A 130,338-nucleotide genomic window follows, 5' to 3' on the forward strand; every position below is an offset into this window, starting at 1 on the left:
TTTACATAGAAATTCATTTTATAGCTTTACATTAGGTGAAATATGACCCTCCAGATGTGGATTTGGTGACAGACAAAAGTGATAGTGAGTGCACTATAAAAACTGTGCATTTATCGACCACTGGGGGCAGCAAACGTTGCGTTAGCTGCTTTTTTTTTCCAGATATGTAACAGATATTTTTTTTCTTTTATTCCATCCAATTTTGTGTGCCAAGAAAGTTGCGTTTATCTCTATTTATGAGATAATAACTGAACCGAACCATTGTCTTCTGAGACTACACGGGTATGCATCAGCTTTTCACTCGCACACACAAGTTTGCTGAATGCTTCATTTCCTGTGCGTCCCTTGAGAGTACGTGCAAAGCTTGAATCCAACACTGGAAAGGAGGGACTCAGAATGAGTACTGCTGAAAAGAATGGGACTGACATGGGAAAAGTAAAACAAAGTTAAAACAGGGGTCTTCAATGTTTTTCAGGCTATTATATGTGCCTGTTGTACGTGTTCTATATTAATCTCGGCCTAGTGCTATTTATAAAAATACATTATTATCATCATTTTACATTCAATATTAAGCTATTAGAATAATACACAGGTTCAAATATTCATTTGTTTATTTCAAACGTGCAACAGTAGCGTGGCTACACTGTTAGCTTCTCGCTTGCTAATATGGCAGCGTGATTGGCTCAGCAGTGATAGGGGCGGGGCCTACTGTGCACAGGAGGTTTAAATTGACCCCCTGTTGACGACCTGTGCATTAAAAAGAAGCAAAAAGCCGACAGGTAAGACATGAAGTGGCTACCTGGGCTTCTTCGACAAGGCCCTTTATTTGTGTTTCTCTGGTGTGGCACAAACCAAAGACGCTTGCGCAGACGCTGCGAGGCTGGTAGAGGAGCAGGGGGGTACAACACAGGAAGGAAACACCACAATCCTGTGACAACTGTGGCCTGTACTGCATAATAAGTGGTGCTGCTGCTCTTGTTGAGCCACACATATTTTTATGTTTGTCACTTTTTTTTAAAGAGTTAATTTAGTTTGTGTTTAACAGGAACTAGAGTTTTTTTTTTTTTTTTTTTACTGCCAGTCAGCACATCTTAAACATCAACGTGTAACAAGATGATTAAAAATACAAGAACGCAGGACCTTCTAAACATCTACACGGTGGCATTTGCTTAAAATTAAGGATCCGCACGTTCCCTTCATCTCCGATGTTTGCCTTTCGCGAACACGGCCAAAAATCGCCCAAGGATTAGGCAAAGCGCCGTTTCCTCCGCGCCGCTCCGGAGCTCTCGCTGAGAAACGCGGGCTTTTAGGTGAAACCGCATTTTAACTGTGGAATTTGGACTCTCCAGAGAAGTCATCCGTCAAAACGGAGGACAGGACTGAGTTGTAGTTCCCTTAAGCTCGAGAGACAGCGCCAACAGTCGCACGTTTTAACTGTAGATAGAGATACTCCCAGATGAGGTTTAGACAGGCCTAACCCCAGATGATGAATTGGGCCATTCACCTCTCTCGAATCCACACAGACCCCTGTGTGTTTTGTCACATGAAAACACAAGGTTGCCTCTTGTACCCCAGGCCCAAGTATGTAAAAACAGAGGAACGAGCTGAAAGAAAAGGTGTCATTTTTCTTCATCTCAGAGAGTTTTTTTTTTTTTTTTGTGTGTGTGTGTATGTGTGAAGAGAAAAAGTGAGAGCGCCTGCATGCGTGAGAAGCACATGGAGGGAAAGTGAGAGTGCAAAGGGAGAAAGAGAAACCTGGCCTCTAATTCGCTGATCTCAGCTGATTACATTTTCCCGTCCAGACGGTAGACATTCCTTCAACCTGTGGCCGCAGCCGTTGGGCCCCTCGGTTTTTTAACTCTGCAGCGGCGTGAGCACCATTAGAGGTAAACAAGCCTGGGACTCTGCAGGCCGCAGGAGCAGGTGGGTGTGAGGGGTGTGGGACTGGTCACTGGGACGCGCTTAAAGAGGCACGGAGAAACTTCAACAACAACAACAATGACGACAAGAAGAAGAAAAATTTTAAAAAAAATGCCGTAGGTTCTCACAAACATCAAAAACCGGTTCAAAAAAATCCCTTGCGGTTTCTGCTTGTTTAGACGGCTGCGAAGAGCACAACATTCGCGCCTCAAAGAGTTAAACATCAGATCTGTTTGCCGTCGTAATTACAGCCCCGGAATGCAATCTGACTCAGTCGATCTGAGCGCGGCGTGGCACCGCGGCAAGAGCCGCGGCAAGAGCCTACACGACGCCCTGGCGTGGCACCGGCACCGAGAGACGGCGGCCGGGCCCGGTCTTCTCACGTCTCCCTGGTGACACCAGGAAGACGTGACAAGGCAGAAATGAGTCACATTCGCAGCACATCCATGTCGCATATGTGTGTGTGCTCAGGCAGCACTCTCTCGCCAGGCCTGTGTGTGTGTGTGTGTGTGTGTGTGTGTGTGTGTGTGTGTGTGTGTGTCACCAATAGTGATAAAAATACAGCTTCTCTAAAAGTACTTCTCCCTCTTCTTGCTCAAGAAAAGGTAATCGTAGTATGAGTATTATTAGCAAAATGTACCAAAGTACATGTGCTTGTTTTGTCGAAAAATAGCTCCTGGGAATGAATTATTTTTGCGTATAGGGTCAGTGTGTAAGTAGCAGGGAGCTTGTTTAGTTTTTTGTTTTTTTTTATTATTAATAGTGCAATGTATCCAAACCTATTTTGGGCGGAGAAAGAGTTTCTTTTTTTTATATAAAATCCTATTCTGAAAAGTTGTGCTCTGATAGACAGACAGATAAAGAACAACTTCGAGATTACACCCCAGTAAAAGTACCACTACTGTACTCTCGCGGATGCACACAGTCAAAACACACACCTCGGCCCAACAACAGCATCAGTTTTTCCGCAGCGAAGGGCCACAAAAGGTCAGGGAAACACTGGCAGCGTTTCAACCCCCCACCCCCTCCCTCCCCTTCTCTGCTCCTCGGCAGGCCATACATTTACTATCAACAGGAAACATCTTTCACGGTAAAGGAAGTGTTACTCTCTAATTGGCCTGATGTGATTCAGTGTCCTGACTGCTCTCAGCCAATGGGAGGGGGGTTATTTTAAGAGGACCTATATAAGAGAACTGAAGGCCTTCCAGAAAGCTTAGACGGCACAAAGTTTTCACACTGACTGCGTGGTGTGAGCGCGGCTCAACTTCTGCAAAGTTATTAAGACGGCACATAGTCGCATTACTAAGCACATCTGGTTTCATTGTTGTTTCATGGATCCCATAACACATCACGAAACCACAGTCTAAGCAAAAGAAGATGGGGGGAAACCCAGAGTGCACAAAAAAAAAAAAAAAAAAAACCTGACTTCATTCTGATTCCCCAGTCTTGGCATGTGCGCTTTCTCACATTTTAAGAACACGAATTTATCTTCCAGTAGCCTGTAACATATCATATTATGAATCATAAATCACACGGGAGGCACATGGAGGTGAGAGGAAATACCCATTGAGAAGGATTTACTGTTACTTTTTTCTCTTTTTACAGTAATTCACACTTGGATCTGAGCCTCGTGACGGAGTAGTTGCCCCTTTAGCTGCCACTTGTGCCACAATGCCTCTTTTTTTTCTTCTTTTTCATTTTTTTCCCTCCTGCCCTAGCACATTCCAAAAGGTGATTGTTCTTTCCTGACTTTTCTCCGTTTCTTTTTGATTCAATGGGCTGCGAGAGGCATGAGAGCAGAGCCAAAAATATCATTACACAGAGGGTGACATTAGGGGAGCGCGGCCCTAGCGACGGGGAGCTATGACGGAGTTCCCTGATTAGTGAGTTACCACGCAGAGACAAAGGGCCTCTGAAATCACAGGAAACAGAACAATCAAAGAGCCGGCGCACATTCCAAGAAAAGCAGCGAGGCACAGAAACACAACATGATCCAGGACATCGCTGCGTCTGAGCGTCTGATGAAAGGTCCGGCCCGAGTCCAGCGCTGTGAATTATTAGTAAAGAGCTACTCAGTAGAGAACGGGGCACATCGCTGTAATCTTCAATTACTTAAACGGCGCTACCTTTGATCTCTGTTCCTCAAATTTTCCTGCTGAGAGATGGAAAATCAAAAGAAGAAATGAATCTGAGGCGTATTTGGATAAGAACTGACCCTAATTATAACTTCCACGATGATTCTGAGTCTTACCATCTCACATGCAGGTATTTTCATACACTCACGGATGCAGAAAAAAAACCCCAAAACCCTCAAAACTGTGGGGTCCCCTTCCCCTTTAGAGAACACCGACAGGCCCACACAGCTTCTCCAGCTTGATCCATCAGATCTCAGCCTGGACTCGGGAAATAACTGACTCTTTCCCTTTCTCCAAAATGGCAGCTCGGCTTCCGCAGCATTGGTTTGCTGGATTAGAACAATTCCCCACCAGCCCGTAATTTGTGGGATTCTCATAACACGACACACCCTGCCATACATTTCCATTATAACCCCATTTTCTCCTGCGATGAGGATATTTCAGGAAGCGAGTGGACGGTTTATTCAGTCTTTTTGGTGAAGGACCCTCTGTTTGTTTGGGGCCCACCCTCCCGACTTTGAATGGAGGGGCTTTCGTGGATGAGCTACCAGCCGCTAAATATCTCAGATTTCTCCTCAGTTGTTAAGCAGCAGGTAACGACAGGGTTGGAGAGAAAACCCTCAGTGTGGTTGCACAAATTCTAGGTCAAGGAGAGATAAAGGGAATCTATTTTCGGCAAAATGCACTGTTTATCTCGGCGTTTAAACCATGTGGAGAACCTCTTCCCCCCCACAAGTCAGGCCCACTTCTCCAGCTTGTGGCGCATGCGGCCACCTGAGTGATGCAGTCGCAAGATTATTTACTCTTTCTTTCCCTTTGCTCCGGTTTCCACAGGTAACAGCAGCAAATTCAGACCTATAGGCGCAAGATTAAGGAACGGGACGTCTTTGAAATCCCTCGCCATTGGTGTATAGAACGAGCTGTGAGGCCTTCACGTGCATTTTAAGGCCGACAGCATATCCACAGGCCTTTTGCGCGTCAATGGGGTACGGGCAAATACTAAAAAACTCACACCGTCTACCTCAACTCTACAAAAACATATTGAGACCGAGCAGTCTTCTTGGCTCCGGCAAGAAACACATTATAGGCACAACTGGTGTACATGTGCTTCGGTTAATCTCTGATTTGAAAGACAACATTTGTCATGGGCCTCAGCACCAGCAAGGATGCGGTATCTCCATTGTGTGTGCGCCTCAGTGTGAGGTCCACACTGCCGCAGACAAAGTAATAAAAAGAGCATCTGAGATCCAGAGACAATGTGACCAGATCTCACACGTGAGCTGAGCCGAGTGGAACGTTTAGAGGCCAGAATGGTTAATGCTGCATTCGTCTCTTTACTATTAATAAACAAACACGCCACTCGCACACAAATGGAAACATTTTTTTAACTCGCACCGCAAACATCGCATTCACACATGAAGCTGTGCACACTTGCATAGCTGCACGCGCGGATATATATATATATATATATATTAAAAAAAAAACTTGTTGGTTCACATTAGCGAAAAGCCCGAACGTGTCAGCTCGGGCTATCTGCTGCTCAGAAAGGTGCACCACATGCAGTAGAGAGGAACTGTGATTGTTCTTTGCAAACATGCAAGCCACCTCAGTTTTGCGTTAACCCACAACACACATATGCTTGCGCTTACACACACGAAACACACACTTCAGGAAATTATGGCCAAACTGTGAGAAGATTCACTGTTTGAAAAACAGGAAGTGGTTACCAGCTGCATTAAACCAGAGCACACCTCTGTAATACTAACTCAAAATACATTGAGAGGCTAAAGCATGTCACTACTTTAAAGGTGTAAAGCAGAACTGAGAAGAATGTTCCGCCACCTCCTCAGAATGAATTTATATTTGATGCATTTGCATAAGAGACAGATGCACGTAAAACAAAAAAGAAAAATGAGCACATCAATCTGGGATTCTTGTCTTACTGGAATACACTGCAGTTCCTCAAAGAAATAGCGTTCGAAAAGCGTGTGTGTATGGAGGCCTTTTGTCTAAGAACGCATCTAGATCTTTAACAAAAGAATGTCTGAATTGCATAATATGCTCCACAGGTAGATTAGCAAATGCTTTAATCCTGCGCTCTGTCTGCCCCGGGTTAAACAGAGCAGCTGCGTTTGAGAATGTCACCCTGGGCTCCGGGGCTCTGCCTCCGTGAGCGCAGATGCATTTATGGATCAAGTGTGTTTATCCCCTGAGCCTGCCACAGGTTGAAGTACATGACCTGTCCCGCTGCGGAGCGGTGCCCGGGCATGCCGTCGGGTGCAAAGGCTTGAATGGGAACAAAAGCAAGACAGGCATTAATCGAGCCAAGAGTCATTATCTGAGCAGTTAGCTGAAGGACAACACTGGCAACAGGTCTCGTGACGAGCTGCTGCGAGAACAGGTTCTGACAGTTGAGCTGAGCTGCAAACACGATGGGCCTGATAAGCGCTCGAGGCAGAGCTCAGGTGAGTTTTAAGCGGTCAGTCAAGGTTGAGAGGGTGGGGACCCCGGAGTTCAGCGGAGGTCACGAGCTCGCGGATGCCTCTGAGCAGCAGCCCCTTTGGCCTTTGATTGTTGGAGGAGCCTCTGCAGAGCGGTGACAGCCTCAGATGTGAAGGAGTGAGAGTTGCACTATGTCGGTTTTCCCTCCTTTATCACAGAACCACGTGCCGTAAGCAGTGGTTATGTGTGTGTGTGCATGCACACCACATCACACTCGTTAGTCAGCGTGACGAGCTTGAGGTGATCGCATACTTTAGGAACATTTAGCTGATGAATAAGGGACTCACGAGGGTCGGCGTGAAATACTTGGAGGGAACAGCCAGTCCTTGTAGTAATTACCGCGGCCGTTCACAACAGACCTGACCCTGCCGTGACATATTAGAAGAAAGAAAAATACTGGCCCCCGAGATGTGCTGGATCTCAACCAGATAATCATCGTCATTCTGTCTTCCACTTAAATTTCACCTTTGATTCTCATTCACCGTCGCTCCTCAGACGTGATAAGAGGCGGCCGCCGTCTCTTTCCCCCCCACGAAAAGCAAATAAATTATAACCTGATCACGGTGGGCCTCATTCAGGAAGTGAGCGAAGAGGCGCAGATGACACAAGAGATACAGGTTTTTAAAGAGCTGCAGGGAGGACGGGGAGTTTGAAGTTAACCAGTCGGGTGAGGCCCCCTGAGCTATTACAGTGGGTTAATTACACCTTAGTTGAAGTGTTAAATACGCCAGTAACCTGCACTTTGGTGCCGTTTATTGAAGCCAGGTGTAGTAAATAAATCAATTAGAGTCGCAGCCTCAGCAGTAATTTGAGTCACTTCAGTCCTTCGGGGAGTTTTCAAAGCCGCCTTTGACTTTTAATGTCGGCAAATGTGTGGGTATTTTCAGTTCTGCTACAGTAGCACAGCACAACCATATTTAAAATAGGTGAAAATCCTCCAACTGTAAATACCTCGTATAGATTTTAAATCAGGCTCCATCAGGGGACTGCGCACCAGCCACAAAAGAAACTGCTGAAAGTTGAGAGGAAACCGACATGTGGCTCAGCAAACCACTCTCTCCGTTGAGGTAGCACACTTCACACATCACAAACTGAATATTTTGCATTGGTGTGGAATCACTCTGTGCACCATGGACCCACCTGGTTAGCTCACAAAACCACACTACAAACACCAATTCCTGTCAGTCGGCTAAGACTGAAAGAAGGACACATCAAAATATGAATTCTGCGCGTGCCAAAATGTCGGTACACACCGGATCTCGTTTGTTTGACAACCACAGGTTGTTATCTCCACTGCCTTTTTGCAACCAAACCCAAAAATCTAAATTACTCAGTTGTTGATCCACCCTCAGCAGCTGAACACTCCCTTTAACTGCTCTAACTGTAACAGAAGAGACGAACCTGATTTAGCACTCGTTGCACACAGAACTCACTCGAACCCGACGCTGCAGCCATCCTCAAATACTTATACAATTCATTTAACACTGTCCAGATTTAATGTTAGTGAGTGGTGCAAAGTGCAGCTCAGCAAATTGCAAGAAAAAGCTGCGACGCCTTTTGTCCCCGGGGCGCAGGTGAGAACAGATTTCACCCGGTGGAGATTTGAGTTTCTGTGATTTTCAAATTCGTTCTCACGCTTGGGAGGTTTCTCATCTCATCTTCTACAACCGCTCAGTCCTCACAAGGGTGGCGGGGGTTGCTGGAGTCTATACCAGCTGTCAACGGGCGAGAGGCGGGGGTACGCCCTGGACAGGTCGCCAGTCTATCGCAGGGCTAACACAGAGACAAATAACCACTCACACTTACACCTAGGATTAATTTAGAGTCACCAGTTAGCCCAACTAGTATGTCTTTGGAGGTGGAGAAAACACACACGGACACAGGGAGAACATGCAAACTCCACCCAGAAACGCCTGAGCTGGACTTAAATAAAAGTCTTGTTTTATTTTTGATCTTTGATGATGGCAGCGTTAAGTTGTGTTAAGTTGTGGTCTGTCACGCGTCTCAGCGCAGGGAGAGTGACTGAAGATGACTAGGTACAGTTCCTCTCTGTTGCCGTTGACCTGATGGGGGTCGACCAGTTTGCACTAGCTGCTGAATCATCTTCCTTACCAGAATCTCCTGGCCGTGCCTCTGAGATCCCGTCATGAGTAATTTGACAACTCGGTTGTGTATTTAGAGAAAATATCTGACGACGATGCCCGAGATTGAGTAACTGTCCCTGTAAACATCCAGTCACGTAGCGCGTGCTGCAGCGGCTGTCACATCCAACCAGATACGCTCAGCGACACCCAGCGTGGCCTCCTGACCTCGTCGGGGGCTGACTCCTCAGCTGTTGACCTGTCACTGCCTCCCACTGGATTTCACACACGATGACGACAGCCCGCAGCATACTTCCAATAATCGCAACGCTGTAACTCTCAGTCATTTCCCGGACAATTCACAGGTCGCGATTACGATTAGCTCCTGAAACATTTCGGCCCCCCTTCCCGGGGCCCCTTCAAGGCCCTGACACAATGTCACCCATTTAGCAAAACACAACGCCATTCACGCGCTCAGGATCAATATCCCCTCTCTGAAAGAGCGCGGTTCTGTGAAAACAGACGAGTGCACTTAAGGAATGGTAACCAGGTGTAGGAGAGGAAATACCTGGAGCATTCCTCGCTCCAGGAATGTTTTTATTAGGCTTTCTACAAATGTCGCCATTTCGAGGTGTGTACACTATAAAGTGCACTGCAGGCTGGATCACTCAATCAAGCGGAGCGTGGCTTCAATGGGGAACCTGTGTCCGGGGCCGGGGTTATGTTATTTGAACAGCTGGCACAGTTTAGTTCGGCATGTTCAAATGCGCGCGGGTCTGAGGCTGTCGCACCGCACAGGAAAAGAACACAGGCCTCCCCCAGTTTTCAGCAGGATAGACTTTACTTTATACAGTGTCATCATACTCAAAGTGTTGACCGAGCGGTTGAGCTGACCCGCTGACACCAGATGGGGCAGGAATCAGGGCAGGCGGAGCGCAACATGTACGGCTCTCCTTCCACCGTCAGAAGTGATTATCAGTGGAACCGTGTTACGTGGAGTCAGGAGATCAGCCTTAAAGTGGGAGGCTGACTTTCTGAACATGGGGCGTAAGATCATTTATTTTCTTGAAGAGGATAAAATCATATTTATGTTCCAAGGATGTAGCCAGAGCCGGCTATCAGTTAGCTTAATGATGACCACCGGGTCCGTCTTGTTTTCTAAAAGAAACTGTCCAGCGCCCGACCTCTGCTGAAACCCAGGGTTTGTTTTTGTTAAGCTGAGTAATGAAATGTTAATCAGGGACTTTCTGGAGAGCTGGTTAGCATCTTTTAGAGAGATCGGCCTCAGTTATCTCGTCTAACTCTCAACAACAAAGCGTGTAAAAGCGGTGAGGTTTTTGTGAGGCATTAAGAAAATACTTCCAATACTTGCGTTTCATAATGTGCGTCGAGGCCAGGCCAGCGCTTTGGATCTGTCACACGTCCAAAGGGCGGTCTGAAAATGTTCCAGTGAGTTCAGAGTGGCCCACTTCAGGCCCCTGAGAGCTTGCCTATTCTCATTTATCAAATAAAAACCACCTTTCTTTGCACTTTGGAGAGAAAAAAACAACATTTTCACAGTCGGTGAAGCCATGCGTGTGTGTGTGTGCGTGTGTGTGGTGGTGTGACGAGTGGGACTGGTATGATTCCTGGTGTTAACAGCTAATAAATTGGGGGCCCATCCCCTCGGTGCTCTACTGGCTCAATTATATCCACATGTAGCCATTATTCCTGCCATGTTAGCCGGAGTGAGCTGCATATTTTTAAAAGGTGGGTTTCCATAACACTTGCTGAAAGCTACGCCGGTCGTCTGGACACATGTTCGCTGGCTCTGTGGAAGCCAGACTCTGGCTGTTTTAATGCGGGGTCGGTGTGGAACGGAGCGGGTGGGGGGGTTTCAAAAGTCTCACCTCCGTGCTGCGTGTGGGGACGATAAACAGGTTCAAGCTCGAGTCCCAAACAAAATTCTAGGAGAGTATTTCGCTGCCTGCAGGTTTTCAACAACAATATGTTTAGTAAATGCGCCAAAATCGACATCACACTTTAAGTTTCAATGTTCACCTTTTTGTGTTTTACTTTGTCCTTTGTGGTGCTAATGAATTGCGCTGGATTACACTGAGACGTACAAATAAAGTAAAGTCTCTGTGTTTGATTCAGCTGTGTCCACCCAAGGACGCGAATACATGATGTAAGTGAATTTCTTTCGGTTTAACAACAGCAATTTTGGATCACGTTTTTTCTATTCGAGTCAATGGGGGGGACGGAAAGTGTAACAGACAGGTTATATTTGGCGGGTCTTGGCTCAGGCCGGTCTCTCTGTGATCTCCGGTATCAGCTACTTTACTTAACAATGTCAACAAGCCGCCTGTGCCATGCATCACATTATTCAAATGACTTCAATGCAATTAAGTGGCAGGTTACTAACAGCTCTGTTTGGTGACAGTTTTCTTCTGCTGTTATGTTAATTCACTGAAGAGGCCTTGGTGAATGTGGTCCCAGCAGGTACAGCTGTTTGTGCAGGTCTGTCCCTGTGCTGTGTTTTTTTTTTTTTTTTTTTAACAAACGTTTAGAGGGTTTCTGAAATTCGAGCAGGACCAGAGGCAGCTTTGCGAATGTCATGCCGCTGGCGCGTGCCAACCTTTTGCTGCTACAGCCCCCCACTCCCAACCCCCAACACACACACACACACACACACCTCCCCCCTTTCTTTTTCCAACAGGGGGGGATGGAGAGCCTCAATGCTATCATTCTTTGATTCTGTTTGAATCTGGCCGCATGTGAGCAGGAAAAGGAGCCAAACGTGCTTCCTGAGTTTTCTAGGGGGGGGAAACGCTGTAATAAGCAAGGGGCGGGTGGTTAAAAATAACTGGGCTATATAAGCCCGGAGCAGGAGCCCACTCACTCTCAAACTCTCGCTGACTCTCGCTCAGGCAGGACGTTCCGTTCGCGAGGCCCTGTCCGCCGCCTCTCGCACTCAGGCACTGTTTTTCCATGGAGGCCATGTGGCGTGTGCCCCACGAGGCAGAGGCTGATGCATCCTTGCCGCAGTGATGAAGCTCTTGACACAGACATGATGTACTTACAAGTCAAAACACAAGCTTACATCATGGAGAACATGATGAGACACACACTGCATCAGTAATACAGACAAACACGGGAGTGAAGCGGCGGGGTGAGAGTGCTTTCTGTCACTTCTAAGAAATCCCCTTCCCGGTTTGTTTGACCCATCCACTTTCTTTTTTGGGTGCAGGGGGGCAGGAAGCGTCTTTTTTAGACGCGGCTCCTTTCCTGGCTTGCAGAAATTAAGTTGTGTCCAACGTTAAAAAAAAAAAAAAAAAAACTCAAAACGGTCTTGGGAAAAACTAAAGGGGGGCAGCTAAAATTGCTTTCAAGAATTCTATTTTCAAGAATTAATCTCATTGTCGCCCCGAGACCACGTCAGCGTCTTCATGACTCGTTAACAGCTTGACAGCTGGCTGAAAGCGGCGGCGATAAGGCAGAAGCACCAATAGCACAAACCTGACAATTGTGAAATGAGCTCGTTGCCCAATACGCAGAAGTGTTGAGTAAAATTCAGGGAAAGAGATTTTCAGAAGCTTCTGTGGAAATGTTGCTCCTCTGCGTTCTGCACTTGTTTCATACGACGGCCCCGGTGGTTCCTCTTCTGCAAGAAAGGAACCACCGGGGCAGGCCGCCGCGTAGGGAAGGGCAGGGGTACGTTGGAAGATGCGCGGGCGGCGTGCTGACACAAAAAAAAAAGGAGACAGACCCCGAAGATGTTTTTCCTATTTTTGACCTCTGACCTGCAAAAGAAGAATTTCCCCGCAGGGATCAGTTGAGCGCCACTTCTTCATTAACTTCTCACAAGCCTCTCTAGCTGCATTTGAAAATATTTTTATGTGGTGGTGGTGCTGCTGTTGCAGCCAGATGTGCGTCCCGCCTATCGTGTGCGTGTGTGTGTGTGTGAAGCCCGAAACTTTTGCCCTAATGAAATTCTCTCATCGGGTATGTACACTTCTCCACAGGAAGTGACAGATCAGAATGAAATACAAACCTGTCTCTTAAACGTCATACGAATTACAGAGCGCTCCCACCAGACCTGCCAACAACTTTCCTCTTTCTTTTCTTTTTTTTTTCCTGCCTTTCTTATCCCTTCGGTGCACTCTACGGAGCAGGGCTCGGAGCTGTGCGCCTTGTGATTTCAGGTCGTCCCGAGTGAAAATGTCACAGTCCTGTCTGGCTGACATCTGAATCCACCAGGTGCGGCGTTCGTCTGCTAAAGTCTTTGTACAGTTCAGAGTAAAGTTTCCTGTTAACCAGGCCTGGCTGAATTGTTGGATGAAGGTAAGCCAGGCTGTAAATATGACACGTTTCCATATGTGTTATAAGTCTGTATGTGAAGGCGGGCGGATAAAAAGAGCTGATGTCTAACATTTTTGAGAACATTAAGCTGTGACTAAGTTGGTCACATCACCCAGACTCCCTCCTGTCCTTATGTCAGGGGAATAGGTCAACATATATGATAAATGCTGCTTGAAATACCCTCCATATATAACCACAAAACGTCACCGTTACGCATTGTGAAGTTGAATTCCTGGTTTTCCTATGAGGCTGAGAGAATGTACAGTGAGCCGCCACGGACAAAAGTTCAAATCGGTGAACCTGCAGAGCTGATATTCTCTTCACATATCCTGGTTCAAAACCCTGACATTGCTCAGCAGGTGAAAGCATTCAGCACGTCCTCCAGTGTTCCTCGTAATAAACAATGTTTTGCAAGTAAATTATGAGAGGTGACTGTATCTACCAAGAGTTCAGCTGAAGATCAAGTTCCCTAATTTTTAAACTTCGGGGGCATTACAACGCATTAAAGCGTAGCTGAGAAACAGGGGAAGTGAGACTACTCTCACTCTCACTGGCACCAAAGCCAGGCAGAGGTGACAACCAGGGGTCAGGGGTTCAGGCATCAGGCCGGCCGCTCCGCCGCCACTAAAAACACATTTCCTCTCCGGCCTTACTGCACTCCTTCTGCGTGACGCACTTTCCACCGAACACAGTGTGCAGAGCAGGGATCAGGATGTGGAAACCTCACAGCTGCACTGACAGCTCTTACTGGTGATGTGATGGTGGACGCGGCAGCTTGATGATAGGCGATGTATCTGTCAGGAGGAGCCGAGCTGAGTCAGGTCGTCGTCACATCGAGTACTTTTTACTTGCGGCAGGTGGGTGGGCCCCTCCTCTGGGGCTTCAGATCCAAGTGCGTGTGCGCATTTGGCACAAATCTATAAAGTGCAATATTTAAAAATTATTTAAAATCATCCCCGCAACCACGTAAAAATTAATTGTATTACAAAGGCCTCAGTGCTATTCCGCAAGCAAAATGTGTAGATAATATTTAAAGAGTCCGAATTAAATGCGTCTTGCTTTAATGTGTATTTTATATATTTTTTTAGTAATATAGCGCCCAATTCTTTACACTTGAAATAATAGCATGCAAGTGAGTGCTTTTGACATAATTTTAGTGAATTTTACTGGTTGTCTCGGTGACCTCTGGAGCCGGAGGATACCCGCCGAGGAGACAGTCTTCATGTCAGAAACCAGATCTCTCCGCAGAAACCGCAACAAGCGCGCAGGACGACTTGTGATGTAAATGAGGACCCTAATCGACACCACAGCCCCCCGAGTCTGTCATTTACACCTGAATGGGACGTTACCTCAAATCATGTTTACATCACGACAGGTTAGAGCGCAAAAAAAAGAGAGCCTTGAAGACCGTTTCAGAAGACCCTGGCGCCTGTTTGGACAAGCCTGCTGTGAGAGGACAAAAACCATCTTCCATTAATGATAATGAGCCGAGAGGAGGGAGACGCGCCAAACAGGTGGATGCGGCAGCGCACGAGAGAAAATCTTCATCAGACTGTCTCCAAGAAAACAAAAGAACCTGCGACTTTTTTTTTTTTTTAATACGCAGTTTTTTTTTTTTTTGTGGAAACTGATGCCATTTTTTATAGTCAGAAGCGAGTGCATCATTTCTTGTAAACATAAAAAAAAATTAAGAAAGCATAGGCAGGAATGTATTATGAGGGCATAAAAAATAAATAAAATAAATAAAAAACATGGAGCAGTAAAAAATAAATATTGTGTCATATCTGATATGTAATGTGCTATTTTTGGAAGGTTCTGCGGCAAACCCTCTCAAATATTTGCGACATAGGAAATGTTTTTTTTTTTTTTCTTATTTAACGCACTTCTTGGAATTTAAAGATATTTTTATTACTATCCATCAAAAAACAAACAAAAAAAAATCTGTCTTTTGTATTAAATAGTTGGTGTGGCTTGGCCTCCAGCAGTTTCTGTCATTAAGCTTGTTCTTTTCAGCATATTACGTAAGTATCTATGGTTGCTATACGGCCCGTGTGTTTGTAATTTGCAACACTACTTTCGAGTTTGCGTCAGCACTGTGCGGGGCGGAGATTGTCCCCCACGCTTTATAGGTTGCGCAGCGCTCCCTCGCCCGCTTCAGAGCGCACTGAGCCCGGCAGTCAGCTGGAGCAGCTTTATAAGGGCTAAATTTACCAAATTCTACGTTGTTTCCTGAACTCTCACAATTGGTCGGTCGCACTCGAGTTACAAGTATAAGGTTCGGAGGACCTTGCTACATTTTAAACCTTTCAGTACTTGGACGCAGCTGTGGGAGAGGGAGATGCCAGTTGAAATAGACGTCAACAGACGGGAGTGCCTGATTTACTCTACTTGTGACAAGGTGACGCACCGACTTTTCGACTACACTTAAACTTTTGACAAGAGATAACGTTGTAGTCCTTCACCCGACGATGGCCTTATCCGGGGTGATGCTACCGTCATTTTCGACTTTCTCAAACCAAAGAGAAAAAACCTGGGAAAATGTAAGTAAAAGGAAAAGAAAGAAAAAAAGAAAGAAAAAACATTTTTATGTTAAGTCTGTAGATGTCTGGATTTGTTCTGTGTTGCGCGTATTTTTATCAGGATGAAATTATCAGTTTCTTATAAAACTTTTGAAAATAACTGCTTTTTTGTTCATTTAAAAATAGGAATAAAATAGAAATGACAAAAAATTCGCTTGTAATAAAAACGACGATGTGCAGTTCTTTATACAGAACTTTATATTAATCATGTCTCAATGTCTCTTTATCCTTGCAGAGGTGGAAAGGAGAGATGGACAAACTGGTCTCCAGTAGCTGTTCCATGCTTGAGATGGTTCACTGCCTGGACAATCACAAAAAGGACGACGAGGATCTGAGTAACTATTTGGATCTGGATTTTATTCTCGCCAACACAGCTGGCTCAGACAGCGCCGCGGAGTACGTGGGCACGACAGACCCCGGCATGTACACGACTGGAAACTCCGTGCCATCTTATCCAGCAGACGACCACCGCTCCCCGCCACCCCCGTACGGCGCCAGCCTTATGACAGAGCTGCTCCGCTCAGAAGGAACCGGCAACTATGGCATTACGCGCAACCCCAGCATCCAGGGGAGATTTTATGTCAACAGTGCGCACTTCCCCCGTCCGGAAAACATAAAAGTGGAGCCAGCCATGGACAATTACGGTCCCGTGATGGGCATGGTGCCCCAGAGCTGCAGCAAGATCAAGCAAGAAGGCAACGTTTCGTGCATGATGTCCTTCGAGCAGCCAAGGGTGGCCATCTCTCCCCGTGCAGCCAGCAACATGACCCCGCCTCTTAGTCCCGACGACCAGGGAGTTTCGGACTGCCAGGCACAGCTTTGCCAGCCCATGAACTTCCCTCAGAAATATCACACACCGGCAGCTTTCCAGCACCACCCTCAGGCTCCCCAGATGCAGATGCCCTACCACGCTCCGCACACCGGCTTCGGCATGTACGACGAAGGTCTCAACCTGCAGCCCGGCGCGCAGAGGGTCATGCTCACGCCGCCCTCGTCTCCCCTGGAGCTACTGGAATCCAAACCCAAGAGGGGCAGGCGAACGTGGCCGCGCAAGCGCACCGCGACGCACACCTGCACGTTCGCCGGCTGCGGGAAGACCTACACCAAGAGCTCCCACCTGAAGGCACATCTCAGAACTCACACTGGTAAGTCCGAGCTCATGTCCACCCCATCCCCTCCCCCCAGTGATTACAACTGGAAAAACAAACGCAACTTTCCAAAAAAAAAGGTGTTTTCCCTCTATGCAGCACAAACTAACTGAATTCTATTTTTTTTCTGCCTACGCAGGTGAGAAGCCATACCACTGCAGCTGGGAAGGGTGTGGATGGAAATTCGCCCGGTCCGATGAGCTGACCCGTCATTTCCGTAAACACACCGGGCACAGGCCCTTCCAGTGCCACCTGTGTGAGCGCGCCTTCTCCAGGTCTGACCACCTGGCACTTCACATGAAGAGGCACATGTGAATGAGCCCACAAAACGGACTTGGGGGGGTTCTTGGGGGTGTTATTTTTATTGTGATCCAACTGTATTTTTTATTTAAAACGTTCTCCACCTGACCAACGTCTTTTTATATAATATTGTTTTTTTTTTTTTGTTTTTATTAAAGTTTTAGTGTTATTATTTTCTAATAATGTAGCTGGTACTACTTTGGTTCTTTGAAAGCTTTAGAAAAGCTTTGTTTGCTTTAGAACAGGCAGACCAGGAAGGGGCTGGCCCTGTACATACTACTCTTCTTTGACAGAACTGGAATACTGTGTTTGACACAAAGTGCCTTTCTATGACTGTGCTACTGTAAAACTCTTTCCGACGGAAGGACATGGCCACAAAATAGTACGTGTTCTTGTCGACAGGAGTGAAATGCACATACAGTTGCCTAACATGTGCAAAGACAATGTTTTGTTTAAACTGCCTCAATGTCCGAACGGCCTTTACTGAATTCTTTTTCGATGCTTTTTGTCTTCGCGGTGTGAAACTCTTGGATCCAGCCCCTCTGTACACTATCAGGGCTTGATGTCCTGTGCATTATTTTTTACCTAAATTTATATGAATAAGTACATGGATTTTATACTGTAAAAATGTGTATTTATTGTACATATTAAAAGAGAATGACAATCAAACGTTTGACTGAGAAACTCGTTGTTTTTTTTCCGCCAACGCACAGTCTTTCCACACAGGGTGTACCTTGTTCACACGTTTAGTTTGATTAACCACATCCACCCACTTGATACAGGTTTCACAACCGTGCTTGAGAATAGCTGAAAATAGGTGTGGCGGACCTGCAGACCACCAGATCTGCTATATCATCTGTCACACGGCTCACAATTGTACGCTCGGGTCTCAAGACAGGGGCATTTGATTTCTGCTGTGATGTTTTGCAGCTGCAAGACAGAGAAGGGCAGCCGCTTGTGGGCTCAGCCTATAAATACAAACACTCCATTTCCATAATTACAGAGTGAGCCAGGAGCCGTCTGGACAGAGGGGCACAGCAAACCCTCATCAGGGAGCCCTTAGACTCCCTTTCTGATGGGTAGAAATTATAGTAGGACATCAAAGGGCCTTAATACTACAATTACACAGAGTCACTGTGCACTACACTTTCAAAGTATCCAAGTCTGCGCATATTATGCCCGTATGGTGTCAGTGAGCATTTGTGTGTCGAGGACACGTGTGAAAGACAGACGGTTTCAAACATGTTTCACGACAATTCAAAAAGGAAAAAGAAAAAAAAAACTTGATCACGCTGCAGTTTTAATTAAAAAAACAAACAAATTGTGCCACCGAGCTATTTCAAATGAACCTTCAACTAAAAAAAAATGTAGATGCAGGATTTCTAAAAAGAGGAACTACACACAGTCAAAAATATCTGCCCTGGTAGATGCAAATGTATCACTCTCATTTCACTTTTTTTTGTTCCAATATCAACACAAGGACTCCCAAGAAATGTCAACAAAGCATCTTAAATTAACTTCGGTGTCTTCACAAGTGCTAAAGGCAGAATTATTATAAACCAACATTGATCACGTGGCTGCGCAAAACCGCGTTACTGTGCCTCAACCCCACTGACTTCACTTTCCATTTAAACAAACTGACTTTCGGTATAATAAGACAATGGACTTACCTTGTAACAGGAATGTTAAAAATCACTTTTATTTAATTAAAAGTTGTTACAGTCTTGAGCGATAATAATTACATACGTACTGTGCAATAGTACATGTTACAGTGTTGATATGTTGATAAATAAGGCGCTGTTACTCTTTACATGACATCTGTACATTATGTGCCAAACAAACCTGATTAGTGTTGAATAATTGCAATATTTTTAAGGCACCTGGAGAAACGTCCTCCACCTGGGTCATAAGACAGTAATGAGACAGTAGAAATCCATGGGAAAAAAGAAAAGAAAAACATCCTGATTTGGTTGTTCAGAGAAAAAAAAAAAAAAAAAAAGCAAAATGTTGGAAGCATGCATCACTGTCCATCATGTGGAGACAAAGTTGTAACAGCACCAGTATAAACAATGTAGGTTTACACTTTATTTATTATTTTTTTTCCATCGTATAGAGGCGTTTAGTTGTATGGGAGTGCAGGTCGTTTGGGTGTCACGACAAAGCGACCAATGATGAACTGTCTGACGAACGCTGATATCCTAACAGCGCTCCGGGCGGCAGAGCTTTGTTCATAGGAGAGGAGGACCTCACTGATTATCACTAGCATCTTGATTATATCCCAATATTCATTCAATCCATGCACTTTAAATACCATAAATATTACATAGGGAGGCATAAACACTTTGAAATCTAAATCATGTCGCCGATGATCTGATCGCTAAAGCTCCGGTTCTTCAAGAGAAGGTTTGCGTTTTAAGGACTTTGCCGCTCCAAAAACTGGCATCTAACAATATTTACAAAACAAGGAAAAGAAAAAAAAAGAAAAACACATCGGACAAACTAAATTGCAGGGCTACAGAGTAGTTAGCGTGTATGGTTTGACTTTCAATATGAATTTTTGTCTGTAATAAGAGGTTATATAAAAGATTTTTTTTTTTTGCATTGCCTCAAGGCCCTTTTACTTCATACACCATAGACTTGTTGCTCTTGTATATAATTAAACATATAAAACATTCCTAGGATGGTATCTTCAGCAAACAGGCTTTCGATAAGGTAGGTTGGTTAGCCGTAAGATATGGAGTTAGATACACAGATTGCAGCTGGTTTGCGTTGAGTCGAACCGCTTTGCTCTCGTAGGGTGAAGACAGGCTTAAATCAAGTGGCTCCGAACTGTCCCTGATTATAGTCGCCATGTAGTTTGGGAGCAATGAACCTTAACTGGTGGCTAAATATGGAGTCATTTGACATGCGCCCAGTCATGGCTGGAGAAACACTGGTCTCTTGACACAAATTGGTAACAGGGGCCGTTAGTCAGTGTCTGTTGTCAGGAGCCTGCAGGCGGGTAACTGAAGGGCAGAGGGAAGGGGACGAAGAAGCTGCGGCGGTGGTGGAGCGTACTTGGTCATGCGTTGGGCATGTCGGCCCTGCTGAGAGCGATGGCCAGTTCCAGGTCCTGCTGCTCCTGGAGCCGCAGCCTCCTCAGCCTCTCCTGCTCCTCGCGCTCGCTCTCCCGCTTGGCCCACTCCAGCTGCTGGCTCTCATTTCCAAACTAGAGCGGAGAAACAAACATTATATGAGAGAGAGAGGGGAGGAGAAAAAAAAAAAAAAAAAAGAGCAGGAACGCAGCGTGATACTTAAAAATTTAGACTTAAAATTAAAACAAAAGCAGAATTTGAAAAACTACAAGAAACACACACGGGACGTCCTGACATGTTGCAGCGAACAGACAAAACGAATCAGATTTCACTTGGGCGACACATAAAAAAAAAAAAAAAAAAGCAAAGAAAGCAAGACTACAAGCTTAAAAGCTGAAACGATACGCAGTGCTCTACTACTAGTGCCACAGACGACGGCTCACGTTTCCCCACATACTGTGCACGGATCAGTGTCACTGAGGATATTTATTGGAAATACTTGTGCTCATTAATCACCGGACTCAGATTATGCAGTGCGGACAGGTTTTTTCACATGCAAAGGATTGACCACCACACCCTTGTACAGTCTTACCTTGTCGTGTTCGGATCCTGGCAGAGAGACAAAAATTACAATACAGAGCTCGATATAAGAACCACAAATCCCTTTCACAACAGTCATGCTGGCATGAGAGGGAGAGAATAAATTCAAGTCATGTCAAATAATACAAACCAGACACAAAAAGCTGCCATGCATCTTCTCTCCACTTGAGAGTACACTCAGCCGTTAGGCTTTACACGACGGTAAAGAAGCGGAAGACCAAAGACAAAGAGGCAGATTTACTCTGTTGTGCACTGCTTCGAGGCATATCTTGTTCTGACAGCGAATAAGCCCTTAGCTTGTACTTCCAAGACCTGAAAAATGCTCCCAGAGTTTAACCTGACGGGGCAAGTTCACCGACTTGCAAACTTAAAAGTTTAGAAAACCCCACTTCCTGTCGCAGGCTGAGGGCAGAGATGACACCAAGCGTGCGGATGAAGGCGACATATGAGTAGATAAAGACTGAGAACAGCAACGGTCCAAGTCAGTCATGCAGACATTTAATTTCCTTTTACGTGAAGCCGTTGAAAAGCTCTCAGTTGCTCTGGCAGTTGTTAGTCAACAGCAAGTCGACAAAAACCGTCCTGCGAGTGCTGCGAGCTGACACCTCTGAGCTTTGAGTGAGATCATGAGATCAGCAGCTCATGCAGACAAAGACACTTGACCCGAGAGGAAAAAACTGTAAGTAGACTACACTTACAGAGCCAATATCTGCAAAACCCACAGGACAGTCTTTGGATGCTTTATTTGCGTGAGACGTGACAATAGAGTCTTTACTGTTTGCTGCGGAGCAAACGCTCAGGGGAGGCTGTGGTGGACTCAAACCGAGCAAACCTACTGGAGAAGGAAGACATTAAAAAAAAACAAAAAGAAAAAAAAGAAAAAGCGCAAAAATGCATGAGCATCTTCACTTCAGATTCTCCCAACTGATAAACCTGTGGGAAAATAAGCTCACACTTTAAAAGGCTAATGTGTAATACTAAATATTCACAGGAAACCAACAGCTTTGAGCTCATGGCATGCAGAGTAGTCACCCAGGCTTTAAAAAAAAAGGTGTTAACCACATTTTTCATCACGCTCACTGATGCACTGAAGCTTAAACATGCACAGTGTTGCTTTTTTGGAACACACAGTCGTAAACGATGGACACACCCTTGTATACAGTAAGCTTTGAACACATTTCCTATAACGATTGTATTATTTATCCGTCATGGTTTCTTACACTGCAAACTTGCAGCGGTGCAAACTGGAAGGCTCAATGAGATAAAACACATTTGTGAATTTTTTATATATTTATATATATGTATATATATAATTCTTTTATTTATTTTTTTTCCGCTGGAACAAAGTGGATTATTTGTGCAACGGTCCCCGTGATGCAGATATTCAGAGCCACCCACGGCTTCTGAGAGTGGTCTTCTCACTTCCCCATAACGTGTGAGGCACATCTCCAGAACGAGCTCGCTGGCTAACCGTGGCCACTCATTTCTAACCCATGCTGTGTGGTAAAGCAAAGAGGAACACCAACTTTCTCAGGCTGTGGCTTCTGCTAAAAGAATAACTGCAAGGTCACAGCGGAAGGGCACATGCTGGGCATGGCCCATAGGTAATGTGTGAATTCACACACACAGACGCGCGCGCACACACACACACACACACACACACAGATAAACATAATGCCACGAACACACACAAAAGGAAGAAGAAAGCGGTTATCAGTCATATCATCAGTAAACAGGTTAAACTCAGCCCAGCGACTACAACCGCTGCAGAAAAATCTAAATTAATACCAACGGGGTCACATCAGTCTGTGAACCCATAGAACCGATATCTCTGCCAACAGGCTTCCTGTTTACAACATCAAAACAAGATATTACTTTCTCTGAACCCTCACAGCTTTATGGGGAAGTGTTTTTTTTTTTTGTTTTTTTTTTAAATAGTATTGATGGCATGAAATCATATTTTTGCAGGACAACAGTCAGATCATAATCAGCGCCCAAGAATGTGGCAATGGCATTTTTGCGATGTTAGAAAGCAATAATGAGAAAACAAAACTGGTGTGATAAATGGTGTTGATTTCAACTGCTTTGAACTGATGCTAATTATGAACGTCACTGGGTCACCTTAAAGTAAACACACACACAAATATGCGTATATGTGTTTAAAACGAGGAGTTACCGTAGGGAGGTGCGGGCCGGTTAGGCACGTTTTTCTTCGACGGGAGCGCAGGATTGTCCGGCTTCTGCTCACACACACAAGGGGGAAAAAAAAAAAAAAAGAGAAAAACTCTCAGCTGTCGCGCAAAATGATGACCCCAACAGAAATGTCAGCCAAGATATAAAGCCTTTGGAGTTTTACAAGAGAGACTCTTTCCATAAGTGTGATGAATCGGAAGAAAACTGAGAAATCAGTCACGATCAGAGCGAAATTAACAGCATGGCTTTCTACGGCTTAAGTGGAAAACTGTGCTTTATGGTGCGACTGATTCATAACTTCAAGAGACTCCAGAGCTTACCTTTGACATCTGACTGAAGTCAGCAAATCCACCCCCCTTGCTTCCAAAAGAGTTGCTTCCAAAGGGGTCCGCTTTCCCAAACAAATCTGCGACAAGAGTACATTGAAATGCATCTGGAACACTTGAATACGTTGGCGGAAAGAACCAGAAACTATAATGGAGTTCGAGGCCCAAACCGCACATTCAAAATCATCTCTGCATCTTGCTTATTCTGTACGGGCCCCACGGCCCCCGTGCTATTTTCAGAGGAGGGAATGTGGCATGACCGTTTAATTTTCCATGACATTTCACAAAAAAAAACCTGTAAAGCAGAGGTTTTGTTTGACCTGACGTATGCATCTGATCAGCTAATTAAAGGCGTCAGTTGGCGTACTGTTAACCAGAACTGTGCCTGGGTTGTTTTGAAGCTCGGTGGTGTGCCACTTAATGAAAAAAACAGCAAACTGCAGATGGTTACAGTGAAAAAACAAAACATTGTAAGAGAATATGTTTGTTGTGAGTGTGCAACCACAAAAGAGCCCATTCATGTGCAGTGCGCTGTGTTTTCTTTTTGCGCACAGTAACTCGGCTCAGGTCTACAGTTGCCTCTGTGTCCCTCTTAAGCATGTGTAGCACGGCAGATCATCGGCCAGCGGCAGCCCCTAACTTAAAACAACTTCCGCACCGAATGAGGCACGGCGGCTCAATGGCAGCAGATATAAAGGGAGGACAGAGGCAGAAGTGAACTGGTTAAAGGAGTGGCAGTGTATTCTAGTAGAGCAGGACCAGCAGTCACAGAGTTTCTGTTATGTTTGGCTCCCGCAAGCCTCCTGTTTTTCCAGGGTAGGGGGGAGTATTTTTAGTTGGCCAGTAGTTAAATGCGTAGGTACCCGACTAAAAATAGCCTTAAACCACAGGAAAATTTGAAGGCGCAGTGGGCAAAAATTGTTTTCCCTTAATGCCCCCCCTCCCCAAAATAAAATCTAAATCCAACACGTCACCGAGAACGGTCAAGAATGACTCTTTGAGTTTCGCAACTAGAGCGCTCTCTCGTCCTCTGCAGTCGGTTAATAAAGTCACATTGTGGGAAACCTGCAGTTATTAGTGCAAGGATATGACCGCGCGAATGAGAGACGTTATTTAGCCATGCGACAGTGAAGGCATTGAGGCGGTAAAAATGACTCAAAACGACTAAAAACACCGAATCGATATCAGCTCAGTTTCATTTTGAGTGCCAACTACGATTAGCGCACTGCGATAAAACCTTGTGGTAGCGATTCGGTTAGCAGGTAGTTACGTTTTATCTCAAAATGTCCGGCGATAATGCACAAACCGCGCTGCTACCAGGGAGGCAATCTCCAGATAGGGTGGCAGCGATGACTTCACTCTGTGGAAGTCAAGAAGTGGAAGAACTCAAGGGAGTTGTAACTTTTGCAGCAGCTTGCAAAGCTTCAGCAAGATGCACCCTAAAGGGCCGCGATGGCTAAAAATACCACTGTTGTGCCCGCGTCAAGTGTGACAGCAGAAGGGACCAGATCATAGTTGTCCGGAGGAAGCTCTTCTACCATGACGATGATTTCCATTTGATTTCAGGTCGACAGAAGAGGACTTTGCGAGAAAAAGACACGGAAATGAAATAAAGTGATACCTGACAGTCTATAGCCTACACCGGATACAACGTAGGCCCTTTTTGTTTTTTGTAAATTCAGATTACAGATGATGCAATTTGCCGACAAGGATCTGTCTGAAGCTACTTCAAAAACACTTGACTTATTTATATGAATGAGAGCTAAATTTTGCTGTTCTGCCAAAAAACAGAACAGCAAAATTTATCCATAAATCTCTTTGCTTTATAACTATTTAAAAATAATTGAAAGGCGAGAAGCCCACAAGTCTTCACATTTACATCCAATGACAGGCATGCCATGATGCGTGTGAGCAGCGGTGTACCTGAGTCCTTTGGTTTTGGGCTGTTGGATGCGAAGGGGTCTCCACCACTGCTGAAGGCACTCGGCTGAGAAAATACAGAAGCACCAAGTACAGTGAAATTCAAAAGAAGTTTAGAATACACACACACACAATGACCCCTTCGACATGACAACCAGGAATCCCTCTCTGGTTTGCGTTCCCAGTTATCTTTTAACAGTGAAGACACGCCGGAGCTTGTTTCTGTCAGCGCCACAGTAAAGAAAATTCATTCCGAACGTAAACAGAAGAGCGTTGGTCTACTCGCAATCACGCCGCATATGAAAGCACCCTGATTAGACTTTCAAAGAAGTGTTTCTAGTTTGATGCCGAAAAACAAAAGTCTGATACCTTGACTGGCGGTGTGGGTTTTCTACCAAAGGGCTCTGCAGATCCAAACAAGTCCGACTTGTCACTCTTCTTGAAGAAGTCCTCCTGTGATGTACCTTTGAAGGGATCACTTTCTTTGAAGGGGTCTCCTCCAAATGGATCTAGAAAAGGAACAAGACACTTGTCACCTGTGATATGAAATGCTCATACACAGCAGGGGTGGGTATTGGCAAGAACTTCATGGTACGTAACGAGATACTTGAGCATATTGCAATGTTCTACATAGTTCACTGAGAAATATTAAGTGCAGCTTAACATACAAGTTGTACATCAGATGACTGTGATAATTCATTGGACAAACTGAGTCAAAAAACAATATTAACCCAAATGATGCATTTCCAATTTATGGCACTTGTGTAGAAAAAGTGGTGGTGGCAGAAGTTGTTCAAGATAGACCCAAAACATGACTTTTTCTTTTGAAATCAATATTCAAAGACATTTCAATAGATTGTTTCCCCACCCCTAATACACAGGGACCCAAAATTAGTGGCCTCGATTACCAGGAAGCACAATGAAATAGGTCCTAACTGAGACAAAGGAATAAAATAAAGGACGATACAACAAGGCATTCAGACCTTGGAAGAGGTCAGACTTGAAGGGGTCTTCTGTCTGGAAGGGGTCCGCCGGGGGCTCCTTTGCACCACTACTGTTGTTGAACATGGCTATCCTCGACTTGAAAGAGTCATCCTGATCAACAGATCCAGAAAATAAATCAATACATGCACCTTCTCAGCGACAAACGAACTATTTTAAATCGTTAGAGCAGAAAAACGGTTACAGAAAGAGTCTGAAAAAACAACAAAAAAGTGACAGTTGAACATGGAGATTAGCAGCATTAGTTTGAATCACAGGCTTTAAATAGAGTCTAAACTGTAAAATTAATTTAAAAGTGCAAAGAGCTGTTGTGCAATTGACTGAACCAACAGATTTGAAAAGCAGTCAGAGATATATTCTTACAGATATCTTCAACTGCCGAAGAAAAGAGAAGTAAATGCATCGCTGCATATGAAGAAACACCTGGCACCGCAACACTGGTGCTGTGGTTCACATTTAGTTTCAAGTAATACTAATTTATGGTGTATTTTGTTTGATGAAGTCGTACCTTAAGTTACTTTTTAAGTTACGTTCTGGAGGGATGTCAGATAAGTTTTTCAATATAGGCTGCACGATTCTAGAAAAAATGTGAATCACGATTTTTTCGCTTAGAATTTATTTATTTTTTTATACAAAATGTTTATTATAACTAATGAACTTTAAGAAAACAAAACAAAAAAAAAAAAACATTCAAATGGTCATTCAGGTAGAGTGTGGGTCTGTGGGTGACTCTCATCCACCTGAGGTTTCTTCGCCCTCCATTTGACTCTCTTTACCGCTGACTTCTCTCTGCTTCTCTCCCTCACTGTTTCCACACACTCAACCGCAGAAAGGCTTCATCTACTGACGGAATCACGTGTTGTAAAGAGGCTTTACCATAGGTCGAGGGAGGAGTCACCTGGCAGTGCTGCCTTTAGGGGTGCTTGAAAAAATCGGGGGAAAAAATGGGGGCATTTGTTTGTGATGCGGCTCGTGAAATAAAATGCTTAAGAATCGTTGCGTTTCGAAATGAGATGGCGTTTATGTGTGAATCGAGATTGCAATTTTTTAACGATTTATCGTGCAGCCCTATTTGTCAATGTTGATGTTTTGGCAAAGTTACGGCCGATGGTGACCATTTCAGGTCCAACAATAATTAACAATAAAACAATAAATGGAATATTTGTGATCACTCCTCGTCAACCTTTTAACTACAGTATTGTATGGCTAATGTTACTTCTCCGTAAAGCTCTTAGCGTTAGCATCTTTTATTTAGCTACATTTATCATAACTGAAATGAACTAAACCTAGCTTAAACTAACTGAAACCGAGGCTAATATAACTTTTCCAAATCCATGCTAGTTCGTATGGATCATTGTCGAGTCCAATTGTCCTTAATTTGATCTGATAATCCACATTTTTCCCGGTCTCGCTGTATTTACTGCTACATTTCACCATGTTTTTGCCACTCAGGGGGGCGTGGCCCCAGACGGCAGTGACATAAGTGAATACCCTCTATTACTATAAAGGCTGATATGCTTTCATTATTAACAGGATCAACAGAAAGGAAGATGAACTAAGGGGTTCTGAGTTTCTGTGGCTGCCACAGGATAGATATGTCTTCATGATGTCCTCACCGCACTTCTGAAACCTCCATTCGCCTTCTCAGCAAACCCTTCGCTTAGGTCTGGCAGGTTGCTGAGGTTTCCACCGTTGATGCTGCTCAAAGCGTTGTTGTACTCCTCAATGGTCTTGGTCATTTCCTTCTGGTTGTCCTGGATCAGCGACAGCTTACTGCGAGCCTAGAAGCACATAAGGCCGTTTAATTAAAAAAATATATCCATTATATACATTTGATATCCTTCATTGTGTCTTTTAAAATATGGGTCAAAGTTGTTCAACATTTCACACTTGGCAGAAATTCGAAACCACTGTGACTTCAAGCCACAATAAGAAATAAAAAGCGGCTGAAACCGAAACTTGAATTTGCAGTTTGTCATTTATTTACTAGAATTACAATCTGTCATAGTTTTACTTCAAGTAATAAGACAATGAGACACATAAACAATACATAACATTAAAATAATTGACAAACTTAACCCGAGTTGAGAGCTTAAAGGCTCAAAGCACCACAGTGTCCTCGTGTAACCCGTTGTCTGACTTGTACCCACCTGGTTGAGCTCATCCTGGGTGGTTTTGAGCGACTTAACAATGCTATCCAGCTGAACACGGCCGGAGAGCAGGCTCTGCTCCAGCTGGGCCTCCTCCTCCTGCAGACGACTCAGGTCCGCTTTGGTGCGACTCAGCTCATCTTCTTGGCTGCGGAGGTCCGACTCCTGAGAGTGGATCTGGCTCTGCAGGGACGAAATCTGGAGGGCGAAAGGAAAGAGACGTTTTAGATTTGTAGCATTCAGGAATTATAGCTTTAAATCACATTTACACTTACTTGCCAGTTCATTGGGGACACTAGAGACTATAACCTACAATCCTCTTAGGTTCATGAAGGTTCAGCGTTAGTTTGAAATAACTAGAGCTGTGGTTTGTTGAACTATTGAACCTTTTTGTGTTGAACCGATATGTTGCTGGTATTTTAGCAACCACATTTTAGTCACTCACACATTAATTAGCAACTATTTACAGTAATAAGGTAATGAAGGGGGTTTTTATTTACGACTGCTATATTAAAATGCATAAATTCTCACTAGTGTCCCTAATGATCTGGCAAGTTAATGTATTTTTGACCTACTTGACGAGATATAATCAATGATATTTTAAAGTTAGATCTCAGCAAGACCAGATAACGCTTCCTTTAAGCGTAAATATATGTTTTCCTATTATGCTTCAACTGTATATAGTTTAAGGAAGCACAGTAAGAGAAACACACACAGTTATCTCGACTTTTAAACACAGTCTTAAAGTTGACACTTGATGACTATTTTTAACGTAATAATCTGCAGCACCTTCCCATTAATAAGTCCAGATTTAAAGTCACCACTGCTTGACACTTAACCTGGTACTTGAGATCACAGTCAACAAAAAACATTACACCACAACAAAATGACAAGCGCATTTGCATTTTCATGTCACCAGATTTAAATTTACATATGTCTGGGTCTGGGCAGTAGCTTTCTGAACCAATCAGAGCTCTGTACATGAGTTGTGAGTAAATGCTCCATGCAATGCGTAATTTTCTTCTGATTTCACTGATAAAAGTCATTATGGGATTCAACCAACACATCCGACACAACAACTTCTTATTTTTTTTTAACTGTGCTCCAACTTTGATTACTCAAGAACAATACTACTGTATTGGTGAGTGAGTGTTTCTGACTTTTATGATACAAACTTCAGAGTCTTGGCTTTCAAAAGAGGCCAAGACCATGCAAAAGCTCCAAAATGTTCATTCAATTTACTTTGGCTACGTCTTAAATAGGTGTTTTTCTGCAAAAAAAAAGCTGGAATGATAAAAGGTTAATAAGTCATATCTCTAACCATCTGGGTCTCGTCCTGGCACTTCTGCTTGATGTCGTTGAGCATGCCTTCAAGCTTGGAGCGCTGCTGGTCCATCTCCTCCAGACGTTCCTGTGAATCCTGCTTCTGGGACTCCAGGTCCTGCAGGCTGCTGCTCTCCCTGTCCAAGTCATTCTGCATGTCCTGAGGGTTCATCAAACAAACCAAGAAGAGCACGTATTTACGGATTACAGCTTTATTACGACAGTGACTTGATCACTTCACCTGGGCTGACTGCTGTGAACAGCCTCTTTTTGTGTTACTGAGGTATTAACGTGCAGTTAGAGGTCCTCCCATTACTACAGACAACGTCAATATGATCTGGGCTCAGTCATACCTGAACATCTGTGTTCTGTCGTCTGATCGCTTCCTCTTTTTCTTTAATCTCTTGCTCCAGGATGAATTTCTCTCTACAAGTGGGCGACGTGGGTGAAGAACAAAGACAGAGAGACTATAATTAGGTCTTACTCACCAAGAAAAGCACGATTCTTGGAGACAAAACCGGGTCAAGTGGCATTTGTAGTGTTTTTAATGTGCTTGAAAAAGACGAGTGATGATAAGTGGATGAAGTGGAATGAAAGCAACACGCTAATGATTTGAAGTTTTGACTGACGTTGAATTATTAGGTTTATCAAGACTGGAACCTATTAAGAGTGAGCCACAGAGTGACGGCTGCTAAATAAAAAACGTGTCAAGTAGACAAGTGTCATACATATGTCCGTTGTTTGCTCTCTGCGATTGGTCTGATAGTTTAAACAGCTTTGATCCTCAACATCGCTGTAACACTCCTCCTCTTTTTCTTCTTGCAGAGGAAGAGAAACAAAGCTGTCCTCTTGCTGCTCAGTGTGCAGGGGCTCACCTCTGCAGCTGAGCCACTTCCTGGCTGAGGTCATCCAGCTCTTTGATGCCCGTCAGCTCTACCGACCCCGTGGAGCTGGCGCTGTCCTAAGGCAAGAGACATTGAGACAGACGAGTGAGCAAAAAAGGAGGGAGAAGGAGAGTTTGATAAGAAAGTGTAATGGGTGACTCGCGGGTGCCGGGAGGCGTGTCGATAATATGTAGAAGTGGACATGATAAACATGCAATGTGAACGTGAAGAAGCTGCGAGGACAAAAAAAGGGAGGGACAAAGACGGCACAGGGGGCGTGAGTGGAGCTCCCTGCTGTTGTGTCTAACAAAACAAAAGTCGAAGGAAGGAAATGCGAACACCTTGCACGGCTACGAGGGGAGTGTGAGAGCCAGACAATACATGAATGACAAGAAATGCACACAGTCGAGACAATAGAAAAGAGCACTACAATAAAACGTGACTTATACGTCAGGAATTCGCTCAATAGAAAATCAGGCTGTCCCACAATCCTGTCTGTCTGTGGGGGCTCCAAGAACAGTCACACGGAGGTTACTTTAAAAAATCACTTTCCTCAACACTGTAAATATATGTCTCATGAATATGTATTTATACTGAGTTCTCGTGTCTGGAGCAATCCTTTTATGTGGAAGGCTTAAATCTAGTAACTCATTTGTATTTGAATAACCTTTCACAGCGTCTTTTTTTAGCGTCATGTTTGCTTTGATCCTATCTGCGGTTAACTAAAGCCTTCAGCAATTTGAACGTCTACCTTGACAAACAGCGAACAAAGTGGAACAGCTTGTTCTACAAGAACAACATGCAGGATGAAGTGAGAGTACACTATAGCCGGAGTGTCATTAGTTGATGTGACAGGCCGCTGGTGATGAAAGTGCAGCACATTATGTTCCCGTTCACGGTGTGCACTACAAACGGGTGAGACGGACAAAAAAAAAATATGACGGAACACAGGCGCCACCTTGTGGCACGACGCTCAACTACTCACTCTGCGCATATTAGCTAGTGCTGCGAGTTCTGGTCTCACAGACGACATAAGCCCCGCATAGCTCTGTTAGACAGAATAGGAGACAGCTCAAAAAAAAAAAAACAACAAAACAAAAGCATTTAAAACAGTTTTGCACTGGAAGAGTAGAAAGCAAGAAAGTGGAATCACCATTTAAAAGGCACAAAGTAGCAGGAAAACCCTTGAAACACATAAGCAAGTTTGTAAGGAAAAAGAGAATTTCAATTGAAAGATGGAGGAAAGGTTTAAAGTAAAGACTCACTGTGACAGTAGTTGATGTTCCAGTCCTTTCTGATGGAGGGATCATATCTGGAGTAAGAGCGGAGGGAGGGTCTTTTCCCTTATTGACCTTTTGATCAATCAGATACATGGCCAGAGAGAACTGCTCCCGGGACAGCTTCCCTGTCTGTTTGGTGTCGGCGAGTCCCCTGTGGAGAGGAGACGCTCAAATCACCTGATACTAAAATATTTGCAACAATGTTCACAAATAAATTACAGCTACAGAAAAGTTACTGTGACCCACATGGATATTAAATCCATTTACATCATTTAGAGTTACCATGACCGGCCAAAAGGTGGCGCAACAGCCTTTTTTCCCCCCATTGTCATGATCAAGTGAGATCTCACTCTGACCCGTGACACTAAGTAGAGAGCCCATTAGTGACCGAGCTAACGAACATAACGAACAAGAAAGACGTTGTAGCGGTCAAAAATTCTAATAAGCCTTTCACTTATTAGGAATGAGTCTTGTGTGTTTTTTATTGGATCAAAGAAGCTGCTTCACCGTGTGAAAACTGAAAACTCCGACTGGTTTATTTCCACTCCAGAGAAATAAACACAAAAACACAAGAATCTACCCGGGTAGGAGTCATACAACAGAATATTAAACGCACAACACAGAACTGGACTCTTAACTCCTAATAAAGGAGAAGGGACACTGTTTTTTTGTATTTCTTATTTTCCATATACTGTCAAAAAAACATTTGTGTGAGGCAATAAACTGTCAATGTTCAACTTCATGTTCCTTCAATTCAGAGAATTTTCTATAATCATGTTAGGGTATTCATGCGGTATGATTTCATGTATTTTTTGTTTATTTATTTTAAATTTAATCATTATTATTAGTAGCAGTAGTAGTAGGATTATTACTTTTGTGTGTGTGTGTGTGAAAATGCTGTAATGTTGTTATAATCGGTGCTTGACCTAATGTGGACCCCAGGAAGAGTAGTCTTCATTTCTATGAAGACTAATGGGGCTCCAAAAGACACAATAAACAATAAACAATTGACTCATTCTCCAAACCTAAAGAAATGTAGTGGTTCTTTTGTCAGATTAAGGACGCTACATTTCCATCTCCAAGTGTTGCTTTTATACCAAGTGCAGTGGACTCTCAGCTAATTTCCAAACATTTGTAAACATGTAAACTTATCAGAAGATGGCGCCATTATGTTGCATCTGGTGGAGTGATGTCTACACGCTACTCAAGTACTCGGAAATGTCTCGGAAAAAGATTGACCTAAGAGCAGGAGGTGCTTCACGCTGTCTTTTGTGTCTGTTGATCCATTTATAATCATAAATGCAAGTATGTAAGTGCACACATGCACCTTGGTTACAGTGTATTATTTACAGATATTCTCTAGAAAGTTCTACGGTTTGAGAGAGCACATGGAAATAGTTGAAACACAAGACAATGTGGAAATTAGGAAGCACTCTTGGTTATTTTACTGTATGAATGCCATAAATAAATCTAAATTAACAAACCACTGTTGTATACAACAAACATTTCTGTTTTCCTAAGGCTGTGAAAAATCAGCTCTCAGTTATCTGTTTGCCTAGTTTAGTGGTGTGTCCTGTCACTACTAACTGTTAAAATGGTCCGGGCCACTAGAATGAATTCATAATGAATCAAGATGAAGTGCAGACCATCACATTCAGCATGATTCAGGGGAGACCAGTTCTGTACGGTGGTTTAAAGATCTTCCGTGTCTCAAAACTAATAGTAGTTCTACAGGTTTTCCCTTTCAATTGACACATGTACTGACGAGCACTGCCACCTACTGGCACAAAGAGGTATTTTCATAGTATGTGGCAGCTGGTCATAGGCTGCGGTGTTTGCTGTGTGAAACAAGGGCAACTTTTGAACACACAGGCAACATGAGGGGTTTGTTGTGGGTAATTCTGGCCACTGTGATGTTCTTAATATATCAGAGTTGTTGTGACTGTATCAACCGAGTTGTGGTCTCACCATATCTGTGCCAGCATTGTCTGGGAGAGAGAGGACTGCATAAAGATCTCAATGACCTCGCCGCCTGTGACGAGGCCGTCGTTGTCTTTGTCCGTTGTCTTGAAAATATCATCGTATTTCTCTCTGTCGGCCACTGGCACCACCCAGTTCACCGCTGGCTGGAGGGAACAAAAGACATTTTGTGAGTTCAGATGAGGGGAGACAACAGCAGCTAAAAAGTTGAGTTGGGCCAAATTGTGATGACTAGACTGGGTCAGGGCAATGCAGAGCAGGAGGTCTTGGGGAGTTGACGTTTAATGAGTCAAAGCAAAGATATATAATTTAAATCCCAACAAATCTCATCCAGGAGATTTATGAATCCACCCCTGAACACAAATACAGTAATTTGCTTTTAAGCTGTAACGTAAAACTTGAAAAGGGGAAAAAAGGACAACAAATACAAAAAAACAAATAAAAACTAAATACACCACAATAATTATATAAGGTGATGAAGGTGCACAACAGAAGTACCAGCAGCACTGCTTCTCTTCCTTTTCAAGGAAAACCTGTTCCTCCAAGAGTCACGGATGACGAATTCCTGCAGCTATATCAAGGCAGAGGGAAACAAACTGGCCTTGGCACAACGCTCATAACAATGTGGAAAAACAAGTCCACCCCATTAGCAACAGAAAAGAGTTAATACGTGAAAATGCTATTTTGTGTCAGCCCCTATGATTAGCCTAGGAAAAGTTTCACCATTTTCTTCCCCTCACTTAGTTTCACAATTATTTGTCATTTTACTTATATTTTTAACACTCGGGAAAAGAAAACTATTCACGTTCAGGAAGTGACATCCCAAGATTGTATCGAAGCGCCCGGCAACATATGACTTTGACAAATTCTTATCAGTGAAGCATTTTTGAGATACAACTAAAAAGATACCAGGCATGATACGGTTTGTTCCCTCTCACATTTAAGAAACAAGAATAAAAACAAAAACAAAGCAGGTAGTAAAATTGACTCATTGACTAAATAAGGGACAGTTCACCCCACAATTAAATACACATGAATATCTTCTGGCCTGTCATGCTTTTGCAGACTTTTGAATTCTGTCGTGTACTTTTGAATTCTGTTGTGTACTTTTGATTTCTGTCCATGACATGAGCTCATGACAGCATGTAAAAAGCTGTAACATTAGGCAGTTCCACGAGGTTTGACAACCAGCAGTACCACCAAAACCCCTCGGGGTTGAACTATACAAATGAATGTGATGGAGTTGAGAGAAAGGTGGTGGTTGCTGTAGTTAACCTGGAGCTGCCCATGACAACTGCCTCTCATCGTGACATGGCACATGCTTTCTCCTATGCAGTGATGCAGTTGGCAGGTGTGATTAGGTAGCCATAAAGACTTCCACCATAAAACTGCTCACAACAATCTCACAGCGAGGCCTCAGATTTTCACACCTAGTATTTCCAAATCTTTGCATCTTTCATCACTCTGCATCTAGATCCATAAATAAAACTAAATATCAGAGGGAACATATGTATTTCAGATTTAGCAGTTACAGTTACGCACTATAAATAATGACTATAGCCTATTTAATGCCATAATTATATTAATACTTCAAGAGAAAGGCAGTATAAGGCAACATACCGGTGAACTGGATTTAAAGGAGTGTTTTGGAGAAAGGTTGACCGCACTGGTGGTGTAGGGAGACGTGCTTCGCAGAGTCTCTTTAAGAGGAGCCGGGCCGGACATGAGACCGGACAGAGCAGGCAGCACAGCCACAGCACCTGGAAGCCCGACTGCAGACTTTTTCCTTTTAGAAGGTGGGATGAGGGAAGCGGGTAAGCTTGCTGGGACAGGCTCTTTCTCCATGGCACGGTACACAAGATGCATGACCTACAAAACAGGAAACCAGATTAGTAATCATTTCTAATTTTTGTTGTTATTATTTTCTTCATTTTTAAAATCAAATATTACCTTCACAGAGTTATTCTTGAGTAACCCTTTTAAATACCCTAGTGATGCTTACCACAGTGAATTCCTCTTTGTCCAAGTTTCCATCTTTATCTATGTCACTTAGCTCCCAAATCTGCAGAAACAAACGTAAAGAATGAGATTTAGTTGCTATAAATGGCTAAAATTGCCATAACAGGAAAGAAAACAAAATACCTTTCCTAACACGTCCATAGGTAGCTTGGAGTTTAACAGTACTGGCCTGACTTTATCACCGGAGAGGAGACCATTTACAGGGGCCAGACTCTCAAAAATTCCCTCAAACTTTCCTTTTTCATCGGACTAGAAAAGAAAAAAAATATCAAGTTTAGTAAGGTTTGCTTATATCCTCAAGAACATTCTTAGTATATTATATCGACTCACCCTTATTGCCCACTGTGACTCAGGTGCTGTCGTTGAAATACCTAATAATGGGCTGCTAGTATCTTTCTGTAAAACATAGAGTGCAAATACTGAGAAGCAGGGCAAACATTACAGTGTAACAACAGACCTCAAATGAGGAAAAGACAGTGTGACACGCAATAACGCTGCAGGATTAGTAGCCCTTTCTGAGATACTAAATGTCCATTTAAGTGTCATCATTCAGTCCTTTCCCTACCACTCAACCACAGGAAAAGTCACGTCAACACTTACAAATTTGGGTGCAGCTACATTTTGGTGGAGGTTGCTAAGGCTGATATCATTTCCACCCTGCGCTGAGGCAACCAGCCTCAAAGCGAGGAAGAAACCCTACAAAAGAGGAAGAAAGCAGAAAAAAATCTGGTGTTTTGTGCAAACGTCAGCGTGATCAATAATGGACAGATTTACTATGACGTTCACTGTTACCCGCTTATCCAAATAGCCTCTTCTTTCTGAATCTGCCATATCCCATATCTTAAAAAAGAAAACATAAAGTTAAAAGACCGTTTGGATGCGATTGACCAAACAGATATGCTTATAAAAATTAGATATAGGGGATTTTCTGACCCACCTTCCCAAGTGTACTGTCTGAAAGCCCAGACTTTTTGAGAAACTGAGCAGCATCACCTGCTGATATTTTGCCTGTGTTTCCTGGATCCAGCTGTAAAGAATCAATAACATATTACCAAGTGGATACACCAGACACAGCATTGATTATTAAGTGATTTTACACGTCATATCAAACTGGAAACTGGAAACCATGGGTTACGTCGAACCTACCTGTCTGTAATAGCTTTCAAATGAAGGGTTTCCATTTGATAGCTGAAGGAGAAAACAGAGAAGAAACATAAAACTGAGTCTGAGTAACAAATGAGCTTGTGTCAGCTGGCATACACACCAGAAAAAAAAACTTGTCGAAAAACCTGGAAACATTCAGGTCGTCAACAGAACTTACCTCGAACAAAAAAAAGAGGTAAAAACAGTCTTAATGATTGTTTTTACTCAGTTTTACGCTCTAGTTAGTCATATCTTGTTATCTCAATACACCACCATCCTCTCCGGTAGCGTACCCCCTCCATTAAAACATACAGTAACTTAGCTATCCTCAGTTCAACTAGCTAACCATGTTTACCTAGATGTCACCGAAAACCGGCTAATACGGCCCCACTGGCGAATACTCAGCACAGTTTAGGAAGTCGTAACGTGTTGGGGACACAAAACGACTACCACTGTCACTTGATAATGGCCCCAAGTTGGAATTAGAGACTTATCTGTAGCTGTTCGAAGTTATTACCTGATTGAGTGTCATGAGCGCCGCCATATTTCCTGGTGTCTCGGGAGCGCGCTCACGCCCCTGAAGGGTGCGGGCACGAGCGGCGACAGACCGGAGGAGTGGTTCCGGTGAGTGAGTGTTGCCCCTCCCGGATACCGGCCACACCGGGACGGGGTAGGACGTGGGGACCCATAACTACTGAGTAGCAATGCAGCGATGAATTTGTATTTGAGTAAATGTAGCTCTGGCTGCCTGTCCAACAAACTTTAGAGTATAAATACGTGACCTTTTAAAACATATCCTCCCACCCATTCCAAATAGTTTTCAGCACACTGATGGTTTTTAGAAATCCAACTTAATATTTCTAGTTACTGGGGCGATTCTAGAGCCAGAGTTTAAGGGAGGCATTAATGTCAAACTATTGCGTTATAAAGCTTTCATTTGGTATTTGCATTTGTAATAGGAACAATACGTGCAAAACAAACTTAAGGGGTCAATAAAGATTTTTTTTTTTTTCGTGTCAACTTGTCATAGACAAACAAAAAATGGGCTAGACACGCCTATGTTAAGTGGTATCAGGATAATGCTCTCTAATTGTTCCTTAAGAAACAGGAAACAGCAAGATTTGATCACCAACCGGCAAGACAGGATACTGTTCTGGTCTTTACACCCTCAAGGGGAACCCACAGGTATGTGATAACCTGATGTCATGCTTCTTTCTTAAAATAATAATAATAAAATAAAATCATATATATGGGAGCTCTGGGAAGCTGCCACATGTCCTCTGTACTGTCAGCCTGATGTGTACTTAAAGATGATATGATATTAACACAGTCTAAAACAGACCTCCTCATGGTTTCATCCAGAACAGAGAAACACGATCAAAAATTAGACTTAAGAAAATATAATTCTCAATTTGTCAAGTTTTTTTAGGAACAGAGTTTGAAACCTCTTCATGTGTTGCTGAGTCCTAACTTTGAATCACAATTATATTCATATTTATAGTTACATATTTTCAGTTTATACTGAAACAGCTTATAAGGTGCTGGTGCTGTTAAACTGTGTTGAATTAAACACAGAAATGGTTTTTATTTAGCCAAGCCCACTCACCAAAACTGTCAAAATAATAGAAACATGTGTCAGTACCACACAATATATTTACTAGTACTAGGAACCACGGCTTTCAAGATGAAAACATAGTTGATTTTTTATTTAACAAATGATGAATATAACCTTCATGAACCTTCAAGATTTAATGCAGGGCTGGAAAAAAATATTTTTCACTACATGAACTGGCAAAAAAGTTACATTTTATTTGCACCACCGCACTCTTCTTACAGTTCATTTGTACAACTCTGCTCCTTTAAACTTTGCAAATTCAAAATTATACAATGAGTATGGAGATACATACTTATTTATCCCAATCACAAACCTTTTACACATAAAATTCCTTTCCTCTTCATCTGTGTATATCCCAGTTCTTCATTTCATCTTACTTTTCACACCAAAACCCTATTCACGTACACTGAGAGCACCGTGTTAGTTGACTATTTTTCAAGTGTTTATTATTCACAGTGTAGAGAAGAGCAGCTTCCTTTGTGAACCCGAACCAAACCTTCTGAAAGCTCCTTTGTGAAACTGCCATCTAATTTCCATTTAAGCTACACAAATTCCAAAATGTGAGTGTGTGTAACAGAAAGTATGACCAGATAGTAAGGTTATAATCTTTTAATAAAAACTTTGGTATCAATAACATTCTGTCCAATAAAAATAAGCGTGACCCATCCATGTGTCACACCAGGGGCTCAACATCTGCTTCACCAGACCATCACATTACCAAGAAGACGTGTTGAGTTCTTACCATTTCAACATGTGGGGGGGAACATGAACGAATTAAGATTCATTCATGTCTAAACATTTCATTCATTTATGTCTTAACCTCAAAGAGTATTTGAAAGGAAAATGGAAAGTCAGTGCCACAGATGTATCCAAAATAAGTTACATTAGTTTTGATTTTTGTCTCAGTTCTGAGTGTTTATGATTGACCAGGCTGCACCAAGAAAGTCCAAGAGACGATTAAGTTAAAATGTCGATCTCAATGGTGATCTACATTCTTTCAGCTTGTCAAATTCACCACAGTATTGGCACAGCTTCTGGTCAACCTTCAAAACACTTTTATAGACAAGTAACTGCCCAATGAATCTGCAAGAAACCATAGACGTGTTATTAGAAAAGGAGGAATGAACAGTGGAAAACCTTCAGCAGGTCAGGGGTAACATCATGACCAAAATGAAAAAGACACCAAGTCCAGTAACACCCACTTGTCCCCATTTACTACATTTAACCCCTAAGATGGACTGTGTCCAGATCTCAGGGAAAGGATGCACAGCAGCCACATAACCCCTGGGAAAAAGGACAGAGTTTCTAGAGAAGGCCAAGAAACACCTCCTCAAAGCTCGTCTTTGGGGTTTGCGTCCTCATCCTCCATTTCTGAAAGTGCGTCCTCTAGGTCGTCATTCGAGTCATCATCACCTTCATAGTCTTCATCCTCCTCTGCTTCAGTTTCTTGTTCTTGTTCTTTGTTCTTCTCCTCCTCCTCTTTTCGTTTCAAGTCATCTTGCTCCTGCTTCATTTTCTTCTCTGGTTCCTGTAGGAAAGTTTAGAAAAATTGCAAATAATTTAACTTAATCTCTTCAGGATTTCATTGGGCTTTGTGTCTTAAGAGGACGACCAGCACCAGCATACCTTTGTTACACCCCATGTCTCGTTTCCAACATCTTCTGCTTCCTTCACGTCATCTGTGATCAAGAAGTTGTCGAAGATGGTGCCAGATTTCACCTGAGATAAACCGCAACAGATGTTACATTGAGGTATCACTGTGGTAATAACTGTAGTATTAAATGAAGACATCCTTCTCTCTTACCTGCCAAAGATCAAGACCTAAAACACCAATGTTGTCAAACTTGTAGATGTTTGAATCAGCACTGTATTCAGGGTTGTCAATCTCTGGATGCACCCAGGCTCCTTTGTAGTTGGGATTGTCGATCTGTTTGGGCTTCCATTCTCCCTGTAATACAGAATGTATGTGTTTATTATGCTGCAAGAGGATGGGCAGGGAAAATGTTAAAAACAGAGGAGATTACTTAAATATAGCTTACTTTGTATTCAGGGTTGGGGATCATGGGTGGCTCCCACTCTCCATCCATATCTTCATCCCAATCTTCAGGCTTTTTGGCATCGGGATCTGGAATATTTTCAGGTTTGTCCCAGTCCTAAAGAATAACAAATGATTCAAATGTTTAACTAAGACTCCAGACAGAAGCGGTAGTTGAAATACAGTACTAAGCATATTCACCTCTGGCTTGGTGTCATCTGCATCATCAATCTTAGCACGGTCATCCCAGTCCTCTGGCTTCTTGGCTTCGGGGTCTTTAATTTTCTTAGGAGGCAGGAAGTCCCAGTCTTCCTCCAGACTGCCAGACTCAACCTTCTCATTGTCAATCTTCACCTCATAGGTCTGATCGGGATTCAAGATCAGTGTGTACAGGTGGGTCAGCTCATCATCCTGAAAGGAAAGAAAGTGTTTGGATTCAGCTTCTGATTGCAAAGAAAAGTGAATTTAGAACACAACATGTTAAACACTATAATTACCTTGCACTTAATCTCTTTCTTGATGAGGTGATTCTTGCCTTTGTAATTAAAGATGACATGGACTTTCTTGGTGCTGTAGCCACAGATGTCAGGCCCTAAGTGAAAAATAAACTTTATTACTTGATGTTCTGAATCTTCTCATTGCTCCAATTAAAATTAACCTCTTTTCTTACCAAACATAATGTAGTATGAGGAATCGCCATGCATTTCAGTCTGTTCCAGGTCAGCGGGGAAGACCTTCACGTAGCCACCACCACAGTCGATCTTCTGCTCATGCTTGACCGTAAACTGAATGACCAGAGGCTTCCCCTCGTTGCTGAAGGGCTCAAAGCGGGAGGAGACGGCGTAGAAACGAGCATCTTGGCTTGTCTGCAGACCTGAAGGGGAAGACGTGAAATACGAGTTTGAGACGTTGCCAATCGGTGAAAATGACTTTTGCACTCAGCTCAGTAAACATTCAAGCTGTGGGATCAGGTTGCAATGAGGGAGTTTCTCTTTCATTCTTATGATAGGAAAGGAAAGGATTTATTTTTCCAGTTCCCACAATTAAATAGGAATTTAATACTTGCACCAGAAAGCAATTTTAATGAGTGGCTATAATAAATTAAGCACGAACAACAGTAATTAAATCGAAGCACGTGGGGATAATTCTTGCTTTAAACCCACTGAAATTTTGATTAAGAGAGTCAAAACGTTTACCTTTGTCTTTTTCGGCATCTCCATAAAAGTCTCCAGCCGTCAGTTTCCACTCTCCATAGTCAGACTTGTGCTTGGAGTTCACCCAACGACTTCTCCATGCATCTGAACAGAAAATGGCCATTATATTGACACAGGATTAACACTTTGAAACGCATCAAATTACTTCCCGAAATTCACATAACACTGTCGAGGAATCACCACTAAATGAAACGACTCTATATCGCACTGCAAAACAGTGACATTTGATTTAATTATTTTTAATTTTTAATGGCATTTTACAGCTTGGGTGAGTTATTAACCTCCGTGTTAGACATATTACGTTTGATAGCTTTGGGGCCTTGCTAAAGTTAGCTAGCTCATAAACCCAGTTTAAGTTAATAATACGAAAAAAAGACTGCAGCTTACATTGAATCACCACCACTATCAAATTAATGAAAAGGTCACGGTGACACTTCTGAGTAAATGACAAATGAAAACCAAGACTCCAAGATTAATTAACGTCATGCTATTTACAGACTTCAGTGCCAAACTTACCGCCGTCCAGAAACTCCTCCCGAAAGTGAATATTTGCATTTACGCAGTATACAGCTAATACTACTGCAACTACACCCAACACTTGCATTTTTCCCATTTTTTCCCTTTTTTTTTTGGTCTTCTTTTAGCCGCTCACACACCGCTCGTCGCTGAGCCGAGTAAGTAAGGACTACGATGCAGAGAAGGAAGAGTGGGGGGAATATTTTAGAGTCGCTCCAGCGAACAGATGTCTACCAGCTATTGGACGACAAGATGGCGTCGCTGGACCAATCACAGTAGACCACGAAACACATGTCATCCTCCACAGTCTGGTCCAGGATCAGATCAACTGGCTGCTTAACTTTACTGTCAGCAGTGGCTGGGGTTGTGTGCAAGAAACTCCGGCAGATGGCGACAAATATTGATTTAGATAGACTTTAACCCTGGGGTAGGAGGCTCATACTTATTTGCTCAGTTAAATCCATATGACACTTGTTTTTAGGTGTATTCACTCAGATCTGCATTTCATACGACTTAAACAAAGTCAACAAATCTGAAGCATGGAAAAACGCTTGAAACTAACATAATAATGGATTCAAATGTAGTAGAAAGTCCCTCTACAATGAGCGTTGGCTTTACTGCTAACCTGCCCAACGGCCGAGCTCGTGGCATGTCAACGGTTATCGTTGACCACCAGTAACGGCTACCAACGGCCACACTTGGTCGTAAACGTTGTAAACGGGAAACACCAGCTACTTGACGTGTACCCGATAAAACAGAAAGGGCACAAAAAAGAAAATGTGCCCGGCAGAAAGCTAAACTTTAGTTGACTGACCAAGTTACGGTAAGAGCAAAAAAAACAATGTCTTTAGGATAACCAATAGTTTGCTAACCTAGCTTCACCCGAACAGTTAATGCTAGCATCACTCGACTAACAAAACTAGCCTAGCAACCAGAGCTATGAACCTCTACTACTACTTAACTATTAACTTTCTGAGACCTGTTGTTAACTAACTAGCAAGTACTGTTTTTGGACGTTGGGGTTACACTGTTTGCAATTCTGTTTTTGTACAGCCATGTGAACGAGCCAGAATACTGATAAAATGTTTTCTTGGATTGAGCAACCAAAGTACAACTATCTGACTTAAATGACTTAAATTTATCTTGTATGGAGACTTAGCAGTACTAATCAATAACGTTATATTGTTGTTTTTTTTTTAGGTAATTTAGAGAGAATAGGAAGAAGAACAGAGCTTTTCCCAAATCCAAAGGAGTTGAGTTGATTCCTTCCTCCTTCAGCATGGATGCACCCAATTCGAAGGCAGAAAAGGTAATTTACCTAACACCTTAAATGTACACCTACAGAATTCAAACCACATCATTTGATTTGATCAAATATAGTTACTTCTATTTACAATCCTTGTATTCCTCAGGCCAGGTATAAGCAAGCAAGAGAAGAGCGAAAAAAGCTCCTCACCCCTGCACACAAGTACATGATAGACATCCTGGCTGACAGACTGGCCTTGGAACAAACCACAGTAGAGGAATTTATCTTGGATTCGTCATCTGTGAGTTTTTTTCTCGTAGATACAGTATTAAAAATCTGAGAGAGATAGAACTTAACATTGACGTAAGAGAACCTCTGCATTTGTGACAGTTTCACCTCTCATTTTGCTTTCAAGGTGGAAGCTGAATATCATTAAAAACACATTTCCAACATTCCCAAACAGAATAAAACATTGATGATCTGCTTGATGGTTGCATATTGTCATGTACAGAAAGGCAGTTGAAAAACGCTGCTTAAATATGAATGTGGGGAGTGTTATACTATTAAAACCCCCACTATCTCACTTTTTATTCACATGTACATTCACTTGCTAAAAAAACAGGAAGTGTTTCAAGTGTTGTTGTGGTTAACAGTGCACACTTGATGCACACTACCGCAAGGTTATTCATTCTCACAGAAGTTTTAATCATTTTTTTTTTTTTTTTTTAAGTGATAGGGACATTGTGGTTTTTAGTTGGATTTGTTTTATACCCACAAGTCCTTTGGTGATATAAAAAAGGTTTCTTTCTGTATTTTTCACAGTTGGCTGCTTTTAAAAATTTCTTCGCCACTGGAGGATCTAAAACCATTTCCTTTGTGTATCAAGAGTCTAACATTCCCGGAATAGGTACGAATAAATCTACAGATATTCGCAGTAATACACATTAGCTGTGATTCATTATACCTGTAATAACTACTGGCTAGCACTGAGTTAAAATAGACCAGATTTACAATCCTTAAAAGTTGAAACACCACTTTACCTTTTTACATGGGTCATTTTTGTCATTTTAAGATAAGTCTTTACCAAATCTAAACTTGATTATTATATTTCCATACTGCCAAATATGTGGACTTCAGCACACAGAATCAGTAAAGAATTTCCTTTGTTTTACTTATTCTTATATACCTTTATATCAGGGAATCAGATTTCCATTATAAAAATAACAAAACTGACTTCTTGACCCTCTTAAAATTTGGCCAGTTTAAAATGAATGGATCACAAAATCAGCTAGTTCCATCAGTTAATATCATCTTATTTGGCCAGTGATAGTCAGTGGAGCAAATTCTGTCCAATAAATATGTATGTAATCGTCAAATTGTGATTTTGATTTCTTTTCAGAGTGTGGCCGCGTATATCCTGGGGGTGCCAGTGGAGGAAAAGTGTTGAGGCTATTTTTAGCTGATTTAGCCCAGACATGCCTTACAGGCATTTGCTGCTGCTTCACACGGACCAGAGTGGACAATCCTGTGAATTCAGAAAACATACATCAGGTAAAACAGTTGTAAAAGTTATTTTTGTAATTAATTACTTTATTTTGGTGTAATAAGCACATTTCTTATCGGCTTATTATATTTTTTGTAGTCAGATATAATCACTGCTACATGTGCGTGTCAGAAGTTTATTTATGTTATGAAGGAAGTGGTTTTCCTGAGAAAAATGTGAGACTGTTTTGATGCTTGGCAGGAGATCTATTTTTCAATGGTTGATTCCAGAGACGGTCTTCTGAAAGGAATAAAGAATGTCTACAGCTTTCTGCTCCCAGCTGTAGATGCAACACAAAACTGGGGTGCCTTAGACAAGTCTAGATATGGAGAAAAAATCAAAAAGAACTTCAAATACACCATGAAACACTGTCTTAGCTCCTTGGATGGTAAGTCGTTTTTCCCCTCTGAGTTATTGCCACCATCATTTTTTGTAGATCGGAGGAATGAAAACGTAATGTCCTAACCATTTCTTTGGTGAATCATAACTGCCTTTAAATTGCCAGTTGTTGCATAATGTGTTAACAGTTTCATTATTGTGATGAAATAGTGGTTTTGATTATATATATTGTTTTGTTTGTACACTAGACATCCAGATGAGCAATGAAAGCATTGTTCATATGACTACAGTCTCAGATATTGACTTCTCTAAACTGGTGTCCCTTGAGGATATGAAAGTTGCGGCTGCCAACTTTGACATGGTGCATCGACTTGAAGAAATTCTAACGCAGTGGTGCAAGCAAATCGAGCAGGTTGATATAATTAAGATTTTCTATTTGTTAGTATCACAGTACTTCAGTGTATTGAAGTTGAAAATCAATAATAACCTCATTGATGTTATTCAGATACAATTTGCACAACACGTTTACAATCCAAAATGTAAAATGGATGTTTCTACTTAAATTGATTGAATTGCTGTTACTTTTATTTCTATCTCTAATTCATCAGGTTCTGTTAGAGAGTGATCAGTTGAGGAAAGAGGTTGATTGTGCAGGTCCACTGAGTGAGTTAGAACACTGGAAAAGGATGTCTTTAAGGTTCAACTCCATCATTAATCACATCAAAAGCCCAGAGTGTAAAGCAGTGGTAATGGTACTCCATATCAGCCGTTCCAAAATTATGAAGGTATTCAAACTAGTGTTAAGCTTCAATCAAGTACTACAGAAAGGTGTTTTACAGTGCACTATATGTTTTTACTCTAGTTTTGATATTGCAACAATGTGAAGATTATCTTAAAAGATGGATGAAAAATGGCTTGGTGAAAATATTGTGGATGATTTGATAATGAATAATATGTCATCACCTTGCCTTAAGGTGCTTGTATGTCAATGTCTGATTCTACTGCTGCCTTACTGTTTTCCATCAGCACAAAATTAGTATTTTGCCTATCAACTTGAAGGCCATTTCATGGATCAAAAGATTTAAGGGATAAAACATATGATTAAATTTACAGTTTATGTTTAGAATCAACTGTGTAGAATCATGCAACCACTAACCCATGCAGATGTGGCGGGAGCTGGATGTCAGGATAACAGAACGTGCCAATGAAGCAAAAGACAACGCAAAATTCTTGTACACACTGGAGAAAGTCTTTCATCCTCTGTACAACAGTGACCCGGTATGTAAAGTCAACAGTTTAACCCTCTCGACACATCACTTCTTTATACCATATATTGAGAGAGAACTCCAACTCCATTAAAAAAGCACCGTGAGCCACAGGCACAAAACCTTTTGTACATGTTTGAAAGTATTATTGAACCATTAAGGAACGGCAGGACTGTCTAAACTGGGCATTAAAGTACTATAGATATACTGTATATGTGTGATTTCAGATTACCATGGTGAAAAGCGTGCCAAATGTCATCAATGCTATCCATATGATTTTCCGTGTTTCACTATACTACAATACAAATGAAAGGATATCTGCATTGTTCATTAAAGTAAGTCGGCTCTATTTAGTCTATTTAGATGAAAAGTATTTCAGAAAATAGGATTTTTGCGCGAAGACACAATCTAAGGATCCAGTTCCCATTCATGAAACCTGTTCCAGGTCACAAATCAGATGGTTACAGCTTGCAGATCATATATTACTGCCAATGGCACATGTCTTATATGGGATCAAGATGCGGAACATCTCATCAGCAAAATGCAGGTGATTGTCATGCTATGTTTTCACTACACATTTGTGTTAACATTACTGAGGCTTTGAAGACTCAGAAGACTAAGATTGTTGTCATTTATCTTGGTCAGGACTGTATTCGCTTGTATCAGGAGTATCAGAAATGCTTCCAGAAAACAAAGATCCAAACAGTGGAAGAACCTGGAAAAATGACCTTTGAGGTTTCAGAGATGCAGATCTTTTGCAAGTTTGAGCGCTTCTGCAATCAGCTTGAAAAGGTACAGTGTATTTTTTTTTTTTTTTAAATTGAATCCCACTCTTATCATAAGGCAATGCCAAGTGACAAAAACTTTATTTTTTTGTAGATTACACAAATAATCACAGTGTTCAAGACATTTGCGCCTCTTGAGAAATCAAACATTGAGGGCATCGAGAGTCTAGCCAGACAGTTCTACACTGTGTCCATGAATTTGAAAAGGAAGCAGTATGACATGTTGGCTCCAAGGACAGCCGAATTTTCAGCTGATTTTGTTAAATTTATGGCTCAAATCAGCAACATTGAGGTACGTACATTTTCTTTATAAGCAGTATTATGCGAGGAGGCACAACGAAGGCACGGTGAAGTGCAGATCATTATTTATTCAGGAATTCTCTTTGAGATCTCTTTTGAAAGAGGGATGTGAGAACCTTTTAACTCCTTCTTCACCACCACAGGTTGCAGCAACAGAGTCTCAAAATCAGAAAAAAATGATTTTTATTCTGTCTTTATCTGTAGAACCAGCTGCAGGCTTTTATGAGTTCATGGTTCACAGACATCACATTGTCTGAGCAAGCTCTCGTCCTGCTGCAGCGGTAAGAATACTACATTAAAGTATAATATTATAAAGAGGTTACTGTAATTATTTAAACACATATTAATGAAAAATACTGAGTGTTTTGTTTTGTAGTTTTCAGAGGCTGAATATTCCCTGCCTTGACGCTAAAATTCCTGAAATTTTGTGCCTCATTCTAAAGCATTACACCTCCGAAATAGAGTTTGTCAAACAGGTATCAAATTTACTTGTATAATAGCTGGTGAGAATAGCCAGTAAATGCATTGTCATATTGATATTATTATATTGATATTTGATCAAACTGACCTTTATTAACTTACTTTGTAGCTCTATGACAAAAACAAAGAGGATCCCCCTTTAGCTAGAAACATGACTCCTACAGCCGGAAAGATTGGTTGGGTCAGGCACCTCTACAAAAAAATAGAACAACCCATATCATATATGAAAGTAAGACTACATTTCTGCCATCAAAATAACTAAAAAAAAGTAAGGACTTCATTAATATACTTGAATATTTGCATGTTGACTGAATCTGCCATCCTGAACAGGAAAACTCTGAGATCCTGTGCAGTCCTGAGGGACGAGATGTGGTCACAATGTACAACCAAACTGCAGCTACCTTAGTGGAATTTGAATGTGTCACCCACCAAGCATGGATTGATGAAGTATCAACGCTGAACGGTTGGTTCTCAGTTTGTGACTTAACATGTTAATACCTAGATGGTACATAATTACCCCTGTTAGATTACAAATGAGCATCCTGTTAATTTACTTTCAAATAAGCTTTCCCTGTTCTTTACAGTCTTGAATGTGACACTGCTGATTCGTCACCCTACGACTGGAAAGTTCCTGGTCAACTTTGATCCTAAAGTAACTGAGGTTATCCGGGAGACTAAGTGTCTGCTGAAGATGGGTCTGAAGGTGCCAAAGCAAGCTTTACGTCTTGTTCATATGGAAACAGACATTAAAGCCAATCACCTCAGACTACAGGTAAATTGATATACTGTGCAGTTTTCCTACACTAAGGTTTTGAAGATATATGTAAAAATGACCTCTATACTTTTTTTTTATAGACAATTTTGTCAGATTATGAGTCCGCTTGTATGAGCATACCTGCAGACTTCACCAGTCTAATGGCTGCAAAAATAAAAAATGTGAGTATTTTGTAAATACAGTAGACTGTGTGTTTTGTGAGAAAGGGTCCAAGCCGGTAAATATGAAACTGACTACAGGCAGTGACACAGTTTTCATTTTCATGGCTTTGAAAGAAATTTTTTATTTTTGAGCAGTGCTTTTATGTCTTTTGTAAATCACAAGGTGGAATCTGCACTTCGTCATGGCTCAGTGCTGCTCACCTGGTCATCCTTCCTTCTGGACAAGTTCTTCCAAAATGTTGAGACTTGTTTGTTTGAGCTCAAATATGTCGTAAGCAAGGTATTCTACTGAGAGAAAGGGTGAAGAAAATTGCTTTCTGGTTGTTCATATGCTGGCTCAAGCGTATTTTTCTGCTTTTTCAGGTGAGGGATATTTGTAAGATACGCATTGATGACGTCCTTAAAGACATCTCAAAGACAGTTCTGATTGAGCTTCCTGAAGATCGTGCATCTTCATTGCAGCACCTGATCGACTGTAATAAGGTTGGATCGTCTTGTCTTCATTCTTCAAATTGAAACATGAATACAACAAATCTTACTGTTATTCTTCTGGTAAAATGTTACCATTATCGTTTCCCTCTTGTTGTTATTTTATTTGTCTTTTGAAATAAATTATGAATAGTGTCTGGTTGACTAATCCACTATACTTTATCTCATTTTTAGACTTATTGTAAGGAGTGGGCAAAGAAATTGGATTACAAGTGTAGTCATGTTAAAGCAGCAGTCATGGAGCTGGATAATGTGTTAAGGACCATTTATGAACCAAAAGTCCCCAAGACCATTGAGGAACCTGTTCCAGGTGCTCTTAAGGCCCAGTTTTAATTGTTGTACACAAGGGGAAATGAAAAAGTAAATTTATCTGTTTGTATTTCACCTTTGGATCATTTTAGGAAGGAGGAGTGCGACATTCTCAGGAGGGAGCCAGGGGAAGTTCATTGAGGATGAAGGAGAGACTTTAGAAGGTGCTGTCAAAGATAAAGCTGTTAAATTTGAAAAGGTATGTTTGCTTACTAACGGCAAATCATTTCTGTCATAGAGTAAAACCACAATTGTGCTTATACTGAATGTTAAACACCTTAATTTCAGGAGTTTAAGAAACTTTATGAACACTTCAGTGCAAGGGTATTAGATGCACTCGTCAAAACAACCAAAATGTCTCTGGAAACCCTGAAAAGGAGAATTTGTGGCTCTAAGTAAGTACACCTCTGTTTGTCATTTGGAACAAAGAATGACAGCGCTGTATTATATGTTGCCATTAATAATGATAACAATTTTAGGACATACAAGACGTCTGTGGTGAAGGAGGTCCCTCTAATAAAATCTGAAATTCAGCTGAACACTCCCAACGTGGTGAGTTGCTACTTCTTGAGTGATTCCAAATTCCAAATATGTTGTAGTGGAGAAGATCATCCAAACTTCATTGACAGTTGTGTTAAAGAAAACTAACCTCTGTCTGATGATTTCTTGTTATAAGGTAATGAACCCCACCATAGATGAGATCCAACACGCCGTAAATCAACTAACTGACTTGGTTTTGGAAGTTAGCAGAGATATTACGTGGCAGCTGGAGTACAGTCGCAGCGATGCAATGAGTAAAGGTAACCCATTATCAACATTTGCATGCATGATAAAAACACTTGGGTTACAAGTAAAGGCAGTAAAGAAGAGGTAAGGTTCATTTGAAAATTGAGATCATTTCTGCATGTGAGCTGGAGGTCAAACTACAAATTCCAGGTATTCCATTGTGTAAATCACAGTCAGCTGAGTCTTACCTTAATTCACAATGAAGGGGCAGTTGCATTTATAGCTTTTGGTACATACAACTCATTTCTGTACACGCAGTTTTATTCTAAACATTCACAAATCTCAGTACACAAATGATTAAAGGTTATTGGGTTATTTTACTCATTCAGAAGTCAGGCTGCACATTTATAGATTATTTTAAAAAAAATATGTGCATGCTACATATTAACAATTTCTCAACTGTTACACATACAAAATAATATTGCCACTGTTACTTCCATATTTAAAAAAAACAATAATAATATAGTGAAAATGTGTCTTTTTTTCGTCTGACAGTGATAGATATTAAATTATTTTGTCTTTCACGGACATTGTCGAAATCATTGGTTGACAGTGAGTTTTTTTCTGTTTTTTTTATCTCATGCGCAAAAGACAATTTCTATCACTGTGTTGTTGAACACAAGGACATCAAAAGAGTTATGATCATTCTGAAATCAGCAATCAGCGTAGAGAGGGAACAGGCAGCTGAGATTCTGATGCAGTTCAGTCCTTTCAGATTGCTCTGGGAGGAGGACAGGAACCTCAAAATCAAGGTTTGTTTTCCTACTCAGCCTAATCAGTTCTGTTAAGACAGTGAAGGAATCTGTTCTTCCCACAAAGATAACATAATGCTTGTATCTCTTGTAAAGGAATTTGTGGCCAGTAAACCGTCCTTGATCCAGTTTCAGTCTGAAATCCAGCACTATGACTCAGTTGAAAAAGAAATTGATGATGTCAAGCCCGTCATTGTTTTTAGGTCTATGGAATTGTCAACAGGTAAGTTAGTCACAATGCGTTGTAAACATTGAAATGTATGTTTTTTAAGCTATGATTTGGATTTTAATTACAATATACTATTCAAAAATATTGAACTTTATTATTTAAGCTCAATATTTGCATGTCACTGGTCGAGAGGTGAGGTTCACAATAATAGAATGCACTGGAGACTTATAAATTTGCATTTGTTTATGGTCTTACTTGATGAAACAAATAATAGATAATAAAAGTACAATCAATAGAGAATACCGTGTCATTTTATTGTCCATATCATTACCCATCCAGCCACCAGATGTCCTCGGTCTTCCATTCTGTTCCCAGGCAACTGTGTGTGCCACTCACTGAATTCTCTCAATCTTACCTATTTTCTAAATCTAAAATTAAATCCGCTCCTGTGACAGCTGATTTTGTGGGTTTGCTTTAGCTTTCCAGCTGTATGTTTGTCTGATGTACTTTTTGACAATTCTTATCTGGTTTGGATCATAATCTCCACCTTCTGACCTCTGTTACTTGTTACTCATAAAGCACTGAAAAAAACATATATTATTAGAGCAATCAGTACATTCTAAGCAAATAATACATAGAATCAAATTCTGTAAGACGCACTCTTTCCCTTTCTGTTATGTAGGTTCATTAAAGAAGGCCCTGAAAGTCGAGACCAAAGCCTGGAAGAAACTGTTATGTAAATACCTGAAGGAGGAGTACAAGAAGAAAATGATTGACATCAGCATACATACTAACAAATACTTTGTACAACTATCACACCCTGTGGATAATCTGGAAGACGTGCGCCGCGCCATGGGGGCCCTGTCTACACTTCGAGATGCTGAAATACAGACCGATATGACTCTGATTTCCATTGAGGTATGAATAACACAACCATTTGTTCACATTACTTTACCTGAAGTCTTGTTAATACCAAAATTTTTTTGGCCATGTGCAGAATGTAGCTGCACTCTATTAAAAAAAACACAGAGGTCTGCACTGGTTAGGGATTATTACTAATAATTATTATAAGTATGTAGACAAAATTGGTATAATTATTTAAGCATTATTTAAAGCAGATATAACGTGGTTTTACACATTATTAACTTTAATTCATTACCTTAATTAAACTCTTATTAAAAGCCTGCAAATGCTTAATGTGTGTGTGTATGTGTGTTTCATATTTTCTAATAAAAAAACAAAGAAATGTAAAGGGTTTTGGGTGTGTTGTAACATGTGTTAAATGTGTGTAATTTGTCAGTCACAAACTTGATCCAGAATAGAAATAGTTATCAAAAACCAACCTTCTATGTCTTTTCATGTCAGACACACTGACTGTGAAACAACCATCTGTATTTGTGAGTGTGGATTCCACATTACCATGGCTTAAAAAAAAAAAAAAAAATTTTATTGTGATATTGTATTTCACAGGAAGCCTATGCCATTCTGTCTAAATATGAAGCAGATGTGACCAAAAGAGAAGCAGAGGGAGTTTACAATCTGAGGCATTTCTTCACAAAGCTTCAGTCTAAAGCTGTCAGTATTACCACTATACTGTATTTACTTCACCTCGCTCGGGGATTTTAGAACGTGTTCTTTTGCATCACAGTTGCAATCTTGCTCTTTGATTCTTGAATTTCCCAGAGATCAGTGCAAGATGAGCTTGTCCATATGCAGCCCAAGTTCAAACAAAACCTTTTGGAGGGTGTTGCTGTCTTCCAAAACAAAGTTGGCACATTTATGGAACAGTATGAGTCTGTAAGTAATCTGTGAATGCTTTGAAGTTTTCCATAAGTGAATTACTTTAAATGAAAGCATTTATCTTGTATCTTCTATCTAACTTGGGTTTTAGGAAGGTCCCATGGCTGATGGAATACCACCACAAGAAGCCAGCCGCAGGCTCCGGGTGTCCCAGGTAACACTGTTAATGATCTAAACCTTAAAACAAATAGACTGACATTGTCTGCCATCGCAGTCTGAAGCAAACGTTATCCAGTTTAACAGAAACTTCAGCTTTGTTTTTTTGTAAATTAAATGTCACATTTAACAACGCTTTATTTCACTTAGGCTGCATTTGAAGGACTTTGGAAAAATTTCAACACATACACCTCTGGGGAGCAGCTGCTTGGTTTGCCAGTTACAGAGTATAAATGTCTAGTCACGAAAAAGTGTGTTACCAAAATTCAATAAGTAATGACATTTCTAATAATGTGTAATGTATTCAAATTAATAATTAGTAATGATTTGTTGTGTGTCCCTTAGAAAAGAGCTTGATCTGCTCCAGAAACTCTATGGCCTGTATGATGCAGTGATGAGTAAGATTAGTGGGTACTATGGCATTCTGTGGACAAAAGTGGATATAGAAAAAATCAATTCAGAACTTTTGGAATTTCAGAACAGGTTAAGCATTTCTGTTACTGCCTCTGGCTGTCATAATTTGCAGTGTGTTTTTATTGTTCTGTAGTTTACTCATATTCACGTTTATAGATGCCGAAAGCTACCCAAAGCACTGAAAGACTGGCAGGCGTTCCTAGACCTTAAGAAGACCATTGATGATTTCAATGAATCGTGCCCTCTGCTTGAGCTGATGGCAAACAAATCTATGAAGCTACGACACTGGAAGCGGATAACAGACTTGACTGGACATGAATTTGAAGTGGAGTCTCCTACCTTTACGCTGCAGAACATCATGGAAGCGCCGTTATTGAAGTACAAGGATGACATTGAGGTTGGCTGCTAGTTTAGATACTACAACACCACTTTCTAGCCACAATATTTATCTTGTGTGTATATTTGGATTCATAGTTATAAACTTGGCTTCTAATACTAGCCTTTTATATTTAAAGGATATCTGCATATCAGCCGTAAAGGAGAAGGATATTGAGGCTAAATTATCACAAATAAAAGAGGTGTGGTCAAACCAGACCCTTAGTTTGATGACATTTAAGAACAGAGGAGAACTAATGCTGAAAGGAGCTGAGACAGCTGAGATTCTCACCATTCTGGAGGACAGTCTGATGGTCTTGGGTTCTCTGCTGAGCAACAGGTAGAACAGAGCATTTAAATTTGACGGACTCTGGATGGTGTATTGATTTAATATATGTTCTTGGACATCCACACAGTGTCTATTATATCTCAAGGAAGTTGTGTCCTTGTCTGCTTTGTACAGATACAGCGCCTTCTACAAAGCAGAGATCCAGGATTGGGTCTCCAAGCTGTCAATATCGTCAGATGTAATTGAACAGTGGATTATTGTTCAGAATCTCTGGATCTATTTGGAAGCTGTGTTTGTTGGGGGTGATATTGCCAAAGACCTACCACAGGTGCAGTCCTTGCTTTAAATCCTTATGTTGTAATAAATTACAGTATTGAGTGCTTCTTAAACAAAGATGGTGTAATGTATAATTTTCCCCACTACAGGAAGCAAAGCGATTTCAGAATATTGATAAATGTTGGATTAAGGTCATGCAACGAGCACAAAAGGTCACAAATGTGGTAGAGTGCTGTGTGGGAGATCCAACTCTGGGGGAGAACCTGCCAGATCTTCAGAAACAGCTGGAGTTCTGTCAAAAATCGCTTGCAGGGTATTTTTTCCCCAAAAACTTTGTTTTTATTATTACTTTTTGTTTGAACCATTTATTAATTAATAAATTAATTTTAAAAACAAAAAGAAAATATGGCAGTACAAATGATTCTAATCATGTGGACAATTAGATGATGTGATTTATTTTAACAGGTACCTTGAGAAAAAGAGGCTTTTGTTTCCACGTTTCTTCTTTGTGTCTGATCCGGCCCTTTTGGAAATCCTTGGACAAGCCAGTGATTCTCACACAATTCAGGTTAGAATACTGATTTTCTCTATAGGAAAAGTGTTGGAATTACAGTACCACTGCACAAGTTCTTGGTGATCCCATTTCCATGTCTGTGTGTTATCAGGATATGTAGTCAGCATGTTTCAGTACTGAGATTTGAGATTTGATGTAAAACAAGGCAATAGGCCAAGAAACCTGGGATTATTGTTAAAAGATATGTTTACATAGTATTACAAGATATTTAACTTACTCAAACTGTTAATGAAGCTCAATGTTCCCTTTTAATAGCGAAGAAAAATGTCTGTGATATTCTCCTCAAAATGTTCTGACAAGTATTCACCTGTCGTATTGACATTTTATTATTATTTTTCAGTCACATCTCCTTGGTGTCTTTGACAATGTAAACGAAGCAGAGTTTCATGCAACAGACTATGACAAGATTTTGGCAGTTATTTCACAAGAAGGAGAGAAACTATCGGTATGTTATGCTAATAACCTTTTTTAGATTTTAACTATTATATAATTATGCATTTTCAGATTGTAAACATGTGGGACTACATTTGTTACTTTCAATATAAAGCCGTTTAGCGTCTCCAAATGGAGCTCTCTTTGTGTAAATGCATTCCATCTCTGACCATTAGTATGATATTGTGTAGTAAATGTGTGTTTATGTTTTCAGCTGAACACTGCAGTCATGGCACAGGGACCAGTGGAGCTCTGGCTTGGGAAGCTGTTGATGCAGCAGCAGGCTTCATTACACACTGTTATCAAAGCTTCAGATCTAGAGATAAATGATGAAGACTTTGATCTTCTCTCTTTCCTCAACAAATTTCAAGCCCAGGTCAGACGAGAGTAGTAAAAACATTTTCTTGTTTTTTTTTTTTAATGTCTGGCAGTAATGTTCCTTGATTTATCCTATTCTTGACCCAGTCAAACGTTGAGATAGTGACAACTAGACTTTGTCCAGAATTTTAGGCTCAGGTCTCACAAAATGACTAGTTTATGCCCTGTTTGATTTTTTCAGGTGGGCCTGCTAGGAATCCAGATGCTTTGGACAAGAGATGCAGAAGAGGCCCTTGAAAATGCTGAAGACGACAAGGAAATCATGCCTTTTACCAAAAAGAAATTCCTAAATCTACTCAGCACACTCATTAAACAAACTACCTACGACCTCACTAAATTTGACAGAATCAAATATGAGACACTTGTCACAATCCATGTGCACCAGAGTGATATATTTAATGATTTGGTAGGTTATTTGAAAATTTGTACTACTCCATGTCGACTGTCACTCATTAATATTGCACCACTGTCATTATGTAACATATTCCTATTCATATGCCACTTTGTCCACAGGTGAAAAAGCGTATTAAATCTATCAGTGACTTTGAATGGCTGAAGCAGAGCAGATTTTACTTCAAGGAGGACCTGGATAAGGTCATTGTATCGATTACTAATGTTGACTTCATTTATCAGAATGAGTTCCTGGGCTGCACAGATCGTCTGGTCATCACTCCTCTGACTGACAGGCAAGAAAAGAGGAACTGAGTTTGTTTATTAACAACTTTAAAATTATATTTTAAATCCTTAGTGGAAACAAAAAAAATCTTTTTATGTCTATAGGTGTTACATCACACTGTCCCAGGCTCTAGGTATGAGCATGGGAGGAGCTCCTGCTGGACCAGCCGGCACTGGGAAGACAGAAACTACCAAAGACATGGGTCGCTGCCTTGGCAAGTATGTTGTGGTTTTCAATTGCTCTGACCAGATGGACTTCAGAGGACTTGGCAGGATATACAAAGGTATACCAGGAAGGGCAACAATTATCAAACAGTGTGGTGTACAGTTTTCCTTACGTCATGAGGTGTTCTTTTTTTCCAGGCCTTGCACAGTCTGGGTCATGGGGCTGCTTTGATGAGTTCAACAGAATTGACCTGCCAGTGCTTTCTGTTGCTGCTCAGCAGATCTACATTGTTCTGCAAGCACGCAAGAAACACAAAAGTAAATTTATTTTTACTGATGGAGACTGTGTTGACCTGAATCCTGAGTTTGGTCTGTTCATCACTATGGTAAGCTACCTAAATGCACTACCGAAAGTCTGTCGACAATAAACACCTGAAAGTCGGCGAAAATATTTAAAATGTATAATAAACAAGTTTCCCTGTATGTAGAATCCTGGATATGCAGGTCGTCAGGAACTTCCTGAAAACCTAAAAGTGCAATTCAGAACAGTGTCTATGATGGTGCCAGACCGACAGGTGGGTTACCACTTATTGAGAGGAATGTTACTAAAACTGATGTTTTAGACATAAAAATTAATTTATCACTGTTGTCTTTGGCAGATCATCATGAGAGTCAAACTTGCCAGCTGTGGATTCAATGAAAATGTTATCTTAGCCCAGAAATTCTTTGTTCTTTATAAGCTATGTGAAGAACAACTTACTAAACAGGTGAGAATCTCAGCCAGTTCTTAATTCCTGTATTGAATGATTGTTGACGACTAACACAGTTCTGCTATTTGTAAGGTTCACTATGACTTTGGACTCAGGAACATCCTGTCTGTGTTAAGAACACTTGGGGCCTGTAAAAGAGCACGACCTGATGACACAGAGTCAAGCACTGTCATGAGAGTGCTGCGTGACATGAATTTATCCAAACTGGTACGGCACAAATGCACTGTTTGGCAGGGATCATTAAACTGTACAGGGCACATTAAGTACTGTGTAAATGACTCTTCCCTATGTTTCAGGTGGATGAGGATGAGCCACTCTTCCTTAGTCTGATCAATGACCTGTTTCCTGGTATCCAGTTGGATGGGAGCACATATACTGAACTTCAGGCCGCTGTTTCTAATCAAGTAGAGCTAGCTGGTATTGTCAACCACCCACCATGGAACCTCAAGCTTGTTCAGGTACATCAAACCTGCTTCTTCTGTGTGTGCAGATCCTATTGTAATAAAGTTAGCGTTTGGGAAATCTTCTTACTTTTACGTCATTGTCACTCTGATAATCAGCTTTATGAGTCTTCGCGAGTGCGCCATGGCCTTATGACTTTGGGCCCAAGTGGAGCTGGGAAGACCACGGTCATCAACATTCTCATGAGATCCATGACTGAATGTGGAAGCCCTCACAGAGAGATGCGCATGAACCCGAAAGCAATCACTGCACCACAGATGTTTGGTCGTCTTGATGCCGCTACAAATGATTGGACGGACGGTATCTTTTCCACTTTGTGGAGGAGGACACTGAAAGCTAAGAAAGGTTTGTAACACATTCAGTGAGATGAAGATCTTGGGTCATCCAGGTCAAACCTCATCAAGAAACTTGAGCTCTTGTTGTTGCTTTGTTTTCAAAATTCAAAATAATAAGTTGCACTATACAGAACAGATCTCTGTCCCAAAACACATGTTATGCCACAGTTTAACACAGTACTTGTTTAAATATTGTCTGAACAACATTATGTGATTTGTCGTTGTGGCAGAGATTGTGAGACCTCAAACATTTAACTGCTTTGAATGTGTACACCTCAGGGGAATTCATATGGATTGTGCTGGATGGTCCTGTGGACGCCATATGGATCGAGAACCTCAATTCTGTTCTGGATGATAACAAAACGCTGACCCTAGCTAATGGTGACCGCATCACAATGTCACCATCCTGCAAGTTGGTGTTTGAGGTGCATAACATGGATAATGCCTCCCCTGCTACTGTGTCTCGAGTGGGTATGGTCTTTATGAGCTCATCAGCTCTCAGCTGGAGACCCATACTCCAGGTACAGTTATTTTATGAAGACATCCATAGAGAAAAGATATAATGCTGTTTTTTTTTATTGTTTTTACAGTGGAGTGCTTAAATTAAAATGGCCTTTTTGTTTCAGGGATGGGCACATAGGCACAATGCAAAACACGCTGAAAGCATTATTAGTTTGTATGACAGGGCATTTGAGGATGTCTACTTGTTTATGAGGCAGAACCTTAAACCCAAAATGGAGCTTTTAGAGTGTAACTACATAATGCAGGTACGTGTCCAATAAAATGCCAGAGGAAAAGAAATAATTAGATGATGCCTGTAAATTCCTTCAAAACCGCCTGGTTATGCTCCACTTTTAGTCTGTGAATCTGCTGGAGGGCCTCCTTGCGTCCAAGGAGACAAGTGGCTTTGCTGGTGGCAAACACCTTGAGCGCCTCTTTGTCTTTTGCCTGATGTGGAGCCTGGGAGCCCTTTTGGAGTTAGAGGATAGAGACAAACTAGAAACTTTCATCAGAGGCCATGACAGCTGTATTGATGTGCCTGAAGTAAAGCCAGGAGAAACTATGTTTGAGTACATGGTTAACGCGAATGGTAAAGTAATTTTATTAATGATCAATTTGCTGTCTTTTTGTATTTTTAAAGTGAGTTTGTGAATGACAGTTTGCATGTATACAGTGTGACTATCAGGCTGACTCCTTCTGTTGCAGGTGAATGGTGTCACTGGAACAACCTCGTGGGCGAATATGTTTATCCAACCGACCATGTTCCAGACTACACCTCCATTCTTGTGCCAAACGTGGACAACACAAGAACCTCTTTCTTGCTCGAGACTATTGCCAAACAACGCAAGGTGACATTGTCTTTTATAAAATAATTATATGCCATTAAAAATATAATTGTCTGTAATTGTCTTGGTAGTTATAGCTACAATCGATTAAAATTATGTGTACGTAGGCTGTTCTGCTTATTGGTGAACAAGGGACAGCTAAGACAGTGATGATAAAAGGCTACACAAAAAAATACGATCCTGAGACAGACCTGTTTAAATCCCTGAACTTCTCATCTGCAACAGAACCCATGATGTTTCAGGTAAACTGTGTTCTGTATCTGTGTACAGTTCTGTATCTGTGTACAGTTCTGTATCAGCTTCCATTTGCAAAAGCTTTTTTTCATTTATAGCGAATAGTGGAAAGCTACATTGAGAAAAGAATTGGCAGCACCTATGGACCCCCAGGAGGGCGCAGGATGACAGTCTTTGTCGACGATATAAACATGCCTATTGTCAATGAATGGGGGGATCAGGTATTCATATATATTTATTTGAAAATATATATTTATAATTTAATGTTCAGTCTGTTTAGTACATTCTCTATGTGACTCCCCAAACAGATCACCAATGAGATTGTCCGCCAAATGATGGAAATGAGTGGCATGTACAATCTGGACAAACCAGGAGATTTTACCATTGTTGAGGATGTACAGATACTGGCTGCCATGATTCACCCTGGTGGAGGGAGAAATGATATCCCGCAAAGACTAAAAAGACAGTTTACAGTCTTCAACTGTACTTTGCCATCCAACACTTCCATTGATAAGATATTTGGTAACTGTCCCTGGAATTTTTCAGTTTTATGCATTATGCTATGTTGTAGGCTGTATTAAATTGTTATTATTTTTTTTAAAAATGTCATGCATTTTTTCTACAGGTGTAATAGGGTGTGGATATTTTCACGAGTGCAGAAATTTCAGCCCTGCAATATCAGATATGATTGTGTCCCTTGTGTCTGCTGGGAGGATTTTATGGCAGTGGACAAAGGTTATTATTTGGCAGGTGATGTTAAACTAATTGTAGCAATAGATTTATTCATTAATGTTTAATGTTATTTTATTGTTTCACTCTGAAGGCAAAAATGCTCCCCACACCATCAAAGTTCCACTACATCTTCAATTTGAGAGACTTGTCCAGGATCTGGCAAGGAATGGTGAACGTTAAGGCAGAGGAGTGCAATGATATCCCTACTCTTTTGGCTCTTTTCAAGAGTGAATGTACAAGAGTTATTGCAGACAGGTACAGTATACAGTACCTATTATACAGCTTGCATACAGTAAATTCCCATCTAAGTGTGACAAAAAAGCTGACTTTCACTGTTTTGCTATAGGTTTATTTGCTCTGAGGACAGAGAGTGGTTTGAGAAGACTGTAACCCGTGTGATTGAAGAGCATGTTGACCCTGGCCTGGTCCCAGAACTTCATCCTGAGCCGTACTTTGTGGACTTCCTTCGAGATGCTCCTGAGCCAACTGGGGAAGAAGCAGAAGATGCTTGCTTCGATGCCCCTAAAATTTATGAACTGGTATGATTTAAAAGAAAAAAAAATATTTTTGTACTATAGAAAACATAATCTGAGAAATTGAATGTTCTTCCAGGTACCAAATTTTGAGTTCTTATCAGAAAAGCTGGTGATGTATCAGACTCAGCACAATGAAACTGTAAGAGGCTCCACTCTGGATCTGGTTTTCTTCACAGATGCTATGACCCATCTTATCAAGGTCAGACTAAGCCAGTCCCTCTGCAATATGTATTTTAGATGAGACCGTACTCATGCTTATTTTAAATTTGACCTGCTTTAGGTCTCACGAATCATTCGAACTGACAATGGAAATGCATTACTTGTCGGAGTGGGCGGATCAGGAAAACAGAGCCTGACTCGACTAGCCTCATACATAGCTGGATACAATATCTTCCAGATCACATTAACCAGGTGAGAACAGACAAAACAGAATTAGTGTTTATACTTACTATACCTCTGATGTAATTAAACACTGAAATTGTTAATTTCATAATAAATGATGTTGATTACTCATATTAATGTTAATCTAGAAAGTGGCCAGTTTTTTATAATTAATATTCTTATTATTTTATTTACACTGTTAATCCTAATGTTACCATTTCACCTAATGCTCTGACTGCATTGTATTAATGTAAGTATATTCATGTATTGCAACATGTAAAACCCACACTGGAGCATTACGTTGTCTTTGAAAGTTGGATGACTTCACTCAAATGATTAAGTAATCTTCCATGGATGACTTGGAGTTCCAGGGTTAGTAACGTTTTATCTATCATGAAAACAATGAGTCTTTTACAGTGCAAACATTATTTTCTCATCAGAACATACAACGTGAGTAATTTCATGGATGACCTGAAAGTGTTGTATAAAACAGCGGGCGCTGAAGGCAAAGGCATCACCTTCATCTTTACTGACAATGAAATCAAAGATGAGGCATTCCTTGAGTACCTCAACAATGTTCTCTCTTCTGGAGAGGTGAGGACCTTTAAGGGCACAAAGCAGTAATTCATGGTTTTGCAAATCCACTTCTGTCTGCACTGCTAGTGTACTTAAGACTGTTTTTTTTCTGTTGTTAACATCCTGAACTTGTCTTCATGTCACAGAAATAAAGAAATCAAAGAGAATTTTACATTTGCAAATGAAAACCTGCACTGTTCTTGGTGACTTATTTTTCAATAACCTCTGTGCAGGTCTCCAATCTTTTTGCTAAAGATGAGATTCAAGAGATCACCCAGAATTTGATCTCAGTGATGAAAGCAGAGTTTCCTCGCATTCCACCAACTTTTGACAATCTTTATGACTACTTTATATCTCGGTCTAGAAAGAATCTGCATGTTGTTCTTTGCTTCTCACCGGTAAGTTAAAAATTTGTCAACGAAAAGTAATGATCCATAGGTTGGATCTGCATCGTTATTTATTCAGGTATTCCTTCCTCTTTTATCCCCTATTTGTTGTATACTTATACTAAGCCAACTGTGTATAAATGAATGTTCTCCTTTGAATTACATGTTGTCGGGTCTCTTTAATAGGTCGGACAGAAGTTTCGCTCTAGATCTCTGAAGTTTCCAGGGTTGATTTCTGGTTGCACAATGGACTGGTTCACCCCTTGGCCCAATGAGGCTTTGGTGGCTGTGTCCAACTATTTTTTGTCAGAGTTTCCGATGGTTTGCTCTGATGCTGTGAAAGCTTCTGTCGTGACCACTATGGGAACATACCATGACAAAGTGTCTGAAACATGTGAAAGCTACTTTGAAAGGTATAAGAGACGAGTCAGATTTAGCTCACAGTGTTGCAGTGTAATTATATTTTGTTTTCATATTTTAGATATTCTTGACTTTTTTTAGCTGAGAAACAGGATCTTACATGAACTTCTATATTGGTTTATTTTTCAGATTCCGAAGAAGAACTCACGTCACCCCTAAATCCTACCTTTCTTTTATCAATGGCTACAAAACGCTGTATGCTGAAAAACATAACTATATCAACACACTGGCAGAGCGCATGAATGTTGGTGAGAAAATGCAACAGCAAGGTTAAGACATGGTGTACATGACATTTGAGAGAAAAGGTTTTTTAAAATGTTACTGATTTCCAGGGTTGGAGAAACTGCAAGAGGCGAGTGAATCTGTTGATCAACTATCGAAAGATCTTAAAGTAAAGGAAAAAGAGCTTGCCGTAGCATCTCTCAAAGCTGACAAGGTAAATACAGCACCAGCCTCCAGGGACCATGCAAAAAGGGAGCATCTTCTGATAATGAATGGATAATTAGTTATGTGTTTCTCAAATCAGAGTGTACGCAGTTAAGAAGGAAAAAAAAACATATAATCATAAAATGTTATGGCAAAGAAAGAAAAGCACCATAATAAGTTCATTATTGGTCTGTTATCAAGAATATTTCTGATCATGACGTGAATAGTTTCCCCTTTATCTTGTCAAAAGACTGAAAGCTGAACATCTAATGGAAGTTTTTATTGTACGAGTTTTAACAAGACACATTTGACTTTGCATTTCCATAGGTGGTGGCAGAGGTAACAGTCAGTGCTGAAGCTGCTACCATCGTAAAGAATGAGGTCCAAGTGGTGAAGGATAGAGCCCAGAAAATTGTGGATGGGATTGAGAAAGAAAAAGCTTTCGCAGAAGAAAAACTAGAAGCTGCCAAGCCAGCTTTAGCGGAAGCTGAAGCTGCGCTGAATGTGAGATCTGTGTGACTTCTTTGAACTTTTTTGTATTTACACCATACACTCTGTCTAATACTACATTATACTTACAACTTTTACAGACCATCAAACCAGCTGACATAGCCACTGTAAGAAAATTGGCCAAGCCTCCACATCTCATCATGAGGATTATGGACAGCTGCCTGCTTTTATTTCAAAAGAAGTTAGACTCCATCACTGTTGATCCAGAACGGCCTTGTCTTAAGCCGTCATGGGCAGAAGCACTGAAGGTATCAACACTTTTTTTTTTTTATCAAAACGCAACCACTTTCAATGGTTACAATGGTTCTGGTTACAGTTCAGTACCAATAAGTACCTATGCTTTCTACTCAAATGGAGAGAAACGATGTATGTTATTTATGGCTCCCTTTTGCCTTTTTTTCATCTTCTCTTTAGTTAATGAGTGCTACTGGTTTTATGGCGTCCCTCCAGCAGTTCCAAAAGGACAAAATTAATGCAGAAACAGTAGAACTACTGCAACCCTACTTTGAAATGGAAGACTATACAATGGAAAATGCCAAGAAAGTGTGTGGTAATGTTGCTGGTCTGCTAGCATGGACCGTGGCTATGGCCACTTTCTATGGCATAAACAAAGAAGTGCTGCCACTCAAGGTAAAGTTAATTTGACACTTATATTTTGCTGTATACATAATGTGAATGCACTTAGATACTACAATATTTCAATTGTGTGTGTTCAGCTCATTATACCTCTTTTATATTATCCACCATTAATAAAAGTAGACAAATATACAGATAAAAGAGTGTTTTAATAATTAAGATACTGCTCTAATTTGTTGGCCTCTGTTGTCCCCAATGTGGTTTTATTTGCCTCTGTGTCCTAGGCTAACCTGGTAATTCAAGAAAACAGGCTAAGAGTAGCCAATAATGAGCTAGGCCAGGCAGAGGCTCAGCTGGCCGAGAAACAGGCAGAGTTTGATAAAGTCAAGGCCAAATGTGATGCTGCTATGAAAGAGAAACAGGTGTGGATCACCCAAAACAAAAAGCTGTGAGGTTACCTCTATGTAGAGGTAGGCATTATGGTTCTTTTTAACTGTTTGTCCTGTTTTTCAGGACTTGTTGGATGATGCTGAGATGTGTAGAAATAAAATGCAAGCTGCATCCGCACTTATTGATGGACTTGGTGGAGAGAAGATTCGCTGGATTGAACAAAGCAAAGAGTTTAAATCACAGATAAACAGGCAGGTTACATCTATAATGTATTGATTATGATAATATAACTATAACCATAGGTGACGCCACTTGTTTTTTCTTGGCAGACTCGTGGGTGACGTGCTCCAACTCACTGGTTTCTTGTCCTACTGTGGACCATTCAACCAGAGCTTCCGTGACATGTTGTTGAAGGAAATTTGGGAGGCAGAGCTCAGGAGCCATAAAATCCCTTTTACAGAAAACCTCAACATCATTTCTGCCCTTGTGGATCCTCCCACTGTAAGAACAACACAGACCTACTTTTTGTCATAGCTAGATGCACGTGACTGCATGTTTTTTTTATGTAAACAAACACAATCACTGTGCTGTTTATTTTTAAGATAAGTGAGTGGAACCTTCAGGGACTTCCAGGAGATGACACTTCTGTGCAAAATGGCATCATTGTCACAAAAGCAGCAAGATATCCCCTCCTCATTGATCCCCAGACTCAGGGAAAGGCTTGGATTAAGAAAAAGGAAATGGCCAATTCACTCCAAGTATATTGACAAATGCAATTCCGTTGTGTTATTTTCACCCAAATTGCTGTTTGGTCATGTAAGTAATAAAAGTAATTGATGATCTCTTCTTCAGGCAACATCACTCAACCACAAGTTCTTTCGTACTCATTTGGAGGACTGCCTGTCTTTGGGGCGGCCACTCCTGATTGAAGATATATGTGAGGAACTGGATCCTGCCCTCGATAATGTCCTTGAGAAAAACTTTATTAAATCGGGAACCAGTTTCAAGGTAGTCATACTGACCATAGCTTCAAACTTAACAATACAACTAAAAAATGTGTACTCTTAAATTCTTGGATTTTTCTTGTAGGTTAAAGTGGGAGATAAAGAGGCAAATGTAATGGATGGCTTCCAACTTTACATAACCACCAAACTACCTAACCCAGCATACACCCCAGAAGTCAGCGCCAAGACATCCATCATTGATTTCACCGTAAACATGAAGGGTCTGGAGAACCAGCTGCTGGGTCGTGTCATTCTAAGAGAGAAGCATGTCAGTATTTATTTTTTATACTGCAAATGAGACTGACATTTATTAGTGGTGAAACAGTATATACTTATGGAATCAGCTGTAACAAGTTTAAGACCCATTAACAATGAGTGCTTGTGTGTATTTTTAGCAGAGTGCTTAGTATGTAATACTGATGTTGCCCTATTTCACATTCAACAGGAACTTGAGGCAGAAAGGTTGAAGCTGATTGAGGATGTAACTGCCAATAAGAGAAAGATGCAAGAATTGGAAGACAACTTGCTGTTCAAACTCAGCAGCACAAAAGGTAGTACAGTTACTAGAAGCCAGTTTCTTCTGAGGCATACCTGGAATGTATTTACTGTATATGTGAAAAATGTTTCTGTTTATGTGATTAAAGGTTCCTTAGTTGATGATGACTCGATGATTGGCATTCTCACTACAACAAAACAAACTGCTGCTGAAGTTAGTGCGAAGCTCAGTGTTGCAGCAGAAGCAGAGTTGAAGATCAATGTAGCTCAAGCAGAGTATCGTCCTGTTGCATCTCGAGGCAGCATCCTTTACTTCCTTATCACAGAGATGAGCATGGTCAATGTTATGTACCAGACATCCCTGGGTCAGTTCCTCAAAATCTTTGACCTGTCACTACTAAGGTATGGTTTCACCTAAACCACAATCTTTTTTTTTTTTTTGGCTTACTCTAAGAACTAACAAATTTATCTGGAAAGAACAGAGTGATGTATAAAACATTTCTGTCGTATTTGTTATGATATTATTTTCCTTTATTTTGATCTTTTACTGTATCAGGACAAAATGTACCTCTCTATTTCTCTGTCTTCTCTCTGTTTACCAGCGTTTTCTTGTATATGCTTTTGCAGGTCCGAAAAAGCTGCTAAAACTCAGAAGCGAATCGCAAACATCATTGAATATCTGACATTTGAGGTGTTCAGATACACAGTCCGAGGCCTGTATGAAAACCACAAGTTCATCTTCACTCTCTTGCTCGCCCTCAAAATCGACTTACAGAAGAACAAAATAGAGCACAGCAAGTTTCAGATTCTTATTAAAGGTAAGGTCTTCATCAGTCCCTGGAACAAAATTGATCAGCCTATTTGTTATGAGTACTTCTGATAAGTTCTTTGATCATAAAATAAGGTGGCGCAGCTCTTGACCTGAAGACGTGCCCTACAAAACCATTCAGTTGGATTCTAGATATGGTGTGGCTGAACTTGGTGGAACTCAGCAAGTTGCCGCAATTCAGTGAAATCATAACCCAGGTGAGCTTAAGTTCCATGGGTCCTACATCTGAATTCTCCATCAACATCTCTGTTACAGTGTTGCTGTTGGCATGTTTTGTAGGTGTCTCAAAGTGGGAAACACTGGAAAGCGTGGGTGAATCTTGATGCTCCAGAGGAAGGTGTAATTCCAGATGGATACAACTCTCTTGATGTCTTCCAGAAACTTTTGTTGATAAGGTAGGACCGCGCTACTGGACTGGTTTGTGATTAGTTTCAGAACACAGTATAATGAAATGTTTTTCCCCACAGGTCTTGGTGCCCTGACCGAACACTGTGTCAGGCCGTAAAGTATGTGGGAGACTCGTTGGGCATGAGGTTTGCGGAGCCTGTCCTCTTGAACCTTCACAGCACATGGATGGAAAGTGACCCTCTCACCCCTCTCATTTGCTTCCTTTCTATGGGATCAGATCCAACTGATCAGATCGAAGCACTTGCCAAGAAACTTGAACTTGGTGAGCCCAACTGTAATTTTATACTTTTGATTTGTCTGAACACTGAAGAGGCTATGTCATGGTCCCATTACATTGTGTTGTCTTATAGAATGCAGAGCAATATCCATGGGACAAGGGCAAGAGGTGCATGCAAGGAAGCTTATTCAGACCTCAATGACACAGGTATTTTTACAGTATAAATTCATATCATTTAGATATTACAATGCCTCTCAAAACACCTCTCATGCTCAAATGGCCTTCTCACTTTTCTACTTTTCTTACTACCCAGTAAAGATGGCCTCATATTTTTAAGACACTTTATTTAAGTTCATTCTGTATCTGGAAATGTATAGGGAGGTTGGGTCCTTCTGCAAAACTGTCACCTTGGCTTGGAGTTTATGGATGAGTTGCTAGAAACAATCACAACTGCGGAGACCATGCATGATACTTTCAGAGTTTGGATCACCACAGAACCACATGACCATTTCTCTATCACACTCTTGCAGGTGAGTCTTTACAAAGCTTTTATGTACGATGCATTAGTCCTTATGTTACTTGGTGTCTTGAGCTAGACTGCACAAAACAGTGGTACACTTATTTACAATGCAAGTACGAGTTTCAAGCAAATGTCTCTCACCTCTTTACGTCTAGTCCTCAATCAAGTTTACCAACGATCCACCCCAGGGAATACGTGCTGGCTTGAAACGAACATTCGCAGGAATTTCACAAAACCAGTTAGAAGTCAGCAACCTTCCCATGTGGAAGCCTTTGCTGTACAGTGTGGCCTTTCTCCACACTGCTGTGCAGGTACTGTCCATGGATGTAGAGTAGGAGCTTTACTGACTTAACCCTACTTCATTTGGTAATTTTTAATTTTGTTTTTCATACATCATTTTTTGACATATTATTGTTTAAGGAACGACGCAAATTTGGTCCATTGGGTTGGAACATACCATATGAGTTCAACTCTGCTGATTTCACTGCAAGTGTGGAATTTGTTGAAAGACACTTGGATGATTGTGGGCCCAAAAAGGTGAGGAGCCGGAAAGTGTGGTGTAGGATTGTCTTTTGATCTTCCCTCACTTACCGGATTGTGTTTTGTTTTTTCTTCAGGATGTGTCATGGGTAACTGTGCGATACATGCTGGCTGAGGTGCAATATGGAGGAAGGGTTACAGATGACTATGACAAACGCTTATTGAAGTGTTTTGCTCGCGTAATGATCCCAATTTAGTTTTAATATGTGTTGCATCTGTTGATCAATAATTGGATTTAATCAGTTACATGAGATTTGGTGCTTTTAATTGCAGGTATGGTTCAGTAAAAAGATGTTTGACCCAGCGTTCTTATTTTACACTGGATATAAAATTCCTGTGTGCAAGACAGTAGAGGAATACATGGAATACATACAGAGCCTGCCCACTGTGGATTCCACCGAAGCCTTGGGACTCCATCCTAATGCTGATATCACGTAAGGAGAGAAGCATTAAAAAGTTATTTAAATACTTTGCTCATAATCCCGGTTATTAATCCCAACATAATATTTTCGTGCACATCTCTGTGTTGAATGTTGACTAGATACCAGACAAACACATCTGCTGAAGTGTTGGACACAATCACAAATATTCAGCCCAAGGAAAGCGCAGGTGGATCAGGAGTGACTCGAGAGTCCATTGTTCACAGCATGGCAGAGGACATGTTGGACAAACTTCCCCCTAATTATGTGCCACATGAGGTCAGTTTGTTTTGTCGTTTGACTTTTAGTCATCAAGTTTTGCATCAACTAAAATCTTAACTATCCAATTTTGATTGTTTAAGGTCAGAGCCAGACTCTTGAAGATGGGACCTCTTAACCCAATGAACATCTTCCTACGTCAGGAGGTGGATCGAATGCAAAGGATTATCAGCTTGGTGCGCTCTAGTCTGACTGACCTGAAGCTGGCCATTGATGGCACTATTATAATGAGCGAGGTCAGATGACCGATGCATCGCATTGCACACACCATCATTCACTAGTTTTATTTCATGGTTGTAATTCATTTAGCTTTCATTTATCATTTATTAAGTGTTATTCACAAATTGAAACATCTTCTTGAGCAAAACTCCAAAGGTATTTACATGAGGGTTTAAAGTGTTTTGAAATTATTAATTCATGCTTCACTTTTAGAACCTCCGTGACGCCCTGGACAACATTTTTGATGCCCGTGTGCCAAATCTGTGGAGGAAAATCTCCTGGGAGTCTTCCACTCTGGGCTTTTGGTACACAGAGCTTCTGGAGAGAAACAAACAGTTCCACTCATGGGTCTTTGAAGGACGACCCAAAACTTTTTGGATGACCGGCTTCTTTAACCCTCAGGGTGAGTTACAGGTTTATAGATTTTCCTATTATTTTACAGATACATGTCATACACAAGCAAAATAAAAACACTACACTGTTGGTATTAACTTTTGTAATTCCGACTTTATAAAATAAATCCCAGTAGATTACCAATTGATTGAGATCTTGAGCTTGTTAGGGATAAACTGTGCTAAACGAAGCCCTCCACAAATGTCCCCATCAGTTGAGTGTGGACGGCATCAGACTAAAAACTATTTTTTTCATTGATGTTTACAGGGTTCCTAACAGCTATGAGACAAGAGGTAACTAGGGCAAACAAAGGCTGGGCTCTAGACACAGTTACACTGAACAATAAAGTACTGAAGCAGGCAAAGGAGGAGATCACAGCCTCACCAGCAGTGAGTCAAAACCAGTGTTTGGGAACAAATGTTTATTCTGTAAAGAACAAATATAACATACTTTTCCTTTCCTCTACAGGAGGGAGTATATGTCTATGGTTTGTACCTGGACGGAGCTGCCTGGGACAGGAAGAACACCCATCTCATTGAATCCTCACCCAAAGTGCTGTTTACGCTATTACCTGTCGTCCACATGTTTGCTGTCAACTCCACGGCTCCTTTTGATCCTAAGCTTTATGTCTGTCCCATCTATAAGAAACCAAGGCGCACAGATCTGAATTACATCACAGCAGTGGTGTTGAATACCGTCCAGTCTCCAGACCACTGGATTTTGCGTGGGGTTGCTTTGCTCTGCGACATTAAATAAAATGTAGTAGCAGGCCACTGATATAAGTGTTTAGGTGTGTCTAATTAAATCTAGTTGCACCCTGTTTGCACTAAATAAATAAAATGCTGTTATCTCATCACATCCTGAGTATTCAGTCTATGTTTTGGACTTATACCTAATTATTAGAATATACAATAAACACTAGTCATTATTTAAAAAATAACATTAGTATTAATAAAAATAAAATGTGTAAAATCTTTATTAGTCTCCAAAGATAATAAGGAAAAAAATAACAAAATCTGACTTAAACAAGCCAAACTTTATTGAAGAATTTCAGAAGCATCTTGGACTTGTGAACTATGAACAGCTTAAAGGATAATATGTCAAAGTGCTTTCTTATTTTAACTCACTACTTATTGTAATATGAATGACACTTACCTTCTTTTATGGAACAAGAATAGAGATGAAGGCAGTAATCCACATTGGATATAACGGAATAAGGTAAGAATCTCTCTAGTTGACCTTGCTGATTTTTGTGTTCATCATATGTTGAACTCACCCCCTGTTTCCATACAGAACAAAAGTAGTGATGAAGGCGGAAGGCTTCAACACTTCAGGAGGTGAGACCAACCACCAAACCTCCCGGGCCTCACTCACACGTTGCATTAAAATGCAGGTAACCCTTCTTCTAGAAAGGCCAAGATTTATTAATTTGTTTGTCATTTAAGATCAAGATGAGTTACAGACAATGAATGCTGTTCAATGCAATGCATATAAAATTAAGCCAATAGCAAGGAAGGGAGTGCTGTTTGAGTGACATGTTCTTTTTCACTGGGTAGAAGACAAGCAACTGGCGCCAGCCATCTCGTCCCCCCTCACCCCCACCCTTTGAGTGATTCGCAATCATGTCAATAGGGGAGAATGGTGTCCCTTTGAAAAAGTGTTCTTCATCAAACCCAATTAATTCCGCTTCTTTCACTTATTATTTCCACCGTAGACCACGTCCTGGTAGTCAGCCTGTTAACTAAAGCCTGGGCTCCAATGAAGGTCATGCTTGACCAAGCAAAATAACATAATAATGTGTTTAATTAATTCCTAGCTCTGGAAGGCTCTTGAGCAAATACTGGGTATTGCTACAAGTTTTTTTTACAAAGGTGTAGTTATAATCATTTATGACTGAATATCGCATAGTCAAACACGTCCTTTCTATTAGACTATAAGATGTTAAGGATATGAATATTAGTGATACTGGTGAAGTGATCCCACTGCAAAACTAAAGGAGAAATACGTACGTGACAGAAGAAATAACTTACTTAATTAATACTTAATTAATTTTCTAAACATTTGTCTTTAAATTGTGTTTGATGTGCGCACCACTGTCACTCTACGATATATTAAACCTCAACCACTCCCATAAAAAAAACTGTTTCCTATTTCCTACATCAACCTCCAAATCTGGATTGATGTCAATTTAAAGAAGAAAAAAAAGTAGAGCTACGTCTGTAGCAGCTACTCCAATATTTTAAAGTATTTGGACAGTAGTATTTGGATGTAATATTTCCTCCAAAAATAAATTGGGGCAGTTAAGCCACACAGGCTACTGAAGGGCAATTACAGCTTGAGCCCTTGTGGCCTCGGCAGCCGAACAGGCGGGGGCCCCTGACACCCCTGGTTGGGCCTGATGGAGTGGAGCTTCATCTGCCTAACGGCCTGGCAAAACTCCACAGGCCTGGACGTACACAACAGGCCTCCATCAGGCCAGCGCTCTCTGTCAAAGCTTACATGGCCTATTGTACACCAGGACTCATTAACGGCACAAAGTCATGTTGGTGGCTCACTAATGGACGGTTAGAAATTAGAAGAATGACATAGTCCGCAATGAAAGTGGGGAACTAGTATGCAACAGTATTAAAGACTGAAGATTAAAAAACATCCTCAAACATTTGTAAGCGTGTCTTCCAGTTAAAATAAATGTTACGTGTTACTTCTTTGGCTTTTTGGTCGGTTGTAGTGAAAAGTTTTAATGACAATGAACAGCAAAACATATGAAACTGACAAATTTTGCTTTTGCTTTTTGTTTTGCCAGATAAAATTGCCTCCAAAGCATCACAGAATTAATGACATAATGTTTTAAATAAAGGGAAACATGCTTAGTTTCTCATCCCTTGAGTCTGTGACATAACATGAAATTAGAACCATGGACAAAACAAAGAAATTTAGCTTTGATAGCCCACCACCTTTTTGCATTGATGAAATACACATAAAGTATAGAACAAACATGCGACATCACAGGGACTGTATTCCTGTTAGAAGTGTCAGTGAAATGTCATGTACTTCGTGGTCCAACGTTATATCTGTGCTATTTCAAGGGGGTAAGAGTCACTGCCAGCACCTATGAACTTTCTCACTTTAAATCTACCTGACTTAATTTTGTCAACAATGCACTGAGGACGTTCCTTTCACAATAAAAATGGATATTAAGACATTGCATAGTAAAGAACAAGATTACTATGTAGTGTTATATCTGGGAGTAAAAAATATTGTAAGTAGACTCATTTTAGGGGAGGGGCAAAGTTAATCAGGTCTTGAAGAGGGTGTTCCAGGGGCATCTGAGTCCATTCTGTCTATGGCTGAGAATCCGGGGTTAATCGCTTTAAAAGCAGTAATTAGGTGTTAAGAGGTGTGCTTGTCTGTTTAAATTAGCTTCCAAACCAGATTACGCTCCGTGACTTCCGATAACCACCCCCGTTAGAACTCAGGGCTTTTCTAAGGGCCATTTTTATTATTTAAATATAAACACTTGTGTGCTCTTTAAATCCAAATCAAGCTTAAATTTTAAAAATAGGTTTTAAATGTCTATTTGCTCACTGCAGCTGAACTGAAAAAAAAAAACATGCTATACTCTATTTACATTTCAAAACACTGTAAAATGGACAAATTAAAAAAAAAAAAAAACATCAACAACAAAACAAAAAACCATGCAAGAAAAACAGGTTGAACCAAATTTATACTAATACCAATACTTTCAAATTGTGGTACATTGTCGATGTTAATATCAATTTATTTGTAAAGCACATTTAAAAACAACAAATGTTGACCAAAGTGCTGTACAAATAGAGTCTTGATCAATTCAGGGATCTGGGAATATTTATACCCAGGCACCTGTAGACTTGCCAGTACTGTTGTTTTTTTTTTTTTTTTTTGTTTTTTTTGTTTTTTTTACAAAGCATCTCATCTGCACAATAAAGATCAGAACAAAACTGTGTTAAGACAGCAAATGTGTATAAATCTGAGGAAATTTGTCAGCAAGTAATAACTCAGTTAAGTACAAAAACATTGCTACCTCTGACAACAAGGCTCTATATACTCTCTCTGTACTGTGTTTCAGTTTGTCAGTTCTGTCTGAGATACAAATTCATTAGAGATACAAAATTAATGCTCACAAAAAAAGTGTCTGGTTTGCTAAGTCAGTATTTATGTTGACCAAAAAAGAGCAGGTGCCTAACACTGTGAGCTAAACCAAGATGAACGATCCCCAGAGATTTGATCTACATTTTCATGTGGATTTGAAAAATCTTGTTGTGATAAAATATCTTTCGAACTTCTTTGGTGTCATGTATCCTCTTCTTTGGTACATGAATCAAACAATTTGTAAACATTCACTGGTGCAGCGCAAAAATCCGTCCTCGTAGATCACATGTGCTGCCAGGTTTTATCCATCGACTGAATGTGCTCTTTGGCCTTCATCCTGAGTGCTGCAATGCTGGAACTCCTGTCGTCTTCCATTGGATATTTATCATTGAAGCTGGGTGGGCACTGATACGGGGGTGGGCCCATAGGCTGCATACCTTGGACCATGCCAGGTGGGCTGTTGAGGAAGCTGTGGCTTGGATAGGCGGGCTGCAGGCTCTGTGGTGAACCCATGAACCCTGGAATGGTGTGCATCTGTGTGGCACTGGAAATGGGTGAGGTCAGCCAGGGGTCTAGTGGCATCGGGTTGCCCACGGGCCCCACGTTAGGAGGCATTGGGGGGCGATTGAAGGATAGCATGGGTGAATCGTGGAGCTTCATGGTGCTAGTGTCCATCTTCTCTTGACGTCTCCACTTTGCCCTTCGATTCTGGAACCACACCTGGTTAGAGAAAAAATTGGTTGAGTTGTTGTGAAGCACTGACAAAAGGTAATATGTCAGAAAAAAAGATAATCCTTCAGAGACTGTGATGTCTGTAAGCCTGTTATTAGAATGCCAAGAAGTGGCTGTGTTTGACGTTAAAATGTATGCTCTTAGCGAACACAGTTGTTTTAGCAGCTGTTGCTGAAAATTAAACGCACCATCTCATGCTTTGATGTGGTAATATAATATATCGTCATGTGAGCAATAAATAGGACTTTTTAGTCTGCTAGTCTACTTTGAATTCAAATTGGAATAAATTCTGTGATTCAACAACTACAAATATGATTCACATGTAAAAATAGATATACTTGAACAAATCCACAATATTTGATAGTTTTCAACATTAGATACCAATGTAAAACTTCTTAAAGAAAAGATATATGCAGCCTATGTTTCTTTGTCATTAAAGCACCTGGTGTCATGCTAAGATCTAAATACTTCTCTAAAGGCCTTCAAGAAAAAATGTAATACATGCCAGTGTGTCTCAAAAGTGATTTAAAAGGGTCTCCAAATTATTTGAAATAAATAGATTATAAATGTTTATATTTGCATGTAAACTTGTCTAATAGACAATTCAGTCTCCATGAATCACAAGCATTTATCACAGGATGTTCAAATAACTCTCAGCTGCTGCTGTCAAAGTGAAATCAGAAAGAGACTGCAGCTTGGATGTGTATGTGGGTCTCACTGCTGTCCTCAAAAAAGAGCAGACTAGAGCTACCAGACCTTTTGAAATGATGTGCTCTGGACAGACATCAGTGGCGGAGGTGTTTGGCCACAGTAACAGTAGACATATTCTTTTCATGAGAACAAACTCGCTGGTGGAAATGTTATGGTTTGGGGTAGTGTCACTGCCCAGGACACTGGAAGTGAACCTTTTAACAAGATAATCATTGCTAAGCATCCCACCAATCCACAAGGAATGTCTCAAAAAGTAGAATTGGGGGTTTGGGATCAGTCTTTACCTGAACTCGAACTTCAGGCAAATTAACCTTCATTGCCAGCTCCTCGCGGCTGTAGACATCTGGGTAGTGGGACTTCTCGAAGGCCCTCTCCAGCTCGTGAAGCTGATAGGTGGTGAAAGTGGTGCGATTTCTTCTGTGTTTCTTTTTAGTGTGCTCTTCCTCCTTAACGGTCTCTGGGGAGTCCTCATTATCATCCACTTCCTTCTGCAGGTGGCTCATTTCTCCGTCACACTTGTCACCGGAGAAGAGATCAGATTCTAAAATGACGGACAGGATGCATACAGTGAAATTTAATTTTTGGGGTATCTCTGGGTATTACTGCTGTTTAATTCATGGCCAGCTGTAATATTTGGTGTAGGTATCTTTCTCAAGCCGATTACAAACAAAAATTTCACTGGCAACATCTTCAATCTTTAGAGTTAATTTGTGTTATTTTGTGTTTGGTATTATTCTCAAATATAAATATCTGTCTCACAAATATAAGAAAAATACATAAAGAGGAAACGAAATATATCAGGGTTATATGGGGACGGAATTGTATCCTCTAATCGAATCGACACCTGATCAAATCGTATCAAGTCACTAAGCAGTTCCTTGAGATCGTAAACAGCACCAGCCAAATCTTATTGGCTTTAGATGAACGTGAACCCAGAGCAAGGTGATCTAATGAGCAGCTCAGGGTCTTGGCATGGTAGCACTACTATATATTTAAAGATAGAAAGGCATAATAGGCTAATGGGTTTCAGCCATAAACCCATTGGTTTCAGGATTAAATTTGTTAGCAATATTTCACAACTTTAGCGTAAACGTGGTCCCATTCCACAGCATTTCTGTCAATTTGTTCTTTTTGTTTTCCTCACAGTTACGGAGAGAAAAACCTAGACAATTGTTCCAGCATTATGAATGCTGGTTAAACTTACTTCACAATAATTTCCTTTAGTTCTTTGGTTGCAAATAAGTGATTTATGATCTTATTTAAGACAAAGCAACTAATTTATGATTAAACTGCTTACTGGCTGATGACCTTGTTTTCCTTGTTAAAGGTTTGTCAACCCCTGGGGTTCGACAAGTCTTAATGACATCATGTCTTTCACTGAATTCTTCCCTTGCACTAATCCCAAAGTACCAGATGCTACCTGTTTAACCTGCAAGTCCCTGCCTCCTCTAATCTTACAAGGGACTTCAGGCACTGTCTTCACAAGCCAGGTAAACAGTTGTAGTCCAGATTATGTTTTCCACGAAATGGATTTACAACATGTGAGCCATGTGAGAAATGCACCAAAGCTGAGTAATCATGCCAGATCACAGATCATTGGTGTTAAGTGTTCACCATGAGTAAGGGAATGTTGAGGTGGTGGCTTTTTATACCCATCAGAAAGGTTTTTTTCTACGTTATCATATTAAAGTTGATGTCAAAATATGATTAATAATGAAATGTCAGGATTCATAAGATTCTAAAAATGATGGACTGGATACAAGTGTAGTTCAGTTTTTGGACGTCTCTGGGTATCATCAACCATCTGTTATTCAGGGCAAACAATAATATTTGGTCTGGGTGCTGTTCTCATGCCAATTTCCAACCAAATCGTCATTGACACCTTTTTAAAAGTTAAATGTTTGTGATAAACTCTTGAAAAGTTCATGTCAAAATAAAAATGTCAGGATTCGTAAGGTACCACCGTTGATCTCAAACCTAATGGTATATATATATATATATTTTTTTTTAGCTTTCAGGCATTCAGAACCATCATAGGTTAATGTACTAATTTAAAAATAATAATAATAATAAAACAATTACCACACGTCATGCAGATAGATCTTGTTGAAATTACATCGTTTCCCTCAGTTCTCACTTAAGACTTGCAAAATCATACACTGGTTAATAAAACAATTACATTTGTTGTCATGAAGCATTTAGTGTGGATCTCAAAGGAGAATAGATGCTTTGTTCTGCAGAGATTCTTTAAAATGGATCCCAGTAATAACGCACAGACTAGCATGCAACTGCTATTAAGCGCTAAAAATATTAATGATATATTTACAAAGACACATTTTATGACAAAAATACAGTAGCAACAATTCACAAAAGCCAAAGGGTCGGCTATGTCTGATCAATTCTGACCAACAGCTGTGGAAGGTTTTCACTATATCATACTTTACAAATGACTGTTAGGTGTCATGTTTCTGGTATCTGTGCCGGAGGTCCAAGGTACTCTGCTATGTGTTATAAACCTTTTTCCCAGGTAGTCATTTTGATAAGATGTAAAACCAAATGAAAAACCAGCTTCATCGTATAAATAATTAATTTCACAGAAATCAGCAGTATTGCATCATATAAACTGTGCATACTGCACATGAGAAAATGAGAAAGTTCCAACCATTCGAAGTGTCATGTCAGATCATAACAGTAAAGACAAGCAACAGATTCATTTGGCTGACTTCTTAACCTCTTATTTCCAGACGGAACCGTTAGTGGATTGAAGCCTCCTGTGTGAACAAGCACTGCTCTAATCCTCAGGACACTATAATATAAGAGCGCAGGTATAACTAACCGCATTAATGTTGACTCTCTTCCATACAGGTGAGGTTGCATGAATTATACCGAGACCCTGAAACTAAATCACCTGAATTAGACTGTAATTCATATTCATCAGATAAAGATTAAGTTTGGACTCTCTAGCATGAGATCATTGTCTTTTGGATTTATGTTGGACTGTGAATGTAGGCCACCAAGTACAAAAAAATATTTCTCAGATATAACTACACTATGTTTTGTTCTCACAACTAAAAATACTTTACGGCCACGCTGTGTTTTCCAGTCGTCACTTGCCAGAACTGATTTGGCTGCTCATTTTGCAAATTAGGCACTCAAATACAAGTTATCATCATTTCAAGACAACCACTTAGCTAAATATGACAGCTCCTGCTGAAAGGTAGGGTTAGGGTTAGGGTTTGTACTTATTCATTAAGTGGCACTGATGCAGAACTGTGAGGGGGTAATGTGTGTTTAACCAGAGATATGAGACTCTTACAACCTCTCTTTAATTACACTAGCCGTTCACTTCCAAACAAAACCATCTACAGACAAAAAGACCATCTATCAAAGTGACTCACCATGATATGTAGAATGCTGGGAGTTGTCACCTAGCTCTGGAAGGTGCCCATAGTGGTCCGATGGGACCTGCTTTTCACGGTCCTGTGGGTTTGATCCATTGGTTTTTTGGTTGTCATCACCTCCCACTGAATGAAGTAAGGGATCTTGGTCTTTAGTGAATCCCAGTATGACATCAATACTGTGGACTCTGCCTCCTCCGCTTGACCCAGCACCTTTAGCCATGTCATAGTTGTCCAGGCAACTATCATCCACTATTCCCAGGGTATCCATTGACAAATGCATCCGAGCCTTTGGAGAAACTTTCTCTCTTCCTTTTCAGAAAACGAAAACCGGATGAGATCAGGTGAATCAGTTTTTGTACGGGTCGACGTCACGTCCAGTGGAGATGTTTATGTGAAGTGTGAGGACTCTGTCCTTTCGAGGATACCTTCAGTGAGGTTCTGTGTGTCGCTTAACACAAACAGAGAACAAACTCACATCTTTTTCCCTAAAATATTAAGAGAACAGAAAAAAGAAAGAAAAAAACAATGTAATTACACAATTACATAGCATGGTGATATAGACTGTTAAACATGCAAGGAAAATTAGACGAGTCCGTGCCATAGCATGTATTGGCAAATACGTCCTCATCTTTAGATAATCAAGATACTTTAAAGGAGTGAATGTTGTTACCTTCCATAAATGCAATGTTCATTTCTATCGCTTTATTTCCATTTAAATGAATTAACAGTTATGTTGTTTCTCACTTACTTGTAAATGTGCTTTATCGAATACATGCATCAGTAGATAACGCATTAACAGAATTAAAATCAAATAAACATAAAGTAAACTTACTCTCTTTCAGATTCCCACCACAGGTCTCAGTACGCACATGGTGTCTCCGTAGTCCATGAGCAGACAGATGCCACTAACAATATCTACCGTAGGCATTTGTTACTCCCAGTTAAGTACTTGAAATCCCCTGCAAACAGTCGAGCAGAAGACCTGCTGCTGGAGTCCTGTGCAACAAGCACATGTAACGTCTTCCGATCTCCTGACAAAACTTAACCACACAAGACACCAAAGCTGGTGGGGGAATGGTACTAAAACCAAAGGGTTTAAGAGGTTTATTAATTGGAATCCTCCCCCTTTAAGAATGACTGACAGTTGTTTTCTGGTCAAGTAATTGCTCCAAATGTGTCCTGCATTCAGACCACAGAGGGAGGTCATTGCTAATGAAGCCTCAACAAAACTTTCTTTCAAAAAATCTATTGTCTGAAAGATAATGGCTTGTACTGAGCGTTTTCGCTAATCCCTTCATTTTAGACAATGTAAGGGAGCAAAGACACAGAGATGGACTTCTTACTTGAATGGCTACACACTGTAAAGACTTGTATTCATAAAATAGTTTCATTCAAGTAGGTACTTCATACGTACACAATGGATTTTAATAAAGTAAAACAAGGAGGTGAATTACTTGTGGTTCAATGAAAAGTTGTATTATGTTTCTTGTTGTTATGATATCTTTCTATTTAACTACATGTGTCCAGTCACTGGTGAAAGGTGCTGTTAAAACAATTTTCATGCTTATGCTACAGACAAGAAAATAAGTTAAAATACATATTAAATCAAACATGTGCAATTAGTAAAAAAAAATAAAATAAAATAATAATCAGCACCTAATTCCTACCCCTCACTGAAAATGTTTAGTCGAGACTGTTCACTTCAAATAAATGCATGATGATAACTAACACAGGCAGTTTGACAAATAATCTTTTTGCTCTGTGTTCACAGTGGGGTGTGTCATCCTGCAGCCTGCAAGTTTCTCCTTTGCCAGCTGGCACAACCAAAGCTGTTGCAGCTACAGTAAGTGTTGCAGAGATCAATCCCATCCTTAATGAGCCTAAAGACTTCACTAGAGATTTCCTGTGACCTCACTCCTCCTACCTGAAGATATATTTAGGGGTTCTTTTCACGTCAAAGGCAAAATCCAACATGGAAACAAGGGGGCAGAATGTCTATTGTAATGGGAAATGTTTTAGAAATTATAACTTTTTGCACTGAGCATGTTGATTGTTTTATTGCATTATTTCACCTTAGCCTTAATGTGATGGTCTGCCTGCATTTAAGTAAGTTAAGTGTCTTTGAATGTTTGAACCTTGCAATATTTTTATACTTACATTTTTACATTATACAGTACATTTTTATTATTTATAATTACATTGTCGAACTCCAAGACATCTTGGTAAATATTCTCTCGTAAACTCTTCTTATACTTGAATTACAGAGAAAAAGGGATGTGCTTTCTTCTTGGAATATAGAAAAAGCCTAAGTAGTTGAAGTGCTCGCTAGTTTAAAGCCATCTGGCAAAATGGGAAAACACTGCTATCACTGTATATGTGTAGAGCAGCTGCGGGTTAAGTGCCTTTGGCCAGCCACATTTTCTTGGTTGTCAGGATTCTTTTCTGGAAATGAGAGACGGAAAAGCCCATTACTTTTGCCTGTAAATGATATGAAGAACTTAAAGATGCCTCCCTCCAAACAAGGATTTAACCATGCAGCAAGCTTCTCCCACATGGCGACAACAAGGAAAGTCAGGTGTACGAGGTGTCGCAGTGCCATGAATAAATAAATAAATCTGTAATTAATCAAAAGGCCACTTTTATACTGCTTTTACAAGAGTAGTTTAAGCTTTATGTCTTGTCGAATAAACTTGTACACCACCACTGAAGCATTGAGGTCTTGAGGACTTAGGAAGTTCATAAAATGAAACAGTGAATGTCAGTGTCAATAATTATTCATGTGGTGGAGAAGATTGATTGTGGGTGGTTCAGTTCACATTACACAGGGAAGCCACGATTAATAACATGAATGGTTCAACTCCATCTACATGTTTTAATAAGGTTAATATGTACCAATTATGCTGGGTCCTTAAAGTGACACACACAGGTTTAAGTTGATAATGTCAAGTCAAATAGGTCTGCTCTTACATTAGTATTTGAACACCAGTACTCGGAAATACTAATGTCAGTGTGGGGAGCATTTAACCTATTCCCTTCAAATTAAATGAATATCCCTCCTGTTGTTTACCATTCGGTCCAGTGGCATTGACGGCTAATATTTATATGAGTTACTTGCCACATGCGGTATGCAATATGTGTGATGGCACCCAAGTCATAGACGAGGGAAACTGATAATCATTTTATCACGTTAATATATTAAAGCTGTCCCTCTTGTTTCCCCATTATCCTAATTGAGTACAAATTGGTTAAGAGGGTGCAGCACAGCTATCAAGCGCCTTAGTTTTATCAGATGACAATTTAAGTCCCTGGGATCCGATTAGCAAGAAAGCAGCTAATGTTTTAAAGGCGCTGTGTCAGCTTACAGGGGGAAAGGGGGATGGTGAGCAGCAGGGGGATGACGGGAAGATGATGGAAAGGGAGGGTTGAACACTCGTCACTTGAGCTGAAATGTGAAATGTGTGTGTATATACACACATATGTATGTGTATATATATATTTTTATATATGTACACACCCACTCACTCACTGGCCACTTTATTAGGTACAACTGTTCAATTGCTTGTTAACTCAAATGGTTTTTCAGCCAATCACATGGCTGCAATTCAGTGCATTTAGACATGTAGAGGAGATCAAGACAACTTGCTGAAGTTCACACTGAGCATCAGAACGGGGAAGAAAGGGGATTTAAGTGACTTTGAACGTGGTATGGTTGTTGGTGCCGGACGGGCTGGTCTCAGTGTTTCACAATTCAGGAAACTGGGATTTTCACGCACAACCATCTCTAGGTTTTACAGAGATTGGTCTGAAAAAGAGAAAATATCCAGTGAGCAGCAGTTGTGCGGATGAAAATGCCTTGTTGATGTGAGAGGTGGCGAATTGACAGACTAGTTGGAGATGATAGAAAGGCAACAGTAACTCAAATAAGGACTTGGTACAACCAAGGAATGTAGAATACCATCTCTGAACGTATGTTGAAGAATTTGAAGGTCAAAATGTGGCGTAAACAACATGAAAGCATGGATCCATCCTGCCTCGTATCAACGGTTCAGGCTGGTGGTGGTGGTGGTGGTGGTGTAATGGCGTGGGGGATATTTTCTTGGCTCTACTGTGATTCAGATATTACCCCTCTACGTCTGTGTTTCATGTGGCGCATTCCTACAGGATAAACACTCAAATTTACAATGCATTGTAACTGCTCTGCTACTTTCCATCTCATTCCATTGCATGTCAGAGACAGTTTTAATTACTTTCCAAATTATAATGGATGATAAAAATATATTTTTGATACTATTCCGGAGGACGAAATTACCAACCACCTAGTGGTATTTAGATCAACTCCACCTTTACTGATGAACACATAATGATTGATTTAATGGTTTCATCTATCTAAACTGGTGAATAGTTTAGCAACATCTTGACTTTGCACTCTAACATCTGTCCAAACTTTGAATTATAGTCTTTCTATTGGGGTGAAAGTAGCTCATGACTGGATTACTGATCTGCCCGTTTTTTTAGTTGGTTGACCGTGCACTGTAGTTGGCCATACCCTGTGAACTTCACTTAGATTCTGTGGGAGTGACCTGTGGGATGTATTTTCTTAGGGTCAGATGAGCTACCTTCCTTGGAAAAGACATAGTTTGTGAAACTCACATTTATCCTTATTGATCGTGAAATTGCTGTCATGGAGTTGTTTGAAAAATTATGCATAATTAAGGGCGTTCCCGGTTTGAGTGACAGGTGACGTATGTGCGCTGCCAGAGGCCGCTAGCTGCTAGCCTTGGTCTCTCTGCTAGTTCTCACTTAAGCTAATGACCTTTGGGCTGAGTTTGAGGTTTTGGTCCATTTTGAATCCTGTTAAATAAAAAGTAATAGTTGTGATCCAGATGTTTTACATGAGATGAAGAACTGGACTATCAGGACTTCTCATCTGGGCAGAGAACACTTTGAAAGTCATCACTCTTCACCGATTTTTATTATAGCCCAGATGTGAAATGTGACCCACAATTTGTAACAGAACTTTTTTTAATTAAAGAGATTAATCTCTGAATCTTAAGTGTATTTAATATATTATATTTTAGTCAGGAAAAATGGCATCAAAGTGGGAGCGAGGCCACCGTGTTAGCCAGCTGCTAGTACCTCGGATAGCAATTAGCCTAACTAGGTAGCCTGAGCTAACCCGGTAGCACAGAGTTTTCCAGGCGGGTTTCACGACCTCCATATTTATATTTGGAGAATCCGAGTGTAGGCAGAGTAAAGCTCATCCAACATGGTTACCGCAGACTCCGCCCACTTCGGGCTTCATTTTCAAGATTCAGAATCCAGCGGTTGACGTCACGATGGGTTTGTCCATAGTATATACCAGGGGTATTGTAAATGTCACACACCAACATGATAATGACAGAAATTGACTCCTACAGTACAAAGACCACAGGCCAGTCATTTCCAACAATGAACACTGTGTGCACTGTCTCACACAGACAAACTCAGTTCAACCAACAAAAGTCCACAAACAAAAATATTATGATTTACAATAGCTTTTTTCTTTGACTATGCATGTTACTTACTACTTTCATAGTGAGCTGAAGTGGACCTGAAGATTTGAAGCTTTGAAATGCGCTAATGACGCCTGGCTTGCCATTACGTTCAACAAAAAAATCTAAACTCTCCCACTTTGTTAAAAACGTCCTGTGTTCATCTTCATATTTTCGTTTTGCTGTGCATTTTTTCCCTGCCGTTTTGAGAGGGAACTTGACACGAATTGTTTACTGAAATGATCTTGTTCCTACCTACTTGAGGTATTTTCATCCAACCCAGATGCACGTTGGATGAAAATACCGTATTGAACTGAAGCGAAGCGAAACTTCGATATGAACATAAGAGCCGCATGGAACCGGGCAAAGAGCCACATTGAGGCTCAGGAGCCGCGGGTCAATGTACATTAAGAAAACCTATTAGAAATTACCGTAGGCCCACAGGTAGAATTAATCCCGTGCGAATAGGGCTTATGACTGTCAAGTAACGGATTGGACAGCAAGGTAAAGCGGTAAAAAGTTTAATCCTAGATTAAACTGTGTGTCCTGTAATGTGTTCTATAGATGCAAGCAATTCAGAAATAGGGTTGCCCTAACCCTGTCTAATCATGGTAACACACATTCAGTGAACCACATCCAGGGAGAACAGGCTCCACTGTAGTGCATCCTCCTCCTTCCAAAATGTATTCGCTCATAACGTGCTGCTTTTGTCCCGATACTCTGCTTCAGCAACTTATGCAGTTGAAGTCATGAGGCAAAGGAAAAAAACAAATCTTTGTGGGATTCAGGTGATTTATCTTTTAATCTTTTAATTTGTCAAAACAGTCAGAGTTTACCCTCCCTCTACTCATCCAGATTAGGAACTTCCCATGGAATGCTTTGCTCACTTAAAATCTTAATTAACCTTTTAAACATTCGTACAAACAAACAAACAAACAAGCAAACACACTGCCACAAAAATGAAAATTATTTTTATTACCTCCAAGACCCTTTAATAAGAGTCAGATAAATAAAAGGTCACAAATAATCATGGATAGTAAAGCAAAAAAACATGAGATTGGCTGTGAAGTGAGGAAGACCTCCGTATTAAAAGCAATTTCTTTCTGTAATAAAAGTAACAAAAAAAAGAGGAAGGTGAATCTTCACGTTGAAAATCATTAGTTGTTATATACATGCACCAACTGGAGTTGAATGGCCTAATAGTGCAGTTCATGTGGACTACATTTTGAAGGCTGGACGTTGTGCATGTGATGTATTTTTTTAATGAACGGCGGTCACATGACAGCACACTTCTCCTCTGCAGTCTGCTTCATCTCCGTCACCGTGGCCTGAGCCTTGGTTTTCAGCGCGTCCACGTCCATGTTCTGAAGGTTATGGAGGAATGAGTCATTGGTCTCTTCCTCCTCCGCGTCTTCATCCACCATTTTTGCGAGCTCCTCCGGCACGTCGATGTCATCTCCAGCCATCTCAACGGTCGCCGTGTCTTGAGCGCTCTGATAAGAGAAGTCATAGAGAGTGGTGGTAGTGTTTTATACGCTCATGTTTCCTTGCCAATGCGCAGTGAAGAGTTGAAGTGTGATACTACAAATAAATGAGTCTGGTACTAATAATTACTGATGGCCAACAAATTTAGTAGATGGACAGTGACCGGAGGTGTCCTTACTTCTGGAAGTCGGTATTTGTCCCTCAGTGCCACTCTCAGATTAGCCCGCTCAGCTTTCTTTGTGGCAAAGTCTTGGTCACGTTGAATCCTGCAGAGCAAACGCACTGTACGTAAAACAGTCAGGAAAACACAAGGCCTTCTGTGTAGTGTAGCAGCAGCATTTATTTAAATTAACTGAGAGCTGTTGATTCAGCTGATTCGTTTTGGAAGCTGTGGTTTGTAGTCTGTCTGTTTTAATCAGTGGGCTAGGCTAAATAACAGAAACCCTTTTATGTCTAACTCAATCCACTTTAACTACATCCTCCCATATAATCATACAATTGAATTACCGCCTTTCCTATGCTGTTTCAGCATAAATTGAACATTATAACAGGCACGAAGGGGGATTTATTGCATTGCTGGTATATTAGAATGCATTACTTTCCATTAGTGAACCTAATGAATTGTCAGGTGTATTTTGAGAGTGAAATGTGTCATTTTTATTTGATTTACAAATATACAAATATTGTTTCACATTTGACCCACATTTCAGTGTACTCTCCATCCAGGAGACCAAGCATAAGGGCAGTGCATTAAAAGGTTAAAGGTGAGGCAAAGAAGCAGGTTGCTTGTAGTAAAGCTTTCCTTCGAGATCAGTGTCTTATCAGCAGCAGCATTATCACATTACAATAATGTTGTTAGCAAGCGAAGGCCCCTTGATGAGATCTGTCTATGAAACATTATCTTATTAATCTAATCAAGAACTCTGGCTGTGCTGCTTTTATTCTGCTTCCCTCTGTCGCTTCTGTTTAATGATCCTGACATTAACTACACTTAATCCTTGTTTGATTCACAAAGCTATGAACTAATTATAGTTAATCGTTTGAACTTTGTGTTTTGTCATTTTTGTTAACTAAGTTAACACTGACCTGATGGGGGTGCTATCACTGCACATTATCTCGGCTTTATTAAGGTGTTTTGTTGAAGGGTTTGATTTTTATTGGCATTTGGCATTGGTGATGTGTAACTGTGGAGATGCACAGTGCTGAGCAGCAAGGTTTACATAACCAGAGGAGAGATGAGTTCTCATTCTCCTCTTCAATCTAGATTTATCCCACTAACCCAGGCCGTGACCTGACGTCAATGATGTGATTAGCCCACTTTTGTATGCGCTAACCGCTGACAATTTCAGTATGATTGAAACCTTTTCTTGTTGGTCTTAGTTTTGACCTGTGTCTATTTAAGGGTGGTCCACTCAGAGCCTGACCCTGCTGTAATAAGATTAGCTGCAGCTTGGCACAGATCTGCAGTTCCTTGATGTCTCGGCCATGGCTGCTGCACTCCTTCGCCTTATTCTCCTTCGCCCTATTCCCCCCAGCAACAGCAGAGTGCAAACCTACTGAACTGTGGTTGATCTTGCGTAGTTAAAGCAGTTTTATGACTGCAGACCTGGATGCTATTTTCTAAACTGTGGGCTAAATAAATGATTATCTTACCATGTTGTCTTATCTTACCTGCCTGCTCTATTAGTTGAAAAAATGAAGTATCTGAATTATGAAATATTAAAATTCCAGACGAATATTCTTAGAATTTAGTTTGACGATTAATACTTGATGTTTTTTTTTAATGTTGTTTAATGTAAAAAAAAAAATCCTTGTATCAAGGAAATACACCTTTGTGCTTATTTTAAAAACTTAGTACTTATTTTAAGACGTTTGTGCTTATTTTATGAATTCTTGTCAAGCAAAAAAAAAAAGCTTACCCCATCGAGTTTTTTTTTTTTTCTACTTGATACAAGATAATTGATTGATTGAATACAGTATTTTGCTTCTTTCAGGGCTGTTTTTGCACCGTTCCCACGCTTTCTCACTGACAATAAGACCTTAACTTCATTACAATTTGCCTTTTTACTTAATTGAAGATAATGAACACTCAAGATTGTAAGGTGATTAAATAATTATTGTTTTAAAGCGCACTGGCTAAGAGACGTGTTTAATGGCGACTTCTTGAGGCAGAGTCCCGACAAGTTATTACACACGGAGCCTAATCTGCTTCTCTGGCTAATTTGAGCCTTGAGGAAATAAATCGCTACCTAAAGCTACCTTATAAGCCCGGCCAAGCAAGCGGGTTCAGATTGTGTAACCCTCACACACACACACACACACACACAACATATTTTATATATGGTATGTTTACTACATGGAAACATTAAGCTGTGTCTATATTTAATGACCTGAATGAATCAAAGACTGCGCACAGTCCAGTCCACGTCACAACTAAGTGCGTCTTGAGGCCAAGAGAAACGGTTTTATTTTTCCGTTCAAGAGTTAAGAGGTAAGTAAGAGCTCTGGGGAACTCGGGACAGTCCACGGGAGTGTTCAGGATTAGAAAACTGGAGACCTGGCGCATTTTGTCTTTTGCTGGCAGTGTGTCAGAAAGTTGTTTACTCTGGCTCGGTTAAACTACATGAATAAGCAGCATCTTTACTTAGAAACACAGATGGCAGCTTTTGTGTATTGACCATGACTCCTGTCTTAGAAAAAAAACATCCCATCTGTATAGTTTATGTTTCAACATCTCTTATTGTGCGCTGTACATCAAAACTGTCACATCCCTCCAGTGTTGGCTGAAGTTGGGATGTTTAAGTTTTGTTTCTGTGCCTGCATATAAGTGGAAGTTTGCTTTATGTTTTACTAATCACACCTGCTAATCCCTGCTTAATGGATATGTGTGTTTAGTCGTTTAAAAAATCTAAAATCACTGCTGTGTGTGCATTCTCTGTTTTCCACATTGGTTAGCCATTTTAAATCAGGATCTCCTGATCAGTTTACCTGATGTATTATTTCTAACACTGTTATCCGTCTCGCATTCATGATATAATGTCAGCATCACTGCTTACTTACTTTTCTTCAACCAGCTGCCTCTGGTATTCTTCAAACTCCTCCCTGGACATGCCCTTGGACTCAGGTGTTTCCTTTCCTTCGGCTGCTGCATCACTATTTTCTTGACCGCCTCCTCCGGTAAAACTCTTCAACTTACTGCCCAACATTTGATTCATGAGAAATGCCATAGCTCAGTTGTAATTCTCAGTCCTACTAGGATTTTTAAAAGGGAAGCCTGGGTCTGGCAGACAGGAAAATGTTAAAATGAAGTCTTACTTAAAGCAAGAATTTCTTATAGAAGAGCTGCTCACCATAAACTTCCCAAATTGAAACGGTGCCTGCTGTGTGCCCAGATGATTGGACTGTATCAATAACTTGGCTGGAGTAATACCGCTAAAGAGCTTAGCTCATAATTCACAGCCTACACACAATGGAGACTAGTTGCCTTGTAAACAAGAGGCAGCAGCACAGACCCTCAGGATATAGGTCACTGTCTACCTCCCAAACAGGTGCTAATAACTGTGGTTGACAAACAGGTTTGGATCAGTTTGGACAAACCTCATAAAGTAGTTGTGGCACAACAGATTAAAGCTTTAAAAGATCAGATATTATGGAGGTTGATTGACTGTATTTTTATGGTTCATGCTCCAGCAGCTGAATGCAAACACTCAGTAATTATCAGGGGTCAAATGTGAGGCCTCTAATTTAAAGAATAGAGGGTGAGGGTCTAAGACAGGATTTTGTTTTTCAAAAAGTGTAAATTTCAGAAAAAGAATAATAAATAAGGGCTGGAAATAAATTGCCATTGTACTCATGAACTGAACATGTTCATGTTAAATGTATCCCAGAACAGATGTTTTTAAATATCTGTGTTAGATTTTAAGTAAAAATGTCGGGAATTGTCAGATATATATCTTTGTTAATATAATATATACTTATGTTATGTTATAATAATAAAATAATGATACAGTCACACAAGGAGCCCAGTTCACACTAGTTAAGAGATATTCTGTGGATTCTTACCATGTCCCGACATGACCTGTGCTTCTAATGGATTTGCAACTTAAGGAGACTATAATATACTTAAAATCTTCCTGCTCGGCTCCACTGTCTGTGGCTGCCACGTATTGGCACACATGAGAAAATGTATTAAGAGTATTTTAAGGACGCTGGGGACTTAACACCTCTTTGACTTAAAACCTCTGTACCTAACACAGAACTAATAAGACTCAGGACATTAACCATGTCAGACTTTGGATTACCTAATTACAGAGGATTTGTTTCAGATATTCTCCTGTCCTGTGGACCGAGGCCAAACTGTCAAATCTGATATCCGCAGACTTCATGTGACGCCTAGTGAAATGTAGTTTTTAAACTAGTCAAACAAATGGATATGTTCCCAAAATATATTTAAATAAACTTTATGTGTCACACACTCCCCCCCCCATGAAGCAGCCTTTTTTCATGCATTCACACTGTGCATACTACCATTATGTGGTCATTTTCATTGGTAATTTCCCAAAAACAAAACCTTATTTCACTTGGAATTTACTGGAAATTAGGCTTTTCAAAAAATAAACTGCAGATTATAACTGCTAACTACATTAACAATAAAACTTTAAACAGTTTCCCATCGCTTAAAAGTTTGGTAAACATTTTGTGCTGGCCTAATGTCACACTCTTTCTCTGTGGACATTGGACTCTGTTTGTGTATTTGCAGTGGTTAGAGGTTAACGTGTGTCCGTATTAATCACATAATGTTTTGCGCAGTCAAATCTAGACTTTAGCATTGTAAATGGAGTGAGCTGTGCCTTTTGTGTACCCCACTTCGGGTTTAAAGACCTGAGACGAGAAAATGTGTGGAGTAAGAGGTTTATTTTGGATGACTGACAGCTTATATTAATCTGTGACACTTCTGTGTACTGGCTGCGATTTAGCCAAAGATAAACGGGTCCAGCCCGTGGCCAGACTTCTCCAGCCCACATGAATGTATCTTAAATGTGAACGTGCAAACCGAGACCCTGGTTTAATTTTCGTATGACATCAGTCAAGTTTATCCGCACAAAGGAAGTTTGCATTTTCTTTGTCAGGCTGGAAAAGACAATATTTGCATGAACAACAGAGCTTTAAAGGTGATCCCGTTGCATTGCACTGTTATAATTCCAGGTATTAGACGTTTGTCTGGTTTACCTTGAATTCGGCGTAAACTATTCACACGTCGCTCATGGGAACAGCACAGACACAAAGCTGATGATTAACATCTCCTCGATCAGCTGCCCTGAGGTTACCGCGGTTACTCTTCTTCATGTGTTTAAACTGTTTAGAGAGGGACATTTTAAAAGGGATGTTTCTATCGGTGCCACAGGACGGAGGAGAATGTGAGAATTTTTCTTTATGGTTTTTAATTTAATAGACAAGTTTGTAGCTTGTGATGCTGATTGTGGCGACTGCTGAAGAAAGAGATGGAGCCAAGCTGTGACACTGTGGACAATGTTGCAGAACTTGAAGAAAACCAAACGCACCACAGACGCGTTCAGCCCTCAGGTCATATAGCTTTTAAGATGAAGGGATCTAATATTACTGTTTTTCTGAAGAGAAATGCTTTTGCTCTTCTCACAGTGGCCGCTGTTGTATTAGGTAAGTGTTTTTCTCCAAGAAATGTCTTTAAATCTACTCATATCTGTTTCACCATCGTCAAAACAAATTGTTGCTCGTTTGTTTGATTTGTTGCTTTTTCCAGAGCCTCTCCGTGTATTGGCTTCTCTGTTTGTTTCATACACCTGTGTTTATGTTTCTCCCAGGAACTGGCTTGGGCTTTGCTCTGCGACACATTAGTATGTCAGCCAGGGATATAAAATATTTAACGTTTCCTGGAGAGCTGCTGATGAGAATCCTGCAGATGTTGGTGCTTCCCCTCGTCGTTTCCAGTCTGATCGCAGGTTAGACCCGTGTTACAGCTGAACTGGGTTTTCATTTCTTACCCTTCACATAATACATGCTCATAGCTTTCTGTTGTTTCTAGACTGGCTGATGAAAGTGTTTAGATCTACAATAAGTTTGTAGATAGTGTTATTAACTTCAGCCTATACTAATGACTAAAATACTTTTTACTTTGTTTGCCAGTGCAATTTATTACTTTTCTTTCTTTCTTTCTTTCTTTTTACTTCCAGGTGTGTCATCTGTAGACAGGAAGGCTTATGGTAAAATTGGGCTAAGGGCCTTTAGCTATTACATGATCACCACAGTTATTGCTGCATTCACTGGCATCGCTCTAGCTGTTCTCATCCAGCCAGGGAAATCCTCCAGGGATACTGCAGCGCCCTCTGGTGGTGAAACAGAGCCTGCGCAAAGCGCGGACGCCTTCCTGGATCTCATCAGGTCCGTGTGCATCTGTTTTGTAATTGTCGTGCGATTACTACGACAGGCAATTGAATATTTGTGTTTTGGTTTTTAGAAACATGTTCCCCTCGAATCTGGTGGAAGCCTGTTTCAGAAAGGTAAAATCTGTAATATATAGTGATTTGTTTTTAACTATACCATCGTCAAGCATTAATGTTTTTTTTTTTTTTTAACAGTATAAAACAGTTTATTACCAGAGTAGCTCTACAGAAGACCATCTTGGTATCGTCAGCATGACCGAGATCAGTGAGCGTCCTTTTTTGTTCTTTATAACCAACTGTTTGTCTAACCTGTGATTACTGATATTATTCTTACATTTCAAAACTAATTGTTACCATTATATCTGCTTAGGACCGACGCCGGGCACGTCCGACGGCATCAACATTTTAGGCCTGTTAGTCGTCTCCTTCGCCTTTGGTCTCATCCTGAGCAGCATGGACACTCGGGGACGACCTCTGAGGGATTTCTTTGACTGTCTGAATAAAGCTATTATGCATCTGGTTAACATAGTCATCTGGTAAGAATGAGAAGCTCATTGTCTTGTTAGTATCCAGAAAAGAAACTGATACCATCAAAACAACTTGTTGTGTTTTCTTGAAGATCTTTCAGCCCTTATCCAAGTAGCTTCTTCAGTTCTAAAAGACTGGTGGGTTGTTGGGGTTTTATTAGGAACATCTGTGGGTGATTAGGATCTGAAACAACAAAATACTTACCTGTAATGGATGACAGTTTTTATCTGGTTTTATAACCTACTAGATAAGTGCTGAACCGTCTTCAAGAAACCCTACAGGTCTAGTTGCCTGGACCTGGATCCCTCAGAACCTTCTTGTTGTGTTCCATTTCTCTCATTTGTCTATTGCTGTTCAGTTTTCTGTCTCTTTGTGTCTGCATATAGTTAACAATTTATTGTTGCGTTAGAAGCTCAGCAGGAACAGATAAGAGGTAAGATGAGTAGTAGTCACATCTCCCCTCTGTACATGGCAGGTATTCCCCGGTGGGAGTCCTCTTCTTGATTGCAGGGCAAGTTGTGAAGATGACAGACACGGGAGAGATTGGTCGTGAAGTTGCCATGTACACCCTCACCGTGATCACCGGCCTCGTAATCCACAGCTTCCTCACGCTGCCCGCCATCTATTTCATCGTGACGCGTAAGAATCCGTTTAGATTCATGGCAGGTCTCCTCCAGGCCCTCAGCACCGCCTTTGGGACTTCATCCAGGTGAACTCAACATCAGGCGTCAAGTACCGTGAACACATGAACAATCAGTTTGTAATACCCTGTGGATTTCGTCACAGTTCTGCAACGCTACCCGTGACCTTCCATTGTATGGAGGCGAACCACAACATGGACAAACAAGTCACACGCTTCATGCTCCCTGTGGGCGCCACGATGAACATGGATGGAGCGGCCCTCTATGAAGCGGTAGCTGCTTTATTCATAGCCCAGGTTAATAATATGGAGTTAAATTTTGGACAAATCATTGTCCTCAGGTATGAAACTTCAAAAAAAAAATAAAGTCTTTCTGTGAATGAAATGAATGGCACACATGACTGATCAAACTTAAGAGCGTGGTTAATGTGTTAACCTATAATTACACGACAAAACCATCTCTGTTCAGCTTGATTGTCACAGCTGCGAGCACCGGTGCAGCAGGCATCCCTCAGGCTGGCATGGTGTCCATGTTGATTGTGTTGTCGTCAGCTGGCCTGCCCACTGAAGACATATCGCTGCTGATGATGGTGGATTGGATTCTGTAAGTGCACGTTCAGTTTGTGTAATTATTAAATATATTTCACACATAAAGCATTTAACACTTAGTCTAGAAATGTCCCTGCAGTTTGTGATGTTTTTATCATGTCATGCTCACAAATTTATAACCTCACAGTTCACTGTGTGTGTTGATAGAGATCGTCTGAGGACGGCTACTAATGTCCTGGGTGACTGTATCGGTGTCGGTGTGGTGCAGCATCTGTCTAGACATGAGTTGCAGAGCTCCGGGCCTGCTGAACAAAGCCGGATTTAAGAAAGCTCTCCGATGCATGGAGCATTCATCAAAACATGATGTTTGTGGAAGAAAGGCAAGAGAATGAGCAGGGTTTTTTGTGTTCATTGTCTGAACCTGCTGCAGCATTGTGCCTTGAAAGCTGACGCATAAATAGTTCTTTCTGCATAATATGCTAAATATAAAATGTTAAATTTTGGAATTTGGGGAAAATGAAAACACATCAGTATTCCTGTAATGCTTATATTGATATTGAACTTTGTGTGCCAACAAAATTACAATAAAATTGTTTAGTTTGAAGGGCACCTGCCCAGAGATACTTTGTCACATATGTATGAGATCTTAGGTAATTATAATATGATCTTTTCAGTTAGTTATTATTTGCAAAATATCCTAAACTTTTTTTTGTCAAACTCCTGTTATTACAGAAGTAATTTAATAACAAAATACAACATAAAAGAGCTCAACATGCTCAACTTTTGCACCGTGTTTCTGAGCTCTCTCACGCCATCTGGTGGCAGGAAGGTCAGTATGCAAGAGAAAAGGAAATGAGTGACCCAGATACACACTGATTATGCTGTTTAACAAAGAAGTACTTTCCACATGGTCGTGCTTTATGCAAATAGCAAAAAAAAACACACAGTGTGGATATAGAACTGGAACACAAATTTGTGTTGTGTTTCCTCTGCAAAAGTTTATTTAAGTAGACAGCTAATCAAGTGAAATTAAGAGATTAGATTTGGGGAAAACAAATGTTTCCTGTCACTAGTCAGGTCTATTGCAGCATTTCAGTGCGACTCTATGGAAGCTGTAGACACACCAGAAATACACTTTTCTGCCAAGGAGTCGGCGGAGAAGAACAGCGGCGACTCCCTTGGGGCGTTGAGGGCCAACGTCACTCTGTGTTTACTGACGTCTCCCAGAGCTCAGTGCAGCTGTGACGAGAGAAAGAGAGGCAGGGAGGAAGGAGGAGGTGAGCGCGTCACAGCCAGCTACAGGAGAATAGGAGGGGAATACATGTGGAGGAGGAGTTTCACTGAGGCTGAGGGAGGTTATAAGAGATGGTGAGAAAAATCAAGAGAGAGAGAGAGACTGTGTGTGTGTGTGAGACGGAGGAAGATGCTGTTGCCAGGGAACAACGCTGAAATAGAAACGTCCCTCTTTTCCAGCTCGTGGGAGGTCCAGCGCTCATCTGATGATGGATGCACAGTGGACCGAGCGTGAGGAAAACAGGTGATCCTGACTCCGGGAGAATCAACCAGAAGGTAGGCACTCGAGATTACATAACCATCATAACACTGCTCCCATACGGCTGACATCACCACAGCAGGATTAGAGCCTGGGGTGGGGGCATTAGTGTTGGTGGAGGGCAGAGCAGAGAGAAGCAGGAGTGCATGGGAGGCAGAGGGAAAGAGGGTGATCATCATGAGGCGAGCTAAAAGCACGGGTGGGGATTATCGTCTGTCCAAAAAGCAGCACAGTGTCTGACTGGCAGAGGAAAAGATGAGAGCGGGATGGTGTGTGTGCTGCGCTGTGACTCCTAATCTTTCTCCTCTGTACAGGAGGAAACGATTTCTCCCCCAGCCTCCATTAGCAGCATCAGTAAACATCAAGAGTCGCACAGCAGCCCGGTCCTGAACGGAGGAGCCTCCCACCTGCAGATGTAAACAGTCATGACTCCCTCTCAGCTGCTTTAGGGAGGAAGCTTAAAAGGAGAGCACCTGAAAGCAAAACAGAGAAGCTTTCAGAACGGAGAAGAGGAAGTCTTCCTGATCGCAGCATGTGAGTAGTCCGTGATATCTCCGATAGTCGCCCGATAATTGACTATGTGACATTCAGCGCTTTGTTTCATTCTGCCGCTGTGTGCGATTCAGCTTACTGAGACCGATTTCATTTGTCTGGTAATTAAAGGATGGCACTCGTGACTGAATGGCTTCCGCTGGCCTGAATGTGAAGAGTAATGAAATCACCCGCGGCCTCATCAGTTTCTGCCAGTGTCAGGCAGTTTTTCATATTTGACATTTGATTTTTAGGTATAGCACTTTTTCACTTCTTCTTTCTAAAGTGGAGGCCGCTTCCAAAACAGATTTTTGGATCATAATTTCACAACAGGTGTGGGGCTGTTTAGTCTCTGTCATCTAATCATATCAAGAGCTGCACAGTCCTGATAAAGCAGGTGGACTCAGGTTTCGTTTGGTAAGCTATTCACATGCCTAAAGACGTTTTGATTTTGTTTTTCAACTTAGATTCGCACCTTAAATGTTGTCGAGACTAACAATCACTCTCACGGGCACTCGCGATCATGGTGTCTGTGTCGCCTTTCATCCACACTGGAACATATCGCCCCCTTATCTCCAATCTGCAGACCATGTAAATGATTTCATAACACAGAGGAGGAAAGGTTATGGTGACGCTTATTAAAGTGGAAACTGTCTGGCTTCGGTTGAATTGTACTAACATTTGTTGGAAGAATTATGCGGCGAAGTAAATGCACGTGTGATGTCTTTCTTTTCCAGCTTAGACGCAGTATTTGAGGGTTTAGTTTATTGTATACACGGCACTAGCCAGAGTTTGGGAAATGAAGGCAGGCCTGCCATCTGGACACAAATCCCCACCAAACTCAATCTGTAGTTCACCGTATGAGCAGCTCAGCCTCATCGATCGCAGGAAATTTCAAAGTCAAACCGAAAGAACCTTATTTAACGTGGTCTTAGTAAATATCTCACTTCTACTTTCTCTTGAGTTAACCCAGTGTAAACACTTCCCCTTTCCCATCATTTAGAATCTGATCACAACACAGCAGCTTGTAGCCAGAGGGCCAGCAGCTTTTAGCCCACTTTTTTTTTTTTTTTTTTGTCCCGTATGGCCTGGCTGTAGCACATCAGTGACATCTCAGTGGACAAATGGACCGCTGTAACGTCTGCTATAGCATGAACTCTGTTTGGGACAGTGACGTTGGAGGGACGCTCCTCCTCCCAACGCAGAACACGTGATGTCCGCTCCGTCCACGACTGATCCTTGATTGTCAGACAGCTTTTTAATCATGCACCAAGAAAAGGACATGACGTGTTAAATGGAGACGTGTATGAGCATGTATTGCCTTAAGATACTGTAGTGTATGAGAAACTGGCTGTTTTTTGTTTTTTTCTGTCTCTATCCCTGGGGAGGACTTTGAAAGCCAGTGGGACGTGGTCTTGCCAAATTGTTATTACTCTGAGTTCTCTGTGTATTAGTGACTGATGGCTAAATTGCATTTAGGTAGATTGGGTCAATCTATCAAAACTCCTCCATTTCCCACAATGCAACTATTTTTTTTTCTTCTTTTTTCCCCCCAAAATCTTTCTCCACACATTTCACGTGGTAATGAAGGCTGCTTCAGTTTAAAGTCTTGGGTGGAGCGCCTCCTTTAACACAGCCCCGAGTGTTTTTACAGTGTTTTACCGTCTGCTGATGAACGCTGGCTGAGTGATTTTTTATCTGTCTGATCGACCACAGCGAGCTGAAGCCCGTCCTCCCCCGGCAGAGGATGGGTACGGCGGAGGCCACTCTACGCATGGACAGCATGGAGGTCAAGGACGAGTGGCAGGATGAGGACTTCCCCAGGTATTCGTTTGTTTGACACAGAGAGAGAGAAATGTCCAGTTTGCGTCTGATTCGTGCGCTGGCTTTGGCAAACACACGAGGCTTTGATGGAAAGTCAGTCACACGTGTGCATGCGTGTGGGCGCGCGCGTGTGTGTGTGTGTTGAACGCTGAGAGGAAGCAGGTGTGTGCTTTCCGTGATGTAGTCATGACGAGGTTGTATAATGTCAGAGAATAAAATAGTAACTAGCGGAAAACTAGAGTGTCTCACGGTGTCCAGCAGTGGAAAATCTGCCAGACACCCACTCTTTTTCAGGCTGAAATCATTTCCACAGGAAACAGTAGAAAAGAATGATATTTACATTTAATATATAATATATAATATTTTCCTTGTTTCACCTGTCTTTGCTTCTCTTATGAGCTGGAATAAGGCAAGAGAAGTGGATTCAGCAGAGGAGAAATACCAAATTTAACGTCCTATTTGATTATTTTAATTTATTTTTATTTTTCCTTAATGTATGATACGAGTACAGATCGATAGATGGATAGTTTTTCTCTTTACCTACTGTTTAATTCACTCTACTCGCTTCGTCTTTACCTCTACTAAGTTACTGACAACATAATAACAGCAATTATCCCAGCTGCTCCATCAGCTAGCCCGTACTTGTGGTGTTTTTAGGGAGTGTTTGTCTGTGCATGCGTGTCTGCATTAAAGTCCTTCTCCGTCTGCATATGTGTGTGCTGGCATGAGGGCCGTCTTCCGTAATCAGGCCTCTCGTGCCCAAGCACCGAGCCTCCAGCTGCCTTATTATAATGTCACCGGGGACTTGGTAATTACTGGTGTTGCTTTCTCAAACAACAGAAATTGTTACCAAGGGCACAGTGTAGTTAAAATCACTCTTTGAAAACAACAGACAGTGAGAAAAAAACACAAGGAGTGGCTTTCGTAGTTTATTTTATTTTATTTTTTTGTAATTTTTTTGGTATTAACTGAGCTATCATATTCCTTTTTCTGTTTCTATGTTTCTATGTTTCTATATGTTGTATATTCATATCGTTCTCTGCAGGCCGCTACCAGAGGATGGATATTCATGTGGCCTCACTGACAACAGAACCAGTAAGTGCAGTGAATACAGAGTATTTTCTTATTTCTCTTTACTTTATCTGATCTTTTCATAACCTCGCTGTTATAGATCCTCCCACCACCCTGAACGTCGGGGAGTCCATGACCCAACGCAAGCGTCGCACCCTGGTGGCCCCCGACATGAACCTGTCCCTGGATCAGAGCGAGGGCTCGGTGCTCTCCGACGACCTCCTGGAAACGCCCGACGACCTGGACATCAACGTGGACGACATCGAGACGCCCGATGAGACCGACTCGCTGGAGTTCATCAACAACGGCAACGAGCTGGAGTGGGAAGGTCAGACAGGGTTCAAATGACGTTGAGGGATTTATCTGTAGAAGGAACAATGTCTGTCCTGACTCACATACTCATACTTACTGTTGTTAGAGTGGATGTGAGGAGAAAGGTTATGCGATATTAGCTGCAGCTTTCAGGCGTCTCCTCGTTTTCAGATGACACTCCGGTGGCCACCGCCAAACGTCTTCCAGGGGAAAGCGAAGAGGAGAGAGACTCGTCTGGTCGTCTGTGGCGAACGGTGATCATCGGAGACCAGGAGCAACGCATCGACATGCAGGTCATCAGGCCGTACCTGAGGGTGGTCACACACGGAGGTCAGTTACAGGGAATCTACGTCAGAGTTCATCTCTTGTTTTCATGTGAAATCTTTGAGGACGAAAGAGACGCTTATTGTGATCAACCGAGATCGACCACTGAAAGCTGAGATTTATCTAAATGCAGGCAAAGACCAACACGGAGAGTAGGCGTCTTCAGTTTCTTGCCAAAAATCTCACTCCCACTTATTAAATCTGAGACAAACTGTGCTCGTTCATTCACAAAGAAATTATGTTGAGTCATTAATGATTTGATTTCAGTGATTTATTCCGAACATGCTAATGTTTGTATGTGTATGGGAGCAAATAAAACAGAAATGGTAATACATAAAATGGACAGTGGATACAATGTCAAAGAAAAAAAAACAATAAAAAGCAGCATTATATACTGTAACTACATCTTAGCATGAATAGCTACTTACTTCACTAAGATTGAATGAAACTTAGTCAAAGTGACTAATTTACCCATAAAGATTTTATTGCTAAGTGTATTTGTACATACTAGGAATTTGCCTTAGTGTTTGTTATATAAAATAAAATAAAGTAAATAGTACACACTCAAATATACCAAAAATATGTACACTATATACACTGCTCTGAAGTAGCAGTCAGACCATCGGAGGACATAAAGCCACTCACAACAAGGACAATAAGTTTCTCAAAGTCCTTATTTTTGATAACGCAGATGATAACAAGACTGTTTACACTGGGCCTGTGTCTTTCCTCTCTCAGGTTATTACGGTGAGGGTTTGAATGCCATCATCGTGTTTGCAGCCTGCTACCTTCCCGACAGCGGCTGTGATGACTACACATACATCATGGAGAATCTCTTCCTGTAAGATCTTTTCTGGATTCTCAAGGGAGACTTTGAAAGCAGCACGCTTTATGATCATACTTCCACTGCATAATTCATGCAAGAACATGAATGAAGGCCTTTTTTTTGTAAATAATCAAAGTCTTCTTCCATGTTTTAAATGATTATTTCCTTAAAAAAAAAGATGAATCAGTGTAACACCCTCAGGGAGTTTGTTGTAGCAGATATTGTGTCGTCACTTGTGCTGCCTTGATGTACTGATCTGAGTTTCCTTCTCTGTTGTGTTGTCAGGTACGTTGTGAGCAGCCTGGAGCTGCTGGTGGCAGAAGACTACATGATTGTTTACCTGAATGGAGCAACTCCTCGCAGGAAGATGCCTGGAATCGGCTGGTTGAAGAGATGCTACCAGATGATTGACAGAAAGTGAGATAGCAAAATAGCTTGATGTGATGGAAATGAGAAGACCAATCATAAGTGTGTTAAAAAATGATGATCACAAACACTTTCTGACCGTCTCCGGCAGACTAAGAAAGAATCTAAAGTGTCTCATCATCGCTCACCCGACATGGTTTATCCGGACGGTCCTGGCCATCTCAAGACCTTTCATCAGGTGAGGATGCATTCAGGGTCCACCGCTGTAGTTGCTGGTAGTGAAAGCATATCACGTCTAATAGACAAAGAGAACATAGAAGGTAACTGTGCCGACATCATGTGGTATCAAGTCCATTCATAAACCACAAAACACAAAAGCAGCTGTTGTATAATCAGCAGAGTGACTGTTGTGACACATAACTTCATACAGGTACATGTCATCAGACGTGATATATTTCTTGTTATGGTTCTTTTCTGCAGTGTGAAGTTCATGGATAAGATCCGGTACGTTCACACCCTGCAGGAGCTCAGTCAGATCATCCCCATGGAGCATGTGCAGATCCCCGAGTGTGTGCTCCAGTAAGTGCTCTCAGCCACCAAGGGTCACCATTGAGACGCTTCCGTCTCAGCTTATGGATAGAAAACTCACAATAATAACACTTCAAATAAATCCCACCGTTTAATGATCGGTGCAAACTTCAACCGTGTGGATTACTTGTCATTACTGAGATTGACACATTTTATTAAATGTGTTGTTCTCACTATTCGCTTACATGGACAACTAAAAGTAGAGCGATATATCAGTTTCTTGGACGTGAGGTCTGAGATACTTAGTCGGTTCAAGAGTATGCTACACTTAGAATATCATGACTGCTTTGCGTTGCTGTCAGACAGACTTTTTCCATTAGAAACTGACGACATTGTATTGATCTTCGCAGCCACCAGACTCCGTTCGATAAATCTTTCATTCGCAGAACATTGGAGCTGCCAGTCTCCTGCTCTCTTAACTGGTTTGTTTGTTTTTAGTTTTCCTCCTAAAGTGTTATGAAACCCAAATTTACAACACAACATAAACAATACTAATTAGTAAAAATTAGAAACAAGTTTATTACTTTTGAAGTGTTGTCAATCCACTGTAAGGCCTTCATATGTCTAAGGGGGTTTATAGTTTTTCGTGCCCCAAAACTACTGTTTTCATAGTCAACGCTAATGATTTTTGAAATATGGCCTGGACTTAAACTGAAGTTGATGTTTTTGGGTTGGGCCTTGCTTCAGGCAGCTAAAATAAATTGTTCTGCCGACCTTGTCCACAATAATTCATTACTTGGCTCCTCTCTGCATCTCCAAGCTCGAGGCACCGACCGTCTTCTACTGCTCCTCATGTTCTTCAGACACATTGTCTAAGCTGCTATAAACCTACATTTACTTAGTAGATTAGGCTACGCTATTGGTGGTTTACTATGAAACAGCTGTGTGGATCAATAATGGTGTGTGATTCTTCTGGTAAAACACAGGCGATGGGTAAGGTTTTAAATACCTGGCATGGTCTTCTTCAGAGGCGTCATCTGGTAGAAGTGATTTTAAAAAGCTGCTCCTCCTGTAGGAAGGTTTAAAGAAGACATCAGATGTAATCTATGGTTTATTTTCCACATATGATTGGGATTAGCATGCTGCTATGAACCTTTAGCTTTGCTGCACTGCACCACTGCAGAGAAATACTGTACGTTGATGTAACGGCACATGTGGCGAGATTCATTCTTTATTTTTTATTTTTTAAAGGTACGACGATGAGAAGATAAGAGCACAAAGTGAAAGGTGAGGTGTTTTTTTTTCTTGCGATTCTGTGTTAAAATTAGGTTTCCTCACATGTCAGCAGAATTATTCATATTTGCCTGTGTGACTTACAGACTTGAGCAGGAGCAGCAGCAGCCCAACTCAACACTCGCTAAAGAAAGGTGACCTCATTTTGCAGTACACACAGTCCTGTCCATGCGGCTGCACCACGAAATACAGTCAGAGGCAGCTTTTTAGCGTGACACAGTTTTCGCTTTGGCTTTGAGATACTGAAATAAGGCATCCTCCTTCATTCATATCAAGAAAGCTGATGTAAATGGATTAATAGCAAACTGTTCTTTGTTCTCTGGCCTCACGGATATAAGTTGGCAACGCAGTGTGCAGCCTAATACAGGCCAAACGAGCAAGCAAAATATTTATATTTACCCGTGGCTTAACTCTAATCTGTCATTTCCAGGCCTAAGTCAATGATAGCAGAGGTTGGCCGTGACATCTGACATTAAGGTAAGAGTTCCCCCCTCCGTCACCTCTCCAGAGCGGTTTGTAATGTCAGCCCACTGTAACCAATCTCCGACATACAGGGAAATGTTCTCTTCTGCTCCCAGACATTTGCTTATGTGTGTAAAAGTGAGACGATACAGTAAATCAGACGCCGGACGACGGCATGTTTGAATTGTTGGGTCACTGAACAAAGGTCCCAAAGGTCGGCTCTCGGGTCAGGGGCACCGGGATCAGACTTCAGCCTCCCACTGACTCAGACGTCAGACCTCAAGTGTCATTTCTCTAATCAGATCTGTGTTTATGAATCTCTTCATCACTTCAATGTCTCTTTAGTTACAGTTCTTAACGTGATCTGGAAAAAAAAAAATGTAATTACAGCATGTGCGTGTTTCCTCCTGGGCTCCGGCGTCTCTTCTGTCGGGAGCACTGGGACGTGAATGTGATACTGACGTGTAGGATTGTGTAATTAACAAATCAATCATCCAGCCCGTGACTTTTGCCAAGTCATGTTACAGGTCTTTAAATCGAGACTGCATCTGAATCCAGGAAATTTTAGCCGACCCCCAAACATTACCCCATGTTACATAAAACACAGCTGCTCGTCTCTTCAGGACCTGCCTTTCCACAACCGATCAATTCTATTTATAAGAGGCTGTACGGACCAGGTCTGGCAAATTGATCTGTGCTGGCATGGATGTCATGCAATCACCGGTGGGGAGGGTGTGGGGGGGAATACCCTACGTGGCCGGCCGGAGTGGGTTACAGTGGTCCGAGGGGACTTTTTCTTTTTCTTTTTTTTTTAGATCCCCAACCCCTCGCGCTGTCCTGTGCTTCTCACTATTCCTATTGACTCTCATAAATCAAAAGAGCCATCACACCGACATCCCAGGAATGGACACACGCACTGTGTCCTTACAAAACGCCACCAGAGGAAGCAGGAGAAAAACGAATAGGCAAACCTGATATGTTTAGATTTGGTACATGCCGATCGACGCTCGCGAGCGCAAAGTCACCTGTAAATGTTGAAGATATCAAACTTTTATGCGACACGGAGACGAATTAAACTTTCTGCATTTGCGTTACAGAGCCGGTGGGAAACACTGATTCATTAAAACGAGAGCCAGCGTCACTCACACATGGGATTAAATCCCCTGATGGATCTTTCAGCTGCGAGACAATCATTCCTCAACATTTCTCTTAGTTTCCGTGACATGCCTGCTTCTATCAACCCACACCAAAGCGTTGCAGCATACAGCTAAATCAAAAAGTATCCGCTTCCTGCATGTCAAGTTGAACTTTACCTCCAGCATGACGTCAAATACATGAATGAAAACGTAAGGACTCTCTGGACCGGGCTGGGACCAGTGTGTACATATTTGTAATAATTTTCTGAGGATGGTGTTTGTACATGAACGGCATGGGTATTGTTTGGTTTACTGGGTATTTATTGAAAAAGACATGATAGTAATTATAACGTGCAATGATGTTGTTCTTCTTCAACCTACAGTAGATGTTACTGATGCAAAAGTGTGTTGCAGTTTTAAACTTTTTTTTTTTTCCAGAGTTGAATATGCAGATGGCATGCTGGTTTATATCCTTCCTGTCTTTGTTTTTGTCAGGTTTTAGAAAAAAAAAAACTTTTACGAGGTGGAAAACATTGATTGTTGCAAATTAAATATATGTAAAGAGAGACTCTGATTAAAAGTGTTATTTAAGAAAATGTGCCATTTACTGTTTGTATAAAAATAAATAAATAGGTGAACTAAAGAAAGCTTTGTCACTATTATTCACCGCCTGCATTCGACCTTGACCCCATTCGCATTTCGGCTTATTTTTGCTCCTCGGCCCGTTGAGTTATTGAAGGGCCACGGTTATGAATGATGAGCGTCTGCCAAGTCAGTTGATGGCCTTTGTGCCACCTGACAGTCCTGTGCCGCTGGAGGTCATTTGGACTTAATACCCTTTAAGTAATACCCTTCTTTGTTTTCATATGCGACGTTGGTCTGATCACAAGCTATAACCACATTACATAACACATTAGAAACTGCACTTTCCCCCACTGCGCGTTCACATTTCGTGCTTTTAAATTGTCTAGCCTGCAAATGCAATCATTTACACAGTTAATGATTCTCTGAAAAACTCATATGTATTATTATTATTATTATCATTATTATTATTAGATTAGAGTCTTTATTGTCATTGCATGGTAGCATATAACAATATACATTGCACAACAAAGTTAAGGTACAGCTCTCCCGTCAGCAAAAGATAGATATTCAATAAATAAATAAACTAGACAAGGCATGTACAACGACAAACTAAACAGGACTGTATAATATTGCACTTGTTTGGGGAAAAGGAAAAAAATTATTGCACAGTCATTATTTTCATGAAAGTAGTATTATTATTAATAATAATAATAAGAAGAAGAAATCAGTGACTGATGCACATCATTTTAAATGAATGTTTCAACATTTTAGTTCGACAGTGGGGAAATTACATGTATTTTGCTTATATTTGTGCATAAAGTACGGAGCTGGAGCCGTGCCATGGTTAGCTTAGCATCAATTTTTGTTTCTGGCAAACAACTATAGGATGCACTGACTTCTGAGAGACCAGGTTTTTTAAATTAGTTATGTAACACCCTCCAACAGACTATGATTATGAATATGTTCAGGCATAATTCAGAAGGTCGGAATGAGTTTGTCAATCAGCCTCGTGAAGAAACGAGGAGCAGCCAAAACGTCCTCACTTTGCACAGACGTCCTCACTCCGATGGTGTAAAACTAAAGTCCTCAGAACGATAGCTGCACAAGGACACACACGCACGCGAGAGAGGTGTCAAACCTCTCATTAAAATCTTGTCAGTGAAAAAGTGTCAAAGTGTCCCTTTCCCCTGAACACTGCAGGTAATTCGATATCAGACCAGAGCGTAATCTCAAAAGGCCAAATTTAAACTGGGACTGAAAAAATGCCGGTCAAGTAAAGGTGTGTCCATCTTCTGGTTACAGTGCAACACATGCTTCTCGTGTTGAACCACATGGTCCCGGGGGGCCCCCGGGGGCCAGTATGCGGGACGGCTCTGAGGAGCTCATTTATGTAACGCTTCCTGTTTACTAACATCAAATCCGTCAATCACTCGGCGTCAGCGGCCTCCGCTTTTCCACTGAAATCGGCGTGGCAACAACACGTATGAAGTCACGTGGTGCGATGGCTCTGGCTCAAAGTTCACCTCCTCGCGGTTGCCCAGATAAGGGCGGCTGAGGGGGAATTTGTTTTCCCCTGAAAGCTGTGTAAATGTAATCAATGAGAGATTATACTGCACACATGTGGACCTGTGTGTGCACTTCAGTTCAAAAGGAATGGACGTGTTTTATCTTCACCTATTGCCGCGGCCGCCGGAGAGAGGCTGCGATCATATGGCGCCGGGCCACGCACTTCAGCCCTGTTGCATCAGAAATATGCGTGACGCAGCAGGCGAGCGCGGCCAACTAAATATAGAGCTCCTGGTTTTCTCTGGCCCGGAGCTGTCTAAGCATGGAAATTTCCCCTCCAAACACTCAAATAACGGGGCTCTGCCTCCGCGCTGTGGTGCACGTGTCTCAGAACACACCTTTAAACTTATCGCCTTGAACATTTGCTCCTTTCGAGACCATTCCTCATCTTTTTTACACCGACTTCCCGCCTGAGGCGCAGGTGGCGTCGGCTTCCGCGCACAGAATTAATGTCATGTTTCGCAGCTTAGCCGCAATCACAATTCTCTAAATCTTCTAAGAACTCGGTAGGGCGAGGGATTTGTCGTGCATTTTGTTGGCCGGCTTTCACTGACCCCCCGACAGCAGGTGCAAAATGTGGCATCTGCTTTCATGCGTCTGTGAGGTGTCCTGTACACTCTCTCCCTCTCTCCCTCTCCCTCTCATGTGAGGCGTCAGCGGCCTATTGGCTGCAGGAGGGAGGGCCCGATTGGTCGGGGGAGGCCGTGACGCCGAGGCCGGATCCTTTATATGCCCTCTGAGGAGATTGTCTATCAATGAAGTAGTAAAAGGGGGGGACGTCTGCGGCGGAGGAGAAGGGAAAGGTTTTTTAGTCGGAGCCTTTGAGGGAGAGTTTGCTTTGGCTGGGTTCCCTGCTTTTATCTACTGAATTCCAGAGGTGACCAACAAGAAAATAAATAAATAAAAAAATGAAGTTCATCATTGGCATCGGAGGGTAAGTCCTATTTAATTTAATTTTCCCGCTTAAAACTGGCAAATTGAATTGAATTAAAAAACTTTATTCCTGTTTCATTCCAGAGTGACCAACGGTGGGAAGACCACTCTGACAAACAGACTACTAAAGACATTACCCAACTGTTGCGTGGTGCATCAGGATGACTTTTTCAAGGTAAGCTCAATTAAAATCACCCCCTTAAAGCCACCATACGCTTAAAGACACACTAGCTATCTCATAGCACCACTTTGCATTTGCTGTAAGTATCGTTCATGCCACAGAATTTCATTTGTGTCACATTTTACCCTTGAATGCTCAGATGTAACCCCAGTCTGACCTGCAGATGTCCTGTCATGGCAGTAGCCTAGTAATGCATCTGGCTGATTGTGTCCTGGACGGCCAATGAAAGGGCCGAGCGTCCCCACTCAAAGTCACACTTTTGTGTAGTAACGGTTTTTGCAGGAGCAGGAGAAGGTTTTTATTTCCGATTCAACCACATGGCCGTGGTGCATTCAGGGCCAGAAAGTAATGATTGGTCGTAAAAAAAAAGCATGAGTTTCTACTTTGAGAAAAAAAAAAAACGACTGAAAAAAAATCTAAATTTTGCAAGAGTCTGAAGAGATAAACGGTCTCTTTCATCAAAAAACTTTAACCATTTACAACTCTGTAAAAGACGATATATCTAGAAACAGTTATGTTCTAAGATATAGCAACAAGAATCTCCTGTGCGTAACAATGACGGAAACTCACAAAATTAAAAATAAATAAATAAATAATAACAATAATAATAAGGTCCTGGTGTGTTTACTTTTGGTGGAGACGAGGCCTTGACTTGTCCCGTCCAGGTGTGATCAGCCCCGGCTGGATACTAGGTTACAGCAATGTTTTATTGGTGACTGTTATTTCAGAGTCCCGCTCAAATAGAAGTCGGGGAGGACGGCTTTAGACAGTGGGATGGTAAGAATGGATTTCGCGTAGGAAAACCATGCAGTAATGTACTTTTCCTTTCCTGCACATTTCTTTTAGTTTTGGTAACCAATCAATCCTAAAATAATCCGTGAATGCTACAGACATTCACTAACCAGTTGACTAATGTGTGTTAGAAAGCACATTGGCGATGGCGCCTTGGTTTTCGTGTGTGGTGAAGCCTGCTCTTCTCTTCTCTTTCCTCCCCCCTGTTCCCGAAAACAGTGATCACCGCCCTGGACATGGAGGCCATGGTGAACACGGTGAAAGGCTGGCAGGAGAACCCGGTCAAGTTCGCCCGCTCTCACGGCGTCAGCCTGTCGCCCGAGGCCGAGCACTCCGACTCGGAGGACGGGGTCCACATCCTCATCGTGGAGGGGTTCCTCATCTACAACTACAAGTGGGTCCCCCGCCCCCCAGCTCTAAAACGTAGACCTCTTGACCTCTAAAGCTCCTCTCTAACCTGAGCTCTGCTCGCTCTCCGCAGGCCTCTCATCGACACCTATGACAAATGTTTCTACATTTCCATTCCTTATGAGGAGTGCAAAAGGAGGAGAAGGTAACGACCATGGGGACTCCGCTTAGGGGAGCGTTAGGCTGTAAAACGTGACGGATTTATTGACAGATTGTGTCTCCGCAGCACAAGGACGTACACAGTCCCCGACCCCCCCGGCCTGTTCGACGGCCACGTCTGGCCCATGTACTTGAGGCACAGGAAGGAGATGGAGGACAACTGCGACAGAATAGGTTCGCGAGGCCCCCTCCTTCCACTTCCACAAGCGAAAGATTTAACCAACTCGATCATTCGCTCATTTGTGTCTTTTTCCAAACAGAGTACCTCAATGGGATGTCATCGAAGGAAGATATCTACAGCAAAGTGTACCAAAGCGTCCACAACTCTCTGCTGAACAAGTTATAGGTAAATAAAAAGCTCCCCCAGACGTGATCGCAGATCGCCGGTAGCCCGATTCGGCGCCACTAACTCCTCTCCCCTCTCCTCCTCTCCGCAGCAGGACGGGGCTCACAGCGGACTTGTGTACAGACTTGTAAATATAATGTTGAGTAAATGTGTAACACCAGCTCTTCTAGCCCGACTTGTAAATAGTTAATCGTGTAACTTATTAAGAACTAACGGCAGAAGTGTTTTTGTATAATCCTACGTAATTTCTTTTTTTTTTTTTCTAAAAGATAAGTCAACCTCTGAACTGCCCAGTGTTTTACCACCAGACATGAAAGTCTCGACCTTGTTGTATGTGAAAGTTGTAAAACTCGCCCACTGGGAGGAAGGATTTGTGTCTCAGTACTTGAACAAAGAAACGAGTGAATCCAGTTAATGTGTCCTGTTTTCCTTCCACATGAACACACACAGCCTCCTAATAAAGCCATTGAGGATGACCGATAACATCCTGCAGCTCTTTAACGAGCCTCGTAAACAGCCAGATTAGATTTAGTATTAGCAAAAGTGTTTTTCCCCCCGAAAGACAATAAAAATGAAACGTGAACAGGGAGAATGAAAGATAAGGTTCAGTTTAACTCACTTGAATGAATGAATGAATGAATGAATGAATGAATGAATGAATGCGGAAGCATTTCATCTGTAACTGTGAAGAAACCGATCATTTATTTCCGTATTGTAAGCACTTCCTCGTGCTTCACCATCCACTCGAGCGCCTGCACAACGATTACTTGGCTCGTACGATGCGTTCTTCTTCCCATTAACCTTATCATCTTTTAATACGTGACCGAGCATTTACCATATTAACATCAACTCCCAAGACAAACAAACACGAGTGTGACGACGTGTTTAGAAATGTTTAACTGGTGTAGACCTCTTTTTGACGTCCCTTTAAAGCCCCGGAGGGGAAGTTCCCACTCGCGTCCAACCACGCGGGGAGGTCAGAGCCGGACACCGAGGAAACTGTCTTGCCCAAGAGCCTCGGGGGCTAAACGCGGCTCCTCGAGCACCAGCTGTCTGGCCGAACCATTAATACAAAACAACCTCCATCATCCTTGTCCGCCACCGGGGAGCAGAAACTATTTATCTATTTATTCGTTCAACTTGAACGAGATACGGTGAGCGAGAGGTCACCGCCTCCGCAGGACGTCTTTTCAGAAGCTCCCCCGTCTGCCTCTGCACAGAAACGTGGGGGGAAACAAGAACCCGTTTCCACATTTGCTGGCATTTTAAAATCAAAACCTAAATCCCTGCTGACCACACAGAACCGTAAAGCCGACCACTGGATGTCATTAGACTCTCCTTCTGGTCGTGTAATTCGCCTCGCTCCGTGCATAACTCAGAGGCAGCTCTGTCCCAGGGCCTGGCAGAGCCTCAGAGGGTGCGTTCAGGGGCGGGCGGGGGTGAGGGGGTGAGAGAGGGGGGTGTTCAGGGGTCTTGTGATACGTTTCTGGGAGTCCTTACATGCCAGCAGTTGGCCCGGAGCAGAGTGTAGCTGCTCTCTCGGTTTATATTTAGGCAAAGTGTCCCGGGGTGTCAGTGGAATATATTTGACAAGTGTACGGCCTGTTACTTATTGCCACACACACACAAACACACACACACAACACACACACACACGCTGGAAGTCTGACTCAGGAGCCCCCCCTCCCCGCCCGCCCGCCACCACCACCCACGCCACACGCTGTGTAAGGTGAGACTCCGGCTTGTGATCCCACGTCACGCCCGCCGCCATGGCAACCCTGAAATGCCCAGCCATATTAGGAGGGGAGAGGCTGTGACAGGGGAGTCAAGCGGCTGTCACATGCTCGGCGGGGGCGAGCGAAGCCCCCCCGCCCCCTCGTCCCGAGGCACGTCAACACTTGCCTTCAGACCACTGAGTGGATGGCAGGAATATTTATGGCGAACATACTGAATTTGGGTGTAACACTTGACTTCTGGGCCCCTTATTTAACATTTCTATGCAGCATGTGAACGCTCTGTTATTAAAGAGCACCTTTCTTTATCACATTTGCTGCTCTGAGATGTTATATATATATATATACATATATATAAGTCACATGTAAAACTGAGTGCAGGTAATTCAGAAATGTTTTCATGTTACTTTCAAGCCCCCCCTTCCTTCCCCTCCTCCTCTGGGCAGCAGCAGGTTTTCGGCTCAAGTGAAGTCCCTCTGGCTCAGCTTCAATAGATCACATATTAAATGCGGTTAACAAACTACTTTGTCACGTTGGTCAAAGGCGAAACGTGAGCGGATCTGATTTTGGCGAAAGGTTAATCTGAGATAAGCCGGCTGAGTGGTGCTTCGAGAAAACTCGTCGATACGCATCTTTCTCAAAGGGGCACATTTCTACGTTCATTCAGGTTAGACCCAGCATTCACCTCGTTTTTATTTGCCCCCGGGAGGAACTGGTTATTAACATAACGGCAGATTTAACCAAAGCAAGAGTTTAATCATTTTGCACACATTTTATTTATTGATTTTTTTTTTTTTGTCAGCATCTCACCTGCATTGTCTCCCCATGATCTGTGGTAAACCCTCTGGATCTATCATTTTACTCCTCAGAATGGCAGTGTGGGGCCTCAGGGGGAGAGGACAACGGGTATATTCCTTGTAGGGGAAGTTTCTCGTGGTAAAACCATTTTAAGACCATCATCTTCGTTAAATCTCACAAGAAGCAGAGCTGTGAGCGGCCCTGGGCACCTAGATTCACGGGATAAGATATATTCAAAGCGTAAAAGGATTAGTCTTCCACTCGGGGGAAAAGCTCTGCTCCTGCTGCTGATGAACGCACCATGAAAACAACCAGTTTATTTTATTTCCAAGCAATTCACAGAAAAGATTCCGTGGCAACACTTGTTGTGATTTGTTTTACTTTCAGGTTCAGACACACAAGAAAGACTTAATTCAACGTGAATACTTACTGGCTAAATTTTGTGGATTACATGTCCTGCTCGGGGAGTCTTGTGCCAAACCAGTGCCGAGGATCTGTGGCTCTTATAAATCTGGTCGGGAGGCAGAGTGCAGAGTGGGGCGTTGCTGGACTTTACAGCCAGAGGGGGGTGGCAGGGGGGTGTCTGCTCTGCTAAGAATAGAGAAGCATGGCGGCTCACTGAACCAATGCCCTATTTGGCAGAGGAAACACACACCGCGACACTTCATCTGAGAGGCGACAGAAACAGAGCGTCTCCGGACGTCAGGGCGTGTGAGTCCTAACCTATACGTGACCCAGATCAAATATTCTTTACCTGAAAAAAGCACATAGTGATATTAATCATACACTTTGGTGAGTGTATTTATTTAAACCTGGGTCACTCAGAGCAGCGTCCAGACTACAGAGTACAACACAACAGCTTTGGTGTACTTTAGTTGGGTAATATCTTCAACTTAAATTCCTTTATTTCATTTAAATAAAATGTATTTTAATTCGTAAACTATGCCCTTTTTTTATTCTGTTACATTTGTTTGACGTTTATTCTTTGACCACTAGTTGCCCTGCGGTGCAGGTTTGTTATTAAGTTGTTGCGTTAAGTGCACAAAATATAATTGTCAACATGACTTTAAAGTTTTAAAGTGCAAGAAAAAGTCTGTTTTCCATTCAACCTTTATTGGCTTCATGTTTCTGGTGCGGCGACGTTGCCACGTTTGGTCTTGTTTCCAAACTAAAAGTGCACTGACTAAATTCATTTAAGACTTTAAGGCAGCGTTCCTGGTCCGTTTATTCACTGTGAGCCGTTCATTTTGTGTCTTTAAAAGGTGAAGCAGAAATTCTCCATCTGACTGTGTAGATCAGTGATAATATACCAGTCACAAACCAACAACATCATCAAATGGGACATTTTTTTGTTCTACATGATGAATGCCTTTGCTTTAAATTTACACCAACCAGTCATAACATTATGACCGTCTTCCTAATACTTCGTCTTTTCCTGTTCCTTCTGTTTAATATTCGACTCTTCGGGGTGGTCTCCCGATCCACTCTTTACCTTCAACTAATCATGACCGAGACGGCTTCAGATTTGTCCAGCTTTGAACCCACGCTGCTCCTTACACCAAAAAGCACCAGTAAAGACGGATGGAATGGAAAAAGGTGATTTGTCTCGGTCTTGAAAATGTGCGCAAACACTTTAATTTATCTCCTTTAAGACTTAGGGAGTGGCAGCTAAAACAGAGTTTTCCACTATTTCTGAACGTGGCCCGTTAGTTTTGTTTTGACAGGACAGAAACGTGAGACACACCAGACACATTAAAATTGTAGACTATAATCCGTAGAGTTGAACCTAGCGTGACTCATTTTATGAGTCTAGGCTTGAAGATTCTTTCTAGAGTGATGCTGGAAAATGAAAAGTCTCCAAGGATACAGTCATGGAAAAAAATATTAGATCACCTTTGTTTTCTTCAATTTCTTGTTTTAATTTTAATGCCTGGTACAACTAATGGTACTTTACCCAAAGAATACAATGAACACGACAAAAAATGCAGCTGATTCCATCATACTTTATGTCCTATGTCCTTATATCTGACATGCTTAAGCGTAATTGTATCTATATAAAGTATATAAGAGGTCATTCATGTGAAGCCACAAAAGCAGCCATCTTGGCACTGCTGGAAATTGGCATGAGTGAGAGACAGGTAGCCAAAAAAATGAAGATCTCCAGAGCAGGCTGAACAGGGTGCTACCAAACTGCTAGCTAGTCGAGGCAGTGAAATGCCTTTCTACCCCACGAGAGGGTTAGGGTTAGGGTCCATTCCCGCACCAGGAATCATCGTCAGACCTCCAGGGACCCTAAAATTGAACGGGCACTGTTGAGAAATGTGACTTGTTCAGCAAGGACAGTTCAAAATCACTTACTGAAGCTGGTCTGGAGTCACAGATTAGGTTAGGATTGGGCTGCTGATGTTGATGAACGGGCTGAGGTTCTGATGAGGCTGGTTAGGAGGAAGTCTGGAGAAGCCCACAAACCAGACTGCCTCGCCCCTACAGCAAAACATGAGGGTGGATCGGCGATGATCCGGGATTATTTTAATACGGGTGGAACCCGGTCACGTCCAGGGCCACTCCTGGAAATAGTCTTCTTCCATCAGCTGGTAAACTCTTTCCTGCCTCGAATTACTGGATTTTCCAACAAGACAACGCTCCTCGGTCAGTTAAAGCCTGGATGGAGAACCAGAACATTCGAACCATACCTTGGCCTGCTCAGTCACCAGACATAAATCCAATTGAAAACTCGTGGAAACATCATCAAACTAAAAATGGAGAACCATAAGCCCCCGAAAACAAAGCAAATTTGTTTGAATTTTTGCAACATGAATGGGCAGAACAATGTCAGAAGCTGGTGGAGATCATGCCAAGACGTATAGTTGCAGTCAAGTGCTAACTCCTGTGTGTACAAGGCAGAAAAGACAGAAAAGAAAACACAGAATGTCTAAAAGCACTGTCTGTAGCAGTACAATGATATAAGAACTTAAGTGATTTCAGTTATTATCAAGAAAACCATGAAAAATGGCTAGATATCAGCTCTTAAATTAAACTCTTGTGAGTTATTTTCGTTGTTATCATTATATTTCACCAAACAAATGTACTTTCAGTTAAACCTGGCATTAAAATAAACAAGAAATTGAAGAAAACGAGGGTGGTCTAATAATTTTTTTCCATGACTGTAGATGTACACTGCCGCCTTGTGGTGAAAGTTTAAACCTGAATAAAAAGTGATGCAGGTTTTTGTAGAGATGTTGCAGAACATCATCATATTTGCTTAAAACAACTATCTGGCACGTTTTTATTCATCTTAACACATTCTCGACGTAGAACTGCAATTTCATCATAACGAGATAAAGTTTTAAAAAGGTGTTTTATCTTTTTTTTAATGACAGTTTAATCCTCATTATTGAAACGACTGTCTGCATTTTAAAAGCCATAATACGACAAAGAACTGTCTCCACATTTTCCTCGGTTCTTGAAAGTAACCTCTGAATAGTAACATTCAGTTGACTTCAGTTTACACCCGTGCGTAAAGTTTACTCAGCAAACGCCCTTGCGTAAGTTTTTGTGTAACCGAATTGGCGAGGGATGGGTTAAATTCTCTTGCTAACAGTTTGACTTTGCGAAAGTAAATGGGCTGAATTCGATAAACGATCGGGAAGAAGAATAAAAAGAAGAAGAAAAAAGAGGTCTCGGCCCTCCTTCTCCTTCTCCTCTCTGACTGTCAGTCTTCCTGAGAAGTGGTTTGTTGTTCTGTGTAAGAGCTGGAACTGAGAGCGCGCTTCTGATTTTCATCCACTTTCCGCAAAGCATCTGTGCGCGTGGCTTGGTCCATAATTTTTAACTAACCGTGAGGGATTTGATATCTTACATTTTATTGCTATGGCAAAATGGCCACTATTATTTTTATACTTTTTCCAAGGACTACTACCACCACTAATCTTTGGGCAGCAGCAGCGCACAGCTGGCCCCTGGAGGCACCGGATTCAGTGGGAGAACAACGGGCAGGTTTATAGTCTGATGAGCACTGGGTCAGAGTTCCACCCTCCGGCTCGGTCCAGAAGCCACTCGAGGGTTTATGTGAGCAGCAGGAGGGATGGCACCGGGAGCCAAATTCCGGGAGCGCACACAAGATCCACGCTTGTAAGAACTGGACAGTCTCAGTCCAGGTCCTTTAGGACTGATCAAAGTGTGGAACCGGGACCTTTTGCACGCGGACAACGACAGTATGTGCCGGTCACCAGAGGAGCTGCACCGCGGCCCGGTGCGCAGAGCCAGCTGCTGCGCGCAGCGATGCCTGTCTCCAGGCAACCCGCGCAGACGGATCGCTCCATCCCGGTTCATCCCGCAGCCGTGGAAACAGAGCCTGAGGCTCCGGCTCCGTTTCCCGCTCTCGGCGAGGATGTTTCAAACGAGGCTGTCGGTAATGGAGAGAACATGGTCAACGACGACCCTCGAAACCCGTTGAAAAACCACGGGAATTCTGTTTTATACAACATGTACCCCCCAAGAATGAGGACACCGGCCCGGACGCGCCGTCCGCCAGGCAACGGGTACGGAACAAGATATTTCCAAAACGGTGAGTGGCCCATTCACAGACAGTGAGTCCTCATTGGACTTTTCAAGTCTGTCTACTATGTGGACAAGGAAACTGATGTTCTTGCTTTTAATAATCTGCTCTGTTCTGTTCCTGCAGTTTTTTAAAGGAGTCAGTTGTCTCAGATTAATATTAAGATAAACCTAGAACACAGACCGTGATTTTTAGGCTGGAAACACATTAAAATGACCAATTACAACAGAGGCTCCAACTAAAACTGTTTAGTGGAAGGCCAGGAAAATATCTGAACCATCAGCTGGTTTGTCTGTAAGTCATCTAAATAGAAAAAAGCTTAATGTGAAGGAAAGACAAGAAATCGTATTTGGATGTCAGAATGACAGCTAAGGAATCCAAAACACCCAGCCAAGCAACTGCCTTCCTTTTCAGCCTGTTTCTTCCAGTGTGTTGCTTTCACCATGGATACACTGGCAAAATTATTATCTCAGAATTAATCCCCTCCTCCTCCTCTTCCTCCTCTTCCTCCAGGACTACCGGACCTCGTGCCAGACCCATATGCCATCCAAGCAGGTGCTTACGTCCAGCGCATGCAGATGTATGCACTGCGCTGTGCGGCTGAGGAGAACTGTCTGGCCAGGTGATCCATGCTGCCAAAAGTGATTCATTTGTTCAGTACATGCACAGTGGCACGTAGACACAGAGGCACACACACACACACAGACACACAGAGACACACACACAGACATGTTGCCTTTGCTTTTATCACTGATGGTTCGTGTTACAGGTCTGAAGGTCTGAGCACAACTTTTCAGTGTTTTCTTTCAATTATGCGAGTACCACTTGTTAATGTGTTTGGATGACTCTTCTGTAGATGGAGTAATGAAAACTGTCTGATGTTATCACGGAGCAGTGATTCTCCAACATGATGTCCTGCCAAGACATAAATGTTCTGGGTTGATTTTCCCAAAAGCATTAAGCACAATGGAACAAACCCTTTGCGCTCTGTTACTTTTGAGAAAACTGGACCCGGGAGCTCGGCCAGTAGCACTTTCCAACGCAGCTTATGCCTGTTTCCCCCCCTGTGATCCTTCCAAGGTCGGCTTATGGGCCCGCGGTGCGAGACATCGACTTCAGAGTCCTCCTCCGGTTCCCACAGAAAGTGAAGAACCAAGGCACCACCGACTTCCTCCCTGTGAAGCCCAGATATCAGTGGGATTGGCACAGCTGTCACCAGTGAGTTTACTCTGCCTGAAAGCAAAAAAATTAAACAACCACGCATGTTTATTTTAAAAAAAAATGTCTTTGGGGATTAGTTCGGCTCCAATAAGATCAGATGTGACAAGGCCGGGGAAACACCACAGCCTCAAAAAATTAAATAACAATAACGTCAAGGCTCAAAGGCATTCCTGAGCCCTGCCACAGGAATAATAAATGATTAGTCTGCTTTATTTTTCCTATTTTTACGCCCATCAGGCACTTCCACAGCATGGACGCCTTCAGTAACTACGACCTGCTGGACATCAACACGGGACGGAAAGTGGCAGAAGGACACAAGGCCAGTTTCTGTCTGGAGGACACGGCCTGTGACCAGGGGTTCAGGCGGCGATACGCCTGCACATCTCATACGCAGGTGAAATATACGTCAAGTCAAAGTTTATCTCTAAAAAGAACCTCTGTTGCTGCACAGAGGTGCAAAAATAATCGTACATAAGCTTAATAATAAATGAAACAGTAATGGAATAAACATGAGCACAATTTTAAAAACAAAAATATACAGTAATAAAACTGAACAGAGGAAAAGAGAAGAATGAAAGGGAATAAAGGATAAAAGTAGAGGTTATATATGTGAAGACTACTGAAACATCATTGGTTTCTTTAGAACATAGGTCCCCTAAGGGTCCGCGGAGGTACTGCGGGGGGGGGGGGGGGGGGGGGGGGGGTCGCAAAATCTTTGGTTGATTAGACATTTTTTATGTACTTTTTAAATTTCCCCCTCATAAATTTCTTTAAATTAACATGAATCCAACATATTTTAGTAAAGGAACAAGGGGTAGCTTAATATTGAATGCAGAATGATGATAATAATGTATATTCATAAATAGCACTAGGCTGAGTTTAATATAGAACACATATAATAGGTAGGGCGTCCCTACTTAATCTCTCCATTAGTTTGGGGTCCTTGGCCTGAAAAATGTTGGGGACCCCTTTGTTTTCAACTCCTTCGTGCAACATAAAATCAAAAAACGATTCAGTCACTCAGCAGCTCGTACGTTTTTTTCTTTTTATTTTGGCACGAATGTTAAAAAAGTGCCCATTTGCAGAAACGTATAAGGTAATGGGAAAACATTAGCCCACAGAACTCCACAGCTTATGGGACAGGAGCCAGCTGTGCATACAGATGGTGCCCAAATGTGCCAAAGTAGCCAATTTGGAGAGCTTACCTAAACAGACCTCTACTAAAAAAAAGATTTCTAAAAGGTCTCTGCTCCACTTTATTAGCACCGGTGCAGGTAATGTGTGATCCTCCATCTTCATTTACTCTGATCCAGTGAAACATAGTCGGATTCTTCCACCTCTGGAGCAAACGTAGAAGTGTTGCCTTTAATGTGAGACATTAAAATAGGAAAGAAAGAGCAGAAAGAGGCCTTTGTGTAACTCAAACGTCAAGTGTTGTCTCATGTCCAGACCCTGTGAGCTGTGAGATTTAGCAGATTTAAATCCGAATGCAGATGTGACGTAATTTCTAAGGCGGTCGAAAGGTTTTCTGAGATTTCTGGGAAAGAATTTTATACACTTTTTTTTTTTTTAAATCAATACTTTATCTGATGTATCCTAAGTTCGCCAACCTCGAGCTCCAAAAAGTATTAAATCCAATTTTTATTAAACCCCTTTTGTTTATTAAACAACCGCATTCTTTGACTTTAGACTCTCAGGGTGTCTTCTTTCTTCAAGGTGTCCAAGGCCAAGAGGAGATTACATCAGTCATTTAACAAAGCTCCTCCAGAGCTGTTCACCATGAACGGTACATCTACGTGTGCTTTAACGTCAAGATACCCAGTCGTTAAGATTAGCAGACTTATTAGGCGTGAAGATTTCCAGTAGAAGTCTAAGACTGTAGTGGAGCTCTTTTTTGTGCTCTTGCAGAGCCCGGTATGCTTACCACATCCGCCATGTGCAGTTGTGACTTTGAATCTTGACTTTGAATCTGAAAAGAGATGATTAATAGTTCAGTCCGAGAGTTTTCAGATTTTTGAGAGAAAGAAAATACTCATAAAAAATAGATGATGACACGTTCTGCAGAGTCATCACATTTAAGTTGAGGCCTACTGTACATGAAGCAGCTCCGCGCTGCACAGTTCATTTTGTTTTGCAGTTCTTTTGCAAATCTTCCAGATCCACTTCTGAGAAATGTTTTTCTAACTAAAAGTCTGGCGCATGCCAGCGAAAAGGGGAAAAAAAACTTCCTGAGGACACAGGAATATTTATTATACTGTTGTCTGGCTTTGCGCTACTTAGCGTTGGTTTCTTATGACAGCTTTGCTTCCAAGAACTGTTTATATAACAGAAACTGCTTCATTTGCAGCGCTTGTAGTCGGAGTTTTTAACCGCACTGAGGGTGCGCCGGCTTGTGTTTTCAGGGGCTGAGCCCAGGATGCCACGATGTGTACGCTGCCAACATCGACTGTCAGTGGATCGACATCACTGATGTACCTCCGGGAAACTACGTCTTGAAGGTAACACATGTTTCACATGAGTTTAGAGCCGTTCACCTGCACAGTTTTGTCAATTTATGGCTTTATTTCACTAAGAAATGTTCCTGCAGAGCTGCTCATGGATTTATTTATAATATTTTTTTTGTTTGTTTGTTTTTGTCAGGTTACCGTGAATCCCAACTTCCACGTCCTGGAGTCAGACTACAACAACAACGTAGTGAGATGTGATATCACATACACGGGAACTTATGTTCAGACACGCAACTGCAGAGTAACAATGTACGTTTGGAGACTTCCTTTAATTTTCAATTTTAAACACATTTTAAAACCACCGCACACCGTTTACTGAGAGCATATTAATTCGGTGCATATTCCAGATGTGTTTTGGAATGAAATCGTGCGCACGTCTCTGTAGAATAAACACTTGAAAAGGCGTTGATTTAGCTGAATACGGCCGCGCCATCAAGCGAGACTAATTTCTCAGCCCATGAAAATATCTTTTACTTTGGACGGTGGCGCGGAATTACAAGTACACAAAAAGTGGTTGAAAAAAAAACTCACCGTTAAGTCTTTTTCTGCCTGTTTTTCCAGGGGTTGAAGTTCGCTTTCTGTGGCGTCTGGAGGAGTTTGGCAGTAAAACATCTCTGGCTGTACTGTACAATCACAGCGACACCAAGAAAAAGTGCACTTGGTAACGTTTGTATTACAGGTCTTATTGTGAGCTACATTCCTGCTTTGGAGTCTTAGGTTGCATTTTATTTGTGGAAATAAATGCAAAGTCAGTTTACATCAGTTTAGTAAATGGAACTAGTGATATATAATTAAAATTACTTGACTTTTAGATGTATTTCTACAAATGTGCCTTTGCAAATTTACATCTTCCCGTTTTTGCCTTAACAGATACAAGTACTGTTCTTAGATGCTTTTGATCCTTGGGTGCTTGAAATGTGTTTGGTCGTCTTTGTCCTCGTTTTTGTGCACATTGTTACAGTTTTTATTTAAAGGATCATTTGTTGTTGTCGACAAGTCACATAAAAAAAGGTCAAAACCAACAGTGTCTTGTGGTTGAGATTAGGCTGAATTCTAATCTGTGTTGTGAAGGTTCACACATTAGGTGAAGGAATGATTGTTTTCAACACCAAACAGGATAAAACAATCAGTTGTTGAGAGACCATAGGTCAACAGGGGGTCCGCGACCCCTAGAGGTCCGCAGAGGTACTGCAGGGGGGTGGATAAATCTTTGCTTGATTAGACATTTTATATATACATTTTATATATATTTGCAATATTAGCAGAAGAGAAGCTAACAGTGCAGCTTGCTCCCATCAACACTGTGTGCTTCTGTTCAGGGTCAGACATCTCACTAATGCCGGAGTATGTGTGCCATTATTGGATGATGGGTGATTCACTGTCTCTACTACATTTAGCTATGTTTAAAGTTAAAACTTGAATCTGTCAGTTAGACATGTTTATGTTTATGGGAGTTGCATGCCCCCTACTGTTGCACACATTTGAAATAAACAATAATATTTGAACCTGTGTATTATTTGAATAGCTTAATATTGAATGTAAAATGATAATAATGATGTATATTTATAATTAGCACTAGGCCGAGTTTAATATGGAACACATATAGTTGGTAGAGAGTCCCCACTTAATACTTTGAGGACCCCTGCTGTAAACTGTACGTAAAGACAGAATAAGTCCTCTAAAAAGTCACCTACGGGATTTCTGTTTTTTGAATCTCAATGTTGAGGCCATCTTGGAAGTGCCTGACTCTGCATAATAGACGGTTCAGGCTTCTGCGTCAATTTGACAGTCCAGACTAACGTGCACCTCCCTAGAAATGTAGCTACGCACAAGAGCTGTGATTGGTCCACTTGGTAGTAATGTGTTTCTGTTAAAGTATTTCCTGCAGTTTTCGAAAGGTAGAACATGTCAGGTTAACTCAGGTTAACTGAGGAAATTTAACAAAGTTAACAAGTATTTCGGCCTATTCGTCCAAATTTTGGCCAAAGTTCCAGTCGCCATTGTTAAATGTGAAGCAGGAAATGGTAACTGAAGCAGGAAGTGGGAATGAAATTTAACCAGACTGGCAAAAAAGGACTCGGTTGACTCGCTTTTGTGGTCAGCCTCAAGTGGTTATTTGAGGAACTGCAGTTTTTGACACTTCTGCCTGATATGCATGTTCAGTCATTACGACTTCAATCTCATGGGCAGGGCTTTTAACAGGCTGATATTGTGTGATCTGAGCCTGACAGCTCACAGCTGTTTAGTTTTATTTATTTTAAAAGCAAATTAATGTCCTTAAACAGCTGGAGACCGGAGATGTTAGAGGGCTGGGGCTTAAGCTGGGGATCAAGCAAAAATATACTCCTATCAGAACGACTCATAATACACACAGATAATCAATCAGTTCATTCATCCTTGACAATGAGAAAAAAAAAATCAACTACAGAGCTGCAAAAACTCGTTTTATGTTGGTTAGAGCTGTAGAGTGGATTATATGCATTTGTGTTACTAACTGAAACATTGCTGAAGTTATGCATCGTGTTCTGTTTGTCATGATTTGATGCAATAAATACCGAGGAGGTAGGAGTTTATCACCATGACAGGTCTTTTCTTTTGCAACCCAAGTAACCAAAGCTGATCTCAAAATATTTTCTCAAGTTTGTAAACTGACGACTGCAGAATAAAAATGTTCTCTTAGACAGAGTTTGAAATGCCAGCACCGCATGAGCTGACAGACTACATCAGCCTGAATGCAGGAGCTTTACTTTGAGTGATGCGTGCCGATCGTGGCCTCAGAGACAAACAGGCCCGCGGGCAGACGCTGTTTGCTGACAGACGCTGTTTGCTGACAGACCTCTGTGAAGACACAACCCGCAGGATCTTATACATCCCTGCCATATCTCCTAAAACACAGACAGAGCACCATGAATGGAGGCCTTTTCTCACAGTCTTCCTTTGCTGTATGTTAAAAAGTCTCTGCTGTAATGGGACTCTTTCTCCAGCTCAGTATCACATCTATAGGTGACTGTTGTTTTAATAGCACTGGGATATTTTTGTCTGACTGGGAGGACAGACACGGACCACCAGAGAATATCTCCAACGTCACTGAACGATTGTTTTTACCGAGGACCGATGTGTTTTTGCAGTCGGCGCTAGACAGCTTCAAACGGCACAAGAATGAAAGACATATTAAACTTCCACTGGGTGTATTCACTCCACAGAGATGTTTTTACCTTGAACAGATCTCAGAAAAGCTTAATATATTGCAAAGTGGGTTTGAAAGAGGCACTGGAAAACAGGCTGCAGACAATGTATGCGCTGTTAAATGCACAGATGTTGGGTATTTACAACGAAACGGAGCTCAGCCTCGGCTAAAGAAAGCAGTGAACCGGGGAGATTAAGCACAATTCAAATGGTTTACGTTGGAAGTTGCCAAAGTGCTCCCCTGCCAGAATAGATTGTCTCTGTTATTGAAAGTGTCTGGAAAATCCCCCCTACTCCTATTTAGTTGACTCCATTCCTGTCCGTCTAGGAATTTTGAAGACAATATTTGCAGACAGTGACTGTTTAAGCCGAGGATTTCTGCAGCGGAGGGTTGATGTTGAGATCAGCTCACAGGCAAAAATAAACCAGACTGAAAGTCCACAGTCACGCTAGCACGTCCCCAAGGCTGTATGTAGCCGGGGCTGCAAGCTAAATGCTAGCATTAGCATGCAAAATGTGCTGATATTTATTCAGGTATAATATTTCCCAGAGTCAGCATCTTAGTTTAGACTACTCTAGCATCATCAGGAGGGATAATCTAACTTGTTAGCTGCTAGCCAAGTCTGACTAATGATAGATAGATAGATAGATAGATAGATAGATAGATAGATAGATAGATAGATAGATAGATAGATAGATAGATAGATAGATAGATAGATAGATAGATAGATAGATAGATAGATAGATAGATAGATTCATTACAAAGTCATGCTAGCACGTCTCCAAGGCTGTATTTAGCTGTGGCCGTGAGCTAAATGCTAGCATTAGCGCGTGGACACATTCCTAATCTCATAAATGTGCTGATATTTATTCAAGTATAGTATTTCCCCGAGTCTGCATCTTAGTTCAGACTAGTTCAGCAACCGATCAGGGGGGTGTCTAGCTAGATAGATGCGGTGCTACGGGAAAGGACTTTTTTAATGATTCATTGCTTACTGGCCATGAACCATTGTGGTTTATCCATGAGCATCTCCATTTCAGCCATTCCGCCTTTGGGGGACTTCTGTTTCTGTTTTCTGTACAGAAATGTTATGGCAATCCATCCAATAGTGAGATATTTCAGTCTGGACCGCAGACACATTTTTAGTTTCTTTACAAAAGAAAGAAGGAAAAATCTTTTCCATTGATCCCAAAATATTCATGCTATTTTACAGAAAACGTACTAAAAGCTTGGAAGTATGGTTTGTCATCTTTTATTTTATATATTAGTCAAATATCAAACTGTTTTAAGATAAGCTAATACCACAGCAGCAGAAGTAGCAGCAGCAGCAGCAGCAATAGAGTCTTAATTACTAGTTAAATTGTGTGCTGTTGCTTAGAGTCCAACAATAATTCTTTGTTTATGTCCCCATTACTTGTTAATCACCTCAGAGTCAAACCATCATTCAGATTCCTGGAGCCAAGAGTTCAAGCAGTTAAATCTAATAAGATGACCAGTGGTAGAATCAGTCATTCACTGATTACCTGATGCTCCTCAGCTGGTCTGCTCTTATTTTGGACCAGCATGTCATTTTAAACATGTCATGCTGTAGAGAAGACACCAACTGTTTGCTCAGCTGTGGAGCTTCACACCAACATCTGGGGCAGCGTCTCATCGTTAGCCTTACACAAGCACTGACCCAAAAAAAAAAAAAAGGAAAAAAGGCAGGTTGGCAGGTTTCATCTGGCCTCTGCAAATAAAATCCAGCCTACAGGTAGGTAAGGTGAGGAAGTGCAGGGTGCTGCCATGTGCCTGTGGCCTACACCGAACATACTGTGGCAAGGGGAGACATTTTCCGGATGCATCTGCACGTAGGTAGGCAGTGTTTGGAGAGGTTACTAAGGGCAGGGTTTGGTATTTACAGGTCATATTTCAACAAAGCCGGGCCGTAACAGAGGAACGTGCTCAGCCCCAAAGAGAGCGCCTTTTGCCGGTTGGTTTAGGCACGGAGCAGAGAAATTCCTCAGCCGCTCTGTCATCCCGTTGAGATTGAGAACAGAGCTGAGGTCAGTCGAAGACCGGCGAGGGCGTGTGGAGCAGACACGCCGGGGTACTTCCTCAACACGGGGGCAGACACGGTGTCGTAAATTTGGCCGGTGAAAGCTACATCAGGAACACAGTGGAGTCATCTTCAAGCGGGACTGATGATGAATTGTGTTTCTCTTTCAAGCTGGGTGGTATTGTCACTTGGGTGGTATGTGGAGGGATGGCCCGGAGGATTTGTTTTTATCTGACTGTTGATCCACTGTAATGTCTGTAAGCTCCTCATCTCTCACCTCAAACTCTCAATCTGTTTCCGGCTGCATTAAGAAGAAGTCATCGCCTTTGTGGAAATTTCAGCTAAACGGTGCTAATTCCATCCTAAACTCATAAAGTCTCCTCTTTGCAGACTTTCAGTGGTTTGACCTCTCACCATGCTGCAGCGGTGAAGGAGCTGGTCGCAAGAAGTCGAAAAGGCAACAATACGGTGGAGTTTACTTACCAGATAGGTTAGCCAGTGTTAGCATTATCAATTAATAACACATTACGTGGTAAAAACACCATGCCCGCAGACAGATGTTTGACAGCACTGTGGATATGAGTCATTTAATAAGTCAAAAATAGACATACGGGCATGTAATGTGATATATACTGACATAATAATTACACTAGCTTCAATTAAAATTATTCAAATAACTGTCAAAATGGCCTATAATGGCAGTAATAATGTACCTACTTAAGTTTATCTGTAACCTTATCTGATAATGGTGCTGGTCTAGTGACTAAATACCCTACAACAGTGAGCCTTTATGCTTAAGTTACACGTCCTTATGTGGAAAGCTGCTCCTGTGCTTCAGGAGGCTGGTTGGCTCCATTAGCACCTAGCTGCTGTAGCTGCCTCGGAGACAAAGGCAGCACTTGTTCAGCGTACTGTATTTCTTCCATCCAAAACCTAAATAGATCAGGAAAGAACAAACTCTACCGGACACTGTTCAACACCTGTGACATCAACAGCATCCTACTCACGTATTATTATTTTTTTTAGGTTTATGAGTCAAACAGGAGATGGCGGCACTCAGAGTCGGTGTTGTTCTTGGTTTGAATCTCCGTCTGACATTCCAGACTCACTCCAGTATTTATAAAGACGGCACGGCCAGCGGCTCAGTCGGAGCGCCTTGTGTCTCACAAGATTCATAGGTGGTTCGTGCAGAAAGTCAGAGTTGGGCAGCAGGACAAGACATGGCCTTTCTCAAAGCCCATCAGGCTTTTAGGTGCCACAGACCCTGAAATCCTGGTTTGCAGACGCTGCACTGACTAAGGATTGATAGTTGTTTGGCAAATTTCAACTTGGTATTCATCCAGGGAGCCAAACTTTTCTTTGTTCTCCTAACAAGTTTAAAGTTCAAGCTCAGTCAAACAAAGTAGATGAAAGAAATCACACACACACACACACACACAAAAAAAACAAGCTTGCTTTTATCTGACTGCCTAAATCTTTCTTTCGATCAGGAAGCAGGAAAACTTTTGCATAACTGCCCTCATGTTATTCACAACCTTGTAACTAGAAATCGCAAAAACTTTGAGTCATGAGGTGTCTGACGATGTTTTCAGAAATGGTGGAGGTGCATGGTAAGTGAAAATATTGTAATTTAGTCATATTTTTTTTTTAAATAAGTCTGAGGAAACATTCCCAAAGGCCTCATTATTTAATTGTACCTTTACCTCTGTGTTGTTTCATGTAACATAAGCACCTGCATGCAACAGTATATTTGTAGTTTTCAAGAACATTTTCAAGATATTATAACATATTTGACATGATTGTGTTTTTAAAAACTTTGATTTGAAAACTTTTGATAGGACTTGAATGTTATTAAACGTTAATTTAGCTGGAACATAATTTGAATATTAGTTTAACTGGACTATTAACCTATTAAACCAGCCGGCTACCTACTAATAAAACAGCTATAATTCAACCAAATGAGCTGTTGTTGGGTGGAAATAAAAGTCTCTCTGGTTAACTTATGTATGAAATCAGTATTCAGACATTAACATTATTTCTTTGCAACCAGGGGACTGAACAGCACAAGAACATTGTTTTTATTTGTGTTTCTGACCTGTTGACCTGCAACATAGCTTTAGCATCAGTCTTTTGGTACAATATCATATTATTAACATGTCATTATTATCATGTTTAGTTTTATTATTTTTTGCATCCATCTTGTTGTTAGCTTCATTTAACTATTAGCTTCACTTTAATGCAACCTTATCAAGACAACCAGCTACAACTAATAAAACATCTGGTTAGCACCCAGCCCATTGTTAGCTTAATTTGATCCTTAACCTATTTGGAATGTTTTCTTAATTTAAAAGTCTGATTAATTGGTTGTTAACTTTATATGAATGTTATCTTAATTGAATTGTTAGCTTAATGGGAATGCTAGCTTAATATGAACCCTAGTTTAATTGTAATGTTAGCTTAAATCCAACCTTATTGTAATATGGATGTTAGCTTAATTTGAATGCTAGCCAAATTTTCAATTGAACATAATTGGAACTTCAGATTAACTGACTGATCTTTGTTTTAATGAACTTTGAACGTTTTACTGCAACGTCAGGAAGTCTGGAAGTTTCTTTAAAATGCTTATTTAGCTAGCCTACTGTTTATCAGAAAATAAAAGCTGCTGGGTTGACATGGGAAGTAGCTTTGGCTTACATTTTGCATGGAATTAGTATTTAAGAGTAAAACAGTTGTTGAATATTGAGTGTTTATCCACTAGCTCCAATACTAAAAGCTAGAACAGCAGTAACAGGAGATGTTAGCATCCGCGGGGTTAACTGTGTGTATCCTCCTGGGTTTGAAACATTGAGCTGGAAGTTGACATTTTATGGACACAATAATTATTCAAAAATATATCAGTATTTAAACTGGTTATTTAAACAATCCTGGTAAGAGGATGTCAAATCATCATCCATGACATGTTTGAGAAGTAAATGCATCATCGCCAAGTAAACACGGCCCTGTGCATTTATCAACTCTTGATCTCAGTTTTAACACAAGGTGGAATACGCAGACAGTGAGTGACAAAGTGGCAGTTAACAGTTTTCATGTGTCATCCTCCATCTGTCACTGCAGCTCTCCGTCAGCGACGCGAAAACAAAGAGAGGCGGGCGTGTGTTGAAAGGCGAACGGGATTGTGGTGTTTCTTTCTCCGAAGGAGGCGGTGTGTGCTCCGATCGCAGCAGAAGTTTGTGAGAGCAGAGTGGTGAAATTCTCAGACAAGATTTAAACAAACAGTGAGACGGAGGCTGGCCTGGCTGGCCCGGGACGCGGCAGCCCTGACAGAATAAGGCCACGAGAGATCACAGACCGCCATCTCCAGATCAGCCTGAGAAGTATTTCTACAACAACTTCCTCAACCAATCTTGCTTCAGTCAGTGAATGCATAAATGATTTTCCCAGAGACAGGCGGTGATCAAATGCTGGATCTTTTTTATTTTTATTTTTATTTTATTTTTTTATATTCCAATCTAGGACATTCAGAAGTCAGTGCAACTTCTCTAGAATTAAATAACTTCAGACTGATTTGATGAGAAAAGTGCAAGAGAATTTACTGTAAATTTCAATCTTTATATAGTACACACTAGGTTAGGTAGTATCCAGGTGGATATAAGCTGCCTGAAAACATTTGTTATTTATATAAAAAAAAAAAATACAAAATAAATTAACACTGTCATGAGATATGCAGATGATGCTTGTTGAGTATCAGGTTGTTCTTCTCCGTATTTGTCACACATCACCAGCGCAGACTGCCTCTCCCGAACGCTCCCGTGCCGGCGCGACATGCAGTCGCAGGTCGACTCTCGGAGCAGTTTTCCCTTTGGAAATATCCCCACCTTCAGGCCGGCCTCCGTTTCCACCGGCTGACAGCGTGTCTCAGTGGCACCAGCTCCTGCTGGAGAACATCACAGATCAGAAAAAAAAAAAAAAAAAAAAAAAAGGGGGGAAGAAAATCATTTAAATTCATAACTTGGCAATCTCAGTGAACTCTCAAATCAAACACTGCACAGGCAAACTTCTTCTCAAGGCTGTTCTTGCAGTGTCAGACAGAGTTTTAATCTGCACTGTACTGAAAGTAAAACATTGTGTGTGTCCTTGTGAGTCATCTCCCAGCTTGCGTGAAGCAGGTCTGTAACGTTGTAAGGTTTTTTATCAGACTTGTGGCATCTGGTCTTTCTGTCTTTGAGAAAATCACATTATATTTTAGAATCTGAGAAAGGTGGTAAGGTGGGGGGAGTGGTGGTGGGGGGGGTGCATTTGTGCAACGAATCTCCCTGGTGAAGGGGTCATGGTTAAAATTTGTAAGTAAAAGGACGACCCCT

At 41.4% G+C, this 130,338-nt stretch overlaps 11 protein-coding genes and 1 long non-coding RNA gene across 21 annotated transcripts in view; 6 read left to right on the plus strand and 6 right to left on the minus strand.

Moving 5' to 3' along the window:
- Window positions 1-11,294: 11,294 nt before the first annotated feature.
- Window positions 11,295-37,529, minus strand: eps15l1b (epidermal growth factor receptor pathway substrate 15-like 1b). Of its 7 annotated transcripts, XM_047588729.1 has the most exons (25): window positions 37,418-37,529; window positions 36,904-36,945; window positions 36,695-36,784; window positions 36,550-36,597; window positions 36,358-36,453; window positions 36,088-36,153; window positions 35,881-36,006; window positions 35,741-35,800; window positions 35,359-35,607; window positions 33,727-33,884; window positions 31,744-31,909; window positions 31,464-31,526; window positions 30,470-30,555; window positions 29,948-30,020; window positions 29,593-29,754; window positions 28,272-28,469; window positions 27,738-27,902; window positions 26,103-26,214; window positions 25,489-25,628; window positions 25,123-25,186; window positions 23,194-23,279; window positions 22,857-22,920; window positions 21,379-21,515; window positions 20,673-20,689; window positions 18,681-20,214 (listed from the first exon to the last, which is right to left on the minus strand). In XM_047588729.1, the coding sequence occupies exons 1-25, from the start codon at window positions 37,442-37,444 to the stop codon at window positions 20,145-20,147; spliced, it is 2,565 nt and encodes an 854-aa protein (XP_047444685.1). In that variant the 5' UTR covers window positions 37,445-37,529; the 3' UTR covers window positions 18,681-20,144. The 7 variants fall into 7 exon arrangements, with proteins under 7 accessions (XP_047444688.1, XP_047444685.1, XP_047444687.1 ...); XM_047588731.1 differs by lacking the exon at window positions 21,379-21,515; XM_047588728.1 differs by lacking the exon at window positions 20,673-20,689 and having other exon boundaries at window positions 21,379-21,512.
- Window positions 15,394-17,679, plus strand: klf2b (Kruppel-like factor 2b). The gene is made up of 3 exons (XM_047588734.1): window positions 15,394-15,519; window positions 15,794-16,703; window positions 16,846-17,679. Exons 1-3 carry the CDS (start codon window positions 15,448-15,450, stop codon window positions 17,019-17,021), a joined length of 1,158 nt encoding a protein of 385 aa, XP_047444690.1. The 5' UTR covers window positions 15,394-15,447; the 3' UTR covers window positions 17,022-17,679.
- Window positions 37,530-39,109: 1,580 nt separating the features above from the next.
- Window positions 39,110-42,458, minus strand: calr3b (calreticulin 3b). Its single transcript, XM_047588927.1, has 9 exons — window positions 42,281-42,458; window positions 41,747-41,848; window positions 41,221-41,424; window positions 41,048-41,142; window positions 40,752-40,961; window positions 40,555-40,668; window positions 40,320-40,463; window positions 40,142-40,234; window positions 39,110-40,043 (listed from the first exon to the last, which is right to left on the minus strand). Exons 1-9 carry the CDS (start codon window positions 42,375-42,377, stop codon window positions 39,846-39,848), a joined length of 1,257 nt encoding a protein of 418 aa, XP_047444883.1. The 5' UTR covers window positions 42,378-42,458; the 3' UTR covers window positions 39,110-39,845.
- Window positions 42,459-42,669: 211 nt separating this feature from the next.
- Window positions 42,670-73,811, plus strand: LOC125010353 (dynein axonemal heavy chain 8-like). Its single transcript, XM_047588926.1, has 93 exons — window positions 42,670-43,103; window positions 43,481-43,589; window positions 43,693-43,827; window positions 44,349-44,433; window positions 44,926-45,077; window positions 45,271-45,457; window positions 45,657-45,820; window positions 46,017-46,193; window positions 46,573-46,686; window positions 46,901-47,008; window positions 47,119-47,220; window positions 47,319-47,465; window positions 47,553-47,750; window positions 47,963-48,039; window positions 48,135-48,234; window positions 48,348-48,467; window positions 48,569-48,701; window positions 48,823-49,010; window positions 49,094-49,174; window positions 49,338-49,454; window positions 49,538-49,657; window positions 49,838-49,973; window positions 50,065-50,171; window positions 50,261-50,367; window positions 50,452-50,524; window positions 50,649-50,772; window positions 51,350-51,510; window positions 51,607-51,733; window positions 52,362-52,597; window positions 53,150-53,254; window positions 53,363-53,476; window positions 53,571-53,633; window positions 53,786-53,886; window positions 53,981-54,118; window positions 54,206-54,446; window positions 54,565-54,764; window positions 54,888-55,041; window positions 55,139-55,302; window positions 55,455-55,557; window positions 55,904-56,008; window positions 56,210-56,371; window positions 56,555-56,779; window positions 56,887-57,059; window positions 57,154-57,332; window positions 57,412-57,599; window positions 57,702-57,788; window positions 57,873-57,980; window positions 58,056-58,190; window positions 58,280-58,441; window positions 58,544-58,790; window positions 59,060-59,301; window positions 59,407-59,547; window positions 59,639-59,870; window positions 59,987-60,129; window positions 60,234-60,368; window positions 60,459-60,581; window positions 60,669-60,882; window positions 60,986-61,095; window positions 61,184-61,347; window positions 61,439-61,631; window positions 61,705-61,827; window positions 61,909-62,039; window positions 62,450-62,603; window positions 62,819-62,983; window positions 63,158-63,384; window positions 63,521-63,639; window positions 63,724-63,827; window positions 64,145-64,321; window positions 64,408-64,575; window positions 64,742-64,957; window positions 65,188-65,325; window positions 65,417-65,544; window positions 65,623-65,794; window positions 65,896-66,051; window positions 66,146-66,301; window positions 66,383-66,565; window positions 66,743-66,848; window positions 66,942-67,194; window positions 67,420-67,610; window positions 67,697-67,818; window positions 67,901-68,016; window positions 68,089-68,291; window positions 68,380-68,453; window positions 68,624-68,776; window positions 68,922-69,077; window positions 69,187-69,303; window positions 69,384-69,485; window positions 69,580-69,740; window positions 69,848-70,004; window positions 70,088-70,240; window positions 70,437-70,626; window positions 70,884-71,005; window positions 71,085-73,811. The coding sequence occupies exons 2-93, from the start codon at window positions 43,560-43,562 to the stop codon at window positions 71,370-71,372; spliced, it is 13,638 nt and encodes a 4,545-aa protein (XP_047444882.1). The 5' UTR covers window positions 42,670-43,103; window positions 43,481-43,559; the 3' UTR covers window positions 71,373-73,811.
- Window positions 73,812-74,515: 704 nt separating this feature from the next.
- rx2 (retinal homeobox gene 2) lies at window positions 74,516-80,649 on the minus strand. The gene is made up of 4 exons (XM_047588928.1): window positions 80,421-80,649; window positions 79,586-80,073; window positions 76,472-76,728; window positions 74,516-75,464 (listed from the first exon to the last, which is right to left on the minus strand). Exons 2-4 carry the CDS (start codon window positions 79,866-79,868, stop codon window positions 75,027-75,029), a joined length of 978 nt encoding a protein of 325 aa, XP_047444884.1. The 5' UTR covers window positions 79,869-80,073; window positions 80,421-80,649; the 3' UTR covers window positions 74,516-75,026.
- A 5,426-nt stretch (window positions 80,650-86,075) lies between these two features.
- Window positions 86,076-90,109, minus strand: cplx4c (complexin 4c). 2 transcript variants are annotated; one of them, XM_047588930.1, is made up of 4 exons: window positions 89,955-90,109; window positions 89,665-89,884; window positions 86,783-86,870; window positions 86,076-86,612 (listed from the first exon to the last, which is right to left on the minus strand). In XM_047588930.1, exons 2-4 carry the CDS (start codon window positions 89,829-89,831, stop codon window positions 86,394-86,396), a joined length of 474 nt encoding a protein of 157 aa, XP_047444886.1. In that variant the 5' UTR covers window positions 89,832-89,884; window positions 89,955-90,109; the 3' UTR covers window positions 86,076-86,393. The 2 variants fall into 2 exon arrangements, with proteins under 2 accessions (XP_047444886.1, XP_047444885.1); XM_047588929.1 differs by having other exon boundaries at window positions 89,665-90,108.
- Window positions 90,110-91,506: 1,397 nt separating this feature from the next.
- LOC125010319 (excitatory amino acid transporter 1-like) lies at window positions 91,507-95,089 on the plus strand. Its single transcript, XM_047588853.1, has 10 exons — window positions 91,507-92,280; window positions 92,445-92,582; window positions 92,814-93,021; window positions 93,098-93,140; window positions 93,219-93,288; window positions 93,394-93,559; window positions 94,027-94,260; window positions 94,338-94,464; window positions 94,661-94,795; window positions 94,948-95,089. The coding sequence occupies exons 1-9, from the start codon at window positions 92,106-92,108 to the stop codon at window positions 94,757-94,759; spliced, it is 1,260 nt and encodes a 419-aa protein (XP_047444809.1). The 5' UTR covers window positions 91,507-92,105; the 3' UTR covers window positions 94,760-94,795; window positions 94,948-95,089.
- A 1,032-nt stretch (window positions 95,090-96,121) lies between these two features.
- Window positions 96,122-105,608, plus strand: atcayb (ATCAY kinesin light chain interacting caytaxin b). The gene is made up of 14 exons (XM_047588855.1): window positions 96,122-96,309; window positions 96,607-96,826; window positions 98,540-98,647; window positions 99,693-99,742; window positions 99,819-100,046; window positions 100,202-100,360; window positions 101,093-101,195; window positions 101,466-101,597; window positions 101,698-101,784; window positions 102,027-102,125; window positions 103,326-103,361; window positions 103,454-103,501; window positions 103,798-103,844; window positions 104,927-105,608. Exons 3-13 carry the CDS (start codon window positions 98,571-98,573, stop codon window positions 103,835-103,837), a joined length of 1,059 nt encoding a protein of 352 aa, XP_047444811.1. The 5' UTR covers window positions 96,122-96,309; window positions 96,607-96,826; window positions 98,540-98,570; the 3' UTR covers window positions 103,838-103,844; window positions 104,927-105,608.
- On the minus strand, window positions 99,884-113,341 carry LOC125010322. The gene is made up of 7 exons (XR_007113043.1): window positions 112,897-113,341; window positions 112,479-112,675; window positions 103,084-103,143; window positions 101,735-101,841; window positions 101,521-101,576; window positions 100,128-100,338; window positions 99,884-100,033 (listed from the first exon to the last, which is right to left on the minus strand). It is a non-coding gene; the product is annotated as an uncharacterized LOC125010322 (long non-coding RNA).
- On the plus strand, window positions 107,857-110,345 carry LOC125010321 (nicotinamide riboside kinase 2-like). 2 transcript variants are annotated; one of them, XM_047588856.1, is made up of 8 exons: window positions 107,857-108,050; window positions 108,134-108,224; window positions 108,959-109,007; window positions 109,242-109,416; window positions 109,504-109,575; window positions 109,657-109,763; window positions 109,850-109,935; window positions 110,027-110,345. In XM_047588856.1, exons 1-7 carry the CDS (start codon window positions 108,025-108,027, stop codon window positions 109,933-109,935), a joined length of 606 nt encoding a protein of 201 aa, XP_047444812.1. In that variant the 5' UTR covers window positions 107,857-108,024; the 3' UTR covers window positions 110,027-110,345. The 2 variants fall into 2 exon arrangements, with proteins under 2 accessions (XP_047444812.1, XP_047444813.1); XM_047588857.1 differs by having other exon boundaries at window positions 110,030-110,345.
- Window positions 113,342-115,687: 2,346 nt separating the features above from the next.
- Window positions 115,688-122,255, plus strand: loxl5b (lysyl oxidase-like 5b). Its single transcript, XM_047588852.1, has 7 exons — window positions 115,688-117,033; window positions 117,538-117,646; window positions 118,105-118,242; window positions 118,483-118,639; window positions 120,648-120,743; window positions 120,886-121,001; window positions 121,314-122,255. The coding sequence occupies exons 1-7, from the start codon at window positions 116,337-116,339 to the stop codon at window positions 121,318-121,320; spliced, it is 1,320 nt and encodes a 439-aa protein (XP_047444808.1). The 5' UTR covers window positions 115,688-116,336; the 3' UTR covers window positions 121,321-122,255.
- Window positions 122,256-129,431: 7,176 nt separating this feature from the next.
- Window positions 129,432-130,338, minus strand: part of si:ch211-178n15.1 — a 6,699-nt gene continuing 5,792 nt past the window's right edge. Inside the window, exon 3 of one of the 2 annotated variants that reach the window (XM_047590650.1) lies at window positions 129,432-129,908. The gene's annotated coding sequence lies outside the window, so the exon portion shown is untranslated. Of the gene's footprint in view, window positions 129,912-130,338 lie in introns of both variants that reach the window. The other variant, XM_047590651.1, reaches the window with a different exon arrangement.

Source organism: Mugil cephalus, chromosome 7, assembly GCF_022458985.1.
Source record: "Mugil cephalus isolate CIBA_MC_2020 chromosome 7, CIBA_Mcephalus_1.1, whole genome shotgun sequence".
Classification (NCBI taxonomy): Eukaryota; Metazoa; Chordata; class Actinopteri; order Mugiliformes; family Mugilidae; genus Mugil; species Mugil cephalus.

Bases quoted from the DNA above. Each gene is read 5' to 3' on its own strand.
- atcayb (XM_047588855.1), top strand. From the start codon at position 98,571: ATGGGTACGGCGGAGGCCACTCTACGCATGGACAGCATGGAGGTCAAG. The intron at 99,743-99,818 runs GTAAGTGCAGTG...TCGCTGTTATAG, and splicing joins CCTCACTGACAACAGAACCA to ATCCTCCCACCACCCTGAAC. The intron at 101,196-101,465 runs GTAAGATCTTTT...TTGTGTTGTCAG, and splicing joins ATCATGGAGAATCTCTTCCT to GTACGTTGTGAGCAGCCTGG.
- LOC125010319 (XM_047588853.1), top strand. From the start codon at position 92,106: ATGGAGCCAAGCTGTGACACTGTGGACAATGTTGCAGAACTTGAAGAA. The intron at 92,583-92,813 runs GTTAGACCCGTG...TTTTACTTCCAG, and splicing joins CGTTTCCAGTCTGATCGCAG to GTGTGTCATCTGTAGACAGG. The intron at 94,465-94,660 runs GTAGCTGCTTTA...ATCTCTGTTCAG, and splicing joins GAGCGGCCCTCTATGAAGCG to CTTGATTGTCACAGCTGCGA.
- cplx4c (XM_047588930.1), bottom strand. From the start codon at position 89,831: ATGGCATTTCTCATGAATCAAATGTTGGGCAGTAAGTTGAAGAGTTTT. The intron at 86,871-89,664 runs GTAAGTAAGCAG...TTTGCTCTGCAG, and splicing joins AGGCAGCTGGTTGAAGAAAA to GATTCAACGTGACCAAGACT. The intron at 86,613-86,782 runs GTAAGGACACCT...TTCTCTTATCAG, and splicing joins ACAAATACCGACTTCCAGAA to AGCGCTCAAGACACGGCGAC.
- loxl5b (XM_047588852.1), top strand. From the start codon at position 116,337: ATGGCAAAATGGCCACTATTATTTTTATACTTTTTCCAAGGACTACTA. The intron at 117,034-117,537 runs GTGAGTGGCCCA...CTCTTCCTCCAG, and splicing joins AACAAGATATTTCCAAAACG to GACTACCGGACCTCGTGCCA. The intron at 117,647-118,104 runs GTGATCCATGCT...GATCCTTCCAAG, and splicing joins GAGGAGAACTGTCTGGCCAG to GTCGGCTTATGGGCCCGCGG.
- LOC125010321 (XM_047588856.1), top strand. From the start codon at position 108,025: ATGAAGTTCATCATTGGCATCGGAGG. The intron at 108,225-108,958 runs GTAAGCTCAATT...CTGTTATTTCAG, and splicing joins ATCAGGATGACTTTTTCAAG to AGTCCCGCTCAAATAGAAGT. The intron at 109,576-109,656 runs GTAACGACCATG...GTGTCTCCGCAG, and splicing joins GAGTGCAAAAGGAGGAGAAG to CACAAGGACGTACACAGTCC.
- calr3b (XM_047588927.1), bottom strand. From the start codon at position 42,377: ATGGGAAAAATGCAAGTGTTGGGTGTAGTTGCAGTAGTATTAGCTGTA. The intron at 41,143-41,220 runs GTAAGAAAAGAG...TTTTTCACTTAG, and splicing joins CTCATACTACATTATGTTTG to GGCCTGACATCTGTGGCTAC. The intron at 40,962-41,047 runs GTAATTATAGTG...CTTTCCTTTCAG, and splicing joins AGAAAGAGATTAAGTGCAAG to GATGATGAGCTGACCCACCT.
- klf2b (XM_047588734.1), top strand. From the start codon at position 15,448: ATGGCCTTATCCGGGGTGATGCTACCGTCATTTTCGACTTTCTCAAAC. The intron at 15,520-15,793 runs GTAAGTAAAAGG...TTATCCTTGCAG, and splicing joins GAGAAAAAACCTGGGAAAAT to AGGTGGAAAGGAGAGATGGA. The intron at 16,704-16,845 runs GTAAGTCCGAGC...CTGCCTACGCAG, and splicing joins ACATCTCAGAACTCACACTG to GTGAGAAGCCATACCACTGC.
- eps15l1b (XM_047588727.1), bottom strand. From the start codon at position 37,444: ATGGCGGCGCTCATGACACTCAATCAG. The intron at 30,556-31,463 runs GTGAGTAGTTGA...CTCTTGCCTTAG, and splicing joins CACTAGCTAATATGCGCAGA to GACAGCGCCAGCTCCACGGG. The intron at 20,215-21,378 runs GTAAGTGTAGTC...TCTCCGCTCTAG, and splicing joins GTTTTGCAGATATTGGCTCT to TTTGGAAATGAGAGCCAGCA.
- LOC125010353 (XM_047588926.1), top strand. From the start codon at position 43,560: ATGGATGCACCCAATTCGAAGGCAGAAAAG. The intron at 50,525-50,648 runs GTGAGTTGCTAC...TCTTGTTATAAG, and splicing joins AGCTGAACACTCCCAACGTG to GTAATGAACCCCACCATAGA. The intron at 66,052-66,145 runs GTATATTGACAA...TCTCTTCTTCAG, and splicing joins AAATGGCCAATTCACTCCAA to GCAACATCACTCAACCACAA.
- rx2 (XM_047588928.1), bottom strand. From the start codon at position 79,868: ATGCATTTGTCAATGGATACCCTGGGAATAGTGGATGATAGTTGCCTG. The intron at 76,729-79,585 runs GTGAGTCACTTT...CCGTCATTTTAG, and splicing joins CCAGCATTCTACATATCATG to AATCTGATCTCTTCTCCGGT. The intron at 75,465-76,471 runs GTAAAGACTGAT...TTCTCTAACCAG, and splicing joins TGCCTGAAGTTCGAGTTCAG to GTGTGGTTCCAGAATCGAAG.